The 122429-nt window shown below is 48.9% G+C and overlaps 7 protein-coding genes across 17 annotated transcripts; 6 read left to right on the forward strand and 1 right to left on the reverse strand.

Moving 5' to 3' along the window:
- The first annotated feature begins 13311 nt into the window (after positions 1-13311).
- On the forward strand, positions 13312-34692 carry GRIPAP1 (GRIP1 associated protein 1). Of its 4 annotated transcripts, XM_081042353.1 has the most exons (26): positions 13312-13395; positions 15506-15572; positions 15717-15778; positions 16776-16802; positions 17631-17738; positions 20460-20610; positions 21439-21623; positions 21831-21878; positions 22765-22796; positions 22901-22948; positions 23089-23188; positions 24490-24567; positions 24781-24873; positions 25614-25748; positions 26790-26885; positions 27152-27364; positions 27498-27611; positions 28410-28487; positions 28589-28684; positions 28808-28864; positions 28969-29068; positions 30699-30829; positions 31948-32070; positions 32210-32303; positions 33138-33292; positions 34136-34692. In XM_081042353.1, the coding sequence occupies exons 1-26, from the start codon at positions 13354-13356 to the stop codon at positions 34226-34228; spliced, it is 2526 nt and encodes an 841-aa protein (XP_080898479.1). In that variant the 5' UTR covers positions 13312-13353; the 3' UTR covers positions 34229-34692. The 4 variants fall into 4 exon arrangements, with proteins under 4 accessions (XP_080898479.1, XP_080898476.1, XP_080898477.1 ...); XM_081042350.1 differs by lacking the exon at positions 22765-22796 and having other exon boundaries at positions 13320-13395; positions 22917-22948; XM_081042351.1 differs by lacking the exon at positions 24781-24873 and having other exon boundaries at positions 13330-13395.
- Positions 34693-36400: 1708 nt separating this feature from the next.
- KCND1 (potassium voltage-gated channel subfamily D member 1) lies at positions 36401-44455 on the forward strand. Its single transcript, XM_081042627.1, has 6 exons — positions 36401-39042; positions 40735-40897; positions 41004-41087; positions 41174-41272; positions 41511-41761; positions 43015-44455. The coding sequence occupies exons 1-6, from the start codon at positions 37922-37924 to the stop codon at positions 43244-43246; spliced, it is 1950 nt and encodes a 649-aa protein (XP_080898753.1). The 5' UTR covers positions 36401-37921; the 3' UTR covers positions 43247-44455.
- A 3246-nt stretch (positions 44456-47701) lies between these two features.
- OTUD5 (OTU deubiquitinase 5) lies at positions 47702-75346 on the forward strand. Its single transcript, XM_081043507.1, has 10 exons — positions 47702-48018; positions 48197-49064; positions 59158-59251; positions 66724-66788; positions 66873-67029; positions 67128-67276; positions 70602-70805; positions 72264-72465; positions 72554-72667; positions 72976-75346. Exons 2-10 carry the CDS (start codon positions 48471-48473, stop codon positions 73095-73097), a joined length of 1701 nt encoding a protein of 566 aa, XP_080899633.1. The 5' UTR covers positions 47702-48018; positions 48197-48470; the 3' UTR covers positions 73098-75346.
- A 1873-nt stretch (positions 75347-77219) lies between these two features.
- On the forward strand, positions 77220-82560 carry PIM2 (Pim-2 proto-oncogene, serine/threonine kinase). The gene is made up of 6 exons (XM_081042502.1): positions 77220-77481; positions 77614-77723; positions 78417-78467; positions 80302-80674; positions 81221-81397; positions 81493-82560. The coding sequence occupies exons 1-6, from the start codon at positions 77421-77423 to the stop codon at positions 81654-81656; spliced, it is 936 nt and encodes a 311-aa protein (XP_080898628.1). The 5' UTR covers positions 77220-77420; the 3' UTR covers positions 81657-82560.
- Positions 82561-83752: 1192 nt separating this feature from the next.
- On the forward strand, positions 83753-91473 carry SLC35A2 (solute carrier family 35 member A2; the record flags this gene model as incomplete). Of its 3 annotated transcripts, none has more annotated exons than XM_081043134.1 (5): positions 83753-83876; positions 85350-85532; positions 88068-88219; positions 89116-89855; positions 91151-91473. In XM_081043134.1, exons 1-5 carry the CDS (start codon positions 83780-83782, stop codon positions 91176-91178), a joined length of 1200 nt encoding a protein of 399 aa, XP_080899260.1. In that variant the 5' UTR covers positions 83753-83779. The 3 variants fall into 3 exon arrangements, with proteins under 3 accessions (XP_080899260.1, XP_080899262.1, XP_080899261.1); XM_081043136.1 differs by having other exon boundaries at positions 89706-89855; positions 91151-91411; XM_081043135.1 differs by lacking the exon at positions 91151-91473 and adding an exon at positions 90923-90983.
- A 56-nt stretch (positions 91474-91529) lies between these two features.
- PQBP1 (polyglutamine binding protein 1) lies at positions 91530-95217 on the reverse strand. 6 transcript variants are annotated; one of them, XM_081043977.1, is made up of 7 exons: positions 95058-95217; positions 94569-94653; positions 92990-93101; positions 92654-92766; positions 92175-92459; positions 91885-91948; positions 91530-91721 (listed from the first exon to the last, which is right to left on the reverse strand). In XM_081043977.1, exons 2-7 carry the CDS (start codon positions 94633-94635, stop codon positions 91565-91567), a joined length of 798 nt encoding a protein of 265 aa, XP_080900103.1. In that variant the 5' UTR covers positions 94636-94653; positions 95058-95217; the 3' UTR covers positions 91530-91564. The 6 variants fall into 6 exon arrangements, with proteins under 6 accessions (XP_080900103.1, XP_080900100.1, XP_080900101.1 ...); XM_081043974.1 differs by having other exon boundaries at positions 92654-92769; positions 95058-95195; XM_081043975.1 differs by lacking the exon at positions 95058-95217 and adding an exon at positions 94835-94972.
- A 102-nt stretch (positions 95218-95319) lies between these two features.
- TIMM17B (translocase of inner mitochondrial membrane 17B) lies at positions 95320-100058 on the forward strand. The gene is made up of 6 exons (XM_081043978.1): positions 95320-95411; positions 96248-96347; positions 97789-97852; positions 98654-98782; positions 98867-98977; positions 99068-100058. The coding sequence occupies exons 1-6, from the start codon at positions 95386-95388 to the stop codon at positions 99154-99156; spliced, it is 519 nt and encodes a 172-aa protein (XP_080900104.1). The 5' UTR covers positions 95320-95385; the 3' UTR covers positions 99157-100058.
- Positions 100059-122429: the final 22371 nt, after the last annotated feature.

Below are 122429 nucleotides of genomic sequence, written 5' to 3' on the forward strand. Positions count from 1 at the left end.
AAACAGGTACAGATGAAAAGCCAGCAGAAAACAATTAAATATTAAAATATAGTTAGTTAACTCAAAAGAAGGTGGGAAAGGAGGAACATAGGATCAAAAACCAGAAGGATCAAAAAAAAAACCCCATAACATTGTGATAGAGCTTAATCTTGCCATATAAATAATTCCATAAAATATAAATGGACTGAAAGCTCCTATTAAAGGCAAGGATTTTAAGACCAGAAAAAATAGAAAAGAAAAAAAAAAAAGACCCAACCAGAGCTGGGATTAGAGTAAGGCAAGTGAGGCACTTGCCTTGGGTACAAAATTTAAAGGGATGCCAAAAACTCAGTAATAGGAATAAATAATGTTTTAATGCAATATCCAAAAAAGTGAAAATGCGGGCCAGCCCAGTGGCTCAGGCAGGGGAGTGCCGCGCTCCTAATGCGAGGTCGCTGGTTCCATTCCCACATAGGCCAGTGAGCTGCGCCCTCTACAGCTAAGATTGTGAACAACGCTCTCCCTGGAGCTGGGCTGCCATGAGCAGCTGGAGGTCCGCGTGAGCTGCCGCAGGCCGCTGTGTGCTACTGTGGGCTACCATGTGCTGCCAGGAGTGGTCGGTGGCCAGCATGAGTGGCTGTCAGCCATCATGAGTGGCCGGCAGCCAGCGTGAATGGCCAGCTGCCGTGAGCTGCTGTGAGCCATGCACTGACGACAGGTGACCGCCTGTCTCAGCTGGGGGGAGCACAAGGCTCATAACACTAGCATGGGTCAGGGAGTTGTGTCTTACACAACTAAACTGAGAAACAACGGCTTGAACTGGAGGGTTGGGGGAGGAGGAAAAAGGCAGAAAAAGAAAAAAAAAGCAAAGCAATCCATGATTCCCAAAATACCAAAATTTTATATCATGACAGCATTCCATCCTGCACTTGGAATACCCCGAGAATTCTGTAAATCGTTTGGTGGGGAAGGGAGTGGGCAAGGTCAATGACATAAAAAAATCTTTCACACTTGCAATTTCTTTTGAAGATCATTGTTCCATCCTGAGGGCAGTCGACAAGTTTTTTTCCATTGTTTATAGCTGTAATGTACAGGATTGCAAGGTAAAAGGGAAAGTTTCATTTTGTTACAATATAAGTGTGATTTTTAAATATTAACAACACTTAAGTAATACAAATTTTATTTATGTGTGTTAATATACTAGACATTTCATAAGTGAAATCTAATCAAGTATCCTTTTCTGAACTATTTTTTTACCATAAAAAAAGTCAACCAGGAAACATTTAAACTTTATTCACTTAAAACGCTGATAAATAGTTCACTGCTTTAAATTCTTCTAGAAAGAATTATTTTGGGGGCCGGCCCGGTGGCTCAGGAGGTTGGAGCTCCCTGCTCCTAACTCCGAAGCCTGCCAGTTCCATTCCCACTTGGGCCAGTGGGCTCTCAACCACAAGGTTGCCGGTTCAATTCCTTCAGTCCCGCAAGGGATGGTGGGCAGCGCCCCCTGCAACTAAGATTGAACACAGCACCTTGAGCTGAGCTGCTGCTGAGCTCCCGGATGGCTCAGTTGGTTGGAGCGCATCCTCTCAACCACAAGGTTGCCGGTTCGACTCCCACAAGGGATGGTGGGCTGTGCCCCCTGCAACTAGCAACTGGACCTGGATCTGAGCTGTACCCTCCACAACTAAGACTGATAGGACAACTTGACTTGGAAAAAAAAAGTCCTGGAAGTACACACTGTTCCCCAATAAAGTCCTGTTCCCCTTCCCCAATACAAATCTTTTAAAAAAATTATTTTCACAGCTTGCTTTTCACCAGATTTGCCTGGAAATCTACTGCGTAGTTTTCTGCTGTTTGTAATGATTGATTTTTGTATTTTTGATACAAATTGTTATGCACACCTATTTTATTATTGAATATCGTAATTTATATGAATCCTAATTAAGTACATATTATGCATATTTAGTCTAAATATTGCATTAATTAAAAATAAATGTATTTTAAATTTATATTAAATTTGATTATCATCTAGACAACTATGGCATCTAAAAAGCCAAGTGGTGCAACGTCCAGGAAAAACAAAAAATATGTGCAGAAATGAATCAAAATTATAGGAAGAAGTACAATTTTTGCTATAAACTCCAGTATTGCAACTACTGAAAATGATCAAGTTTGTTTTTTAATTTTAATTTTTTCTAGCTTTATTGAGATATAATTGACATGTAACACTGTAAGTTTAAGGTGTACAGTATGATGATTTGACGTACCGTATTTTGCTGTGTATAATGCGCACTTTTTTGGCCCAAATTTGTGAGGGAAAAGTAAGGATGCGCATTATACATGGGTAGTACTAATTCCATATCTATATAAAGGTTCTTAATTCTTATATTTATGCTTATGAGTTAAAAGTGTAACTCTAGAAATCAATAACAATATCCATATGCAAAATAATACCCTGGAATACGATAATCGGTTTTGTTGACCTTACAACAAACTTGACCTTCTATGATGCGTAAATATTGTAAATTTGTTACTGGTACATAAAATTTATTATACCTTGTATCTGTTCTTGTGTTTTGTATTTATTTATTACATAAAATTTATTGTATCATAATATGTTAAATAAAAAATGCCAAAATTCCTTTATAATACAAAAAACAAGTACCTAAATGTAAACAAATAAAAATTTGAATCAAAAAATTAAAACAAAAGATTTTTTTCCCTGAAAGTTTGGGCCAAAAACATGGGTGTGCATTATACACGGCAAAATACGGTACATATGTAGTGTGAAATGATTTGTGAAATTCTAGAACAGACTAGCAGATGGGATATGCATATGTCTTCTCCAAAAACTACACTAAAATATGTACAGATACTCAATGGGCACCAAGATCAAATACAATCAAGGCATTTTGCTCCGAAATAAAAAATGTTTACCATATGATAAAATATATAATATGAAATGACAAAATACATTATTCTGAAATCAAAAGCATCTTGGTAAAAATAGATTACAAATTTGTATGCAACTTATCTGTGTGGGTTGATATTTTGAACCAAGTAGGAGAAATTAATAAAGCTCTACAATAAAAAAACATGACTATATTAAAAGCTGCTTGCTTAATAGAAAGCCTGTCCCACTGCTTACAACAAATAAGAGAATGTCAATTTTTTCTTTTTAAGATTTTATTGGGGAAGGGGAACAGAACTTTATTGGGAAACAGTGTGTACTTCCAGAACTTTTTCCAAGTCAAGTTGTTGTCCCTTCAGTCTTAGTTGTGGAGGGTGTCATTCAGCTTCAAATTGTTGTCCTTTCAGTCTTAGTCGTGGATGGTGCAGCTCAGCTCCAGGTCCGGTTGCTGTTGCTAGTTGCTGGCAGCACAGCCCACCATCCCTTGCGGGAGTTGAGGAGTTGAACCTGCAACGTTGTAGTTGAGAGCCCAATGGCCCACGTGGGAATCGAACCGGCAGGCTTCGTTTGGAGTTAGGAGCATGGAGCTCCAACCGCCTGAGCCACCGGGTCGGCCCCAAGAGAATGTAAATTTGAAAGAAATTTTACTAAATATACAACTTTAGCACAAGATATGAATATATTTATCACAATTTAAATAAACTATAAAGGATAGTACAGAAACTAGAAATGTATGAATCAGTGTTTGAAAGTATCACTCATTATCGAAAAAGTGCAAATCAAGCAGAAATTAAGGAAATCATAGATACTCTAATTTCACATTAAAATGCACATATGAAAAATGCAACTGTCTTCAGATTTTGGATTTTTAACCAGAGATAAGTTACTTTCTACAAATACATCTGATTTACAAAAGGCAGCCATTGACTTAGCTCTTAAACATTCTGATTTAAATCCTGCAGAAATTTATGTGAAATAGGTTTAAGCAGAATACACTATCAATAATTTGTAATATAAATTCAGCAATGTGTTTGAATCGTCTAAAATTAATTTACCAATTTTTCTTTGTGCAATCTTATCCAAATTTGGAAGTGGCCTTGAGACTATTTTAACAATACCAGTCATAGTGGTGTGCTGCAAAAATAAGTTTCTGTAAGCTGAAGGTGATTAAAAATTATTTCAGATTTTCACTTCCTTAAGAGAAATTGTCAAATATGGCAGTTCTCGCAACTGAAAATAAGATAAGCAAAGAAGTACATTTTGAAAATATTGGTGAGTTTGCTTCTATTAAAGCAAGAAAAGCACAATTATAATAAATTCTGTCTTGGGTATAAATAAAATGCTTCAACTTAAAATAATGCTGCGAGTTTAAATACATCTACTTCTCAATGTATCAACATTTTTTCAATGACTTTAATTTTCTGGAATAAATTTAACCATTAACAATTACATTACAAATGTACAGGGGCACAGTTTTCCTTTCCCTCAGGCTCCAATATAATTTGACATGGCACTAGACTCAACTATATGCAGTCTACAGGAGAAACACGTTAGGTAAAAGGACACAGATAGTTCGAAAGTTAAAGCGTAGAAAAATTTATACTGTGCAGACACTAAACTTAAGAAAGGTGGAATGGCAATATTAATAACAGACAAAATATACATGAAGACTGTGAGCAGTACCAGAGATAAAGAGAGACATTTCATAATGACATAAGGGTGAATTTATCAGGAAGACACAACATCAAAAATGTATAAGACACCTAATAACAGAATTTCCAAATACTTGACACAAGCTGAACAGAAATAAAGGGAGAAATACACAAATCCACAAATGTGATCAGAGATTTTAAAAGCCCTTGTTTAGTAGTGGATAGAATTACAAGGTTAGTAAAACAGTAAGGAGATTTCCACTTCCAACCAAGATTGAGTAATGGGGACCAAACTTACCTTCCTGCCTGAAACAAATAAAAATCTAGACAAAATATAGGAAACAACAAATCTCAAGGTATTGGACATCAGGCAATGAAGAAAAGTGATCCCTGAGAGATGGGAAATAAACAAGGTGAGCCTTAAATGACTGCCCAGCTTACTGCCTGGAGACAGAGGACTAACTCAGGAAGAACCTAGAAGTCTGCCTTAGCTGAGCAGACAGAGCTGAGAATCTGGTGAAAGCTAAGGCGGTGAGAGTTAGCAGCGCAGAGTATCAGAGTGTAGAGGGATGTACAGGGAGATAACTCCAGAGACCTTAAGAGGGGTTCCATTGGTATTCAGTTGCGTGTTAATCAGCACAGGCTCCTGAGGGAACTACCCAAGGCTAGCGGAAAATACACAAAAAGATTAAAGGGAACAATACCTGTAATTCACACAGGGCAGGAAATAATGCCTCTTCCAAAGCTGGAGAGGAAAACCGCATAATTCATGGATCATTGGGTAAAGTACTAAGAAGAGTCTTGCCTTAGTAGTGGGGAACTAGAAAAATAAGAGAAAAATCAACAAATAATAATAATAATAATAATAATAAAATATAGAGTAGAAATCAGTTACATAGAAGACAGAAAAACAATAAAGAAAATCAATGAAACCAATACTACTGAGATACTACAATTGATAAACTTCAATACTACAATACTACAATTGATAAACTTCTAGCCAGACCGATCAGGAAAAAAAGAAAGACACAAATGACAAATATCAGGAATGAGAGACGTGACATCACCACAGGTTCTACGGATATTAAAAGGATAATAGGGGATAGTTGTACACCAAGGTCCATAACAGCATTGTTCACAATAGCTAAAAGGTGGAGACAACACAAGGGTCCATCAACAGATGAATGTATAAACAAAATGTGGTATATACATGTAATGGAATGTTATTCAGCCATAAAAAGGAATTCTGATACATACTACATGGATGAACCTTGAGGACACTATGCCAAGTAAAATAAGCTAGACAAAAAAGGATAAATATTGCATAATTCAATCTTTATGAGGTATCTAGAATAGGCAAATTCCCAGAGACAGAAAATAAAATAGAGGTTTCTGGGGGTTGGGAGGTGGGGAGAATGGGGAGGTACAGGATTTCTGTTTGGGATGAAGAAAAAGTTCTGGAAATACACAGTGGAGATGATTACACAACATTGTGAATGTATGTGGTGCTACTGAATTGTACACTTAAAATGGTTGGTTTATTTTATGTATATTTGGCCACATTCTTTTTTAAAAAAGAAATAATAGGGAAAAATTATAAACATTTTAATGACAATAATTCCTGCAAACAAATTCCTTGAAAGATACAAAATACCAACACCCACTTAGAAAGAAATAGATAATTTCTATAACCATGTATCTATTTTTTTTAATTGGGGAATATTGGGGAACAGTGTGTTTTTCCAGGATGTAAAGTCATTTTTCAATCTGTTTTTTCAATCTAGTTATGGAGGGAGCAGCTCAGCTCCAAGTCATGTCGTTGTTTTCAATCTAGTTGTGGAGGGCGCAGCTCACTGGCCCATGTAGGACTCGAATTGGCGACCTGGGTGTTATGAGCACCTCGCTTTAACCATTGAGCAAACTGGCTGCCCCACGGCTGTGCAGTGGTGGCTCAGCTCCAAGCTGAGGTCATTGCTTTTCACTGGTCCATGTGGGAATCAAACCGGCAGCCTTGTATAGCCATGTATCTATTAAAGAAATTGGATTTGTAATAAAACATCTTCCCACAAAGGGAATTCCAGGCCCAGATGGCTTTCTTGGGGAATTTTACCAAATATTTAAGGAAGAAATACTATCAATTAAAAACAATAAAGGAACAAGACAAACAAATGAAGAAACAAAAACTCATAGACACAGACAATAGTTTAGTGGTTACCAGTGGGTAAGGAGAGAGGGGGTAAAGGGTAAAGGGGATCAAATATATGGTGACAGAAGGACAATTGACTCTGGGTGGTGAACACACAATGTGATATATAGATGATGTAATACAGAATTGTACACCTGAAATCTATGTAACTTTACTAACAATTGTCACCCCAATAAACTTTAACTTAAAAAAAAAGAAATACTATCAATTCTACACAGACTCTTTCATAAGATCGAAGAGAGGATACTTTCTAACTCATTCTATGAGACCAGCATTACTCTGATACTAAACCAGAGAATGTCATTATAGTAAGAAAACTATGCCGGGGCAGCAGCGGATGGCTCAGTAAGTTAGAGACCGGAGCTCTCAACAATAAAGTTGCAGGTTCAATTCCCACATGGGATGGTGGGCTGCACCCCTTGCAACTAAAGACTGAAAATGGCAACTGGACTTGGAGCTGAGTTGTGCCCTCCACAACTAGATTGAAGAACAATGACTTTGAACTCATGGACCCTGGAGAAACACACTGTTCCCCAATATTCACCAATAAAATAAAATAAAATCAAAAGAAAACTGTGCACAACTATCCTTCATGAACAAAGATGCAAAAGTTCTTAACATTTTCTTAAATTAAATACAACTATATAATATACAAAAGATAATCCATCAAGACGTAGTTGAATTTATTCCAGGAGTGTAAGAAAAACTATATGATCATCTCAACAGATGCAGAAAAAGCATTTCACAAAATCTACCATCCATTCCTGATTAAAAAAAAAAAAAACTCTTGGAAACTTAGAAATAAAAGGTAATATCTCCTCAACATAATAAAGAGCATTTACAAAAATACCCTATAGTAACATCAAACTTAATTGTGAAAGACGTGAATGCCCTTCCCCCTAAGATCAGCTAAAAGCAAGGTTGGCCATTCTCATCACTTCCATTCAACATTGTATTGCAGGTTCTAGCTCGTGCAATAAAGCAAGAAAGAAGTAAAAGGCATACGGATTGGAAAAGAGGAAATGAAGCTGTCTTTATTGGGAGATGACATGATCATCTATGTAGAAAATCAGGTAGAATCTACAAAAAATGCTACTAGAAATAATAACTGAACTTAGCAAGATTACAGGATATAAGATGAAAATACTATATTAAGCTGTATTTCATATCCTAGCAATAACCCATTGGAAATTGAAATTTTAAAATATCATTCATACTAGGATCAAAAATATGAACATATATGTGCAATACCTGTACATTGACTACAATATTTTGCTGAGAGAAATTAAATATCTAAACAAATGGAGACATACACCATTTATACATGGATCAGAAGAATCAATGTTATTAAGATGTCAATTTTCCCAAGATTGATCTATAGATTCAACAACCCCAGCAGGTCTGGGGTTTTTGTTTGTTTTATTTTTGTTTTTATATAATTGATAAGCAGATTCTAAAATTCATATGGAAATGCAAAGGACCAAAACAACTTTGACAAGCAAGAACAAATTTGGAGGCCTTACAGTTCCTGAGTTTTCCAGACTTATTGCAAAGCTATAATATAATCAAGACATTGTGGTGTGGATGTCAAGACAGCCAAACTGGAGGGGGATGGGAGAATCAGATGAAGGTGGTCAAAAGGTACAAACTTCCAGTTAGAAGGTAAATAAGTTCCGGGGATGTAATATACAGCAGGATGACTATATTTAACACTGCTATATGGTATATTTGAAAGTTGTTAAGAGAGTAGATTCTAAGTTCTCATCAACAAGGAAAAATACCTTTTTTTTTGGTATGTCTATATGAGATGATGGATGTTAACTAAACTTACTGTAATCATTTCACAATCTATGTAAGTCAAGTCATATGCTGTATACCTTAAAGTTATACAGTAGTGTTTGTCAATCATATATCAATAAAACTGGAAAAATAAGACAGCCAAATACATCAATAAAAGAAAATAGAAACTCCAGAAATAGAACCACACATATACGGTCAATTGATTTTTGAAAGAGGTGCAAAGGCAGTGCAAAGTCCAAAAGGCACATGGAACAAAGTCCGGAGAAAGCCAGACCCAAGCTTCCAGGAGTCTTCTCCCAGTGGAGTCACACAAGATGAATTTGATTCCTCCAGCAATGCAGTGTGACAGCACATGAGATGTGCTGTCTATCCAGGAAGCTCATTAGCAACTCAGTGCCCAAGGTTTTCACTGAGAGTTGGTCATGAGTTACCTTTACCTAGCATGTTTCAAAATTCCAGACTCCCTGAAGGAATGCAGCTGCTCAGCATAAATCACATTGTTTTGTACAGACAGTTTAGGCCCAGTGAACTGTGCTTATAATTTAGAAAAGGTGTGTTATATCAGGGTAGGGAACTGTTTACCAGCCAAGTTTCCAGATGCTAGTCAAGGGCCAACCTTGCAATCAGGTCTTTCTACGGCTAGGCAGTCTCAGGTCTACTCTGCTAACTCTTTCCTGGACAAAGGCATATAAGAGAAAGGCATTCCCTTATATAATGACAGTATCATGATCAAAATCAGGAAATTAATACTGATACATTCCTATTATCTATTTTACAGACATTATTCAAAGTTTGCCAGTTGTCCCACTGACATCCTTTATACCGTTTTTCCCCGAAAATAAGACCTAGCCAGGCAGTCAGCTCTAATGCATCTTTTGGAGCAAACATTAATATAAGACCCGGTCTTATTTTACTATAAGACCGGGTATAATATAATATAATACCCAGTCTTTATTAATTTTTGCTCCAAAAGACGCATTAGAGCTGATTGTCCAGCTAGGTCTTATTTTCGGGGAAACACGGTAACAAAATTTAAAACTTTTTTTCTGATACAGGATTGAATCCAGGATCACATGTTGCATTGAGTCTCCTTAAAACGGGATCACTTCCTCTGTTTTTCTTTGTCTTGTTTTTATGACCTTGATGTTTTTCAATAGCATAAACCTTTTATTTTGTAAAATGTCCCTAAGTTGAAATTTGTCTGATCTTTTCTCATGATTAGATTCAGGTTATGAATTTTTGGCAGAAACACCACAGAAGTGATGTTGTATCTTTATCAGTCCCTCACATCAGGAGGCAAGAAATTCCAGTTTTTTCCCTGTATTGTTGGTGTTAATGTTGTCTAATTAGTTAAGATGCTGTCTACCAGGTTTTTCCACTGTAAAGTTACCCTTTTGCCCATTATAATTAAAAGTAATTTGTGGGGAGACCCTTTGATACTATGTAAATATGGTGTTCTTCATCACACTTTCACACATTAGTTTTAGTACCCATTGCTGATTTTTGCCTGAAATAACAATAATAATAATAATTTTTTCGTATGTTTTGCAGTTGTTGGGAATGGTATTCTTTTTTTAAAAAAATTTATTGGAGAATCTTGGGGAACAGTGTGTTTCTCCAGGGCCCATCAGCTCCAAGTCTTTAGCCTTCAATCTAGTGGAGGGCGCAGCTCAGCTCCAAGTCCAGTCGCCGTTTTCAATCTTAGTTGCAGGGGGCGCAGCCCACCATCCCATGCGGGAATTGAACCGGCAACCTTGTTGAGAGCCCGCGCTCTAACCAACTGAGCCATCCAGCCACCCCTCTGGCAGCTCAATGGTAGCTGGTTGTCTTCAATCTAGTTGTGGAGGGCGCAGCTCATTGGCCGGTGTGGGAACCGAACCGGCAATCCTGTTGTTCAGAGCTCGTCCTCTAACCGAGCCATCTGGCCACCCCCTGAAATAATTATTACAGAGGTGGTTGTCAAATGTGATTTTCTAATTCCATCATCCCTTCTATATTTATTAGTAGTTGGTGTTCCTCTTTAAGGAAAATCTTCCCTGTGTCCTCCATTTATTTATTAAATCAGATTGGACTCATGGATTCTTTGTAAATTCAAATTCATTCAGTGGAGAGTAAAACAAGATGCTCCAGGCTCATCTTGCACTTTCCCTGCCCCAGCCCTGGAATCAGACATGTCATCAAGAAGCCCTTGTTCCTGTTAGTGGAAAGTGGCAATTAGACAAGAGAAATAAATTAGAGGCACATGAATTAGAAAATAATAAAGATATCTCTGTTTGTAGATGATTTGATTTTGTACCTGGCAAACTCTAGAGAATCAATGGTAAAACTAACTCTAACAAGAAAAGTAGTCAGCAAAGTGGAAGGATGTAAAATTAACATAGAGAAATCAATGCCTTTATATATACAAATAACAACCAGTTAGAGGATATAATAACAGAGAAATCCTCATTTACAATAGCAACAAAGAAGATAATGTGCCTTAAGAAGGAACCTAACAACAAATGTGAAAAAAGATCTGTGAGAAAAATTTAGAAATGTACTTGTTAAAACCCAGCGATCTTTACAATACACACACAAAAAATGCATCTTAATGTATGAAAAATTTAAAAAATCAACCAGGAGATCAGGGAATCCCAGTATGGAATGAAGACTGTGATAAGATAATCTATCTGTATTAGAAACATATGACACAACCTAAGAGAGGGAGAGACAGAGGGAGAGAGAGAGAGAGAGAGAGAGAGAGAGAGAGAGAGAGAGAGAGAGAGAGAGAGAGAGAGAGAAGATATCCAATGGAAAATGCAAAGTATGCTATTCTTCATGGAGGGTAAATAAGACAATATACACGTAGCTGCTCATTTGCACAAAGAAACGCAGAAAGGATAAACCCGAAAGTAAATAGATAGGTTACCTCAACGAGGGTGAGAAGGGCAAAACGGAGTTCAAACAGAAACAGAGGAACCTAACTATATTTCAGATGAATCATACAGCCTCATTGAAGGGGGCAGGGAGGGGGAGAACTAATCCATGTAATTTTGAACACAGTATTTTGACTACCATCATATTAAAGACAAAAGGAACTTCATCAAATAGTGAAGCTATAGTAGGCTTGTTAAACACAGTATTTGAATATAGACCACCATGAGCCTAAAGACAGAAGAAACTATATTGCCCTCTAGCTGGTAGATTTGTTTTTCACAGTCTTATGGGTTAGCAATTCTGGTTACTTGATGTGTTTACACAAATAAGTACATTTACTGTGGATAATGGGAGCCAGGTTTCTGTTGGAGAAGGGATTTACAAACGCTATGGAAAGTGAGAAAATTAGAATGAACCTTATATTGTTAGGTTGAAATGGAAGGTATTAGTAATGAATTTATGTTCTTAAAATATATATACCTATAGCAAGACATATAACTAGACATAGATGTGTGTACACGTGATTTAGAATGCACACATATATGTCCTAGCTCTGTACACTGACAGGGCCTAGAAGCAATTATATTCTAGTAGCAATGAACCCTGGGGCTGAAAAAGTGTGAGTCTGGAGCATCGTGCAGTGCCAGAAAACAAGTGATAGGGGCGTGTTAAAGGGACACAGAAGTCAACTTGAAGAGCTTCCCACTGGCCAAATCTGGGACAATTTGAGCCTCAAAGGAAATAATGATAGTGACTGATTGTAATTCATTGACTAAAACAATAACGAGTCTGTACAGATATACATACATACATGAGTGGGGGAGAAGAGAAAGCCCTTCCTTCCAATAGAATAGCAACTAATAAAATCACAGAAATGTTGGTGTTGTAAAATCATCAATGGATGCTGAAGCAAAAGGTTACAAAAATTTATATATAGTGAGAGAATGATACAGCAAAGGCGGCAAAATGTAAACAATGACGGATCTGGGTAAAGGGCACACGGAATTTCCTTGTACCATTCTTGCTTTTCTGTATATTTAAAATACCAAAATTAAGTCCCACCCAAAGATTAAACAAATAGGGAGTATCCTAGGACTGATATGTTAAACATATCAGTTTAAACATATCGCTAAACATGTTATTTTTTTTCTTTCCCGAATAAAAACGACTGCTTGGGTGGCGGGGTTTGCAGAGAGGGCCAGAAAGCACAAGAGAGGCATGATGCACGATGCACTTTAATATTTATTTGAATGTTCCTAATGTGTTGCTATCCTGTTTTTGTTTTTTAATGAAGCTTTTTCGTTTGATTCACTGCCATTCTTTCATCTGAGATATTTTACAATTATTGGCGGCGAGACCCTTTACCTAACATGATGTACAGCATCATGAAAGAAAACCAGCGTCAAATGTTAAAAAGAAAAAAAAGAAAAAAAGAAAGACCAAGGGCTTCACGAGAGGCGGGATTCCCCTTTAGAGTCACCCGGAGGAGGGCGGACTCAAGACGCGCGCAGAGCTTCCGCTTTCATTTCATAAGTCAACCATTCTCATTAAAGGAGAACCGTAGAGGGGTGATTTTCTGTCGGCAAACACTTCCCTAGAGACGAGTCCACCCATGACACAGGGATGGCTTAATATTACATCACAATGGGTAGTCTATGAGAGCACAAAAGCCAGATCAGATTACATCGATTCTAGTAAAACAGTAAAGTGCAATTCACCAGCCCTGTCAGTTTCATTCTCGTCCCTCCGTCTCCAAAACGCTGAACTACCGGAGTAGACTTCTCTCCCTGGATTCCTGGCCTGTGGTTTGGTCCGACCCGCATACTGACAGGAGGGACGCGCTGCGTCTGCGCAGAAACCTGTCGGGGGGGGGATGGGGGGGGAGTAACATGGCGCAAGCTCTATCTGAGGAGGAGTTTCAGCGGATGCAGGTGCTGTTCTCTGGAAAAAGACCACTGGGCTGGGCAACAGGAGGGCGGGGTAAAGAGAGGTCGTGCCACGGGCTCTGAGAAGCGGGTGGTTGGGATAGACCTTGAGTCTGACTCTAGGGGTTTGGACCGGAGAAGGGAAACTGAGGCTCTGAGTAGTGAGACTTGGATTCGAGATACTACTGGGCTCAGAGGGGTTGCATTCTGTGAGCTTTGTGGGCGAAGGAGAGAGTCCTGCAGTGGGGGATATCTTACACAGACCTGGAGGGGAGGAGACCTTTGGGCCTGTGTGGGAGACACCATGGGTGGGTGATGATAACGTTAGGCTCCGAGGGAAGGAGAGGGAGAAACCATTTTGTCTGGAAAGGAAGGAAGTGGGCATTGGGCCATTTGCGTCATGGTGCGGGGAGCCCTTGAGAGGGCAATACCATCCCAGTGGGAGGTGGACATTTTTCTGGGAGATACCACTGTGGCAGGGAATTGGGGAAAGACACCACATGTTGTCATTGTTCCTGAGAGAGGGAGATCCTGTGAGTGGTGGTAGTGGATCCTAAGAGGGGCAGGTACCATTGGATGATTAGGGGGCATGACCACATCAGGCCTAAGATGAAGAAGTTCCTGAATGGGTGATGCAGTGAATGCCTGTTGGAATGAAGACCAAAGGAAATGAAAGAGTGATACCTTGGACTGCACGGAGTAAAGATCACCGGGCTTTGGGGAGGTACCCTGACTGGGTACCCTGACCACTTGATTCTTTGTGTGTGGGGGGGCGGTCGGGGGGTGGGGCAGGGGGACGACTCTGAGATGGGATGAAAGGCCAGAGTGGGCCCTTGTTGAGAGAGTTCCTTACTGGGGAAGACCATTGGATTTTGTGTGTGGGGAGACTTGAAAGGGGAAAACCCGGAGTAGGGTCTTGTGGGAAGACAGGAAGAACGTCCAATGAGGACAGAATCCATTGGTTCTTGAATGAGGTAAACGGGTTGTCCCTGTGTGAGGGACCCTGAGGGTAGAAAGGTGAGCTCATGAAAGGGGGCTATGAAAGGGGACTACCCCTGTAACTTGTGCAGGGGGTTCTGAGTAAGAGTAATCCAACTGGCCCACCCAAGACCTTGTGAGGAAAGACGCTGAAAGATGTAGCACCATCCCATTGGATCACGACTGGGGAGATCTTGAGGGGTGTGGGGACCCCTGAGTGAGGAAGATTGATTCATTTGGGCCGTGAGTGAGGGAGAAACAATTAGGCTCTGATGGGTAGGAACTCCAGATGGATGCCAGGCTTGCGCCAATTGCATCAAGACCGTGGGCGATAGATCACTGGGCCTGGGAGAGGACAGACAGGAAGGATTCTGTAGAGGCCAAGGCCTCTGATCTTTAGCATAACACCAGGGGGTGGAGGCTGGTGCCCTGGGAGAGAAAGGTCCTGGTGGGGTGAGGGACGGTGGCTCTGGAAAGAACTGGCCTCAGTGCCCTACAGGGCTGGTAGGTAGGGGGATGCTGTTTGGCATGGTACATACTTCACTTTCCCTCCGTTTTTGAAAGGGGTTTGAACATGTTTGGAGAGCCTTGGGGGTAGGGACCTGGGCACCTGGGGACCCCAGGTGAAATTGGTCAGTAGAATACCAGGCCCTCTTCACTTGGGAAAGACGAAGGAAGGCAAGCCCCTGCCTCCTGCTCTGGCCAAGAGGGTAGATAACACTCACCCCTGACAAAAAGACAGAACAGTGTTTATTGTGTGACGAGGTCAGCCAGGAGTAGGAGTAGGAGGAACTTTATCTTGTGGGAATGCGAGCCATAGAACACACATGGGCAAGAGCCTGCCTGGGTCCGTGCTCTGCTGTGGCCTGAGCGCATAATGGATTGGAAGGGGGGAGATGGAGGCAGCCAGGAGTTGGAAAGGTGAGGCCGGCGGTGCTCCGAAGTTGAACTGGAGAAGGTGGAGTGGGAGCTGAGGTGCTGGAAGCACAGATAAGATGCAGCATGCACGGGTCTTAAGGAGTGACTAAAGAGGCCCGCGGAGGCAGCAGAGTCTGTGGGACTCGGGATTGTGACACTCGTGGTAAGGATAGGAGCGCAGACCTCACGAAATCATTTCCCTTCCCTGCTTTCCCCAAAGGCTCAGCTCCTGGAACTTCGGACAAACAACTATCAGCTTTCAGATGAACTGCGCAAGAATGGTGTTGGTGAGCCAAGAGGGTCTCATTACATGGGGGGGGGGGGCTTTGGGGGACAGAGTCCCAGGGAAAAGACCGCAGAGGCCTGGCGGGAAGACCTTTCATCTCCCGGCCACTGACTGAGGCTGAGACTCCCTGCTTTCCCCACACCAGAACTCACCAGTCTTCGACAAAAGGTTGCCTACCTGGATAAGGAGTTCAGCAAAGCTCAGAAGGTACTTCCTTCCACCCACTCACCCTCCCATGCTTCCCTGTAGCTATCTGACTCATTCATCGAGCCAGGGAGCACCTACTATGAACCAGACCTAATGTTACATGCTGCCATGAATCATTCAAAAACTTCTCATGGAAGTCTCTTCAGTTTCCTAATTTCATCTAATTCTGCTTGATTTAATGATAAACTTTCATTTACTCTGAATGCATGCTTAATTTCAATTAGTTACTCATTCTCATTCACTATCTTTTAACTAAAGAGTCAAATCGAGCAGTAAATCTGCCTTGAATCCGCCGCCTCTCCTCCCCTCTCCTGCCCTGTGCTCCTCCTTCCCATCCCTATCCTGGCCCTGTTGGTAAAGTGAGACTGAAACGACCTCTCTTACCCTCCGAAGACGAGATAGCGTATCAGCTATAGTGACCGGCAAGACATTCGAGGCCTTCCTTCGTTTCTGTCTTTACTGCCCTGTCTCCAGGCCTAGCACGATGTTATATAGTGTGGTGCTCCATAAATATTTGTTAGATGAAGGAATACAGAATGCAGAAAGTCCTGTATGCCAGAAGCTGGGCTTCTCTTCGGTAGGGTGCTGATTCCCCAACCTGACAACGCCCTAGGCTGTTCAGTAGAGGAATGGCAGTTTCCACGATGCATGGAAGGGACCCCAATGGATGTGTTTGAACAGATATAGCAAGGAAGCCACAATGTCTGAGTCTGGAGACCCCATCCATTAAAGGGTTAAATGCTAAGACCCATGAACAGCCTCAAGAGCTTAGAAGAAAGGGTGTAAGCAGGATGCCACTCACGCACGCACTCCATTGTTCCTATGGGCTACACATTGTCATGCAAGTTCTGTGGTTGAAGGTGCTCTGGTCCCCAACCCCTGTCCCCAACCCCTGTCGTCTTTGTCCCCTCTTGACACTTGCCACAATGTCTCCATATTCTAGTGAGGGTGTCCCTCTCTGTTCACATTTTCTCTTTTCCCACCCCCTCACCTTTAGGCACTGAGCAAGAGCAAGAAAGCTCAGGTAAGGGGACGCATGGTGGGTGAATGTGTCTGGGAGACTGTGTCTCAGCAGGGCTAGTTCTGTACTGGGATCTCCTAGTACTGACCTTTCTTTCTCTGTGTGTGCACTTGCGTCCGTGACTACCTCACTGCCCTGTGTTTCTGTGTCTGTCTGTTTTCCTGTATTCATCTCTCACTCGGTGCCTCTCTCTCTCTGTCTTTCCTTCTCCCTTTCTTTCTCTTTATCCTTCTCTCTGACTCTCTCCATCTCTGACCTACGGTTCCTCGCTGTCTGACTCTGGTTTCTCTCCCCAACCTTCTCTTTTTCTCTCCCCTACCTGTTACTATCGCTGCCATCATTTCTCTTTTCTTCTTTTCCTTCATCTATCTCTTTCTGACTCCTTGTTCCACTCTCCGCCATTCCTCTCTCTTCCTCACTCATTTCTTTCCCCGACCCCCTCTCTCTTTTTCTCTGTTCCTATCTCTGTATTTCTGCCTTTTTTTCTCTCTCCCTCTCCATCGCTCTCTTCTTCCCTACCTATCCCCCTTTCCCCATCTCTCTCTACCTTCTCTCTCCCCTATTTCTATCTACCCCCTCTTTCTTCCTACTTTCTCCCCTGACGTCTCTCTCTGCCTCCCCATTTCCCCTTCTCTCTACCGCCATGTCTTTCTCCCTGCCTGTCTCCTCTTTTACTCCTCCCTGCATCTCTCTCTCCCCGTGTCTCCTGATTTCACCTGTCTCATTCTCTGGACCCTGTGTTCTCCTTGCCCATGTCATTTTTTCTCTTTCTTTGTTCCTTTGCCCTATTTCCCCATCCTTTCTGCCCCTGTCCCATGTCTGCCACTGCAGGAAGTTGAAGGGCTGCTGAGTGAAAATGAGATGCTGCAGGCAAAGCTGCACAGCCAGGAAGAGGACTTCCGTTTGCAGAACAGCACACTTATGGCCGAGTTCAGCAAGGTGCTGGTGCCCAGGATAGCGGAGGGGAAGCCAAAGGGTGGGGTCACCTGGGCTGAAGCTGGAGGGCAGCTGAGGATGGTTGGACAGAGGCTGGCCCTGGATCACTGTCCATGGTGCTGAAACAGATCCTTGATCTCTGGGGGGCTGCAATTTGACAGATGGGGCTACCCACTGTGCTGGGATTGGAAGCCTGGAAGCCCTGAGGTCAACTGGCTCCTGACCAAGTCAGTCCTTTTCTCTGAGCTTCAAGTCTCCTGTGTAGTGTATATTTGGGGGCTGATGCTATGGAGCCCCAGGACTTTGGTGGGTCTTAGGTAATGTTCTTATGTTCAACATGGGGTGGAAAGATGTTGGCGCTGCTTCTCTTTTCTCTTCCTGCCCTTCATCTGACATGAGCCTGGGGTTCTAGTTCTACACGTTTCATCCTGAATTTGATAATTCTATCTCCTCATTGATTTTAGTGTCCTGCCTGTTTCTAAACCTACTGGGCAGTTGGAGACCTTGTCTTTTGTTCCCATAGCTCTCTTTTTTATCCATGCTCACTAATTTTCTAAGTTTTTCATGTGTTTTAAGGAAAAAAAGTCTTACGGCAATAAAAATAGTATTTCCAAAGCTCCTCGTGAGAATATAGTGCTTAAGACCTTAAAAACAAAACTAAACAAAATAAAAACGCAAAAACCAACCCTCAAGCAGGTATACTACCAGGAGAGGCAATTCAGCAAGTAGTGGTTAAGAGCTAGGATGCTTAGATTAAACGTGGCTCTACCTTTTGCTAGCTATAATCTTGAGCGTGCCACTGGACCTGCCTGTTTCTTGGTTCCCAAATGTTTAAAATGGAAATTATTATAACGCCAGTACCTGCCTTGCAGGGCTTCTGAGAGGATTAAATGGGTAAATGTCTGTAAACCACTTAGAACAGAGCCTTGCACATAGTATCAGCTCTGTAGTTGTTAGCTACTAATGGTGTCCTTTTACTAATTCGTTTTCCCTCTAAAATAAATATTTCTTAACCATTTAAAAGTTTTATATCTATCCTGTGGCCCTTTCCACCTCTCACTTGCTCTGTTCCTACAGCCGCCTTACTGGTCTCCTCACTTCTAGCTTCTTCTACCGCGCCAAGCCCTAGAGGTTGTCCTGACCTGCAGGTCTTACCACATAACTCCTTTAAACAATACCTCCCAGTGGGTCCTCGTCCTCTACAGTTCAGAGCCAGTGCTCACATACAGCTGCCATCACCTCGCTCTTCACTGCTTCCAGACTCAGTGGTATCATGCTTCCTGTGGTGGGTGGTTGAGGCAGGGCCAGGCGTTCCTCCATAAATCCAGCTTGTATTCCCCAGCACCTGCCCTGGGCTAGGCACTTGGCCAGGTATAGAACCTCTTTCACACTCCCCTCTTCGTTCTGGAGCAAGAAGTGCTCACAGAGAGACCTGGGTTCAAGGCCTGTTTGCCAAGATTTTTCAGCTCAGTTGTTCCTTCAACAAATAGTTATTGAGCACCCGCTATGTGCTCTGTGTTCTGGAAATCGTTGGGAGCAGCACAAAATTGTCTTTACTCTTGGGTAGCTTACATTCTGGGGGTGGGACAGGGAGAGCAATGATAACATAGTAAACAAATAACAATAGTACTGATAGCAGCATTTACTGTGTGCCAGGTCCTGTGTGATACGTTTTTACAGTATTCACTCATTTAATAACTCACAGCAAGCCGATGAGATATTAATAGCATTTGAGGAAAACTGAGCCCCAGCGAGATGAAGTAGTTTGTCCCAAGGTCACAGGACTAGTAAATCCAGAGTAAAAATTCATATCCAAGCAGTCTGGTTTCAGACTCTGTGCTTGTGACCCTGTGTTACACAATAAAATTTAATTGTCAATCACAATTTACGATCCAGAATTTTTCAGAGCTTTAAGAAATGAAAAGCATGTTAGTGAAATGTAATTGTGATTAGTGCGAGGTAAGAAGAAAGGAACAGAGTGCTGTGGCAGAGAGTATTGGAATTTCTGTGATGGGGGGATACTACTTGAAAGGTGACATTGGAGCAGAGCACTGAAGGAGGCAAAGAAGCCAGTCATGTGAAGAACTGGATGAAAAGAATAGTGTTCTGGGTAGAAAGTATGCCAGGCAATAAAATAAGAATTCTCTGTGGGCCTCAGTGTTCTCATCTGAAAATGGGACAAAGGATCTTGTCAGGTCCGCTGTGAGAACTATGTTTTAACCAGCGGTTGAGCAAGGGGCTGGCTTAGGTTTAGCACTGTACACCTCTCCAAGGCAAGGGCTGATGGTAAGGGGCTGTGGGCAGTGCTGTCCCTGGACATGCCCTGAAAGCCTAGACTCCCCGCTACAGACCCCTCTAGAGAAGAGGGCTAGTGTTGGGGCTCTGTGACGCTGACATCTTTGACCAGCAACGTCTGGAAGAGCCTGAGGTCTGGGATTGCAACTGTGAGGTTGGCGTGGGCAAACAGAAAAATCGTTTTCAGTGTTCTCAGTCCTCTGTGACTGCCACTTAACAGATGTGGGAATTTGAGGTCGTTTAACATCTGCGCCTCAGTGTCCTTATCTGGGAATTGGAGATGATGAATAAAGAGAACATCTACGTCGCAGGTGTGTTCTGGGAATGAAATGAATTGTAAAGTGCATGGGCCAAGTGCTATGTGTATGTCAGTGAATCTTGTTCTGATTCTCTGCTGTTCTGCTGCTAACTTGTTTTTCCCCTGCTCAGCTCTGCAGCCAGATGGAACAATTGGAGCTGGAGAACCAGCAACTGAAGGATGGGGCTGCCAGGGCAGGGGCTGCCCAGGCCGGGAGCCTTGTGGATGGGGAGCTGCTGAGACTGCAGGCTGAAAATACAGCCTTGCAGAAGAACGTGGCAGGTGCATAGACGCCCTCCTGGGGATGGCTAGACCTCGGGGCTTGAGTAGCGGGTTGTCCTCCCGGGGAAAGGTAGAAAGGCATCAGAATCAAGCTCAGCTTAGCCCTTCCATGAATCCCAGTGTATGACTTTGGACAAACCATGTCACCTCTCTGAGCCCAAGCTTCCTCATCTACAGAGTATGCGTAGTGATGTCCACCACCTGGAAGATTGTAGTAGCGATAAGAGATGGTATCTTTCTGAGTTTAGTTCAGTGCCTGGGACTTAGCAGGTGTTACAGATTAGTAGATTGAACTTCAGGAGGAGAAGTTTGCTACACAGAGAAGGGGAATGAAGGATCATTGGGAAGATTCTGAGTCGGATTGTTAGTGGGGTCTCGATGAAAGCTGAGAGAAAGCTTGGCAGAGTGGGAGGATCCTGACGTGTGGACTTTTGAATAGCTGCGGGGGCTGGTGGGATGGTGAGTGGTAGTTTGGTGATCATCAGGGAGATTTTGTAGAATGTGGCTGGGGATCAGGAGGTTATAGGGAGGATTTCGCTGTAAGTAGGAACTGGAGGATGGTGGGCATGACCTTGGAGGGCTGTAGGTGGGGCTTGGGAAACAAGCTTGGTATAATTTGATGGTAGTCAGGATTTCAGTGGTTGGTGCGGTTTAAAAGATTTGTGATTGTTGTGGATGGGGTGAGCCTTCGTTTTGTAGGCTTGTAGTCATTGGGGGCAGGGTTTCTGCTACCTGAGGGTTTGAAGACCAATTCTTCCTCCGTTTGACACATGGCAAGGGTCTTTGGAGACCACTTCATCCAACACATAGCTTTGTTCTACCCACCAGCCCTGCAGGAACGCTATGGGAAAGAGGCTGGGAAGTCCTCAGCTGCCAGTGAAGTCCAAGGAGAGCCCCCAGGGGACCAAGCCCCCACTGTCCTGTCCCCCATGCCACTGGCAGAAGTGGAACTGAAATGGGAAATGGAAAAGGAGGAAAAGAAATTGCTCTGGGAGCAACTGCAAGGCTTGGAGGTAAATCTGGGTCCTGGGGTGCCCAGATTTGGGGCTGGGGTGCCCGGTGGCAGGCAGATGTCCTACCTCTGCCTGTGGTGCCACAGAGATGTCTGTGACGTCACCATCTTATAGCCTGATGATTAGGGAGGCAGGAGGGCAGGAAAAGGCACACGCCTTACCTCTCCCTTTGCTGTTAACAACCCCTTCCCCTATCTTTTCCTGCAGAGCTTGAAGCAGGCCGAAACATCCAGGCTACAGGAGGAACTTGCTAAGGTAGGGCTGTCAAGCTTTCCCTGGCCTTTGCCCCGCCCCACTTCCCACCTGCCACGCTCCCCAAACAAGGCAGAAGCTGGCAGAGTACCTCCTCGTAGCCTCAGTTTCGTCATTTGTGAAATGGAGAAACTCACACTTGTCAGAGTTGCTTTCAATATGGAATGAGCTAATGTGGTCTCACTATGTCTTGTGCATGATGGTCCTCATTCCTTTCTTCTGTGTCCTCCCAGCTCTGCTTGTTCATCCCTTCATCCATCAACCCAATAACTTATAGACTGCTGGTTCTTATCGTAGGAACTAGAGACCCAGTGGTGTGGCAGCCAATCATGATCCTGCTTTCCAGCCTCCCAGCCTGGTCATTTATGATGTAACCATCAGTTGATATGTTGGGGACGTAAATGCTAGGCTTTGGAGCCTGAGGGAACTGGGTGGAGATCATGTGGTTGCTGCTGACCAGCTGGGCAACCAAATGACTGAACCCTTCTGAGACTCAGTTTCCTCATTTGTAAAACCCGTAATACTCACTTCTCGGGACTGTTTGGAGGATTCCACGAGATAACAAAAGTAAATTCGTTACCAGAGGGTAACGAGGGAGGGGGGTGCTAGATGAGGGTAAAGGGGATCAAATATATGGTGATGGAAGGAGAACTGACTCTGGGTGGTAAACACACAATGGGATTTATAGATGATGTAATACAGAATTGTACACCTGAAATCCATGTAAGTTTAGTAACAGTTGTCACCCCAGTAAACTTTAACTGAAAAAAAATGAAATTCAGCTTCCAAAAAGGACTTAGTAAGAAGTGTCTGTAAATACTAAGTTTGTTTTTGTCTTTACTAATATTATTCTCATTGTTATCACTTGTCTGTACCCCCCCTACCCTAGCTCTCTGAGAAACTGAAAAAGAAACAAGAAAGGTAATTTTTTTTCCAGAGGCGGAGGAAAGGATTTGGGGGGGGAGGACTAAGGAGGGTATTGGCTTGTGGAACTGACCCGTCGGTGTCTGTCTTTCTGTTCCCAGTTTTTGTCGTCTGCAGACAGAAAAGGAGACGCTATTCAATGACAGCCGGTAACTACCAGGGTTGGGGTTAATGATGGACAAAAGGAACAGTGCCCAGCAGAACTAACTGAAGACCACAGGGGCAGAGTTGGTAGACTAAGCCTCAGGCTATGGTCAATGACCACCCTGCCCCGCCCCGTCCCCCCCAGGAACAAGATTGAGGAGATACAACAGCGGAAAGAAGCTGATCTCAAAGCCCAGTTGGCTCGGACTCAGAAGCTGCAGCAGGAACTTGAGGCTGCCAATCAGGTGAGGAGCGGGGCTCTGAGATCACGGGGTTCAGGACCCGGGCTGGGAGTCTGGGGAGCTCTGAGGTCCACAGAGACTATTTGGAAAGTCTGAGATTTCTTGTGTTGGAACTACAGGGACTAGATAGGTCCTAGCTCCTTAGGGGAGCTAGGGAAATGGGAAGTGGGGAGCCCCGAGAGCCCTTGGCATTGGACTCGGAATCTGAATGAATTAGAGCTCTCCAGGGACTGAGGGCTTGGGGTGCTATGCCACCAGTTTAGATGAATCTGCAACCCTGGGGGATTGGAGACAGGGATCTGGGGAAACCTGTGGTCCCTGGGGACTGGGATTAGGAGTTGGAGTGAGTCTGGACTCCGTGGAGGTTGGGTGACTTTGAGACCTATGGGGACTGAGCAGATACAAGACTTCAAGGGTGAAACAGTTGGGCCGAGAGGCTGAGTGCATTTAGGACCCTCAGGGTATGAGGACTGGTTTGAGTCTGAGACACCTAGGAAGTTGGATCCGGTGGGCTGGGTTGTCCGGCAATCCCTGGGAGCTGTGAATAGAAACCTGGTGAATCTGAGACATGTGGAGACTAGAACCAAAGTCTAGGTGGGTCTGAGTTTCTGAGGGTCGGGGGCTGGGTGATGTTAAAGCCTCCAAGCCTCTCCCTAGAGTCGGTGAGTCTGAAGTCCCATGGATTGGGGGATATGCTGACTTGTGGGTCTAAGGCCCCTAGAAGCTGGCAATAAAAGTCTGGGTAAAGCTGGGTGTTCGCTTAGCTGGGTCTGAAGATCCCCAGAGACAGCACAGGAGTGGCAGTTGGGAGCATCAATCTGAGATCTCACCCGGAGCTGGAAACTAGGAGGGTCTGGGGCTATGAGTGTGGGTGAGTCCGAGACCCTTGGGAGCTAGGGCTGTGGGGGTTGAGTGTGGCCCAAACCCCTGGGGGTTGGGGTCCAGAGTCGGGGTGAAGCTGTAGTCCCTGGGGGCTGAATGTGTCCGAGAATCCTGGGGCCTCCAAGCTGGAATCTGGGTGAGTGTGAGACGTCTTATGGATGGGGGCTGAGTGAGTTTGAAATCACCGGGAGCCTAGGTGTTTTCTGAGGTGCTTGGAGTTGGTACCTCGGAGTGTCTGAGGCCCCTGGGGGGTAATGACCTAGAGTCTTGGGTGAACCTGAGATCTCTGATGGCTGGGTGTTCCAACACTCTCAAGTTCTGGGGACATGAAGTCAGGTGGTCAAAGAGGGAGTCTGTATGGTTCTGTGTATCCCAGAGGGAGCTGAGGTCTAGAATGAGCTCCCCTGACCTGGTCCCCACAGAGCTTAGCAGAACTGAGAGATCAGCGGCAGGGGGAGCGGCTGGAGCACGCGGCAGCTCTACGAGCCCTACAAGATCAGGTACATGGTACTGGGGGGGCTCAGGAAAATGGGGGGCGAGGGTCGGGCAGTACAAGTGGGTATCATACAGGCAGGAAAGGCCTCAGGAGTCCTGCTTTCCCTGGCTGTGGTCCGTGTGTGTGTGCGCATGTGTGCGCGTGTCTATGTGTCCTTTCGTTCTTGGCTGTCTCCCTGTTCTGGACCCACTCTCACCTGTTGTGGGGGTGGGGCCAGGTGTCCATCCAGAGCGCAGATGCACAGGAACAAGTAGAAGGACTTTTGGCTGAGAATACTGCCTTGAGGACTAGCCTGGCTGCCCTGGAGCAGGTACAGCACACTTGGGAGACCTCGCTGGTCTCTCCCCGGTTCCCCATCTCCCTCTGCTTCTGAGCCACAGTGGGGCAGTGTAGTCTGGACCTCATGCAGTTCTCCAACTTCTGTTTCTGTTTCATCCCCAGCTTCTTTCTGTTGGCTTCCATCCCTCTTCTCTTTGGCCATCCATCTCGACTTCTCTTGCATTCTAGATTCTCTCCAGTAAAGTGCAAGAAGTGGACCAGTCTTACGTGTACACTCAGTGAATCATGTCTGTCTATCTATCAATCTAACTCCATGTAACCACCACCCAGATCAAGACACAGAGCATTTCCTATAGCCCAGAAGGTCCTTTTCACCCCATCCCAACCCATACTTCCCCAAAAGTAACCACCCCTTTAACCTCTAGCAGCATAGATTAGTTTTGCTTGTCATTTAACTTCATGTAAATGGAATCAGACACCCATTTTTGCACCTGGCTTCTTTCCTGAAGTATTACATGTGTGAGGTTTATCCATATGTAGTACTCTTCTGTGCTGTCTCTGTGTAGTGTCCCATTGTGTGAATATACTGCATTTATCCATTCTCCGGTTGACCTTTCTCCCACTGTTTTTTTCTGTTTGAAATTCCTTCTCCTTCCTCCTGGCTCTCTTTCCACTTCTCTCCTTGTCTCCCTGGAACTGGGAGGCTCACATCCCATGACTGGCCCTTGGGGTCCCTTCCACTCAATTTCCCATCACCACCGTTTTCTCCAGATCCAAACAGCAAAGACCCAAGATCTGAATATGCTCCGGGAACAGACCGCTGAGCTGACAGCTGAGTTGCAGCAGCGGCAGACTGAGTATGAGGATCTCATGGGACAGAAAGATGACCTCAACTCCCAGCTCCAGGTAACACCTCTGGCTCTGACCTGTGTCCTCCTAGTTCCCTGGTGCTGGCTCAGTGCAGTGGGCCCCGAGGTGTAGTAGGAAGACTGTGGAGTCAGGAGGACCTGGGTTCCAGTCTGGCTCCCTAACATATTAGCCTGCGTGTGTCCTAGACCAAGTCGCGTCACTTCTCTGAGACAGAGCCTCTTCAGTGCGTTAGGAGAACCATTCTGATTCCATAACACCGGGGCTGCCAAAAACGTGTATACGAGTGGGCACCTGGGTCTACTTTGCTCAAGCAGTAGTTCGCCGTAATCAGAAGTGTCTGGACACTGATGGTAACCACGTTGAGCACCTCTTTCTTGCAATTGCAGAAGTCAAACGTGACTTGTGTTCATCTTTTGTTATCGGTCTAGATGGAGTATTACAATTTTAATACAGTTTTCCTTTCTTAAAATGTGTATACATTTTTTTGGCACCCTCTGTAGACAGTAGAATAATAGTGCTTTCTAGTAAATAAGATAGAAGTTTAGTTCTCTCTCGTGTAAGAGTCTACATAGGCTGTCCAGGGATGGGACAATGGCTTTCCAATCACCAATGGTCCAGATTCTTTCTGCATTGCTAGTCTGCCACCTTCCACGTAGGACCATCTTGGCATCCAAGAGGCTTGCTCCGCCTCCCCTACCACCATGTTTATGTTCCTTCTGGAAGAAAGGAGGAAAGGGGGAAAGGCCCAGCATGCCCTTTTCCTTTACAAGAGCATAACCTATATTATACTCACCACGTCTGCAGAAATGAATCCTGTGGCCACACCTAAGGGCAAGGAAGGTGGGGAAATGTCAGTGAGATGACCACCTACGCAACCGTGAAGTCTGTTGCTAGGGAAGGAGGAGCAAATGAATACTGGAGAGCAGCTAGTAGTCACTGCTATGTTTCTCCCCTAGAAATGAAGAGGACAACACCCACTTCCCTGGGTTTAGGGAGATGGTTTACCAGAAGTGTCCTGGGTGACTGGCAGCTCCTGGGAGCTCTTTATTAACCTCACTCCCTTGGTTCCTGCTTTAGGAGTCGTTACGGGCCAATCGTCGGCTGCTGGAACAACTTCAAGAAATCGGGCAGGAGAAGGAACAATTAATGCAGGAGCTACTGGAGGCTCGGAAGGTGGGCGGTACTGGGGAGGCTTCAAGGGGAGCACTGGCTTGGCCCACGGGGATGGGGCAGGTGACGTGGCCAAAGCCGTGGGAATAGATACGGATGGAAAACAACCAGTTCCATGGGGACGGGTGAGTGATGGCCAGTTTTGTGGGGGTGGGGTGGAGGTGGAGTTTGGCTTGTTCCTTGGGCCTCGGGAGAAGGTGCTGGGCCTTGTTTGGTGTTGGGAGAGAAGGTTGACTGACATCTTCCTGCCCCACTCTCCTGGCTCCCAGAGTGCTGAGAAGCGCAAGGCCATGCTGGATGAGCTAGCAATGGAGGCGCTGCAGGAGAAGTCCCAGCACAAGGAGGAGCTGGGAACCATCCGACTTCGGCATGAGAAGGAGGTGCTGGGGGTACGCGCCCGCTATGAGCGTGAGCTTCGTGAGCTGCACGAAGACAAGAAGCGGCAGGAGGAGGAGCTCCGTGGGCAGATCCGAGAGGAGAAGGTGGGTGGGTAGATGGTGAGGCACTTCCACCTCTGACTGGAGGAGTACAGCACTACTGATGGACCTGGGCGTGGCGTGGGTGAGGTGCGTGTTCCTCCACCTGCCTGCCTCCTGACAGTCTACCCTCACGCAGGCCCGAACACGGGAGCTGGAGACTCTCCAACAGACAGTGGAAGAACTTCAAGCTCAGGTACACTCCATGGATGGAGCCAAGGGCTGGTTTGAACGGCGCTTGAAGGAGACCGAGGTGAGTTGTTGTCTGGTGAGGCGCAGAGCCTAGTCAGGGGTCGCCCGTGCCAAATCAGGGGACTGGGAGCGGTCAGGGCCTGGAACTTTCTGAGATGTCCTGGACTCGGGTATCCCCACAGCCCCCCAGGCTCCATAAGCAGCCTGGTGAAGGCGATCAGAGGATTAGAGCACAGTGTCAGATGTGCAAATTTGAAAAGGCACCTCATCCTTTTGAACGGGACTTCCGTCAGGAAATGATTGTAATATACTAATTGTATTCAAACAAAAACTTTCACCGCCATTTTCTGGGCAATCCGTGAAAAGACATGAGTGGAAGTGTCACAGAGCCATGAGGAGCATAGGTACTGGAGCCAGTCATTTGCCTGGGTTTGAGTCCCGGCCGGGCCACTTTCTAGCTGTGCAACCTTGAGCAGGTTACTTGACTTCTCTTCGTGACCTGTTTTCATCATCAGTAAAAAAGAGATAACAATAATACCTGCTCTCTAGGTGTTCTGAGGAGTCTGTAAAATGAATGAATATATGTAAAATCCTTACAGCTTTCTGGCCTGCAGTAAGTGCTGTGTTATGGTTTATTAAACAAAACAACACGGAAATGCAAACGTCAGTCCTCCATGTGAATGGTGCAGCCCTAGACGTGCTACTTCTGTGTACCGCCCAACGGCACACGGCGTTCCCTGCAGCAGTGTTTTCTCTGCACTGCGGCAGTCTCTCACACCCCTAACTGGGCGTGATGTCCTCTGGGGGGGGGGTGATGTCCTCTGGGGGGCTGTGGCCAGACCCCAGCTTTGTCTTGTAGGAATCTCTGCAGCAGCAGCAGCAGGAGCAGGAGGAAGCCCTGAAGCAGTGTCGGGATCAGCACGCCAGCGAGCTGAAGGTGCCTATTGTGTGGTGGCGTCACTCTCCAGGGAGGAACAGGCTCTGCTGGGAGGCCTGGGCTTCCCCAAGTGGAGGCCTGAGCTGCCCTCTGCTTTGCAGCACAAGGAGGAAGAGCTACAGGGCGTTCGGGATCAGCTCCAGCAGGCCCAGGAGGAGCGGGATGGCCACCTGAAGACCATCAGCAGCCTGAAGCAGGTCACTGGTTCCTCCAGGGTCCCCAGACACACCCCGGGCCTCAGCCTGGAGGAACGGGGCAGGGCCAGAGTGCAGTGTATGCAGCCATGCTGGTACCTACCAGCCATGCTTTCTCTCTCACAGGAGGTGAAGGACACTGTGGATGGGCAGCGCATCCTGGAGAAGAAGGGCAGTGCCGCGGTATGATGGGGAGGTGTCCCAGCGCAGCCCCCTCCTACCCTGCAGCCCCCTACCTGTGGGCCCACTGGGCCTCAGCCCACATCTTTCTTCCTGTCCCCGCAAAGCTCAAGGACCTCAAGCGGCAGCTGCATCTGGAGCGGAAACGGGCGGATAAGCTGCAGGAGCGGCTGCAGGATATCCTCACTAACAGCAAGAGCCGCACCGGTGAGGCCCGCAGAGCTCGGGAGGCCGGTTTGGACTGAATGCCGCCGCTGTGTCCTCTGCCTCACTCCGGCAGCTCTCTCGAATCTTCTGTCCCTTTTGAACTTTGTCATTTCCCTTTTCACTGCAACTGTCTCCTCTGTTTTTATCTCTCTCTGCATTATCGCTTTCTCTACCCCGGTCTTTCTCCTTTTTGTTGTGTCTCTTCTGTTTCCGTCTCTCTCTGCCTTGCCTCCTCATGTCCTCTCTCTCTCTCTCTCTCTCTCTCTCTCTCTCTCTCTCTCTCTCTCTCTCTCTCTCTCCCTTTCTCTCTCTCTCTCTCTCTCTCTCTCTCTCTCTCTCTCTCCCTTTCTCTCCCTTTCTTTTTCTAGTTCTCTCCTTTTCTTTTGCCTTTTTCTTTGTCCCTTTATCTCTGTCTCGCTTCTACCTCTGTCTCCTCTCTCCGTCTTTTGTCTGTTTCTGTCTTTCTCTGTCGCCCCACTACCCCTTCATGCACACTCCCGTGCCTCACCAAGTGTCTGTACATCTCTTCCAATCATTCTTTCGTTCTATCAATATGGACTGAGCCCCCACGCTCATTCCAGGGTCCCTGATGGGAAAGCCCCTGAGTCTCAATCCTCCAGGAGCTCCCAGTTGACCTAGGGAGACAGACTTACAATCAGGCAGCAACACTGTGGTGTGATCATATGCAGCTAAAGTCCCTGCTATTTCTGCCACTTAAGCCAGAAGATACAAGAACAACAAAAACTTGAGTTGCTTGGGACTGTGTTTTAGAGAGAAATGGCCTATAAATATGTTTAAATAAATAAGGGGCGGTGATGGCTCTGGTGCGTGTCCCTTGTCACAGGCTCAGAGAAGATTTGCTTCCTGCCGCCCTCCCCCCACAGCCATCCTGCTCTTGCTGGAGATCCTTGGGGTGTGGTGTCAGCCCCCCTCCCTGACACCCCAAAGCAGCTGCACGAGCAGAGGCCTGAACACAGTGGCCATATTTTAAGTGACATGGCAAAAACAAATGTATCTCTCACCAAATCAATCTCCGAGGCACTCTGTCTGCTGAAGTAACCTCTCTTTGTACAGTAGGGGTTTGGTTTCTCTTTTGCTACAGATTAATGTAGGAATCAGCAAACACATTCTAATTGTGTGCCATACATTCTCCTTGTATGAAATTCTCCGTTACATGAAATTCAGCTTTAGGTGCATGGCTGCGAGAGTCTGTCTCCATCTTTTCCTCTGTCTCTTCTCTGACTCGTGTCCTCATTCAGGGTCTCTGCCTCTATCATCTACTCCAGCTTGCTGTCTCTCTGGGGCTTTCTCTTTGCATGTGGATGTGCCTGTGCCCTCTCCAGCTGTCTGTACCCTGAGTCTGAGTGTGAATGCCACTTCATGCCCGTGTACGTTCCCATCGCCATCTTTCTCCCCATCTCTTTACTTTTGTTTCTCTCCTGGTGTGTGTGGGTTTGCCTAGAGAGGCAGCTCCTTTTTCTGTTTCTTCCTCTCCCCTATCCTCTTGTCTGCTCGAGTGTCCTCTTGCCTCTTTCCATCTCTGTCAAATCTATTTCTGCCTCTTCCTGCCAGTCGCTGCCCTGGGACCCTGGGGGATTGGGGCTCAGGTTTCTCTTCCCTCTGTGCCCAGGCCTTGAGGAGCTGGTGCTCTCAGAGATGAACTCACCGAGCCGGACCCAGACTGGGGACAGCAGTAGTGTTTCCTCCTTCAGCTACCGGGAAATCTTGCGGGAGAAGGAGAGTTCCACCATTCCAGCCAGGGTAAGGGGCAAGGAAGAGCCTACAGCCCCAGTTTTTCCTACCCAAATTCTGGAACCCTTTCCCCCCACCTTCCAACCGTCTCTTACTCTGGGCCCAGCACACATACTTCCATGTCAACTTTACCCCAAGCTCACCAACTTAGATTCCCATTGCTAAATGGGGGAATGGGCAAATTATTCTCTCGGACCCTCTGTTTCATCATCTGTGGGCTAATTCCACCTTTCCTGGTGCCAGAAAATATGTAGCTCATAGAAGGTATGTCATCCATGTAGGAGGTCTTTTTTTTTTCCGAACTCATAATTATCACTTGTTATTCTCATCTTATCATGTCAGCTTCCTTGCCAGCTACTTTTGTTTGGAGATGACTTTTTTTTTTAAATTTCATATGTGTTCATTGTAGAAAAAATGTAAAAAACACAGATGAGCAAAAATGTGTTTAAAAATCCAAAGAAATCACATCTTCACCCAGATATCACCACTATAAGTCCTTAATTCATACCCTTCCAGGCGTCTCTGTCTTTTTTTAAGCCTAAAGGAGATTATAAGTAGCCTGTTTTTGCTCAGCTGATCTCTACCCTCCCTATTTGGTAAATTTTCATCTCATCTAATACTTTGACTTTAATCAGATTTCTCTCGCTGGCCCCAAAATATCCTTTATGGCTGTTTTTCTGAAAACCAGCCTTCAGTTTCAGAGCACATGTTGCATGCATCTGGGCGGTTTGTTTCTTAAGTCTTTTGAATCTAGTGTGCTCCCTGTTTTCATGACACCAATCTGTTGACCTATAGAAAGTGTCCCCCGTTTTGGATTTTCCTGCTGGCTTCCTGGTGATACCCTTTAGCTGGTTTCTCCCCTAGTTTTCTTGTCAACCAGAGGTCAGGTCACATGTGCTGCGGGCTCTCTTTACCCTCTCCATAAGGCTATGCTGTGGCGGTTCGTATCTCCCCCTTTAGGCAAAGGGGGATCCAGAGTCTCTGAGGGTGCCAAGATTTGCCTACAACTCCAGGTGCAAAGCCGACCCTCCCCGCCCCCCCTAGCCTGGTTCTTCTTCTCAGCCCTCATCCTGTCTGGGGCATTAGCTCTGAGCCCGGGCTGCCCTCTCCCCTCCTCTTCCCTGCAGTCCTTATCCAGCAGCCCTCAGTCCCAGCCCCCGCGGCCAGCAGAGCTGTCAGATGAGGAAGTGGCTGAGCTTTTTCAGCGCCTGGCAGAGACACAGCAGGAGAAATGGATGCTGGAGGAGAAGGTGCTGTCTGCCTGCTTGTCCCTACTTGGTGTGCCCTTGGCGAGGAGGCCGGGGTGGGGGAGTTGATATTCAGCCACCCTCTCCTCATATGTGAACATGTGCAGTGGAGGGGTCTGAGGTAGGCTGGGCCACCCCACAGGTGAAGCACCTGGAGGTGAGCAGTGCCTCCATGGCGGAGGACCTCTGCCGGAAGAGCGCCATCATTGAGACCTACGTCATGGACAGCCGGATCGGTCAGTGCCTTCTCCCCAGCCCTCACCCCTCATCCAGCCTCTCACCTCCTGCCTCCTTCCACTGTCCAGTGCCGCAGATTCTCTCCTCTCCTCTTGCAAAATTACTGCCAAGACCGCAGCTGGCAGAAGGGAGAGCAGGGCAGACCCATACCCGTGTGTCTTTGTCTCTGTTCTGTCTCTCATCTTGGCTGCTCCCTCCTCTCTGGGTCTCTGCCGTCTCTCCACTCTCCTGTCTCTGGCGTATCTCTCCGTCCTCTTTCTCCTCTCTTCTCCCTGTGTCTCTTCCTCTTCTCTTCTCCCTGCCTCCTCTTTCTGGCCCATCTCCCCTTCGTCTTGTCTCACTATTCCTGTCTATATTGTTCCATGTCTAGAAATTTTCCTTCTCTGTATGCGTATCCCTTCGGGGTCCTTATCTCTTCCTCACCTTTCTCCCTCCTCTCTCCTCTCCCTCCCCTCTCCTCTTCTCTCCTCTTTCTTGCCCCCTCCCCATCTTTATTTCTTTTGCTCCTTTCTTTCAAAGCTTTTCATTTCCCCTTTGCCTTATGAATCAGAATAATACTAACGGACATGTGCTGAGAGCTGAAGAAGGGCTCTGTCCTTCACATGCAGTCATATACGTTTTTCCAGCTCTATGAGTTAGTTATTATCCCCATTTCTCAGGGCCTCACAGCTGGTGACAACCAGGGTTCACATGGCTCAGCCTCTGCCCCTTCCATGACACGGCTTGTCCCCCTACTTTTCTCCCCCACTCTGTTGCCCTCTTTTCCGCTCTGTCTCTGGCTGTCTCTCCTCTGGCTTTGCCGAGGGGGTGGCTCTCAGCCTGGGCCCTTGCAGATGTGTCTGTGGCAGCAGGCCACACTGACCGCAGCGGGCTGGGCAGTGTCCTGAGAGACCTAGTGAAGCCAGGTGACGAGAACCTTCGGGAGATGAACAAGAAGCTACAGAACATGCTGGAGGAGCAGCTCACCAAGAATATGCACCTGCACAAGGTGAGTGTGGCCTCCCAGCCCTCCCATCTGTCCATCCAGCCACCTGCCTCTCCAGCCACACAGCCCTTGGGTCATCTGCCAGTCCCCCTACCCCCCATTCACCAGCCGCTCCTTCATCCTGTCTACCCATCCTCCTGTTAACTTACTGTTGTCACTTTAGTCATTCGCTCTTCACTCTGTCCTTGTATTACCTCACTCATCCATTCATACACACGTCCACCCAACTCTCCCATCAACCCACCCTACTATTTGCCCATCTGCCCTCTACCCATCTAATCATCTGCCCGTGTCTCCACCTGTTTCCTGACCTACCGCTCTCTCTTCAATCACCGCTCGTCTTAGCTTTTACCCACCTGTCCAGTGACCTGCCTGCTTACCTATTACCCTCCATCTGTCCTCTGAACATTCATTTGTCCACCTATTTGCCTACCATGGATCCCCCATGCATCCACCCACACGTCCACTTGCCCATGCTGCCGCCCAAATGTTTCCCCCATCTCTGGGGGACTCAGAAAGGATGCAGACCTGGCCCCTGCTTCTGAGACGCGAGCCCACCATTTAGTAGAAAGAAGGTGGCAAGGGTGGGGGTCATATTCTGCGGCACGCCATGCGTAGGTTATCCACACCCTTGTTTCTCTCCCTGGCTCCAGAGGCTCCCACTCCCTCACGCTCGCACCTTTCCTGAGTCCAGCTTACTGCTGGGGGCGCGGTGAGCTTCTCCAAATACCTTACTGTCCCGGGCTAGACGGAACTGGGCATTGATTAATGGGGTCAGAAGGGTGATACCCAAGGCGCGGTGAGGGAGCTACCCCTGCCACCTTCTCTGGCTCGTTTCTTTCTTAGGACATGGAAGTTCTGTCCCAGGAAATTGTGCGGCTCAGCAAGGAGTGCGTGGGGTCCTCTGACCCAGACCTGGAACCAGGAGAAACCAGCTAAAGACCTGCAGGCTGAACCCACTCCCTCTCCTCCTCACCCCCCAGCATACCATTCCCTTGGGCTGTGGTGGGGAAATGGGGGCCGGCGGCCAAAGTCTAATAGGTTGGGCGACTGGACATTAAAGAGGTTGAAGGCCTGATGGCTGGTGTTAATAACCCTGCATTAGAGCAGTGGTCCCTGGGGCAGTGAGGGCCCTGAGGGGAGGGGCAGGGGTTTTTCCTCCTGCTGGTTCTCAGAGCCCTTTGCCTTCATCTCTGCATGAGCTCTCCCATCCAGGGACCAACTCTTTTTTATTTTATCTGTTAATTTATGTCTGGAAGCCTGTCTACTCTGCATTTGGGATTGGAGATTTTGGGTGTGGCGCAGTCCGTGTTCGGCGTTCTGGCAACGTGTGTGTGTGTATGTGTGTGTGTGTGTGTGTGAAGGCTGTGCAGCCACAATACCATCTGGCCAAATGGACCCACCCACTGACTGACTGCTCTCATTCTTTGCAACCAGGAGGGATATGCTGGGGGTGGTGAGGTCACACCATTGGATGGGGAGGGAAGTCCCTGGCTGCGACCTGACTCTCCTTCCGCCACCCTCACCCAGCCTGTCTCGTTACTGTTGACTAGCCCCTCAAACTGAGTGGGGCAGAAATATCTGCAGATATGCATGTGGGTGGATGTGCATGAGCTGTGGGTTTGGATGAGTGGACAGATGGAAGGATAGATAAGTGGTTGGATGGATGGGTGGATAAAATAAGTGGAAGGTTGCATGGCTGGATGGATAGGGTGGGGAATAAATGGACAGATAGGTGGATAGGTGATTGGATGAATGAATGGATGGATTGGTAGGTGGTGGATGGCTAGGGGCTTGTCTAGATGGATGAGTGGGCAGATGGATGGATGAGCTAATGAATGGGAAGAGTAGGTGAATAAATGATGGGCGGGGCTATGGATGGATAGACAGAGGGATACATGTAGATAGGTTGGTGAATAGTTAGGTGGATGGGGTGAATATACAAATGGATGAGTGAGTGGGTGGGGGGATTAGTGACTAAATGGACAGATGGGTAGAGTAATTGGTTGTGTGGGTGGCAGAACGGATTGGTAGGTGGGTGGGTGGAGGGATGGAGAAATGGACAAACCAGGAGTGTGACGAGCGAGTGAATGAGGATTACATGGAGGTAAACCCATTGAAAGGCTAAAGTTGGCCCTGCATCACCGCTCCCCAGTGCCACACACCTCTAATTACTAAAGACGAGGCCTCTGTGTGCCATGCCCTGTGCCATCCCCTTTCACATCACTCGAGTTAATGCTCCCAACGACACCATCAAGTTGGGGTAACTCTCCATCTGACAACTGAGAAAACAGTGCAAGTCACTTGCTCAAGGATGAGGCAAGGCAAGTTGGCGGCAAAGCTCAGTTTTGAATCCATCCATGCCGGAGGCACTTGGTATCCCGTGAGCTTGCCGCCTGGAGCAGAGCCCTCTAGGAGAGCAGGCATGATCTGAGGCCCCTGGATGTGGACAGATGAGTGACACTGCCCCAGAGTGGGGCCTGCCTGGGAGAGAACCTGGGATGAGGGTGGGGCCTGTCGTGTCCTCATCTGCACTCCTTTTACCCCCCCCCCATTTCACATGCAAACACAGGAGGATGGTGCTCCAGTCCTACAGCAGCAGGCTTAGTTAGAGCTGGGCTCTAACCCACATACCCCAGGGAGCAGCTTTGGGGCCTGGCCATCTAGAGAAACGCCCCCCACCAATTCCCCCCACCCCCACCTTCTCTAGCCTTGGGGGGCAGGGAGGGGACACAGCGCTGCATCATTCCCCGTGGCACTCTGCTCTAGGGCCATTAACAGACGCCTCCCCATCGATCGCATCTGCTAAGTGCTGCTGATTCAGACGGGTGGGGGTGGGGGCCCCTAGGGGCAGAGGGGGTAGAAGCTGGGCAGGAAGAGGGGGGAGTCCAGGAAGGAGGTGGGCAGAACTGGCAAAGCTCCCTACCACCCCCATTTTCCAGATGACGCGACTGAGGCCCAACCAGCTTTGTAGGAGGTGGAGTCTCCCCAGGGTCCCTCTCTGGCGGTCCTAGGGGAGGGGGCTCTGGGAGCCACGAGGCCCCTCCCTGCCTCTCTCTCCAACTCCCGGCAAGCTCTGAGGGGCGGGGAGAGAGCTAGAGGAGGAATAGAGCTCAGGCAGCTCTGCAGAGGGGGGCAGGAGCTCCGGTGTTTGGTACCCCCAACCCCACCGCTGTTGCCGCTGCTGCAGTGGGGACACAGGTGAGGTTGGCCCTGTGGGGAGTGGGAGGGGTCCACCAACATTGCTGTCCTTGTCCTTCCCTGGTCCAGCCCCCACGCCCTATCCCATCCTGGGGACAGTGCCCCACGGTCCTGCTGGACCTTGTCCTTCCAGAGCCTCCTTCCAGAGACCCAGCCCCCTTCCCTGCCTGTGCTGTCTTCTCTCCCAGGCCTGGCTGTAGCTGCTTCTCTTTCTAATCCTGCTGCCGCTGCTCCTGCTGCCGCTGCCTAGCACATACCACCAGCCCCTCGGGGTGTGGTTTCCCCAGACCAGCCCCCAGCAGTGGGAGGCAGTCTTATCCGCCCCCCGCAGCCTCTTGCAAGACCAGCAGCCCCCCTTTCTGGAGACACACCCAACTCCCAACACCCCACCCCGCTCTCCAACCCATTTTGGGGAGAACACCCTCTTCCTCTTATCTTAGTCGTATTTTATCCTTTGGGTACTCTGGGTCTGTGCCCACCTTCCTTCCAATTGAGCCCTAGCCCCGCGAAACTCCCCAGCCCCTTTCCTGTCCCTGCAACTCTTGAGAGGGCAGACCAGGCTTTCTCAGCCCCCCTAGCTATCCCTCTCCCCAGACACCTCTCAGTCCCTGAAAAATAACCTAGCCCCATATCTACCCCTATAGATACCCCACTGCCTTCTCCAGCTGCACTGGGGGCCCCACCTCCTTCCTCCCCCAGAACTCCTGTAGAATGTAGACACCCCCCCCTCGGGCTATTCTTGGCAGCTCCAGGCACTCCCAAGACACCTCTCAGCCTCTTTACAACCTCCTGGCTTGATGACACCCCTTTCCTAGGTCCCCGAGGGGACTCCAACCCCCTTATCTTTTCCCCAAAAGTCTTGAGGGTGTGGACAAGTCTCCTCACCTTTCTCCGCCCCTCTAGAACCCCCACCAGAGACCCTCAGCATCTTTCAAACACCTCTGGTGCCATTTCTATCTCTCTCACGTCCCAATCCCCTCTCCAACCCAGCTAAGGGGTTCTAGTACCTTCTTCCTTCCCTTACAACTCTCAAGAGTGTGGTCCGTGCCCCAGTGTTTTTTGCGCCCACTTGACAACCCCCCCCCACATCTCAGGCACATGCTGACCCCTCTAGAATCTTAGTCTGTAAACACTCCGTCAGATCCTTCTCGGCCCCTCTGGAAGCCCCTTTTCTGCTCCTCTCCATGTCCCCTAGTCCCTTCTAAGTTCCTCAAGACATGGGCCAGGTGCCTCCTAGATCCTCTAGATGCCTCGCAAGCCCCTGCCCCTGTCTCTAGTTCTTCCTGCAGGTTCCTCTTGGCCTCTCTAGACTCCCCCAGTTTCCTTGTGCGAGTGGCCCAGGGCCTCTCCAAACCCCCACCATCCTGGAGACAGCCAAATTCTCCTAAAGGCCACCCCCCAAGTCTCCAAGGGCCTGGGGCTCCCGGCAGGATGGCGGCAGGCGTGGCCACGTGGCTGCCTTTTGCGCGGGCAGCCGCGGTGGGCTGGCTGCCCCTGGCCCAGCAGCCCCTGCCCCCAGCGCCGGGGGTGAAGGCTTCTCGAGCAGATGAGGTTCTGGTGGTAAATGTGAGCGGACGGCGCTTTGAGACCTGGAAGAACACGCTGGACCGCTACCCAGACACACTGCTGGGCAGTTCCGAGAAGGAATTCTTCTACGATGCCGACTCGGGCGAGTACTTTTTTGATCGCGACCCGGACATGTTCCGGCATGTGCTTAACTTCTACCGCACGGGCCGCCTGCACTGCCCGCGGCAGGAGTGCATCCAAGCCTTCGATGAAGAGCTGGCCTTCTACGGCCTGGTGCCTGAGCTTGTCGGCGACTGCTGCCTCGAAGAGTACCGGGACCGCAAGAAGGAGAACGCTGAGCGCCTGGCGGAAGACGAGGAGGCCGAGCAGGCTGGGGAAGGACCAGCCTTGCCGGCCGGGAGCTCCTTGCGCCAGCAGCTCTGGCGGGCCTTCGAGAACCCACACACGAGCACCGCGGCCCTGGTCTTCTACTACGTGACCGGCTTTTTCATCGCTGTGTCAGTCATCGCTAACGTGGTGGAGACCATCCCGTGCCGCGGCTCCGCGCGTCTGCCTTCCAAGGAGGTGCCCTGTGGCGACCGCTTCCCGATGGCCTTTTTCTGCATGGACACGGCCTGCGTGCTCATATTCACGGGCGAATACCTCCTGCGGCTGTTTGCCGCCCCCAGCCGCTGCCGCTTTCTGAGGAGTGTAATGAGTCTCATAGACGTGGTGGCCATCATGCCCTACTACATCGGGCTTTTCGTGGCCAAGGGCGACGATGTCTCAGGCGCCTTTGTCACCCTGCGTGTGTTCCGGGTGTTCCGTATCTTCAAGTTCTCCCGGCACTCACAGGGCTTGCGGATTCTGGGCTACACACTCAAGAGTTGTGCCTCTGAGCTGGGCTTTCTCCTCTTTTCCCTTACCATGGCTATCATCATCTTTGCCACTGTCATGTTTTATGCTGAGAAGAGCACAAACAAGACCAACTTCACTAGCATCCCTGCCGCCTTCTGGTATACCATCGTCACCATGACCACACTGGGGTGAGTGCAGACCCTGTGTCAGGAGCTGCCCGGTCAACCCATAACACTTCCCTTTCCTGTAAACATAAGAAGGTGAGGTAAATGATCTCTTTCCCTCTCTATACAAGCTTCAGATTGCTCTTCTGTAAAAACTGAGGGACTTAGACTAAGCTTCAAATTCTGCCCAGCTCTGACAGTGCCTTGACTTTCTAGGTCAAGAGACTTGGGTTCAAGGATTGTCTTAGCTGTACTCTTTTTGTTGACCTTGTTTTCTCGGGGCCTGTTTTCCCCTTTGTAAAATAAGAAATGATGATCCCTTTTGAGGGCTTCAGTGACATTGTGGCTATAAAAGTTCTCTGAAAGTTTCTGGTGCAGGGTAAATAGGTACTGGCTTTCTATCACCCCCTTTTCCATCTTGAAGACCTACGGCTCTCAACCCTCTAGGGTCACTACCTCTGTGGCTTTGTGATTCCTTGGTGTTCCCCAGAACAAGATATTTTCAGCATCACTGTTTTAAATTCCAGTCCTTGAGAGGAAATGGTTGGGATAAAAGCAGCAAATGGAATCACCAAACTCAGGTTGTTCTTAAAGACACTGCCTAGGGCCGAGACTGTAGTCCTTTTCTAAATTTCCATCACTGGGAATAGGTATACAGTTGCCTTTCGGTATCTGTTGAATGGATGAATTGGGCTTGCTCTATTCCTTACTAGAGGTACAGAAAAATTGATTTGAGGTGTCTAAGGAGTAGAAATTAATTCTGGTTGGAGGTTCAGGATTCAGTTGACAAACAAATATTGAGCCTGAGAATGGGTAGGAACTGGGTATTTTGATGACTTTTACCCTATTCAATCTTCACAGCAACCCTGGGAGGGCGGGTAGCTGCCTGTGTCTCCTCGTTGAGGATAGTCCGAGATGACACATCACAGAGCCAGAAATGGCCAAGTTGGAGAGACTTTTAAGTGAGTTAAAAAAAAAAGAAAGAAAGAAGAAACAGCCGTCCCATCCTGGGGAGGACGGAGGCACAGTTTGAGCAAAAGCCTGGAAACTTAAAACTACAGAGGCTGCACTTTTGTGAAGGGGATCTGATGGGTCCTATGTTTAGGACAAAAGTATGCTGTGTGATCTTAAGCAAGTCAGTTATGGAACCTCCCTGAGCTTTGGTCTTCACCGCCTCTGAAATAAGGTGGTAAGATTGGCTCTGTTCCATCTCCACAGGAGGGGGGTTGGCTTAGAGAATGGGAAGGGGGAGTTTCAAGGCTCCCCACTATTTTTTCATTTGAGGACAGTTTCAAGGCTTCCCCTGGGAGAATAAGAATGGGTCCTACCTAGAGAAAGTAGGACAGACGCAAGCAAAACCAACAGAGCATTGCTCCCAGGACAGAGCCCCTCATCTGGCTTGCGGTGGTGGAACTCTCTCCCCAGGAGGCTATGTTTACTGCCTGTGATTTCTTCCTTCTCCCCTATGCTTGGTATTAATATATTTCCAGGTGACTCAGATGCCTGGTGTGCAGCTCAGATAGGGGCAGCAGATTGTAGGGGCTGAGGGCCTGTTTCTCATTTGACCCCCACTGGTGGCCAGAAAGGTCATTCCTCACATTTTGCAGAGCAAGAAACAGGCTCAGAGAGTTGGAGTGTCTGGCCAGGGTCACAGAGTGGGGGACTGAGAGATGGGTGGGTACTCTTCTTGACCTTGGCTTACCTCCTCTGCCCCAGCTATGGAGACATGGTACCCAGCACCATTGCTGGCAAGATTTTTGGATCCATCTGCTCACTCAGTGGTGTCTTGGTCATTGCCTTGCCTGTGCCGGTCATTGTGTCCAACTTCAGCCGCATCTACCACCAGAACCAGCGTGCTGACAAGCGCCGAGCACAGCAGGTAGCTGCTCCTTCCATCTGAGCACCTCCCTGTCCTCCTACCCCCAGCCAGTCCATCATCTCTTGTGTTTACCCACCTGACCTTTTCTGTCCTCCTCTCTCTGCAGAAGGTACGCTTGGCAAGGATCCGGTTGGCAAAGAGTGGTACCACAAATGCCTTCTTGCAGTACAAGCAGAACGGGGGCCTTGAGGTAGGTAGGGCCCAGATTGGGTTGGGTCTGAGCAGTGATGGGAGGCGGAAGGTGCTGACTTCATCTCTCTGCTCCGTCTACTCCAGGACAGTGGCAGTGGGGAGGAACAGGCGTTGTGTGTCAGGAACCGTTCTGCTTTTGAACAGCAACATCACCACTTGCTGCACTGTCTAGAGAAGACAACGGTGAGGCTGCCTTCCACCAAGCCAGCTCCCTCCAGGGCAGGAGAGGCTCACTACTAATTGTGGAAATCTCACAGTTTCCCTCCTGAAAGGGGCCCCAACAGAGCTGAGCCTTGAAGGGTAGACAAGGGAAGGGAAGAGAGAATGACCTCCAGAAAGGAAGGAACGGTCTAAGCAAAGGCCTGCGGGTAGGGGCAGCTCTTTGGAGTGACTTGTGACCATGCCTCCCTTCTTTCCATAGTGCCATGAGTTCACAGACGAGCTAACCTTCAGTGAGGCCCTGGGTGCTGTCTCGTTGGGTGGCCGCACCAGCCGCAGCACCTCTGTGTCCTCCCAGCCAGTGGGGGCTGGCAGCCTGCTATCCTCTTGCTGCCCCCGCAGGGCCAAGCGCCGTGCCATCCGCCTTGCCAACTCCACTGCCTCGGTCAGCCGTGGCAGCATGCAGGAGCTGGACACACTGGCAGGGCTGCGGAGGAGCCCTGTGCCTCAGAGGTAAGCACTCCCCACCAGCTGGCCACCCCTGGGGAAGCTCAGAGCTTGGACCAGAGGGTCTGAGATTTCATGACTCCAGGCCTAGCAAGTCAAATTTGAGCCCAAACTCTCCCATCCTGGGAGCTGGGGCTTATCTTGTCTGGAACTCCTCGTTCTTTATTTTTCTTTCAACAAGCGTTTATTGAACACCTACTATATGCCAGGCACAGTTGTAGGCACTTTGGAATTCAGTTTAGGAGTTTAGGAATTTCGTTCACCTGAGGCAGCGAATAGAACACGCAGCAATCCCTGACCTTCTGGAACTTATATTCTAGTAGGGTGTAACCATTAATAAACAAACAAATACACAGATGATGTAGTGTGTTAAATGCCAAGGAGGAAAATAAACCAGGATTGGGGGATACAGTGTAGAACAGGCCATGATGTACTTTTGTGTTGTCAGGGAAGGCTTTGCTGAAGTGACATCTGAGCCAAGACCTGAAGTATGCTAGGGAGTGAGCCATGTAGATATCTAGAGAAAGAGCTTTCCAGGCAGAGCAAAAGCCTGTGCAAAGGCCCTGAGGCAGGAATGGGTCTGTATGTATCTAACAAGACACACAGCCAAGGAGCTACTGTGAGTAGAGTGGAATGAGCGAGGGACAGGATGGTAGGAGGTAAAATCAGAAAGGAACAGGGACTAGATTGTGTACCTCTTACTGTCGACTATTGTGAGGACTTTGAATTGTCAGGAGTAACATTTTTTTGGTGTGTGCGCTTGTTACGTTCCAGGCACTATTCTGAGCACTTTGTATCATCTGTTATCTCGTTTAATCTCCACAAGAACCCTATGACATAGGAAATGTAGCAGGTCCTTAAATAACGTCATTTTTTATCATGTTGATGATAAAATGCCTAGGAACATAACCCTTGTTTATATCAATTAGCCTCTGCTAAAACTGGTTTTCTTATATGTCGTTTCAATTAAAAATCACAGAACATATTGACCCTGTTAAGTGAGGACCTACCGTATTGTTATTCCCATGCTACAGATGAGAGAAAAGAGAGATTTAGAGTGGTAAGAGTGGGATCAGGATTTGAACCCAGGACTCTCTGACTCCAGATCCCTTACCCTGTACCACCATAATTGAGGGTTCAGGGGAAGCATTTAGCACAGTGCCAGCGACCCAGTAAGCACTTAATAGATGTCATGATTGCTGTGGCAAGTATTAAGATGACTTTCTAAGAACCTTCCATCTTCCCATCCTTATCCACAGCCGTTCAAGCCTCAATGCCAAGCCCCATGGCAGCCTTGACCTGAACTGCGACAGCCGGGACTTCGTGGCTGCCATCATCAGTATACCCACGCCTCCTGCCAACACCCCAGATGAGAGCCAACCTTCCTCCCCTGGTGGCAGTGGTGGTGGCGGGGCCAGCAGCACCCTCAGGAACTCCAGCCTGGGTACCTCTTGCTTCCTCCCTGAGACTGTCAAGATCTCTTCCCTGTGAGGGGTGGACCTGCCCATCCGGAGGGCCCTCTTGATTCTTGAGGGCTCCTTTCCAAAGCCATATTTTGGGGAGGCAGACAGCAACAGGCCTGGGGACCCCTTCTGCCCTCCACTGAGAACTATGCAATGGAGTTTCATGGAATCACCCACCTGGTGGGGACGTAGCCAGGGAATGGGGCACTTCCTCACCTCAGACAGTTTTCCTGGTGGGAGCTGAATCACTGGGCTTCCTCAGGCTGCTGGCCTCCTTGCCTCAACACACTAGGACCAGGCCCTCTCTCCCAGGGGGCCTTCCGCATGCTCCTCCCCTTGGGCCCTCAGGCTCCCACCTGACATCTGAGCTCCGGCCTGAGAAGAAGAGGTGAGACTTCCTCTTCTCTCTGGCTGGGCTGTGGCGATTTGGGGGTTCAGAGAAGAGAAACATCACCTCTGATCTGGTCCCTAGGAGAGGTCCCCACCCTTCACCCCGCCCAACAACTCCCAGATTCTGAAGCTTGGAATGCAACCACAGGCTTCATGGGCTGTGGCCTCAGCAGTGACCTGCCACCCCCAGTCTTTGGCTCAGGGGTCAGGCTGCCTCTCCTAACACACACAAAGATAGCACAAACACTACCCCCTTCCCTGGCTGCTGGAAATGGGTCCCCGCAACCCTGTCCTCCGCTGGGCCCCCAGCAAACTCTAGCAATAGCAGCTGCTGCCATGACATTATGCAAAGCCTCTGCCCAGTTTGCTGCAGTATTTACGTCTGCCCTAATCAGAGGGGCCACCTCTAATACTCCTCCTTGTCTCTGCTCCTCTGGTTTGCTTCCTTCCTGGGTTGGGCTGGAGTCTGGACTGGGTGAGATAAGCACCTGGCAGCCAGCAAGGGCTGGGCTGGGTTTGGAGATCATGGGCTGATTCCATGTTCTTGGGCAGGAGTCCAGAATGCTGAAGCCTGGGTTGTTCTTGAAGTCTGGGAGTTGTAGGAGGCAGGGGGAGCTTCTCGATCTCCTCTTCTTCCTCCTCGTCCTCTTCCTCCTCCCCCACAATGCCTTTTCACATATCCCTCTCTCTTCTCCCCCTTGGGTCACCTTCCGGAACTCTGTGTTTGCTCTCAGGCTGATATCTGGCATCATCTCAGGTTCCCTGTCCTCAACACTGTCCCTGTGGAGCTGGTGGCTGACAAAGATGTAGTTTCCATCAGTCAATAAAATCTGAGAGGAGAGCTGGGGATGAGCACCTCCTGGCTCTGTGTGTTTGGGGGCTGGGTTGGGCTGATTTCAACTATTAGAAGGGCTGGTGTGGGTAAAGGTATGGGAGATGGGTGGCTGGTGACATGTTCTGGAAGATGGGGATCTAGGAGAAATGAAAAAGGGGCGAGGGGTTGAAGAGTTGAATCTCCAGCCAGTTGAGGCAGGTTAGAAGGTCCTGAGACATGTCCCCTTAGACATCATCTGTTCCAACTCCCTCACTCATGAATGGGGAAAATGAGACCCAGAGCAGCACATGCTTGGCTAGGGGAGACTTAAACCCAGGCTTCTTGACAGCAAACTGTTCTGAATTGAACCCTGATGAAAAGCATCTCTCAATGTGGCAAATTACCCTTCCTTGTGGATATCCCCTGTATGTCGTCTTCTGGAATACTGAGTACACTAGGCTAGTGTGGGAATGAGCTGTGTGGAGCACCAAGGAGACAGACCTTGGATTTCAGGTCGACCTGGGTTCCAATCCCTGGGAGAGAGAATTACCATATTTTGCCATGTATAATGCACTCCATGTATAATGTGCACCCACGTTTTTGGCCCAAACTTTCAAGGGGGCAAAAATCTTTCGTTTTATTTTTTTAATTCAAAATTTTATTTGTTTACATTTAGGTACCTGTTTTTTTGTATTATAAAGGAATTTTAGTTTTTCAGTTTTTTTTTTTTTTTTTTTTAAGGCGGGCACAGCTCACAGTGGCCCATGCGGGGATGAAACCGGCAACCTTGGTGTTATCAGCACCAGGCTCTAACCAACTGAGATAACGGGCCACCCCCCAGCATTTATTTTTTAACATATTGTGGCACAAGAAATTTTATGTAACAAATAATTACAAAACCCAAGGAACAGATACAAGGCACAAGAAATTTTCTGTACTGGTAACAAATTTATGATATTCACACATCACAGAAGCAGGAGAACGTCACACAAAGAACGAGCCGGAGTTGGCCAGGCAAAAGATGAAAGGATGAAAATGTTTCAGGCAGAGGCGACAGCATGTACAAATGATCCGGAGGTTAGAGAGTGAACTTGGAGCCTTTGGGGAATTGAAGTTAGTTGAGCAGAACTGCAGAGGAGAGTGTGAGGCTGCGATGAGGGTAAGGATGCAGAGGAAGCCAGATCACAAAAGGCCTTCGAAGGCAGGATACAGATTTTGGATTGCATCCTAAGGATAACGGGACCTCCTGAGGCTTAGAAACAGGACAGTCATCATCAGGTTTGTGTTTCTGAAGGATCATTCTGGCTGTGGAGGGTGGATTCTAGAGAAATAATCCTGGAGGGAGGAAGCGCAATGAGGGGGCTTTTGCAGTGATCTAATTGGTAGGTGATGGTGGCTTGGACCAGGTAGTGGCAGTAAGAGTTGGAGATTTGCGATTTGAGAGGTAGAATCGGCAGGGCTTGGGACTGACAAGCATCTGGGAGTTGAAGAAGAGGGAGCAGTCAAGGCTAACTCCTAGGTTTCTGATTTGGGCAAAAGCTGAGTGGGGGTGCCATTCACTGTCAAAGGGAACATCACAGTGCCAGGCACATAGCAAGTACTTAGTGACGATGAGTTACAATTATTATCATAAGTTCAGGTTTTTTGGGTTTTTTTTTTTTTTTTTTTTTTTTAAGGAGGGCGCAGTTCACAGTGGCCCATGTGGGGATCGAACCGGAAACCTTGGTGCTACCAGCAGCATGCTGTAACCAACTGAGCTAACCGGCCACCCATAAGTTCAGTTTTAGATGTGTGGTGCTGGACAAATATCCAGTAGGGAGTGGGATATGTGGGTTGAGTGAAATGGTCATGGAAAGAGCCAATGTGATAACATGCATAGGCATTGGGCACAATGCCCTGAACGAAACAGGCTCAGTTAATGTGAGTCCTCTCCCATTACGTGGGTCTCATAAACAGAAAACACAATAGTTAATTTATGACAGACACCCTTCAAGGAATACTTCAACTAGGGTTGGCATCTGAAGGGAGGTTAGGTGGCACTCAGAAGAGCTTTCTGATGGGCTCTCTTTCAGTCCACTGGTTGTAATGTCTTGGCTCCTAAGACGCCTAAGACGTAGGGAACCCTCACCTCTCACAACACCTTGGTTCATTAGCTCTTCAGAACCCTGAGGTAGCCTAGGCAGGCATTCTCGTTTTACACATGGGTAACCTCAAATTTGAGACACAATGACATGCTCAAGGTCCTATAGTTGGTAACGGTCCATCTGTGCATGGAACTGAGGTCTTCGTGACTGGGATCCTTTCTGTTGCACCGCCATGCCAACTAATTTACTGGGCACTTACTAGGTGCCAGGAACAGCACCAGGCCCTTTACAAGCATGAATCTCTGATCCTTACAATGGAGTGATCATGGCCATTTTACAGAGAAGTAGAAATTGAGGATGAGGTGGATGTTAAATAACTTGCCAGAGATCACTCAGACAAGGAGAGGCAAAGCTAGGATTAGCTAGTAGCTCTTTCCAGCTGCTGAGTGGCAGGGATTTTACCATTGTGAGATGCTGGCTGCTGACAAAGTTGGTTCGTACAGTGGGGTTTTTTTGTAATATTTTTTATTGGGGAATATTGGGGAACAGTGTGTTTCTCCAGGGCCCCTGAGCTCCAAGTCGTTGTCCTTCAATCTTAGTTGTGGAGGGCGCAGCTCAGCTCCAAGTCCAGTCGCCGTTTTTTCAATCTTTTCAGTTGCAGGGGGCGCAACCCACCATCCCATGCGAGAAATGAACCGGCAACCTTGTTGTTGAGAGCTCTCACTCTAACCAACTGAGCCATCCTGCCGCCCCTCTGGCAGCTCAGCCGTTGCCTTCAATTTAGGTGTGGAGGGTGTAGCTCACTGGCCCATGTGGGAATCAAACCCGCAACTCTGTTGTTCAGAGCTGGCACTCCAACCAACCGGGCTATCCAGCCGCCTGGGTTTATAAAGTTTTCGCTGGATCCAGGTAAACAGTTATTTTGAAGGCAGGAAATGCTGTGCCACGCCTGCGCACTAGCCACAGGGCGGGGAGGTCAACGGGAGGGCGAGAGTGCCGTGCTGCCAAAGAGGGCGTGTCTGCTTCCCAAACACCCCCTGTCCCCACGGTGCCTGTCTGTCCCAAGGTTCGTCAGTCCGACGCGAGTGAGGGCATCTCTTAACCAATCACCGCAGCACTCGGCCTGTTGCCAGGGTGAAGTGGAGCCCGCCTCTCCACTGATGTGGATTTGCAGGTGGGTGGGACCGGAACTGACGCTTCAGAGGAGTTCTAGGCTCTGGGAGTGTTATTTTCCTGTCAGTCCCACTGACGGCGGCCAAGCTGGAAGCCTGGGAGGGAGGTGCTTTTAAAACTGTCCTGCACAAGGCAGGCCACGCTGTCCTGTCACAGTACCTCCGCCTGCGAGTCAGAGCCTCGGGGACAGAACTCAAGAGCAGGACGACGCCGAGAAGGCCAGGGACCAGGGTGCTGACTTTGACTGAAATCCGAGACGGAGGAGGGCGCAGGAGAGCGATTACTCTCTTCTGATTGGCCCGTGGACGTCAGCGAGGACCCACGCAGCCGCTTCGATTGGTTGGTGCCTGTAATTGTTGTGGCGGCGGTGAAGATTTTTGCCCACGTACTTCCGAGCGAGAGGCAGGGCTGTGCTCTGGTGCGCGTGCGCGGTGCCCCAGGGCCCCACCCGGTAGTTCAAGAACCTGCGAGGGGGCGGAGCGAAGAGGTGCTTGTTTTGGTTCTGTTTCCTTTGAAGCAGAAGGCCGGAACGAGCGTAACAATCAACTTGCCGAATTCGGAGAGAAGGCGACGAGGAACTCACCGCGCTGCCTTCACCTTGGACTTCACATCCGGGTGCTCCTGTCGCGTGACCCGGGCGCCGCCGACGATTCTTGAACCCGTGTTTCAATCTCTTTATCCGGGTCCCGGCGATCCCGTCGTGCTTCGCGCATCACAGTAGCCCCCTCATCCGGGTTCTATCCCGGCGTGCCTCGCGCCGCGTTTGCCGAGGGGTACTTGTCGGTGCCGCCATGACTATTCTCCCCAAAAAGAAACCGCCGCCTCCCGACGCCGACCCCGCCAACGAGCCGTCGCCGCCCGGGCCTCTGCCCCCGGCGCCGCGCCGTGGCGGGGGTGTGGGCGTGGGCGGCGGCGGCACGGGCGTGGGCGGCGGCGATCGTGACCGTGACTCGGGCGTCGTGGGGGCCCGTCCCCGGGCCTCGCCGCCGCCTCAGGGCCCGCTCCCTGGGCCACCGGGTGCACTTCACCGCTGGGCACTGGCTGTGCCGCCCGGCGCCGTGGCGGGCCCCCGGCCACAGCAGGCCTCTCCTCCTCCTTGTGGGGGCCCTGGCGGTCCCGGCGGCGGTCCGGGTGACGCGCTGGGTGCATCGGCTGCAGGTGTGGGTGCGGCGGGCGTGGTGGTTGCCGTGGGCGGCGCGGTGGGCGTGGGCAGCTGCTGCTCAGGACCCGGCCACAGCAAGCGGCGTCGTCAAGCCCCCGGGGTTGGCGCGGTTGGCGGTGGCAGTCCTGAGCGCGAGGAGGTCGGCGCGGGTTACAACAGTGAGGATGAGTACGAAGCGGCTGCAGCGCGCATCGAGGCCATGGACCCTGCCACTGTCGAGCAGGTATGAGCGGGGGCGGCAGGTGGGCGGCTATGGTGGGCGGGATCCCCAGACTGCGTAGCGATCCAGGAAAAGCTGTTTAAGATTTCCCCAAGGGACCTCAATGCCTTCTCCCGGAGCTTGACACTTTTCCGCTGGTAGGGGTGTGAGACACCCTCTTTCTCCACTCCTTTTCCCCGAGGACTTGAGGTTAGAAGCCCCCAGATAAGACGAAGGACTTGAAGATGGGGTCTGCGGTCTTTTCCAAGTCCTGGGACCTCATGTTGTAGGTCCAGTAGGTGGGAACCCCCCAGGAGACACAGGCAGAATGGCATGCCTCCTGAGGGGGGAGTCTCGTGACTCTCCAAGAGAGAGTCTGTGTTCAGTGGCTTGAGATTTCTTTTTTTCTGACATAAGAATCTAAGAGTCTCCCTCCAGGGAACACAAGTAAGATGGAGACCTCAGCTATCTCAGTGTTCCCAAGATGCCAAACCCTTTCAGGGGTCTGAGATACTCTGCAGAGGACAACCCTTCCACCTCCTCAGGGAGACACAGCACACGACCATTCAGCAATGGGGTCTGACACTTTTCTAGAATCAAGGGCCTGACACACACATACACATTCCCTGTAGAGCGAGAGCTTCTGAGCTTTTCTCCAGCGATGTAAGACTTATCTTGAGGAGGTAAGATTCTCTTCCCCTTGAGGCAAGGACCAAGATATCCAGGGACCAGAAACTCTACGAGGGTATATGAGATTCATTCTGTAAGTGACGAGGGTCTATGCTTCCTCTCAGTAATCTTGAGAACTCCTTGGTGACAAGAGTCTGAATCTCCCAGAGCTTAATCTTCTTTTAAGTGATAGACCTTTGGCCCCTCTCCCTCACCCCACCCAACACCACCACCACGACCAGGCCTGAGCCTTTCTTCAAGAAAATGAGGCTCCCTGTTTTGGATGGTGGAGCCTAAGATACCCCTGCTTAAGGACTGGGGCCGTCAGAGACTGGGTCTGATACCCCCCACAGAGGTCTCAGGCCAGGTGAAGTCTTTGGGAGACTTTTTGCTTCAGGGACTGGTGTTGGAGTGTTCTCCTTGCGGGGGGGAGGGTCTGAGACACCCCCCGACACACACACACACACAGGGGTATGAGGTCCTTCTGCCCCAATTATGAAGGACTGAAACACATCTTCGGGACATAATAGCCCCCTCTCCCCTTGAAATAGATCTGAGCACTGTCCCCTTCCTCCCCAACCCCCCCCCCCCCCCGCAAGTGTCTGAGCTCGTCAGGGACGTAAGATTTCTGCCTTGGGAACTTGAGCCTGAGACCATTCTTTAGGGACATGGGCAGCATGGAGTCCCAGAGGTGGAATCTGAGGGCTCCCCGCGGATCTAAGCCTGTCTTCAAGGGCCTGAGACCCACTGTGCCAAGGACACTGGAGCTTTCCCTCAAGGACAAGAGACCCATACGTACCCCAGTGACTGCTGTGTGTCTATAGATGAGGTCTGAGCTTTCCCCTAAAGGAATTGAAGGTGCCCCTTGGGAGCAGGACTCCCTCCCCCAGAATTGATTCCTGAAACCCTTCCTTTTGGGGCATGGATACAGAGTCCCTGTGGGAAAGGGCACGAAGTCTTTTCCCCTAAAACTTGAAACTTCTCTTGAGGTGTGTGCGACAGCTCTCCTTATCGTAGGACCGGAGACCTGAGCCTGCACTTAGAATACTGACTTGCACCTTATTTCAGGTAGCATATGTCTACCTGAGTTGTAGGGGCCATTTAGGGACATAAGATTTCCTGCCTTGGGGACCTGAGCCTTAGACCACCCTCCACTTGTCAACTAAGTCCTGATAACTGCTCACTCCCCTTGGAGACAAGGGTAAGGTGGGATTCTGAGGAAAGAGATCTGGGTCTCTTCCCAGGGGTCTAAGCTTCCCCTCAGGCAGAAGACATTCACCTTAGGGAGGGGCCTGAGTCCTGTCCCACGTGGGTATGAGGCTTCCCCCCCAACCTGGCAATCCTTTATCACCAGGGAAAGGAATGGGAGGTCCTCCGCAGTGTGGCCTGGCGCCTCCCCCGTTGGGCAGGACCGGGGTGCTTTTCACAGTCCTAAGAAACCCTCATCCCCAGGCCAGGCCACTCCTCCTCTATGAGAAGGTTGTCAGGGCCTGGGGACGTGAGGACTGAGGCCTTCCCTCAAGAAGCAGGAGATACTCAGAGACTCCCCCTGACTCAGCTCTGCTTGCTTCTCGTTTTCAGGGTCAGGGAACTATTCTGAGCTTCCTGAATTCCTTTCAACAAGCTTTTTTCTTCCCAGAGACAGGAAAGGGGTTTGGGACATCCCCACTCCAGGGCAATTCTCCGCCCATGTCCCTCGCCCCCGTTGCTCAGGTAAACGTTTCCGTACTTCACAGGGGCCAGGGCCTTGTCTTGAGCCCTCGTCCTTGTAGCTTTTCCACCCGTTACTACTCCAGGCAGGATACATGCTGTGGACCCACAGGGTCAGGGCCAGGAGCTGTTTGTTCTCTCCCTCGTTAGGGTAAAGTCTGCTTTTCCTCCTTCACAGTAACAGGGAGTGATACGTCCCTCGTCCCAGGGATAGAGGGGAGCGAAGTCATGTGATGTTACGGTGACTAGAAAGATCCCTCTTCACACCCCCTTTGCATCTCCTGGGCTGGGAATTTCTCTCTCATACTTGTCCGCGTAAGAACGTGGAAGTAAAGCTCTGTGGTTGCATGGTGTCGCCCCTTCCCAACGACAGAGGAGAGAGGCTTCCTGTCCTCCGTGTCTTCAGACAAAGGGAGGACGAAGTTGCTTGTCCCTGTTTCACCTGGTCCAACTTGGGACCTTCTGGGGATGGGAAGAGGCGAGATTCTTCCTGCTGCGTCAGTCTGGGTCCTGAACGTCACTGGGGACACTGGTAACCCGGAGGCCCATTAGATCCCTTGGAAAAGAGGCGCGTTGTTGAGAGGGAGCACACTTGGTGCGTCTCGTCCTTGTTCTGACTCCTCAGACTTGCTGTGCTGATGTTGTCACTGTACCTCTACTGCCTACAGGAGCCCTTTCGGCACCTTCGGGTCAGGGGTTTCCTTTCCGAGGCTCCTTGCTAAGAGTCTGCCCTATGAAAAGAATGGTGTGAAAGCGTCCTTAGCCTGAGGATCCCACAGAGCGTTCTGAGAAGGGGAGGGTGTGCATGCCGAGGGGCTGGGAGAAGCTGGACCTGGCACCATGGCCGGGGCACTGGGTTCCCACTCCTGCTCTGCGGGGCTTTGCTGCATGAACCAGAAGAGTTCTGCTATGCTCTCCGGGTCTCTTTCCTCACTGGGCAGGTAGGGAGCTGGTGGCGTGTCACCTAGCTTTGGGATTTTAGGGCACTCACACAAAGCCCTCTCGACCTGGAGGTGATAGAACGGTGGGTGTCTTTGGAGAGAGAACTGGGTTCCGCTCCCTCTCCTGCCCCTCTGATCCCTCCCAGGCATCCAAGCTTGGTGTGCAGGACAAGTGATTGGTGTGAGGCTCAGAATTGGCGGACAGTGATATTTTTGGCCATCTTTGCTGTTGTGAATAAGCTCAGAGGTTGCCTGCCAGGGGGCCTATTGGATGGTGTGGAGATAGGGTTGTGGGTGGAAAGAGTTTGGGCTTTGGAACTGGGCAGGCCTAATGTAAACTCCCGGGTCTCCTGCTTCCCTGCCTCACAGCTTTAGGCAAACACTCAGCTGCTCCTTTTTTTTTCTTTCTGTTTTTTCTTTCTTTTCTTTTTCTTTTCTTTTCTTTTCTTTTCTTTTCTTTTCTTTTCTTTTCTTTTCTTTTCTTTTCTTTTCTTTTCTTTTCTTTTCTGTCTCTCTCTCTCTTCTTTCCTTCTTCTTTCCTTCTTTCTTTTTTTCTTTCTTCTTTTTTTTTTCTTTTTTTTTTTTTACGGAAGTCTGCTCATGTTCAGGTGATCAAGTGTGTAAATACCCGACCTGGCCCACGTCAGGCTGATTCTTTTCTTGCAGTTTCCCCAGGATCATCTGGGTTCTTCCTAGGACTCTTTGTAACAACCAATCTTTGTTAGCAAAGATCCTTCATTTGGCATCTGGGAACCAGCTGATTCCTCTAGTGGGGAGGCAGAGTAGTGTGGCAGGAAGTGGTCCCTGCCTGGGCATTCTGGCTTTGAGTCCTATTATCTTCAGGCAGTTCCCTTTTCTGGTCTCAGTTTCTCCATCCATAAAATGGGTAGTGCTCAAGAGGGAGGTTGGACTCCGTGCTCTGAAGGTAGTTGTAATCTCTTCTTTAATTCCCTGTTGCCCACTCTCCCCACCCGTTGTGAAAGTTTTGAGTGGGGTCCCTTGGCTTTTGGGGGTATGCTATGAAGTTTCAAGCAGTGTTCCATTTCATTCTCTTGCCAGGTGCTATAGGTCCTTGGGTTGTTTTCCTTCATTTTTATAGCTTTGTTGAGACATAATTCACACACCGTACACTTCACCAACTTAAAGTGTACGGTTCAGTATCTATCGCCACGGTCAATCAAGTTTAGGACGTGTTCATCACCTCAGAAACACCCTGCAGAATCATCATCCCCCAGTCCCCTCATCCCCTCCCAGCCCCTGGCAACCACCAATCTACTTTTTGCCTTGATTTGTCTCTTCTGGATGTTCCATGTAAATGGAATCATACAATATGGAGTCCTTTGTGACTTGCTGCGCTTAGCATAGTGTTTTCAAGGCTCACCCGTATTGTAGCGTGCATCAGTACTTCATTCCTTTTTATTGCAGAATAACAGAATCTTAATTTTTTTTTAAAAAATTCTCTCCTCCCAGTGGCCTGGCATTAGGTTTTGGGGCCGTGCTCCTTTCCAGTTCCTCCGCCCTGGAGAGCTTGTGTTGGTCCTTAGAGAGCAGTGCGTCTGTCTATGTTTCTCGTGGGGTGGGTTGCCTGTGTTTTGCCTGTGAGCTGAGCCAGTGTTCCTGGGTGTTTATGGGGAGAGAGGAGTGGTCTTGGTACCAGGCTCGCTGGGACGGAGCTGTGAAGCCCAGAATACTAAACACCTCTTGGCCGTGGTCTCTGGGAAGACATCTGTCCATGAGCTGCCACTGCTTCTGCCATCTTACTGTTCCCCCACCCCCCTTCCGTGGCAGCTCATTCATGGATGGGCAGGGTCAGCAGCTTCCCAGGCTGTGGGGGAGCCCGGGCTCCTGCTGCCTTAATTCTAACTCCCTGCAAGAGGGGGGTGATGGAGAGGTGGTTCCTGTGGGGCGAGAGCCCCGTGACGTTGCCTCATAGCTCACACAGGAGTGCTACCAGGGGCTTATATCGTTTTCCTGTGGCTGCTGTGGCAGATTAACCACAAACCGGCTGGGTTAGAACAACAGACAAGGATTCTCGCACAGTTCTGGAGGCCGGAAGTCCAGCATCAGTTTCACTGGTCCCAAAGCAAGGTGTTGGCAGGGCCGCACTCCTTCCTGGGGCTCTAGAGGAGAACCCAGTCCTCCTGCTTCTGGGGCTGCCGACATTCCTCAGTTTGTGAGCAGATCACTTCGACCTCCACTTGTCTTCGCATCTTATTCTCTGTGTATATGTTGACTCCTCTTATGTTTGCATTGGATCTTCCTCTACTGTTCGAAGGACACGTGATTGCATTTAGGTCCCATCCAGATACTCCAAGATAATCGCTGTATCTCAAGATCCTTAACTTAATCACACCTGAAAGATCCCTTTTCTTTACAAAGTAACATTTACAAGTTCCAGGGATTAGGGCCTGGTAGGCGTGGGTGGTCATTATTCAGCCTGCTACAAGGGTGTTCTTGTTTCCCTTCCAGGGATGGGAAGGGAACTCATTCTGTGCGCTCCTACTGGGCAGAGCCCTGTCATGTTTGAGTCTGCCCAGTATCCCTATTATTGGAAGACTTGTTATCCCATTTCACAGATTGGAACACTGGTTTAGAGCAGATCATCACATGGTTAATAACTGGAGCGGGATGGGAGCCTAAGTCAGTTGGGTCTCACAGCCTGCTTCTGGGACCTGTGGACTAGTAGGTTGCAGTCTTGCATCCGGGGTCCCATGGTGTCAGAGAGCTTTCTCCAGCGCTTTGTGGAGGCTCAAAGGTGTGGAGGGATTGCCTTCAGGCTCGATAGTGGGCTAGCAAGATTGGGGGTCTGGACTTTCTCAGGCCAGGGCACTGATGCAGCCTGAACTTCTCTGTGGCTGGGCCAGGCCCCACCCCTTACTCCCAGCAGCTCTTCCTTCGTGGGCCATTTTCTTAACTTCCAAGTTGGCACCTTTCTTGCAGGTTCTTGTCCAGCTGGTGGATGGAAGAGACTGTGCTAGGAGCTTCTGGGACTGTCTAAACTTTTTCTGGAATACAGTACCAGGATCTCCTTGTTTTCTCTTCCCAAAGGGAGAAAGAGGAGGGGTTTCAGCCAGAGCCCAGGCTCTTACGGCTATGGGTTCCAAAGCTAGTGGGTGGCTCATGGCCTGGCGTCCAGATCCAGGCCCAGATGCCAGTCTGGTGGCCCCAGGACCAAAGCCCTGCTTGTACCAAGAGTACGCTCAGGCGTCTGTCACTTTCAGGGACAAACCAAGATTTTCCCAGGATGGCTTGCCAGGTATGTCACCGTGCTGTGGCTCATCAGGCCTCCCCTGTCGCTTCCACACCAGGCCTTGCTGGTGCCCAAACCCCAGCTCCTTTCTGCCTTTGTAAAATGAGGATAATGCTTCCTGCCATCTGTGCTGTGGTAAGAATGAACTGAGATCACGTTTTGCATCTGGTACCTGGCACGGGGCAGGCATTTGGCTAATAGGAGTCTGTCTTTCTTGCCCTGCTTACCTTCCTAGTCCTACCCAGGACTTTAGCTCTGCTGAACTCATTGCTGGCATCCGGCATCCCTGGTGCTTTGTGGCAGAAGTGATTTCTTACCTAATTCACGAACTTTTCTGGAGGTCTTGGTGTTTTAATCCTTTGCTCAGGTGCAACTCCTCTCAGGCGCCAGCCTTAATGACTGGCCAGGTCCCTGCCTCTGTTTCCCGACACGCCTGTGTTCTCTTTCACAGCTCTGCTCACGTTTGTGTGTAGTCATTGCCTGTTCCCCCACTCCTCTAGCAGTCTGGGAGTTTATCAAGGATAGAGGGTGAGTCTGGTTTATTTCTCTGGCCTCATTGCCAGCCCAGGCTCTGACTTAGTAGCTGCCTGACAAACCTTTGTTGGATGAATGAGTAGGAGCCCTCTTATCCGCTTCTATTGTCTTTCCTCTCTTGGTCTCCTTTCCCCCTACACTTGAGGGGAGCAGGAGGTTGCTATGTGCCTTTCTTTCTTAGAACTACTTCTGTTCAGTCTGAGGCTGTAGCTGCAGTTGCAGCTTCCCTGCTGGAGACCCCTGGCGAGGGCAGGGGCCGTGGTGCTGGGAGACGGCTGAGCCTGCGCGGCTGGGATGGACCTGGGAGACCTAGCTGGAGGGTGCTCGCCCTCAGTCTTTGGGGCAGGAAGGGTGCTCGGAATGCTGGAATGTTGTGCACAAACAAGAGTCTTCGTGCTGCCCGTGGAAGCCCATTCAGGGCTTCTCAGTGCCTTTGGCATCTCTGGCAGGCCAGCCATCCCTTCTCGGGGGGGGGGGGCTGCTGGGTATTCTCCTGTCACCCCCTCTTCAACCCCTCATGTCTAGCCACTCACCTGGGACTCCCAGTTGTCTATTATCGCTGCGCTGCTCTCACCCCTTCTGTTACCGTGCCCACTTCACCAGCACAACACGGTATGTTATTTACATGCCTTTTCTGGTCCTGACTCTCCTCTGAGCCTTTTGACAGCTCTGTCAGGTAGATCACATGTCTCGTTTGATTGGACACTGAGGCTTGGAGAGTTCACTTAGCTCACCCAAAGTCATGCAGCAAGTGACAGAGCTGGGGTTGGAACCCAGAGCTTCTGACCTCCAAACCTTGTGCTTTCTACTTGGCCAGGAATTTCTGTCACCTGAGCTGGGGGGGAAATGGCCTGCAGAGAGGTGATTCTCTCTGGTTGGCGTTAGCCTGCATCCTATAAATCCCCGGGCAGGGGAGTGTCCCCGAGGAGCAGTCTTGGGCTTTCTGGTCCCTAACCCTGATGCCGGCTCAGGCTGGCTTTCTTCTGGTGGCCGGCAGAGGGCGTCAGGGGCCTGGGAAACGTCTGCTAATTCTGGTTGGTTTGGTTTTGAAGTGGAAATGTTTTAAATGAACCCGTGGACATTATGTTTTTAATAGACTTATTTTTTAGAGCAGTCTTAGGTTCGCAGCAAAATTGAGCAGAAGGCACAGGGAGTTCCCATATACTTTCTGCCCCCACACATGCATGGCCGCTCCCTTTACCAACATCCCTCCCCAAAGTGATGCATTTGTTAAAATTGATGAACCTACACTGACACATAACCATCACCCAAAGCCCGTAGTTTACATTGGGGTTCCCTCTTGGTGTTCTACATTCTGTGAGTTTGGACAAACACAAAATGATGTGTATCCACCATTATGTTATCATACAGAGTCATTTCACTGCCCCCAAAATCCTCTGTTCTGTCTCCTCACCTCTACATTATTTTCGAGAAACACATCTGAAAAATACACATCTGTACAGGTTCACTTTACTCGAACCTTTGGGGCCAGATGTGCTTTGGAATTTAGAAAAATTTCAGAATTTAGAAAAATCACCTTGTATGAGGTGGGACAATTAAGTTCACAGACTCATCCTAGAAAAAGTGCTACATACCTCTCTGCTGACTATCACTACGGTCACCTTCGAAGCACTCCCCTTGGGAAGCTATGCACTGATGCCAGCGCCTAGTCCACCCTTCAAAGCAATTTGGAACTCTTTCTGGAATGGCCGTCAGAGTTGTTGTCATATTACCCTTGATGTCCTGAATGTCATCAAAATGTCTTCCTTTCAATATTTCCTTTATCTTCTGGTAAAGAAAGAAGTCGCTGGGGGCCAGATCAGGTGAGTAGGGAGGGTGTTCCAATACAGTTACTTGTTTACTGGCTAAAAACTCCCTCACAGACAGTGCCCTGGGAGCTGGTGCATTGTCGTGATGCGAGAGCCATGGATTGTTGGTGGAAAGTTCAGGTCGTCTCACTTTCTCATGCAGCCTTTCCAGCACTTTCTAATAGTAAATGTGGTTAACTGTTTGTCCAGTTGGTACAGATTCATAATGAATAATCCCTCTGATACCAAAAAAAGGTGAGCAACATCATTGCAACAAGTTCCTGAACTTACTTGTCTGACCGGCCCTCGTGTGCCGTGTGTTCTGTAACACCTCCGGTGGGGTCTGGCAGCACCTCGTAACCCAACATCCCAGTGTTTCTGAATGGAGGTGTTTGAATATTCACCTTCAAGTGAGATAAATAGGTTCTCATCAGCTCAGGTCAGGTTATGATGCCACATGAGTTAGACTTTTGGTTTCCAAAGCTTTTTGAGTTTTGAAATTTTGGACGAGGGATTGTATAAAGCTCTTACAAAGAAGGAGGTGAAGTACAGTCACCTGTAACACCAACACTTAGGGATAATATTCTGTTGTATAGCCTTCCCAACTTTGTGTGCATGGGTGTTTGTTTACATATGCACATACATATATTTGTTAAACGTGTTCAGTCACAAGTAAGATCATCATATTTTGCGTATATTTTGCTTTATACCACGTATTTTGCCTTACACAAGATCTTGGCGTTCCGTAGCAACTTGTAGGGCTCAGTGCCTTGCCAGCCAAGCCCTTCTAAACATCTGTCCTAGCTAAGTGGCCAGAGGGGGCCCCCAGGTGAAACGCCTTGAGGTAGAGCCAGGTTCTCCCCCCGGTCCCAGGTACTTGCCAACTCTGGGCCTCTGGCCATCGTGGGGAAGGCCTAGCACTGCATTTCCAGCACGGTCAGCAGGGGGCAGCATACAGCTGGGCCTCTGCTCTCAGGGCGGTTGGTGCCCCTCTGGGAGCAGGTCTTCTGCTTACACATGACTGATTTCCCTAAAAGAGAGGGTCTCCTACTCCACGTGCATGGAGTGGTCAAACGGGGCTGAGAACTTGACCCTTCCCAGGGTCCTCTCAGCCAATCAGTTGGGCCCCTCAGGAGCTCAAGGGCAGGGCCCTGGGGAGGGGGTACAGGCCTTTCCTGTTGCTGACCCCCACCTCTTCCCTCCAGCAAGAGCACTGGTTTGAAAAGGCCCTGCGAGACAAGAAGGGCTTCATCATCAAGCAGATGAAGGAGGACGGCGCCTGTCTCTTCCGGGCTGTAGGTGAGTCTGCTTTAGCCTTCAGGGGCCTCGGTCTGCCCCTCAGCTGTGTCCCAGTTTGCAGGAGTAACCCCTCAGGCAGGGTCGGGGGCAGAGCGAGCTGGTCTTTTAGGGACTGCACGCCCCAGCCTCAGGTTCATATCTGGCCTCAGGCCCCCGGTCATGAGGCAGTGTGGCGTTGTGAAATAGTAACAGCAATAATGGTGATAAAGAAACTAACATTCTTGGGGACAGCTCGCTCTGTCAGGCACTGCCAGAAACCCTTTGAGTTCTCCCCCAAGCTGGGTAAGTGCCGGGACTGTTGCTTCCATTTGTCAGATGAGCAGAGGAGCCCAGAGCTGGGGAGTGGCTTGCCCAAGGTCAGCTAGCACGGAGTAGAGCCGGGGGTCGGAGTGTGGGTCACGTTAGTCTGAGGCCCAGGCTCCTAACCACAGCACGCTGCTCTCGCCTGGGATCATAGACCTGTTTTCAAACTTACACAAAAGTAGAGAGTAGTGGACCCTCAGGTACCTGTCACTCATCTTCCAAATAGTCATGAGCACGTGGCCGGCCCTACTTCATCACTATCCTGTCCACTCTTTCTCACTCTCTTGAGAGAAGAGTATTTTTAAAACTCCAACGTTGGGTCATTTCATTTGTAAATATTTCTATATGCTTCTCTTAACAGGTTTCTCTCTTCTCTTCTCTTCTCTTCTCTTCTCTTCTCTTCTCTTCTCTTCTCTTCTCTTCTCTTCTCTTCTCTTCTCTTCTCTTCTCTTCTCTTCTCTTCTCTCTCTGAACATAACCAAAATGTCATTATCATCCCTAACAAAATTAGTAATTCCTTCATACCAGCTACTGTCCAGTCTGAGCTACGTCTTTGAGGCCCCTCTGGCTCCGAATCTGTGACAACAAGCAGTCGTGAGATCCTGTGCTGGTGTCCGGGGGACCTAGGAGTGTGATCTGATCCTTCGTTCGGGGCTCTGGTGTCTACCGTAGAGAAAATGCCTTCTGATAGGATCGAGCCGGGAGTCAGAAGCCTGTCGCGTGCTGGCCCTCACTCCTAACTTCTGTCCCATCACCGAAGCGGTGGTGGTTTCTGAAGGGCTTCCTGAATCCCTTCTGGGGCCATTATTCTCAGTCTACGGGTACACGTCCCCCATGTCTGCTGGTGGGCTGGACTGACCCAGGCTCCACTTCGGGCTGTGCCACTGATACTGGGTGTGACCTTGGGCAAGCAGCTTCTTTATCCTGTGCCTGTTTTCCTGCTGTAACGTGGGGCTAAAAGACCCAGTTTCGTTATAGTTAAATGACATGACGTCAGTAAATATCTTTAGGGCCCGACACGCAGTAGGCCCTCCTGGAACAGTAGCATTGGTAAAGCCTCAGTCCTGTTCTCAGCGGCGCCTCAGAGCCACAAATGTTTTTCGAATGGATGAAATAAAGGTTAAGTGGGGTGAGTGGTTGCCTCGCCTGCTGTATCGCGCAGGCGCGGTACAGGCCCTGGACTCTGCTGAACGGGGAAAATTCCCCCCCTCCTACCACTGGCTTAAGTCCATGTTCTCCCTGCGATGTTTCCTAGAGAAAACGCTGGGTTTGGGGCCCTTTTGGATCAAAGGAGGATAAAGAAAGATCAGGTGGGGGTCTGTTCTGTGGTAGGCCCTGTGTTCAGACCTCAGGCTGGTTGTGGGGTACGCAGGGTGGCTGGTGGAGTGAAGGTTGGAGGACGCAGCTGGGCGTCTGGGCCTTGAGTAATCTGTGAGGCCGACCTTGGGGCTTGTGAGGACCCAGCTTTTGCAGCAACACATAGCAAGGGCAGTATTGACACGTGTGTCCATCTAGCTGTTTTCCCCAAATGTCCTCTGACCCTTTCTCCCATCGGGGCCTTCCAGTAAGGAGCTCAAGCTTCCAGGAAGAGCTCAGTGCAGCAGGTTGAAGGCCTCTCCTTATCAGCACTATGGCTGCACATTTTGCCTGACTGAACGGCCCTTGGCTTTTCTCCATAAAACCCCAGAAGCTCCCTGGTCTCTCCCCAGAGGTACATGGCCCCTGGGATTCTCAGGCTCATCTGGAGTTTTCCCTGGGGTAGAGTGCGCAGGACATGTGCCTGGAAAGGGGACTTTGTCCTCATGCTCTGTGCCGCCCCTCTGCTTCCGGCCTGGCTTGGATAGGGAGACGTGGTAGTCACCCTAGGCGCTGGACAGGTTACAGGTTCTACCTTCCTGCCACACATTGAACAGTGGAAAGAGCAGATCACTGAGGGTTTGGAGTTGGAGGGGGGATTGCAGATAGAGGGGCCACTCTGTTGTTCTTTGACCCCAAGTTTTTGCTAGGCATTCAGCTGGGTGCTTCAGCTTCACCTGCAAAACGGGTCATCATCATGTGAGACAGGTGAGAAGGTTGAGGCCCAGGGAAGGGAAATGACATGCTCGGTGTCGTCAGTAGCAAAGCTTGTGTGGGGACCCACAGGTGTCCATAGGACACGTTCCTTCTATGGCCCTAGGAAAGCCCTAGCTTCTTAGCTTGGCTGTCACCTGGCAGGATGACCTCAGCTGTGTTCCTTGACCTCTCCGGGCCATACTTCTCCAGCGAGGAGCCAGCCTGTGACCCTCTTCTGTTGGCAATCCTGAGGCAGGTGGCTTTCTACCCTCTGTTTTGCCTCGGAGCCACTATCCACTGCTTGTGCCCCGTTCTCTCCCAACAAACCCTGCTGGGGACTCGTGAACATCAGCAAAGGCTTGGGTGGAGTGGAAGTGGGAGCCTGAGTCCCAGAGGTGTCCTGTGGTCCACCCTATGCTTGCTGTGCTCAGATAACCTCCTCCTGGAAATGTGAGTCTGCATCTCTCCGCCTTCCTTCTCCCCATGTGGCTCTGACTCAGCAAAAACCTCTGGCCCTGCCCTCTGTGAGCAAAGTGGGGGCCATATGTGCGTGTGTCTGCCTGGGCCGTGGAGAAGCAGTCGGAGAGGTGCATGTTACAGTGATGGGGCCCCGAAACATTAGCCATGCCCAGTCGTTCGGCCTTTGCTTCTTGGAATGTGGACCATCTGCATTGGAGTGATGGATCTTTGATCAGTTTGACTGTTTCATTAATGGGGAAACTGAGACCTCAAGAGAAAGCCAGGACTCAATTATCTAGGAGACACAGGCCAGTGTCAGAACATCAGTGTTCAAGGTTGAAGTGGGCCAGAAGGAGAAGATCTCCGTGGGCTACCATGTGTGCCCGCTTCCCTGCAGACACTAAGCTGCCTTTTCTGTCCTTAGTGGAACTTGCTGTCACTCTCCTGGCGGGCAGGCAGCTCTCAGGTGCCGCTAAAACAAATGGTAGGGCTCTGTATTTAAACTCCTTTACATACTGTGTTTCCCCGAAAATAAGATCTAGCCGGACCATCAGCTGTAATGCGTCTTTTGGAGCAAAAATTAATATAAGACCTGGTCTTGCTTTACTACAATATAAGACCCAGTCTTATATAATATGATATAGTATAACATAATATAATATATAATATAATGTAATGTAATATAATACAATATAATATCGGGTCTTAACATTAAGTTTTGCTCCAAAAGATGCATTAGAGCCGATTGTCCGGCTAGGTCTTATTTTCGGGGAAGCAGGGTAGTCCAGACTCTCCTGTCTTGCTTCTCCACATAACTCTTTGGCAAGTAGTGACTAAACTTTAGGGAACTTGAGGAGGAAGAATTATGGAGGTTTCGGGGACCTTCCCCCAGGCAGCAGCAGAAGGTAAGCAAGTCTGTTCAGTGTTGTTGGCTCTTCCCACCTCCCAGCAACCCCTGGGGAAGGCTAGGGAGGAGGAGGGGTTGGTCCTCTGCACAGCCTCGCGTCTTGTCCCGCGTCTTGTCCAGCTGTCGGTCTTTCCTGGTTGGTGGCAAGGGCGTCTGCTTGGTGAATGTGATCGTGGTCTATAGTTGTGAGGGTTGCCATGTGAGAACTTGGCCTCAGGGAACACCTTTGGCAGATCTGCTGGCTGTGTGTGCGCATGTGCATTTCTGTGCTGGTGTCTCTGTGCTCAGAGAAAGGACAGAAATGGGGTCCGGGGAGGTAATGTTCATGCTGACCTCTGTGGTCCTAGCAGGGGGTACAGCCCCTGATAGCTCTGTTCTCTGCCCACTCCCAAACCTTTCCAGCAGATTCCTGATTGTGCTGAGGGGGAAACTGAGGTAGACAGGATCAGGCCTGGCCCCAGGGAGTCAGGTGGTTTCGGTGACAGCTGAATGGGGGGGTGTAATAGCACCTGGGGCATTAGAGCTTGAAGTCACCAGTTGTTCCTTAAGAGCCTGCCGCCCCCCCTTCCTCCTCCCAAATGTGTGGCCTTGGGCCAGCTGTGCCGCGTTTCTGTACCTCAGTATCCCTCCTGTCAGTTGGGGTGTTTTTTGGGTGAGGATGGAATGAGTTGGAATGAGTTGGAATGTAAAAAGGCCTTGGGGGAACCAGTTGTAGTATTGTACCGAGGATTGCCGAGGCCTCTTTGGGTTGGGGACAGAGATGAGGTAGTGGGGGGCCCTCTTCCAGCTGGACTCTGGGAGGGGAGAGCAGGTGCAGATTGCCCACACGTGCAGCGTCAGCAAGGGGAGGAGTTTCAGTTTCTATCAAAACAAGTTGTCTGAATTCCCCTACCTGCATAGGTCCATTGGGCCCTCTCCCCCAGCTCGGCCCGCACAGGGAAGACCAGCCCGGCCCCTAGCCCCTGTGCTTGGTGGGAGGAGGAAGGCTTTCTGGAGGACAGGCGGGGCCAGCAAAGTGAGGCAGGCACCTCCTCAGTGAGGAGGACTTGCTGTGTCCTCAGCCTGCCTTAGAGCGGCGCAAAGATCCTTCTGCTCTCCCTTGTTGGGGAGACACCACTGCTCTGTATCCTCAGGTCTGAGGAGCACGTTCTCTTCCTCATTCATGATCCCCAAACTAGGGTGTATCTCAAGGTCAGTGAGGTGCCTGCCCCCCCCCGCTGTGATTAAATATGTGCACCTTAGCACTGAGGAGAGAAGGTGATAGGTTGTATTTCACAGAGCAGTAAGAAGGTCATACCTTAGCCACCCGTAAGGACCCTGCGTTGTGAAGCCTGTGGCATTGATTTAACATGAATCTGGTCGTAAAGATTCGCAGTAGGGGCACAGAAGGTACATCTGTGGCCCTTTGACATCAGTAAAGGTGGAGAGCTGGTCCTGCCTGCACGAGGGACAGTCTCGACTCCAGATTGGGGGCTTTCCTCTAGCTGAGGAAGTACAACAGAAATGAGGAACGGCTTCCTCAGTGGTTCCAAGGACATTCTGGCTGACTTGTGGGTGGCAGGCTACCTGGAGGAGGAGTCACCGTCTTCCGCATGACAAATGGAGCCCTGTTTCTTGAACACTTAGTATGCCTCTGGTGTTTGGCAGACTGGCCCGTCTTGACAGAGTCCTATGAGAGGAAGAGGTGATCTTTTCCCCACTGTACAGATTAGGACAGTGCAGCCCACACAGGTTAAGGGCCTTGTTCAGTGCCACACAGCCAGGAGGCAGCAGAGCCTTTCTGCCAGGCAAAGGGAGATGGGGGACCTTGGGTTCTCCCCCAGCTCCCCTCCCTGTCCCCCAGTCTCCCTCTTTTCTCCGCTTTCCTTTTGTCTGTCTTTTCATTTTCTTCCCCTCTTGTTTTCTTGCATCCAGCATCTAGCCCAAGGAGATCTGTCACTTAGGCCTGGAAATGCTGGTTGGTCCTTCCCTAGGAACAGCTCCGCGCCTCTGTTTAACCTCTTCGCTCCCATCTCAGTTCCTGTTTTCTGCAGCTGCCCACAGCATTGCCTCCTCGGCACTCAAGCCCGTTCTACAGAAATAGCTCATCAAGCAGCTCTGGCAGGCAGGCAGCCACAACGGGCTCTGTGGTCCTGGCTTCTAAGAAAGGCAGCAGCAGGGGGCCCCCAACCTGTGCACAGGACATGTGACTTGCTGGAAGTGCCACTGTGGGGGGGGGGGAGAGTGTGGCCGCAGAACCCACATCCTTGTTTACATCGGTGATGGGGCTACCCCTTCCCGCCTTCACAACCCCCACTCCCCTTCACCCTCACATCCCTGCACCTCCAAGAGGACTTGAGAACAGGCATAGGCCCCATTTTCTATCTCAGAGCAGCCTTTTCCTCCTTATCTCCTGGAATCCTCCAGGGAGTGAAGCGGGGGGCAATGAAGGTCGATTGGCTGTCCTGGAAGAACTCTGCGTGCAGTGTCCCCTGCAAGACCTGCCCCTGCCCCAGGGCCCCAGGAAGGTCGCATCAGAGCAGCGGTCTTCCAGGGCTACAAAGGGAAATTCCCTCGTGGGCTTCGCCCGTGGATGGCAGGCTTGCCTCATCGTCGGGCCCACCTTCACTTCCCAGGGAGGAGGCTCCCTGGCTACCCCAGCCTGTCAGTCCGCTCAGCAAACTGATTCCCTGCACGGTGTTGGGCCCTGAGCTGGGGGTGGACTTGGGTGTGAACTGGCCTCCGTCCTCAGTGGGAGCCCGGTGTGATCAGGTAGATGAAGTCTTTACACGTAAACCTTTGCCAAATCTGGTCATAGAGGTGCCTGGGAGGGTAGCGAACTGGATGAAAGAACAAACTGGTGTTTGACAGGTAGGCAGCTGAGGAGAATGGAAGGAACCTCCTGAAAAGAAAAGAGGGAAGGCATTTGTGAAGATCCTCAGGCCGGGCAGAGAGAGCCTGGTTCTTAATTTGACCAAAACCCTATGATGCCCAGGCCATGTGGGCCACAGGCTGCCCTTCCTGAATTAAGCTTGGTTAGGTGCGTGTGTGTCTGATCTCTCCTACTGTGCTGTGTGCCGCTGGTGTGCTGGGGCAGGATTGTACTCCACCTCTGTCATCTTCGCCGTATCCGCCATTCGGGCCCCGCTACAGGGAAGGCGACTTTGATTTACTGAGTGACTGTTCTGTCCCAAGGCCAGTGCTGGTCATGTTACACCCGTTATCTCGTTAATCTCACAAGCAGGCCTGCCGGGGAGTTATCCAGCTTGTTCCCGTTTTACACGGCGGCAGGTGAGGCTGAGACTGCTTGGGTCGCTTGCCTCTGGCTATTTAGCTCACTAGCATCTGGCAGAACTGGGCTTAGAGCCCAGCTGGTTGCTTTTTCCTTCTTCTTTTTTTTTTCTTTTTTCCTTTTTTTAACCTACAGAGACCATGCTGACTCAGGGAAATCAGGGAAACTACGTTCTAGAGTTGAATTTGTCACAGACTGACCTTCTGTGTGAACTTGTCAAGCCACAAACTGGCCCTGAGCCTGTTTCCTCATGTCAAGATTGCAGTGGGTGTATCCCTTTCACCTGCACTCTCTTGTTGTTAAAGACTGTCCTAGCCTGCCCCTTTTTCCATGACCCCCTTCCAGCCCACGAGGCTGGGGTAGGAAAGGAAGCTTCCCTGGCCCCCAGCCTTTCCCCCTCCCCCCCGGATGTTCCGTGCCTCAGAAATTGTCTCTGGTGGCAGCTCTGATCCCAGCCTCTCCTTTCTTCTGCCCCCACAGCTGACCAGGTGTACGGAGACCAGGACATGCACGAAGTTGTCCGGAAGCACTGCATGGACTACCTGGTGAGGCAGCAGAGAGCGTGGAGTGGGGGCAGCGTGGGAGGAGCTCTCCCTGCACGGACCATGACCCTCTGATCTGTTCTGCAGATGAAGAACGCCGACTACTTCTCCAACTATGTCACAGAGGACTTCACCACCTACATCAACCGGAAACGGAAAAACAACTGCCATGGCAACCACATTGAGATGCAGGCCATGGCAGAGATGTACAACAGGCCTGTGGAGGTGTACCAGTACAGCACAGGTACTTGTGTGGTGGGTCAGTGAGTGACCGGTCGTGCCTGGTCCAAGCCCGCCTTGCCCAGCCCACTGTGGATGCTCCTTCCTTCTCTTTCTCTGTAGAACCCATCAACACATTCCATGGGATCCATCAAAATGAGGATGAACCCATCCGTGTCAGCTACCATCGGAATATCCACTACAATTCAGTGGTGAATCCCAACAAGGCCACCATTGGTGTGGGCCTGGGCCTGCCATCATTCAAACCAGGGGTAAGCGGGTCCCCACACCCAAGATTACTGTTGGTTGGATTTAGAGGCCAGAAACCTCTGTTGGGGTCTCAGTTCGGCCTGTAGCCCACAGAAATGCCCTGTCCCTTCTCTGAGTTGCCCGAGGTCTTACCTCTGTAAAATTAGGGAGTCACCCAACATGCTCTCTCAGTGCTCTTTCTGTGGTCTCAGTTTGCCTGTCTGAGCTGGCTCGCCCATCTTTTGTGCCTGTTGAGGGCTGGCATTTTGGCTTATGGAGTCACACGTGGGCACCATGATCTGGGGCTCAGTCTGGGTGTCTTGGCACCTATGTGGGTCCTCCTCTGCAACTCAGCACTTAACAGACAGCTGTGCTCAGAGACTTGGGGTGCAGGCCTGGCCCCAGACTTACTGGCTGTGGGACCTGGGGCAGTACATATAAGGAATCTAGGCTGGCAGCTTGGCTGGTACAGAAAGCTCCTGGGCCTGGCACCTCACCTCGTAGGTGCTCAGAAGGTGGCAGTACGCTTTCCCAGCACACACTGGCCGGTTCTCATTCTCTGTCACAAACAGTTGTCTGCAGGGGGTTTTGAAATCTTCTATTCAGGTTTCACTTCCTACAAACAGAAAGTGCTCCTGCCTCATTTTAGGAAACACACACCCTAACACCAACACATCCTCCAACATAGGGTTCTTTTTAATTTTTTTCTTTAAATAAACTTTTAATTTTAGAATACTTTTAGATTTACAGAATTATTGTGATTAGAGAATTCCCATAGAACCCACTATGTTTGACGTCTTATTAGCCTACTACATTGGTCACTATTAAGGAGCCGATACTGATACAGTAACTAAAGACCAGACTTTATTCAAATTATCTCAGTTTTTCCCTAATGATCTTACCTGTTCCAGGATCCCATCCAGGACCGTATTACGTTTAGTCATGTCTCTCTAGGCAATTTTCTTGTTTCTGTTTATAGACTCTATATTAGTTTTACTTTTTCTAGAATGTCATATAATTGGAATCGTACAGTATGTATTTTTTTCAGAATGGCTTCTTTCACATAGCACTGTACATTTAAGATTCATCTATGACTTTTTGTGCTTTGATCACTCATTTCTGTTTTTTCCTTTTTTTAAAAAACTGAATGCCTTGGTTTTTTGGGGGGGTTTCTTTGCTGTTTTTTTTATTTTTTATTTATAGACTTAATTGTTTAGAACATTCTTAGGTTTGCAGAGAAATTGAAAAGATAGTACAAAGTTCCAATGTAGCCTCCCCCCCCCACTCAGTTTCTCTCTTATTAACATATCAGATTATCATGATACGTTTGTTACAATATATGAAACAATATTGATACATTATTAACTAAAGTCATCATGTCTCTTTAGGCTCCCTTGTCTGATGGTTTCTCACACTTTCATGTTTTTGATGACCTTGACAGTTTTGAGGAGTATTGGTCAGGTATATTGTAGGATGTTTCTCTTCGGGGATTTGTCTGTTTTTCTCATGATTAAACTGGGGTTACGGGTTGTAGGGAGGAAGATCCCAGTGGTTACGTGCCATTCTCATCACATCATGGCAGCAGTATATAATATAGTGTGAACATGATTCGTGACTGCTGTTGACCTTGATGACCTGGCAGAAGTAGTGCTTGTCGGGTTTTCTCCACTATAAAATCATTCTTTTCCCTCACCCCCTTTTCCGTATTGGAAGGAAGACATCATATACAGCCCACACTTAATTGGCGGTTATTCTCCATTTCCTTGAGAGTAGAATACCTACATAAATTGTTTGGAATTCTTCCTGCAAGGGAGATTTGTCTCTTATCCCCCATTTATTCAATCATTTATTTATAACAGTATGGACTCACAGATATTTATTTTATACTTTGGGTTATAATCCAGCGCTATTTTTTGCTTTTTTTGGATGCTCAAATTATTTTGGTTTTGGCTATTGGAAGCTCTCTTAGTTGGTTCCTGTGTCTCTTTTGATATACCCCATAGTGGTGGTGTGCTTTTTGTTTTTTCAAATTTTTGTTTTGTTTCTTGTTACTGTTTTTTTTTAGAACTTCTTTGCTTTCCAGCACTAAAGGTGCTCGAGGCTCATCTTGTGTATTTCCTACCCTGGTCCCAGAACCAGCCATTTCTCCAAGGAGCCCTGGTTCCGTTTATTGGAGAACATTATTAGAAACCAAGATTGGGGTGCTGAGTGTGCTCTTTGCTACAGGAGTGTCCTTGCTTCTAGGCCCTTTCAGCTGACAGAGTAAGGAGATATGTGTATATATGCTAACGTGTATATACACATACAGTAGTACCTCGGTTTTCGAACGTCTCCCTTGACGAACATTTTGGTTTACAAACGCCTTAAACCCAGAAGTAAAAACCGAAAACCGAGGTACCACTGTACCTAGAAATATTTTTGTATGTAACCATCTGTATCTATGTGAAGCTACAATTCTTAATATCTCCAGCTGATAGATACTGCCTTGTCGTTTTAATTTACAATTTTCTAATGACAAATGGTGTTGAGCATCTTTTCAAATGCATATTTGGCATCTTATATCTTTTTTGATGAAATTGTGTGTTTAGATTTTTTTTTTGCACATTTTTAAATTGTCTGGGTCTAACATAGCATTTTGCATACTTTTTTGACTATTAGCCATAGGTAAAAAGTTACATTTTATATCATTACTTCATGCACACACATTGGTGTGCAGTGTGTATATGTGCATTAAAATGTTAGTGTTTCGCTGAACAATACTTAACATTTATTCCTTGGGATATGCTCTTTTTTATTATTATTTTGTTTTTTAAAATGCTGTTGTATTTCACAGCCTGACAGAGAGCACGCTCATAGAGCGTTCCACAATTCATAGCATCTCAGATCGTGCTGATACTATCCCCTCGTCCCTTAAATACCTGACTACTCCTTCCACTCTATGCACACACAGCTAACTTGTCGGGTGATCTTTTCTCCTTGTCCCATCTGGGTGTAGGTGAGGAAGGCCTCAGCATTATGAAACCCAGTCATCACCGAGTGAGACTTCTTTAAATTCTGGCCTAGGCTGGAAGGCAGCTGACTGCCCCAGACTTAGTACTTTAGATGAGGAGTCCTGGGGTTGGGAGCAGGGCTTCTGAGTGTAGGCATTTGGATTAGTCCCACCACCCAAGCCTGCCTTCCCCCCCATCCCTGATGAACAGGCAGCCTGTCCGGGGGGTGCTTAGTTAGGATAGCTGCCTTCCTGTCTCCTCTCTTCTGGGCCTCTGGGTCCACCTCCCTGAGCCAGTTCTGGCTCTTGGCCACAGTTCAGAGTGTCACCGCACATCCCTGTTCCTCCCCCCTTTGCAGTTTGCAGAGCAGTCCCTGATGAAGAATGCCATAAAAACATCAGAGGAGTCATGGATTGAGCAGCAGATGCTGGAAGACAAGAAGAGGGCCACAGACTGGGAGGCCACGAATGAGGCCATTGAGGAGCAAGTGGCTCGGGAATCTTACCTGCAGTGGCTGCGGGATCAGGAAAAACAGGCCCGCCAGGTCCGCGGCACCAGCCAGGTGGGTCCTGGGCTCTGTCACTGGTCTGGCCAAGAACCCATTACTTCCCATGCTCTGCCCCCAAACAAGCAGGAAAAAAATTAAGCGGTTTTGACATCAGGGAAAGAAGGAAGCTCCCAGCCCTGTTTGTACCTCATCTTGGCCTTAGTCTTGGCGTTGTTCCTTGGGACTCTCAGTACTTGTGTAGAATAAGCCCTTAAGGAGTAAGAGAAGGTGGTGACGTACGGGATTGATGGATAGTTTCAGGGGGACCAGCTTTGTTGAATGTGCTTGTACGCCAGGCCCTGTGCTGAGGGTGTAACATCAGATCCAGCCCGCTCTGCCCTCAGTAGTCCCCTGTCTATTGAGTTAGACGCATCAGTGGAGCCCTTGACCCTGGCTCGGAGACCAGTGGAGCTGGGGGGCTCTGGTTAGTCTTCACACTGGAAGTTTGAAATTTTGTAGGGCAGGGAGTGGGCAGGATATACAGATGTTTGAGGAATCACAAGGGGTTTAGAGTGATTGTACATGTTGGCAAGAGATGAGTACCTTGTTCAGTAAATATCCATTGTAGGTCTGTGGCCTGCACTGTTCTGGGTGTACGAGCCCTGTCAGTGAGCCGGCCGCGCCCAGATCTCTGTCCTGGGGGTGCTTGTGTTTTTGCAGAGTGGAACACAATTAAGAATAAACATAATGAATACGTTAGTTGAGAAGTGGCACGTATGGATGGAAAACATGTGGAGCATGGTAAAGGGGAGAAGTAAGGCTGAGTGGGGCTGGGAGTTCACAGTATTAAAGAACATGGGCCGGGTAAGCTTCTGAACAGGTGAGATTGGAGCGAAAGCTTGCCGAGGGCGAGGGAGGCGCGGGGCGGGCAGAGGCCTTGAGGCGGCGCGCACTGCCGGGGATGTGGGAGTAGCCGGACGCCAGTGTGCCTGCACAGAATGCAGTGGGGGGTGAAGTCAACGAGGCAGTGGGGCCAGATGGAGAAGGGGCCTGTGGGCCGTGGCGAGGACTTTGGCTTCTCCTCTGAATGAGGCAGAAGCCATGGAGGGTTGTGAGCAGAGGAGGGATGGGATCTGACTTAGGATTTAACGAGACCCCCCTGGCTGCGGAGTGCAGAACAGAGTCGGGGGGGGGGGGGGGCGGGTCACGAGTAGCAGGGGACCAGCCAGGAGGAGGCTCAGTAGTCTGGGCCAGTGCTAATGGCACAGGCCAAGGAGAGGGAGAGGTGGGGGAGGATTCCGGGTCTGTTTCGAAGGTGGAGGCAACAGATTTCCTGTCAGGTTGGCTGGGAGGGTATGAGGACAGTAAGGAGCTTACCTTCGTCCTGGGGCCCATTGTGTGACGGAGTGGCGGCGGCCTGTGTAGAAGCTGTGTCACAGCCAAGACTCCGGGAGGGAGCAAGCCCTCAAGGACGCGGCAGAGGAGGGTCACGGCGATTTCAGGTCCTTATCTCCTCCTCCTTCCCTCCCGCAGCCCCGGAAAGCCAGCGCCACGTGCAGTTCCGCCACAGCCGCGGCCTCTAGTGGCCTGGAGGAGTGGACTAGCCGGTCCCCAAGGCAGCGGAGTTCAGCGTCGTCACCCGAGCACCCTGAGCTGCACGCCGAGCTGGGCATCACGCCCCCCTCCCCAGGCACTGTCTTAGCTCTTGCCAAACCTCCTTCGCCCAGTGCGCCAGGTCAGTGACTTAGTGACAGTAAGCATGCAGGGCTGAGGAGATGCCACCCAGGCCCCGGGCCCTGCCTCTAACTGTCCGTCCACCGCAGGTACAAGCAGCCAGTTTCCGACCGGGGCCGACCAGGCGACTTCCCCCCTCGTGTCCCTCTACCCTGCTCTGGAGTGCCGGGCCCTCATTCAGCAGATGTCCCCCTCCGCCTTCGGTAAGCCGCCTCTGTCTCGGAGTTGGGCCAGCTGGGAGTTGGGGAGAGGCGGAAGAATCAGCAAGTCCTGAGAGGGGGACCTCCGGAGCCCGTGGCCATCTCCCCAAGAACAGGGAATCTTTCAGGCCCAAGGGATCTGCCCCTGAGGGGTTCTGAGTGGGCTTTTCTAGGCTCAGAGGAGCCTTCTTAGCCATAGGAGTAAGAGGGGCCTAAATGGCATCGTTCTAGAGCCAGGGATCAGCGAAGGGCGAGCAGCAGGCCGGCTGAGGGTGCGCCATCATCCTTTTTCCCGTCCTTTGCCCGAGCAGGTCTGAATGACTGGGATGATGATGAGATCCTGGCGTCGGTGCTGGCAGTGTCCCAACAGGAATACCTAGACAGTATGAAGAAAAACAAAGTGCACAGAGACCCACCCCCAGACAAGAGCTGATGGCGACCCAGAGACTTGGAGACCATCTCGCGACCCCTGCCGCTCCTGCCCTCCAGTGCCACCCCACCTTCTTTGGCTTTCTTCCCTCTTGCCTTCTTCCTCCTTCCGTCTCTCCCTTCCTTATGCTCCTCCCTACCTCCCTCTTGCTGGCCCATCCCTGTGCCCTGTCTCATCGCTGCCACCACCACCATCACCTGTCTCTTCGCCACCTGATGTGCCCTGTTGCCCCTTGCACAGCACCATCCCTGCCTTCCACAGGGGACTTGGGCAAAGGTGCCGAAGGTAGGCGAGAGGCACACAGAGACAGACCAACCGGCAGCCAGGCCACCCCTGAGGAGAGACGTTCAGACAGAGGAAAGCCTCCCTGACCCCCGTTCCTTCCAAGATCAGAAAAACTTGTCACTCCACCTCCACAACATTGCCAGGGAGGTGGGAGAAAGAAGTGGGGAATTCCCCTTCCCAGTACCCCAAGAATGTCTGAGCCTTCAATGTCGGATTTTTTCATTATTAAAATGTACTTTTATCAAGTCAACCATTCAAAAACGACAGACAGCAGCATTGGCTCAATGAAGGTGGCATCTCTCTGGTTTGGGGGCAGGCAGGCCCTGGGGTACGGAGGGGCACAAAGATGTTGTTGCTGTTTGTGGCCTCCCGCTCCGTGGAGGTGGGCAGGGCTTAGGATATGAGCCAGGGCCAGGGAGGGGGGCCAGGGGGCAAGTGTCACATGGGCTTTGGACAATGAGACCCTGACCTCGCTCGCTGCATTCCTTTTGCTTCCACCACCACCACCACCACCACCACCAGTCTCTCTGGAATCTTGGGGTGGGGGGCACTTTTTGAGGATCATGACTGCCACCCAGGATTTGAGTGCGGGGTGTGGGAGCAGCCTTGGCAGATGGGGCACCCGTGTCCTGCAGGTGTTGACAAGATCCACCATCTGTGATGTCCTTGGCACAATAAAACCAAATATCAGTTTCCCCGGAGCGCCTCTGTTCTGTGTGGGTGTGTGGGTCTCTGGTCACAGGTGGCAAGGGCACGGGCCTCGGCTTGGCCTCAGGGCTGTCTGTGCTCTCCAGTAGGGTCTGTTGGGGGGCCTAGAGTTTGTTCACATTTGATTCACTGTTGCCACCAAGAAAGCTCCATTTTTGCCTGTTGCCCCCGCCTCAATACTGGCTGTAGCGGGATGTAGCCTGCCTGCCTGATTTCCTGGGGTGTGATGGGAGCAGAGGACTGAGCTTGAGGGCAGGGACTGAACTTCCAGCTTCTCTGCTTGCCTCTTGCCATAAATGTTTGCTCTTTCCTTGTGATCGTTTGATGAGGAAATGCTTTGGAAAGGTACAAGGGATGCTTCATGACAACGTGCGTGTAGTGGAAGTGACCAGAGGGGCCTCCCCCATCGGGTTTCAGAAGCTGAGGAACGGCTAAACCCTTTTATGTTGTTCATGTCCCCCAGTCCTCACATTTCTGTGTCACCGACCTTCCTAGGGGGAAAGCCAAGGCAGAGAAGGATGGCTGGCCCCCTTGTTTTGTCAAGTGTCTTTCTTGCTGTGCCTCAATAATGGGGCCCCTGTGGAAGGATGCATTCCAGCTCTGCAGGTGAGGGCATGGTTGGCAGAGTGGTTGTCCGCGGGGTGTCTGTGGAATCCACTGGTCAAGCATGTGTATGCTGGAGAGTTGTTTTGAAATGTTCCTCAGCTTTTTCTAGTTGTGTGGCCTTGGTCAAATCACAGGCTCGCAGTTTCAAGTGGCCCATGTGTACGACAGGGTAATTAAGGTCTACTACCTCATGCTCTCGCTGGCTGTGAGCATTGAGAGTTGTGCATATGGTCAACACGATGAATGATGGCACAGCGCCTGGTACATTCTGAGAGCTCAAATGTTAGCAAATATTTACTATCCTGTTGAAGTTTATGCACCATTTGGCCCCTGCCTACTTCTTGCCACTCTGTCCAATTTCCTTGGCCGCCTCCTGGAATTTGCTTTTCCCTGGCCCAAGCCCCCCCCCCTCCCCGTCATGTCTTTCAAGATGTCTCGAGGGTCACCTTTTGAGAAGCCCTGTGTGATCCCGTCCACATTCTGGCCTCTATCTACAAACATGTCTTTACTCCTTTCCCAGTAACTCTACTATCAACTTCCTGGGCAAGGACTGTGATGTCTGACTTCTCTATGTATCTCTAATATCTGCACCCCCACCAGGGCCTGGCAGGCTTACAGTAGACCCCTAATAAATGTATGAATAAGGGAGAGTACATGTGTGTATTTGCTTTTTGGGTGTTGTCTGTGTGTGTAACTGGTGAGTATAAGTCTTGATGCGCATCTCACAGAATGTTTCTAGTCATGTGTGACGAGGGCTTGTTTCCAGGTGTGTCAGATGGTTACTGAGTGTGGGACTCTGACAGTTTGTGTCTGTTTCTGAGATGAGTGCATGTCTCCGTGGGTCTGTGACGGCGCATCTTTGGTTTCTTTTCTGATGGGGTGGATGTCCGTTCGTATTCCTGTGATGGATTCTGGGTAGCAGTTTCTGAACAGTGTCAGTGACTGCTGCATGCCTGTGAGTGTATGTGTCTGTGACTGGGTCTATCAGCTCGTGTTTTTGTTACGTTGCCTGTCTACTAGGGGTGCAAAAAAATGTATGCAAGTGCACACTTTGGTCAACGTTGCTCAAGCAGTAGTTCACTGTAATCAGAAGTGTCTGGACGCTGATAGTCTGGACCTTGAGCACCTCTTGTAATTGCAGAAGTCAAATGTGACTTGTGTTCATCTTTTGTTATCAGTATATATTGTTACAATTTTCACAGTTTTCCTTAAAATGTGTATACATTTCTTTTGGCACCCTCTGTATGTGGCTCTATCACATAAGTATATGTCTGCCTTTGTAGTAGTGCATGTGTGTCTGTGGAGTGTCTGTGTGGCTTCCTGTGACAGACTCTGGGTCTCTCATTTCTGGGATAACATAAGTCTTTCTGTGACAGTGCATGGCTGACAGTGCCAGTGTCTTTGTAACAAGTTCTGGCGGTGTGTTTGACAGGACATTTCTGTGTCACTGTCACATGGCAATGTAGGTCTACATGAATCTCTGGAGTGCCTGTCTTTCTGTAACTGTATCTCTGTGTCATTCTGGGACATGATGCTCTCTGGCAGCATGCCTGCCTGACAGTAGATGTCACTGTCTTTGTGACACTGCATGTCTGCATGTGTGTCTAGGACAAGTTTACATGAATGTGATGGTATTTGTTTGTGTATATCTCACAGGATACGTCTGTGTCTCTGGAGTGCATGTCTGTCTGCCTGAAGCATAAGGCCAAATTTTCCCAAATTTGTGACTAAGGGTATTTTATCACCTCTCCGAGTTCTCAGTCCCTGTCTCATCTGGAAGCACACCCCTAAGCCAGCACCTGTCTGGCTTGCTCCCACTCCTAAAGAACCACTCCCCCTGTCATTCCACATTCTGGACCTGCTGACTGGGCTCACGGCCAATGTCTATGTTAAGGGGTCCAAAAACACTCCATGGGCCGCCGCTTCGGCGATGCTGCCCTTTGACCAGCGCGTTCCCCGCGGTGTTGGTCAGGGGGTTACCCCCCCAGGCAGCTGGACAGGTTCTTCCAGGATCCCCAGCTTCAGTTTCAGGGCGGAAGCCATCGGTCGCCTAGAGGGCCCTTGTCCTTTGTGAGAAGCACCCTTCGGAGAAGATCCTGGATAGCCTCAGGCCGGGATTCTTAGAAGCCAGGCCTGGCATTATCTCCGTGCTAATCTCGAGGCAGCAGCGGCAAACCAACTTCCTAGGAAAGGAGGGGGTGCAGTTATTTTTTTAAGTTTATATCTATATATACACATACACGCATATATATATATATATATATATATGTATGTATATAAACCCGTGCAACAACCAAAACATGCGGTAGCTGCAAAGGGATTCCCAGAACCGGTTTCATCTTCGCGCGCCCCCTCATTTGCATACAGGCCCTACCCCCACGGAAGATCCGGGCACGTATTTGCATAAGAAGTACTTGAAACATTGAGGGTGTATGCAAATAAGGACTGCCTCCGATTGGCTGGGGTACAGCAGGTGCCGCGTCCGGATTGATCAAAGCCAAGTGGGCGGGGCTGTTGCTCAGGGCGACTCTCTCCGGAGGCGCGTGCCCCGGTTCAGTAGCGTTGGGGCTGGCGCGCTCGGCAAATCTTACCGGTGCACCGTTTGTGGGCGCTTGTGGGCCAGCAGTTTGCCTGTCTTCCACCCTGGCGCCTCCTAGTCCTGGATCCCCGGCCTCGCTGCCCCAGGCGTCCACGCCCTGCGGGCTCAATCTGCGCAGCGCCTCCTCCATGTTGAGCAAACCTCTTCAGGGGCTCGCTGTGGCCCCCGTGACCCCCACGCCGCCGCCAGGTGAGCTAGGCTTCCCTGCCGCTACCAGGCCGGGAGGGCTGAGGCGATGGAGGGTGACGCGGGGAGAGGGGTAGGGGTCGTGGCGGGTCTCTTCACGCGGCCACCCTGACTTCCTCGCCTCCGCCTGCGTAGGAGGCAAGGATCGGGAAGCGTTCGAGGCCCAGTACCGACTTGGCCCCCTCCTGGGTAAGGGGGGCTTTGGCACGGTCTTCGCAGGACATCGCATCACAGACCGACTCCAGGTATCCGCCACAAGGGTCTGGGGAGGGTCAGGTGTTCGTGTGGCTGAGGCGAGAGGCCGGGACTAGGCAGCGGATTGACCGGGAATGAGCCCACAATGTGTGTGGTAGGGTCCTGGGAACCAGGACCCGAATTGCTGGGGGCGTTGGAGTGCGCGCGCCCTCATGTGCTTGTATGTGTGTGAGGGGGAACGACTCAGGTGGGCTTTTGGGGGAGGGGCGTGTGGGGGAGGGGCAGGAATTCCGGAGGGCCAGTGAGTGAGACCAATGAACGGGGGTCCTGAGGACTCTAGACCCTGGGATCCAGAGGATGGGTATATGTGTGCGAAGGTGGGGACCCAGAACTGAGATTTGGGGGATTTGGGAGGCAAGGTGTCCACTATGGAGTCGTGAGGGCCAGGACCCCGGGACAGAGTTGGGGCGTCCTGGGCCTGCGTGGGAAGATGGAGCGCTTGGGGTGTGAGGAAATTCGGAACTCAGGACCTCGAGTGCGGGCTCCTGAGAAGGGAGATCCCAGGGCTGAGGGCGACGGGAGAGGTGAAGTTGGTCCTGGGACTTGCGGGCCGGGGAGAAGCCCCGGCTCGTTGGGGGTCGTGGTGTGGTGTGATTGGGGCCACAAAGACTTGGGTGAGGCTCAGCACTGGGAGGGCTCCGGGGGTCATCTGCCGGCCCTCTCACCCCAGCTCGCTTCTCCAGGTGGCCATCAAAATGATTCCCCGGAATCGCGTGTTGGGCTGGTCCTCCGTGGTGAGTATCTTCGGAGCCCTTCCTGACCTGGCGGCGCCATGGCCAACTATGGGCTCACTCATTCACTCGCCCCCTTGCCTTTCTACAGTTTGTGTGCATCGCCGGGCCCTGTAACGGCGAGATCGCTCCTCCCAGCCCGTTTACTCTCCTGCGGTGACATCCACACCTCCACACAGTTCTGACTCACCCCAGTTCCTCTAGAGCCCTGGATTCTCCCCTCTAACCCTCTTTCTCCTCCTCCCTCCAAACACTACTTCAGGGGCTGCCCGCAGGGCATGCTGGTGGGGAAAGGGGGGCAGAGGTCAGTGGTTGCCATGGTAACGGTGGCTACTTCTCCGCTGTAGCGTGCTAACGGACGGCAGGGTGGGTCTGGGCCAGTTGTAGAGGCGGGAGCGCCCCCTGGCGGGATCTGGGAAGACTGCGCCTGCGCAATAGGAATTTTCACCGCCGTGAGAAAACCTGTGCAGCAGTGCAAAGTCCGTGGAGTGGCCAGCAGAGGGCCCCACCTCCGCTAGAAGGGCTGCTTGTGGGAGTCCGCGTGCCCACGTGGGGCTTTTAGAGTGGAGCGGCTTTTGTGACCTGGTAACATGTATGTCTTTTATTGAACTCCAACTGTATGCCTCAGGCTTTGCTTCATTATAAAAGCTTACTGTGTTCCAAGTCCCACTAATTACTTTCATTCATATGGTTCTGGGCACTTAGCAAAATATATTTATTGAGAGCTCCATTTGTGCTAGATCCTTTTCTATTATACTAATTGCTTTCACTTATTTAATACCTATGTATTGAGCCCTACCCTGTTACTAGGCATAGCTTGAGCTTTGTCAGTGAACAAAATCCATTACATAGTACTGAGTACTAACTGTGCCAGATGCCATGCTACATAAAGTCCTTTCATCTATTTAAGGAACATTTATTGAGCACCTACTGTGCATAAGGTACTGTTCTAAACTGTTGTGGCTACTCGTCTGCGGGTCGTGAAAGAATTCGTGAGTCGGGTAGAAATACAGAAGGAAGTCTAATTAAGAGCAGAGTCTGTTGGGCAGAGTCCTCTGGAAACTACTGCAAACTATTGTGCTGAGTCTTGTCTGAAGTTTTAAATTTTCTCACCAGGATGTAAATTGCTTTTCCCTGTAATGGAATTTTCTATTCAGTTCGGCTTTGTCCCTTGGGGTGGGGGAAGGTGCAGTTAAGCTGTTTATCACAACCTTTGCATTCGTTATGTAGATTTAAGTTGGCGCCTGGAGTGGATCCCATACAAATGCAAAACCTTGCCTAAGTCACAGGGCCTGCTTGGGCCAAAGTAAACAGAACCATTGAAACCTGCATAGTAAATGTATAGGAAGCAGAATCTTTAGGATTTGGCGGAAAGGAAGCGAAGAAAGAAAAGGAAGCTTTCAAAAAGTCCCAAGCTAAATTACACTTGTTAAATCACATTATACCAGAGATCCAAATCTCAAAACAGCAGGTCTAGTGCCACTGTTGCCATCCCCTGTCTCATCATAAACTCTGGAGATGTCAGTGAACAAAACAGTTAACATATTGTATAATAGTGGCTTTCATTAAGAACCACTTTTATTCTTCAAATACTTACTGAGCTCCTATTACGTGCCAGATGTGCATAGGCTTTTGGTTTGAATCACCTTCCCAATGGCTGTGTGAGTTTGAGCCCTTAAGATGAGCAAACTGAGAGCCGTGGAAGGATCAGTGGTTTGCTCAAGGCCATGTAGGTAGGAGGCTGAGGGGCTACGATTTAAGTTCAGGTGAGAAGTCAGCCTCCGAGCCGCTGACCTGATGTCTGTATTTCCTTTCCTCTCCTTGTTTCCCCCCACAGTCAGACTCAGTCACGTGCCCACTGGAAGTGGAACTGCTATGGAAGGTGGGGGCAGGTGCTGGACACCCTGGTGTGATCCGCCTGCTTGACTGGTTTAAGACACCAGAGGGCTACATGCTGGTCCTCGAGCGGCCTCTGCCTTCCCAGGATCTCTTTGACTACATCACAGAGCAGGGCCCGTTGGGTGAAGACCGAAGCCGCTGCCTCTTTGCCCAGGTAGTGGCAGCTGTTCGGCACTGCCATGCCCGTGGAGTTGTCCATCGTGACATCAAGGATGAGAACATCCTGATAGACCTCCGCCGGGATTGTATCAAACTCATTGATTTTGGTTCTGGTGCCCTGCTTCACGATAAACCCTACACTGACTTTGATGGTAAGGTTTCACTAAAACTCGGTGGGGCGATTTTTTTCACCTTTAATCTTTATGGTCCCTTGACCTTTAAGCTCCAGTGCTGGGGTGTCCTGTAACCCTTGATCTATATTGTACCTTTATAAGGTTCTTGATTTTTAATACGGGGGACTCTCAAGCCTTGCCCTCTGTTAAAGCCCATCTACTCACAGTGCCCTGACCTTCCTTGTTGTGGGCTCTTATGTTGGTGAGGGGATCCTGTTATTATCCTAAGTGTTCTTTTCTGGTAAGGGTGAGACAGGATAGTTAGCAGTTAGCATGTCTCAAGGGGATCTTACTGTTGACTTTTAAGTGTTTTTGTTCTGTGAGGGGATTCTACCGTTATCTTAACTGCTCTTATTCCGGTGATGAGACCCTGCTATTATAGTTAAAGAACTCCTATTGTGGTGAGGGGACCCTGCTCATGTAGTTATTCTCTTTAATTCTGGTGTGGGGACCATACTTCCTGGGGAGGGCGGAGTGGGAGGAGGGCATTATCAGAGAGTAGTCTAACCTCTGGCTTGCGTGCAGGGACAAGGGTTTACAGCCCCCCGGAGTGGATCTCTCGTCACCAGTACCATGCACTCCCAGCCACTGTCTGGTCACTGGGTATCCTTCTCTATGACATGGTGTGTGGGGACATTCCCTTCGAGAGGGACCAGGAGATTCTGCAGGCTGAGCTTCACTTTCCTGCCCATGTCTCCCCAGGTGAGGCCCTCGCTGGCCCCAACCCAGTGGGCTCCATCCCTCCCAGGGACTGGTGTCCACCACTCACTGCTAATCTGTGTGTTTGTCACCTGCAGACTGTTGTGCCCTAATCCGCCGGTGCCTGGCCCCCAAACCCTCTGCGCGACCCTCACTGGAGGAGATCCAGCTGGACCCCTGGATGCAGACACCAGCCGAGGGTGCACCCTCCAGCACCCCTCAAGGGGGTCCCACTTCTTTGGCCTGGTCCCTGCTGCCCTAGTTGGGATGGCCATCCCATGGCCATGCCAAAGGGACAGAAGGACATCTGTTGACCTGGTTTTACAGGCCATCAAAAATCCAGTGTTAACTAGGGTCAGTTTGGGGATCAGGGGTCAGAAGACATAAACCAAGTCTGCCCAGCCCCCATCCCAGTTCTGCTAAGGAGCCCTCCCAGAATTTACGGTTTCTTATCTGGAGGGGAGGACTTCTTGCTTCTCATTTTGCTAAGGATGTTTACTTGGTTGAAGTTACTTCCCTTCAGAGTCCCAGGACTCTTATTCTGATTTGTTACAACCCTTACATGGGCACCTCCTGCTACCACCACACAAACTTAGTTCAAATGCTCTAACTTGGGCAAGGGTGCTTTCCTTCAATACCCCAGCAGCTTTTGTTTTAGTAAAGGGACCCTTTCCTCTAGCCTAGGGTCCCATATTCAGTCAAGCTGCTTGCCTACCTCAGCCCAAGGTTGCTTACTCTGGGGGAGGTAATGCCCTATTGTTACCCCAGGGCTTAAGACGATTTTTTTTATTTTATTTTTTGGTGAGGGGGACCCTACTGTGTTATTCTAAGTGCTCTTATTCTGGTGAGAACCCTACTTCCATAATTTGGGAAGGAATGGGAGATGGATACCACTAAAGTCCACTAGGGTGGAGGGGTGTGTGTTTTGGGGTAAATGGGGTAGGGGAAATAAGTCTTGTTGTTTGTTCACCTGGGGCCTCCCCCATCTTTTTTGGATTCTTGCTGCCTCCTTCTGAGCCAGGATTGTCCAGTTGCTGAAATGTAAATACTTAACGTATTGGGGGAAGGGAGCTCCAAATATGTCATCCTCTCCCTTCTCCCCCTGCCTGGATTATTTAAAAAGCCATGTGCGGAATCCCACTATTTAATAAACATAATAGAATCACAAGTGACTGGCCATTTGTAGTTGTAGTGGGGCATTGATGGAACATGTATGTACTGCATGCTGAGATGAGGGAGATGGACTGGATCTCACTTCTACCCTCAGGAAGACTCCTGTGGTGCTGTCCTAAAGATCTTTTATGGTTTCATTTAAGCAAGACCACAAAGAAAAACTTGACAACCCCCCCCACACACACACCTGCTCTCGTGTAGTGCCCGGTATGTGCAGAAGGGCTCCATTGGAGATAGACATTGAAAATGTTTGGGACACATCCCCAGTTGCAGATGGTTAGCTCAGGGCCAGAAAAAGCTGCTCCTTTTCCCCAACCCCAGGGAGAGACTAAATCTCTTACCCGTGGGAGAAAAGCCCTTTCATGGCACTGGGGAGGGTGGGGCCAGGGTAGAGTGCAGACAGGAAATCCCCCCCCCAGCCCCTTGATTTCTAATCACCTCTAGGGTGTAAGTCACCTGTTTTGTCCTTTTTGCCTCTCCCCTGTCTTACCTGTTCGTCTCTCTCAACTCTTGACTTACTTGCCCTGCCCTATACTGTCTTGGTTTCACTTGTCCAAACCTCAAAAGCTAACCTAAGTCTCTCAGCTGCTAGCTCACCTGTCTGCTTCTCACTTTTCCATCCTCAATGGTGACTCACTTGTCCTCCCTTCGCCTTTTGAACTCGCCAGTGACTTTTCACTTGTATATCCTAAACTGCCCTGATTTTATCGCTAGCTTACCTGCCTGACCTTACACCTGCCACGCTCCCTGTCTCACTTCCCTCCCAGATGCCCGCAGGCTCTCCAGGGGGTGGGGCGTCACCGGGATAGAGGAAAGAAACGTCTGTCCAACCTGGAAAGACGAGTTTTGACGCGCAAAGGGCGGTGCCATCAGAAGAGGGTGCAGAAACAGCGGGGCAACCGAACCAATGAGACAAGGAGACAGCACGGGCGGGTGATTTGGAAAACTGGATCGATGAAGGTGGGGGCGGGTCTAGTAACAGGAATGGACCGAACAGGCTGTGCAGAGACGGCGGAAGGCTGAGCCAGCCGCGTGCCCGATCTCCTCACCCAGAAGTTTGGAAGTCCCGAGGCCGGTGGCACAACGCGTTCTGGAAGGGAAAGCCACCGCTCTGGTCAGCCCATCCCTCACCCTACCTCACCCCGGAAGCGGAAGTGATGGACACGGAAGTGACCTGCTGTTGCCGAGGGGACGGGCCCGGCAGATGCCAACATGGCAGCGGCTGGGTCTAGCGGTTCCACCGCGGCGGCCGGGCCGGGGGCGGTCTCCGCGGGGGCGGGGGCGTTGGAGCCTGGGACCGTGAGTGCGGGTGAGACAGGCTGTGGCCGAGCGGTCGGCGGCGGGGAGCTAGTCAGGATCGCTGAGGGGGTCAGGAAGGTTCCTCACTGAGGCGAGAGGGAGCATCCGTATGGACCGACCTATGTGGGGGTGGCGGGGTGGGAGTGAGGGCAGGACGGAACAGACCGTTGTGAGTGTGCTGGTGGGGAAAAGACCATTCTGAGGGTGATGGGAGGTCCCTTCCGCACATGGAGAGTAGAGACCATTCTGAGTTTAGGGGGATATTTCCTTTTGGGGAGGCTAGGAGCTCTAAGACCATTCTGGGGGGGGGTGTCTTTCCTTATAGAAGGGAGAGACCATTCCGAGGGTGGTAGAGTTTCTCTTTACAGAAGGAAGAGCTCATTCTGAGTGTGGAAGAGTTCGTTATAGAAGGGAGAGGCTGTTCTAAGGGGGGTGGTTTCTTCCTTATAAACGGGCGGGCTATTGCGAGTTAGGGTGAGGCGGGCCCTTCCTTATATGACTTAGTCCATTTTGAGGATAAGGATGTCCTTCATTATATGGGGAAAAGACCGTCCTGGGGGTCCCCTCCAAATGGAGGTATAGTTCATTGTATGTGGGAGTGGGAGAAGGGACGTTCTGAGGGTGCCGCCCTTCCTCACCTGGAGAGTTCACTGTGTGAGTAGAGCAAGGAGTAGTAATTCCTTGGCTGGAGGTAGGATGCGATGGTTGGAGTACTGGGCCATGCGTAGTATAGGGAAATACCTCCTTATATCATTGAGGGAACTAGGCCACTCTTGGTGAAGTAACCACTGCTTGCTTATATGTGGTTCAATCCTTGGGAAAGGGTGGGAATCATTTCTTATATTTGCTAGGTCATTTGGGGTCAGAAGGAATCAGTCATCATAGGAAGGAGAGGTTGGAGAGACCACTCTGAGTGTGAGGGAATGGGATAATTTACGAGGGGGAAAGACCGTTTCTTAGGGGGTCGGCATGCTCTCATTCCCTGTATTGGGGTATCATGCTTCACATGGCACAACCCGTCATTCAATAGAAGCAACATTTCATGTAAATCTTCGATTTGCTCTTCCATAAAATGGGAATCCTTATAGTTCCTTAGGAGATGAGACAGATGTTAGGGTCTATTGAGGTAATCCATGTAAATCCCCGAGCCCAGCGATTGGCACACAGTAAGCACTCAATGAGAATGTGGTTGGTATTCTGTCCCCCGGGAGACAGGGCCTTCTCCAGCCATTTCCTGACACATCAGCAAGGATTCCAGGTATGGGCCCCGCCTACTTCTCCCTTTCCAGCTCTTCCTCTGACTGAGGCGGTGGAAGCAGGAGGAGTCAGACCTTGTTAGGGACAGGCTGGACGGACAGACAGAGGGAGGCAGCTGTGGTGGTGAGGCGGATCCTGCTTGAGAAAAGACGGGAAGCTGGTGGTGCGGCTCTACCCCGACAGCTTCTGACCCTCTCTTCCCCCTTGCTCCTTCCATTCCCCACAGCTCACCGGCGCCTCAAATACATATCCCTGGCCGTGCTGGTGGTCCAGAATGCCTCGCTCATCCTTAGCATCCGCTACACCCGCACGCTGCCTGGGGACCGCTTCTTTGCCACCACTGCTGTGGTCATGGCCGAAGTGCTTAAAGGTCTCACCTGCCTGCTGCTGCTCTTCGCACAGAAGAGGGGTACGAGCCAGGGAAGGGTGCTGCACTGGAGTCGGTGGGTGGGACTCTGCGTGGTGGGTGTGTGTGTGTACGTCCCCGAATCCACATGGAGGGTTTGCTGTTGGCGTATCTCTTGTCTGTGAAACGGCCTGGGGAGTATGTAAGCGCAGCTAAGCTGCCTTGTCGCTCCAGCTCTGAGTAGCTGCTTCCACACTTTTACACCCCAACCACTCTGAGAGGTGGCCTGAGGGGACTGTACAAGGGAGATAGTCTGTGCCCATAAGTAGCAGGTGACTCTTACGTGGTGATTTATGTATTTCTCTTTTAAAAAAACTTTTCATTATGGAGAATTTCAAACACAAAATCGGAGAAAATAATAAAATAGTCAAATACCCATGTCCCTATCACCCCGATCCAACAATTGTCAACTCATGGCCACTCTGCCATTAAACTTCATCAGTGAGTATCCACTCTGCCAATCTATGTCTGCCTGTTATCCCCCCACCTTATGATACTGAAGTACAGTAAGTCCTCCGTTAATGTCATCAGTCATCAATAAGTAATGAGACTTTAAATGAAACGTTAAACAAAACCAGTTTTACCACAGGCTAATTCATACAAACAAGAGTTAAGTTTCTAGGCATCTCATCAACATTATAAAGCAACAACATTGAATGAAACAAATGGTACTCAGGGACCTGACCTGTGTCCCGTGTGAAGTATTCTTTTGAAGTAAATCCACCCTTATTATCTTGAATGTATATTTTGGTATATTAAAAAAATAACTGCAATAACTAAAAATTACACATCAAAACAATTAACAATAATTTAAAAAGTTAACAATATAACCAAATATCCAGTTAATGTCCAAATTTTGTAGTGATTTCTCAAATGTCATAAACGTTTTTAAAAATTTGTCTGACTCGAGTTTACATCAAGGTCAGTGTTTGTAACTGGTTGATGTCTTCTGGGTCTGTCCACCTCTAGGTTTCCCTCCAACTCTTTTTTCCTCTCTGGTTAATTTGTTCAAGAAAGCAGGTCATTTGTCTTACAGACTTGGGGTAATCTGGATTTTGCTGTCTGCCTCCCTGTAGTATTATTTAACGTGTTCTTCTGTCGTCTGTATTCCCTATAGGTTGGGTTTATCTACTAATGTAAACACCTCCCTGAAGGCCTTCTTTAAAATGCTGCCTAGTCGTTTCTCTATAAAGGCCTTGCATGTGGCTGTACCCTCAGCACTTACATTGAACAAGACGTTCTTACCCACTCAATAGTTCCAGGGCTCCAGGAGGGAGCAGTTTTGGGACCCCACCTGCTCTGTTCCTGACTGTTTCTGAGATACTTTCGAGTGAACACTGCATGGCCGGCCCTGCTTTGGCTGTGCAGGTGGGCACGTTGGCAGTGCAGACACCTTTCTTGCCCTCATAGGGCTGATATTTTAGATGGGGAGAAACAAATAACTGCACATTTAATCACAGGCTTTCATGTCTTCGCTACAATTTCAACCCCACCCCCGTTTTTCTTTTTCCTGAGTTAGTTTGCTGGTAAAACTTGGCCTGATCCGATGTGGGGGTATTTGTATATTTGTGTTTTGTCTTTTTTTCTCATTTGGTGGGAATATGAATGTGCTTGATTATGGTGTGTAGCCCCATGTATGTGGAGTGTGTTATGTGAAATATATAGTATATATACCATGTTACCTTTCTAACACCTGGAAATTTTTCAACACCCAAACCCCTGGGCCCGGTGAATTTGGGTAGAGGGGTAGATGTTGATAATTACTCCTGGGATTAATACCATGAAGGGCAAGGACGGTTTTGTAAACGAGCATCAGCAGGAGTTCCTGCCATAATCTTGTGCAATGGGTGTGGGGTTTTCCCTGAGGAGCGACACTGAACTTCAAAAAGAAGTGGGGTGAGCTTTGCAAATGCCTTATTATGTAGGAACGTATTCTCGTTTATTGATCGGAGCAGGTCCTAACTAGACTTCCTGCTTAATAATCAAGCCTGTGTTCTTCCATGTGGCAGGGGCAACTGCTTAGTGTGTGTAGGGCTGACAGAAAGATGCGGTCAAGTGGGAGAGGGCCCCTTGAGCAGTTTGCGGGCCAGTAAGGAGCTAGGATAAGTCTCCAAGTCAGTCTAAAAGTTCCCGTCTGTTTGGTAAACAGCCTTCCACCCTCACTCCTAGGGCTTCTACTTCACAAGCTCCTAGTTAATGCTGAGGAGTTCATTGTACAAATGTGTACTGAGTGCTTGCCCTAAGTGGTGCTCTGTGCCAGGGAGGTAGGCTCTCAGATGAATGAGATATGGTCTGTGATTCTCAGACACGGTGTGAAGTCCAGTGTTAATGGACTTCTGTGTCCGTTCAGCTGAGTATCTGAAAGGCCTACTGGAGATGTGCTTGTACTTCAGGGAAACTGAGAGCACAGACCTCATTCTAGCCCTCAGGGAGTCAGATTGTAGTGGGGGAGACACAGGACTAGGCCCAGTCCCGGTCCTCGGAGGATCCCCATCTTTGGTAGTCGGTGCTAAGAAGGGCTCTCCTCCCCCCACCAAGGTAACGTGAAGCACCTGGTCCTCTTCCTCCACGAGGCCGTCCTGGTGCAGTATGTGGACACACTCAAGCTCGCAGTGCCCTCTCTCATCTACACCTTACAGAATAACCTCCAGTATGTTGCCATCTCCAACCTGCCAGCTGCCACTTTCCAGGTGAGCCCCAAGCCCAGCATAGCCCTGGCGGAACTGGCTGGGATGGGGGGTGTAGGATAAGGGGGAGGGGGCGCAGAGAGCAGGAGCGGTGTCACCTTTGGAATTTCCTTGGAGCTCCCTCAACCTTTGTTTCCTCATCTGTGGGAAATGGGAATGGAAATGGTCATAGCTACTCACTGAGATGCTGGAATGATTAAAAGACATAACTTGGGAAGAGCCCCTGCTTGGCGATAGATGAGCTTTAGGCTATTTGCAGACAGCCTTGTGAAATGGTTAAAGAGCCTGGATGCTGGGGCCCGGCTGCCTGGGTTTATCCCAGCTCTGCTACTTTCCAGCTGTGTGATATTGGGCAAGTCACTTAATCTCTCTGTGCCTTAGTTGTCTCATCTTTAAATTGCATTTGACAGTGGTGCCCACTTCATACATGAGGATTAAATGAACGAATTCATGTGAAGTGCTTAGACCACACCTGGTACATAGTAAGTGCTGTGTACGTGTTTGCTCACATTGTATGGCCGACTTATTCGTATCAACAGGTATTGATCAAGACCTCCGTCCTCATGATGTCTGCCATTCATTCATTCCCTGCTGTGTGAGGTGTCTCACACACACCAGCCGTGGTTTAGGGCAGATGACGTCAGGGCTCAGACAGGGAAGTGCTTCTCCCCTCATCACACAGCCAGGAAATGGGGCTGGGATGTGAGCTTAGGTGTGGCCCAGCCACCGTCCTGTGCACCTTCTGGGAGGCAACCTCAGAGCTGTTTAACTGCATCTCAGTCAGTGGCCAGTGGCTGGATGTTTTTGCTGTTTTATTGTCATCTACCCCACCCTGTCCCCCATGCACACATGTTGGGGGTAAAGGGCAGTCCTCAGTGCCTTCCACATGCCACTCGCAGGTGACGTACCAGCTGAAGATCCTGACCACAGCCCTGTTCTCCGTGCTCATGCTGAACCGAAGCCTGTCCCGGCTGCAGTGGGCCTCCCTGCTGCTTCTCTTCACGGGCGTCGCCATTGTCCAGGCACAGCAAGCCGGTGGCGGGGGCCCACGGCCACTGGATCAGAACCCCGGGGCGGGCCTGGCGGCTGTCGTGGCCTCCTGCCTCTCTTCAGGCTTTGCAGGTGTCTACTTTGAGAAGATCCTCAAGGGCAGTTCAGGCTCCGTGTGGCTGCGCAACCTGCAGCTGGGCCTCTTCGGCACGGCACTGGGCCTGGCGGGGCTCTGGTGGGCCGAGGGCACCGCTGTGGCCCGCCGCGGCTTCTTTTTCGGGTACACGCCCGCTGTCTGGGGCGTGGTGCTCAACCAGGCCTTTGGTGGGTTACTGGTGGCTGTGGTTGTCAAGTACGCCGACAACATCCTCAAGGGCTTTGCCACCTCCCTGTCCATCGTGCTGTCCACTGTTGCCTCCATCCGCCTCTTCGGCTTTCACGTGGACCCGTTGTTTGCCCTTGGTGCTGGGCTGGTCATCGGTGCCGTCTACCTCTACAGCCTTCCCCGAGGTGCAGCCAAAGCCATAGCCTCTGCTTCGGCCTCCGCCGCCACCGGGCCCTGCACGCACCAGCAGCCTCCCGGGCAGCCGCCGCCACCACAGCTCTCTTCCCACCGTGGAGACCTCAGCGCGGAGCCCTTTCTGCCAAAGTCAGTGCTGGTGAAGTGAGGGCTGGCGGCGGTGGGGGGAGACAGGGTGGGGGGCTGGATGGAGGGTGTTGGGCATCTGGAGGACCCACGTTGCCACTTGGGCCTGGCTCCTCTGGGGCTGGAAGTCTTTTCTCCCAGGTCATTGAGACTTCTGGAAGGGCATGGGGCTGGACGGGCATCACATGAACCCTTCCTTGTAGGCTGGTCCCCCCTCCCCTGGAGGGGTTTTTAGAGCCGCCTCTTCTGCCCCAGTCTAACCCCTTTGAGGACCAGGTTACGGGTATTGTCATTCAAAGCCTTTCTGTCTGCCCCCCCCTCAGCCGGAGAGGTCGTCATGCCTGGGAGAATCCCTCCCAGAAATCCCTCCAGCTTTGTAAGGACAAAGTGGACAAAAATCCTACAACTCTTTAGTAATGACTCATGCCTACCTGTGGGGTTCTGTTTGCCATAGCTCGAGGCCTTCTCCCTCACAATCACACTGGATCACGTCAGCAGCTCGGTCTTTTTGTGGCCTTCAGGCAGCTTCCCTGACACTAAGACCCTTGAAAAGTGGGCCTCTTGTGAGCACCCAGGGAGAGAGCAGGGGGCGAGAGCTGACATTTTTGCATCAGCCCTTTCCAGAAGCAGGGACTATTTGGTTTTTAGTGGTTTGGGCATTTGTGGTGTATTCGGATGATTTGTGATCCAGGGTGTGGGAAAAGCAGGGAGAGAGGTCCTTGAAGTGGCTGAATCTCACTGAATCTAAGACAATGTCAGTTGCCAGGTGAAGGGTTCTTTCCTGAGACATCCTGAAGGGAAAAATAAAGCTGCCAATCACACTCTTGCTGCCCCACTAGCTGAATGAGGGACCCTTAGTTCATAAGGGTGGGTGTCTTAAAGTTACTGAAATATGGATCCTGCCCCCTTGTACCTCCCAAAGCTTATTAACCCCTTAACTGTCTCCCAGGGTGTGTGCACGCGTGTGTGCGCACATGCACATGGGAAATGCCTGGGCTCTTTGTGTGAATAGGGCCATTGGATCTTTATTTTTGATCAATGTGTTCTGACTTTTTGGTTTGTTTTCTAAGGAACTGTAATGAACAAATGTCAGGATACCCAATGCCAAATAAAGATGTTGTATTTATTTAGTCCACGTGTAGCTTTCTGACCCAGAGGACCCGCCCTCTCTGTGTGGGCTCTGTTACTAACCCCAAGACTGCCAGCCTCACTACTGTTGCCTTCACTTGCTCAGGACACCCGCCTGCCAGCCCACCCCAGCTTTCTGTGTTTTTCTTTCCTCCCCATTCCCACCACAGGTTGCTCACCAAGGTGAAGGGTTCGTAGCCGCTGGGATTGAAGACGCTGGCCTGGCCTCGTTCTCCCTTCTTGCCCTGGCCCAGCCAGGACCAAACTCTCTGATCAGTGTTAGGGGTGGGGGGAGGCAGACACCGACCCACCTGTCCCCACCCCCACCCCCCACCCCCCACCCCCCACAGGGCTGACAAGACTAAACTCTGATAAGGAGGGCCCCATCAAGGACCCACCTCGGCCTCCAGCCCCTGCCACCCCCAGGTCCCTGCCGCCCCCACAGTATTTCTTAGGTGAGTTTTTGCAAATAAAATGTGTTTTGCATCTTGCCGCCTTGGGTTGGGAAACCTCAAAAGTGTGAAAGAAGGAAGCACGCTGGCCTCGTGATCCACGAGGATCTTTTATTAGAAACGCACAGGGGTTCAGTCTTGCTGCTTGGTTCTCGAAGCCTCAGCATTGGCCCGGAGCACAGCCCCTGGGGATGGGTAGGGGCGCTGCTGGAAGAGGGGTCCCGCCGCTGTCGTGTCGGCCCCAGTCTTCGCCTCATTCCGCTTGGGGAGTCCTGTTGACCACGTGCCCCTGGTGGTGACAGAAGGTCAGGGGGTGGGAATGTGGGACGTGGTAGGTACCCTCCACCCAGCAAACAACTGACAAGCGGGGGAAGGGGATGGGAAGAAAGGAATGGTCACTGGAGCCGTGAGTCAAGGAAAGAAAAGGGCTTGCGAGGGGGTGTGTCCCTTACCGGGGTGCATCCGAGTATGAGCTGGGGTCCATGGGATCTAACTCATCATCCTTCCGGCTTGCAACTGGAAGGAGGTGGCAGAACAAGGTCTTCAATGGAGGCACAACGAGCCCCTGACCACCGAGCTTCCCCTACCCCAGGAAGATAGGGAGCCCACAGCAGCCATGGCCACAGCACCTTCCACCAGGCCATGCAGATTCAGGCACTTGCCTAAAAGGAAGTGAGGGCTTCCGTATACCATGCGCCCCCGGCCTTACTGCCTCAGCCAGTCCCCGCCCTGCTCAGCTTACCCTTCTTGCTCTTGGGGTAGGGAGCCAGGTCCTCCCGGCGATGGTGGCGCCGATCTTTGCCCTCTTCCCGGTCTACCTTGTCATACCCGCGGTCTCGGTCCCGCTCCCTGTCCCGCTCTCGCTCTCTGTCCACCTTGTCATAGCCACGCTCTCGGTCTCTGTCAGACTTCTCGTGGCCCCGGTCCGACTTCTCGTGGCCCCGGTCCGACTTCTCGTGGCCCCGGTCCGACTTCTCGTGGCCCCGGTCCGACTTCTCGTGGCTCCGGTCCGACTTCTCCTCAGCGTCTGGGGACATAAGAACCTTGACGTGACCTTCCTCATCCCACCCCAGGACCCAGTAGCTTCTGCTTTTGACAGCCTCTCCTGCTTGGGGCTGGGCCTGCCAGTGTCACCTGCCCCTCTGGATCCACTGTCATTTACTGAGCTCTCTCTGAGAACTGTTGGAAGCACTCGAGGCTCCCTCGGACCTGCCCACTCACCTGCATTACTGCTCCTGAGCTTCTTGGAAGATTTGGTCACGACAGAGTTGGGATCATGTGGGGAGAGCCAGGACACGAGGTCTGTGTCCACATTCCAGTAGTAAGGGAGCCCGCTGCTTGGCAGTGAGGAGGGAAGGAGTGTCAGCACAGATATCCTCTCCTGGTCTCAACTCCTGCTCCCCAATCTGCGCCTATATCTGCCCCATGTCAGGACCCCCCCAGGGAGGACCCCCAGATATCTTCCCGTGCCCCTCCATTTACCCCAGTGCCATAGACAGCACAGGCAAGGTGAAGTCAGAAGTTAGCTTCTCCTCTGCCCCAGGTCACCAAGCTCACCAGGAAGGGTCGAAGACCTTATACCAGCTCGGTGGCAGGCCCTCCAGCCGCGTGGCCTCGTAATCCACGGGATCGTCGTCATAGTCCTCAGCAATGATCTCTTCCTCTGGTTCTGCCGGGACGGGGAGGAGGACAGCAGTAAGGCTCGGGGATTCTCATCCTACTGTTCTTGTCTGGAAAGAGGTGCACATTCACACGGACACCCATGTGTGTGCCAAGTCTCACTGGCCGTGGCACATACTGCTCACATTCCAAGTCCAAGCATCTGAACAGTAGACTTAACGTGCACCTAAATCTGTCCTGTTCCTGGGTTCAGGTAAGATATGCTGTTACCCAAATCTATCTAGTGGAAGGCTTTAGATAGGGATTCATCAAAACCTGTATCCATAGTCATTCAGTTCCTGAGTTCGGGGAGTACGTAACAGCACACGCTCCAAATCTATTGGGATAAAGTGAGTTTCAACAGCAAGGGGTTTATCTGAAATAAGTCCAGAAGCTCCCAAGCTTGGCAAAGGTGGGGTTTCAGACTCCTGTATTTTGAGTAACAAGAATTTGGATAGCAAGGAATTGATCCCAACACTGCTCTGAATGCATTCAGTTCCCCAGGCTTGACGCATACAGTTGTCGGTTAATATCAATAGAACAAAAAAGGTGTATATTGTCAGCTCAGTACCTGGCCCTCCCAGTAGGCCCATCACAGATTTCAGCTGTGGATATAACTAACACTGAAATTTATATGTCAGCAACAGCGATCATACTGTAGGCCCCAAAGACTTCAGCTATAATGATCGGTATGTTTTTTTTTAGTTAAAGTGTATTGGGGTGACAATTGTTAGTAAAGTTACATAGATTTCAGGTGTACAAATTCATCGGTATTGTTAATAAGATAAATACCATCAGCACAGGGCCTAGCACCCAATAGGCTTAAATATCAATAATCATTAGTAACATTAACCACAAGATCTCTGCCCAGCACACACTAGGCTTATAATGTCACGTTTCATTAAGGTGGAAATAAGATGTATTTTCCTGGCACACTATAGCCCCAAATAGATGCCAGCTTTTACTATCATTGACAATAAAGTATAAATAGCAGCAGCAGCAGCAAATAGGCCTAAATGATCCATCCTATCATTATTTTATATTGTTAACCATAATGTGTACGCCAAAATACATGCCAGCTATAGATATGGTGAACAATAACATATATCACCAGCATAATACCTGGCACCACAGTAGGTCTGAAAAATGTTATCTATCAGTATGGTAAAGAACACATATCAACATCCTGCCACTGTCCTCAGTGCAGAGAAGACTGTAGTAGGTGACAGCTATCCTTACTATTAGACACTCTGTAATCACTTCATGGATTGATGGATAGATTGAACCTGGCATACAGTAGGCCCAAATAGGTATGTGGGGCCTACTTGTCAATATTAAGGAAGAGATGTCTATCTCCCCCGCGGCCCCTCCCCCCACTCCACTGCTTGGTGCACAGTGGGCCCATGCTGGCTATCAAGTGGCAGTATCAACAACAAAGTGTCTGTCAAGCGTGGCATCTGCTCTTTAGCTCTCTTACCGGGCTCCAGATGTTTGAGAATGCCTCTCTTTGCCAACCGGGTCTGCAGCGCAACGGGCAGCGGCATAGTGAGTAACAAACAGACCTAGGGACGGAAGGACAAGACTAAAACAGCTCAGGTGAAAATTCGAATCTGGATCCTATAACCAAGCGCGTCCCGGCAGCATGCGCTCATCTGGACTCCCACCTCCCCACCTCCATCAGTGGCTGGGCAGAAGAAAGCTGCGCTAAAAAGAGATAGGTAGAAAAATCACCAAAACCCTCACCAACCCTCCTCTCCAGGACCGATGCTCCACAACCCAGTTCCTCGCCCAGGCCCAGATTCCAAGCACTGCCCAAGGAGCCGAAAGCGGCTTCCCTGCGCCCCAGAAATGGGTTCACCCAACATCCCCCAAAGACTGCTGGGTGGGCGGAACCAAAACGCTGGTATGGGGGTGCACAGTGGAGCACCTCCCTCAGCTCCAAAAAATGCACACTCCCGGACATTACCAATACAGTCACGCGGGTAGCAGAAGGCTGTCAGACTGGCCGCCTCACTGTCCTCGCTGCTACGATCACCAGGACGTCACTATTCTCTTCTCCCAAAGAACAGAAACAACTACTCTCTCCCTGAGACTTGAACTAACTGGGAGAGTACGCCGCGGTGAACAGATGACGCAACCCGGGTAGCCAATGAGAGTGCGTCATTGGCCTGACCTACGGCGCAGCAACCCAATCTGGTCTGGGATAGGTGGAAAGCTCGGCTCTGTGTGCGTTTACAGTGTGGGCGTGGCCTAGCCTGGGTTTAGGCAGATTGCACGGGCCGGACGCTGGCGCCATGGAGGAGTACGCTCGGGAGCCCTGGTACGGCGATGGGCACAGGCCTCGGGAGTGTCGCTGCGGCATCACGGCCAGCTGTGGGAGGCGGGCGGGGGAGGCACCGGCCCCAGACCGCCACGGCCCAGAATCGGGAGACGTTTAGTTGTCTCCGTCTCTCCTCCATTTGTTCCCTCCCACTTGGGCTCCGTTAAGACGGACCACAACCGTGTGCCTTGAGAACAACTCCACGTTTCCCGTGTCCGTGTCTCTCAGCGCCTTTGTTAACGAAAATAGACACACTGGTCGAATCCATTTCCGCCGGGGGGGGTGATGAGCTGTTGAGCGGAAATCCCCAGAGCTACCGTGCGTGGTTTTTCCCAGGTCCCTTTAGTGAGGGGGGCGGGGCCTGGATGAGCCTATTGTGAGCAAGGAGGAGGTGCTGGGTCCTCCCCACAGTCTGCTCTTGGTTTTTCCCAGTTGTGCGTGGTTAAAAGAGAGGGAAGCGGGCGGGGCTTGCTTCCACGAGTTCGTTGTCGGAGAAGGGGTGTTCGACCCGTCCTGCTTTAATAATACTAGCTGGTTAACACTTCTGTAGGGATTATTATAAAGTGCCAACTCTGCGTATATCAGTTCATTTCATATTTGATAGTAAAGTGGTTGGCTGATTCCTTGGTTGGCTGCAAAGGGAAGGGGCGGAGAGGGCAAAGACTAATTTTTCCCTTTTTGCACTATTTCCTGCTTAAATGGGGGGGGGCGGAATAATCTGTTCTCTGAAGTGTTACTTCCCATTTGGGTGACTTGGTTTCTCCCAGTTGAAAGAATTCACGTGACATAGCATAGGAGGGCTCACATTAACCCCATCCTCCCCTTCACACTTGCAGCCCATGGCGAATTGTGGATGACTGCGGTGGAGCCTTCACTATGGGTGTCATCGGTGGCGGAGTCTTCCAGGCCATCAAGGGCTTCAGAAATGCCCCTGTCGTGAGTCCTGGCCTTCTCTGGGTGATGTGGGGATCCTGCCCTGCCAGCACAGGGTACTGCTCTGAAAACTGCTGGGAGCTGCCAGTCACATACACATAATCATTCTGGTGCCTGCTCACTTACTATGTGCCTGACCTGGCTCCCGGATCTGGGGTTTTGGGGAACTGCAAACATGGCCACTATCCCTCACCCCTCAACTGGAGCACCTCTGAAAATGCTGTGCTGTAAAAACAGTCATCACTGTCAACATAAGAACGTCCAAAGCCGTAGAAAAAAATGTATAAGAGTTTATTTGAGCCCAACAGAGAATAAGTCTGGAAGTAAGATCTCAACAAACAGAAGAATGCTTCCCAGAATGACAGTTTGCAATTTCATACATTTGGAATTAGTGGGGAACATAAAGATGACATGAATGTGGGACAAAGCAAGGCAAGGAAATCTCTATGATTGGATTACAGGATAGTTAACAAGATTATTCTCTTGTGGGTGGTTACACTTCTTCAGGGGTCTGAAAAAGAGACATCTCAAAGGTGTGTTACCCTAGATAAACAACGGACAGCGCTTGCTTAATGCAGAGATAACCTTTTACTAGGGAAGCTATAGCCCTGATCAGTCAGATCACCCAGTGAGGTTATGTTCCATTAGATTTATTTCAGAGCTCCCTTTCCATCCATATCACCAAATCGTATATGTGTGTGTAAAGCTAGACGAATTTTATCTACAGGCAGATTCTGGGTCAGAAACCTGGATAGAGGGAAGTAACAGTTTAACTGGCAGGAGGACAGCCTTAAAGTTAAGAAAATGCTTTTAATTTAACATAATCAGTTCTGTCTCTTTCTCTGACACCCCCTCCTGGGAGAGCTCAGCAAGTGTCATACTTTGAATGCCATCCGTTTGCTAGGGTCTCTGCAATTTATGTATCTGGCCCTGTCCCTCCCCTCAACTCCTACAACTCTTTTCCTGGATCTTTGCCCAAGTTTCTCTCATCCTCAAGGTCTCAGCACAAATGACCCCTCATTAAAGAGGTCTTTCCTTACCCCTCAGCTGCTATCATATCTCTTCATCCTATTTCCTCTTGGGTATGTATTGCTGTCTGAAGTTGTCTTGTTTATCTGCACCCTTTCTCAGGATCTGTCTCTCCCACTGTAACGGGAACTCTGAGAGGGCAGGGGCCAGGTCTCCTTTGTTCTGCTGTATGCCTGCATGCAGCATGGTACCTGGCCCGTAGGTGCTCAGTCATCGATGGATGGAAACTCAGCCCAGCTCTGAGAACACCTAGGTTGGGGTACTAACCAGCCCCCTAGTTCTTGGCCACTGCTCTACATGTCTACCTCTGATACTCCTAACAGGACTCCCACCCCCTTTCCTCCTCAAAACTAAAAGCCCTGTCTGCCAGTGGCCTCACCCCTCCTCTGACACCCTTCCTCCTCACGTTCCCTAGGGAATTCAGCACCGATTGAGAGGTAGTGTCAACGCTGTGAGGATCCGAGCCCCCCAGATTGGAGGTGAGAAGCTTGGGGAGACAGGAGATGTGATGGCAAAGTTGGCAGTGGTCGCTCCTTTGGGTCTAGACCACAAGTTGGGGGTCCAGGTTTGAGCCGCAACTCTGCCTGGAACTTCCTGGGGGCGTAATGTTTCCCAACAATTTGATATGGCTGAGTTCTGGAGTTTTAAGTTTAGACTCGGGCTCTTCCCTGATGTATGACCTTGGGCTCTAATCTCTTCGAACCTCACTGTAACAGGGGAATGACGATAGCGGTAACCACCCCAGTCATTTTGTAATGTACGTAATTTACGTAGCACTTACTGAGTGCCAGTTGCTCTGCTAAGCACTTTAATAATAGTAACTAATTTAAAATTTCAGAAGTCAAATAACAAGCAGTGCCTAGGTCAGGTCCTGGCACACAGTAAGTAAGGCCTCAGTAAACATTTTAACGAATATCATATTGTTCACTGGCTTTCCTAACCTGTTACCTTCTTGCTGGAACCAAGATCAGAACTCCAACTCTGTGTGGTGGTTATGAAGATCAAAGTTAAAAGCCACATGGAAGGTAAAATGTGCTTATAAACACTTGTCACCTCCCTATGAAGGAGAAGAGACAGCTTGACGAGGAGCTACCATAGGGACAGATGTGGGAAGTATCCCCTAGGAGTTCGCTCTCTCCCTTTGCATCCGGGTTTTCTCTCTTTTTTTTCTTTTTTTTTTTTTTTTGCCAAAGCCTTCAGGCCTTGGGAGTCCCCAGTCTCTGAGCTGTGGATTCTTGGGATTTCCCTAGGACACTAATTAGGCCTCTGTCCCCCTGTAGGTAGCTTTGCGGTGTGGGGGGGCCTGTTCTCCACCATCGACTGCGGCCTGGTGCGGCTGCGGGGCAAGGAAGATCCCTGGAACTCTATCACCAGTGGAGCATTGACCGGGGCTGTGCTGGCTGCCCGCAGTGAGTACCCCCGGCCCCGGCCCCAGCCCCCTCCACCCTGTTCTGCCGGCCCTCACCTCTCCCCCTGCCTCCTCACTCCTCCAGGTGGCCCACTGGCCATGGTGGGCTCAGCAATGATGGGGGGCATCCTGTTGGCGCTCATTGAGGGTGTCGGCATCCTCCTCACTCGCTACACCGCCCAGCAGTTCCGCAACGGTGAGTACCTGGCGACGCTGGTCAGGGAGAAGTGGGAAATGCTCTGCCTAGCTCCCTCTGCTCACCTGTACCTGATTCTTTCCTTTCCAGCACCCCCGTTCCTGGAGGACCCCAGCCAGCTGCCCCCTAAGGAGAGTACCCAGGCCCCAGGCTACCCCAGCTATCAGCAGTACCACTGAGGAAGTGACCGCCTGTCGCCACCATGGGAGCACCTCCTAGGTTCCCTCCCCGATGATCTACCTCGAAGGGAGGGCTGGCTCCCAGTTGGCCCTGGGACCCCCCCGGAGAGGGCCTCTCTTCTCTCTCTGCTCCCTTGTCCCAGGGTGGGCGTGGGGCACCCCAGCTGCCCTGATGGACGGGTCCCCTTCTCTCAGGGCACCCCAACCCCACATTCATATGTAACAAGCTCTCACCCCAGCCCCTTCCTTTGGCCCCCTGATGAGTATTTAAAGCCAGTTTTGAAATGCCTATGGATGTACTCCTTGAGCCAGCTATGGGAGCCTCTCCTTAAGACAAGGGGCAGAGCCCTCGTCAGGGACTCAGAAGTCCTAGGATTTGGAGTCGCACAGAGAGTGGGCTCTAGTAAATGTGGGATGAATGAGCAGGAAAGGGAATGAATCAGGATGAGAATAGGCACATGAATAAGTGTCTGAGGGCCAAGTGAGGCATCATAAGCAGACAGAGGTACAGGCTTGGGAAAGAAATGACGGAACACAAGGATTGCTGGGGTGCACAGGGTGGTTCTGCATGTTGCACCCCTGATTCCTCCCCCCAAAGCCCCCATTGTCAACGCTAGGAAATCTGACCTCAGAATGCACTCTGTCATTCTGGACACTGGTCACTACTGGCATGAAGATAACCCTCCTCCATGTGGCCTCCCCATGGACCTGGGATGAAAGTAGGGGTCAGGGAGACCAGGCTTCTTTGAAGAAGGTGCCCTGCATCAGTCTCCTGCACCACAGAGATACTTCTCCTCTGTGATGTTCAGTGTTGTATTTTTTTAAGGGCAACCACTAAATAACCAGAAATGAGTTTTCATTCTGGGGTGGGGGAGTTACAGGAAAGAGATTTTTGTGGATGGACATCGGCCTCAAATGCTATCTCTTCCATGTGAACCCCTGCATGTATGGGGCAAACATTGTCTCCACTGGGTGCAAGTGCTCCAGTGCAAATGGCCTCATGGGAAACAAAAACTGTCCCTTTTGTGCAAGCCATGCCATAGAGGTGGAAATGCCCTCTCTCACACAAAGTCGCTTTCTGGGGGTGCAAATGCTGAGTCCCAGGGACTCCCAAGACTTCAGCGGGATCTGGTGGTCCTCAGAGGTAGCAGAACAGCAACACTGCCTGCTTGACTGACCCAATGCCAGATGGAGCCCAACGACCTGAGTGAAGGCCCTGGGAAGGGCAGGATGGGGGTAGCGGACGCCGTGCACACAGCCCTCAATGCCTTAGCAGGACTCCAGCCTCAAACTCGGCTCCACACCCAGGCCTGTCCCAGGGTATCCCGGGCTGCAACCCTTGTGTTTCTGGGCCACTTCCTTTGGTCTAGCCCCTTCTGTACATCTAAGGCCCACCCTTCCTCACCTCCAGGCCCCATCACTACCACCCCCCGCCGAATTTCCAGATTCCACCCTGCTCCTGTCAAACACCATTCCATTTAGCTCCAAGTCTCCCTTCCTGTCTTTCAGACCTGCCCACTAAGACTTCTGCAGGCCCTACCTCCCTTATAGCGTACAGACCCAGGTTCCTCTGAGGCCCATAGGCCCTCCCTTATCTCCCCGCCCCCCTCTAAATGGGCTCCACCTGCACAGGTCCCTTAGCTCTGCAGCCTCACCTCCCTCAGTAGCCATTAGTCCTCTTTGCGTCTTCAGACACTGCCCTTTCCTAGGTTCAGGCCCCACCCCTTCAGGTACCTCCAAACCCCAGGCGTTCTGCACCTCTCCTGTCCCTGCAACTCGGTTCAGCATCCTAAGTCTGGAAGACGATCGAACCCGCGAGACCATGAAGCGATTCATGGTGATGTGCAGGTCCTTACGTTCTAACTTTTAAGGCCTCTAGCTGCGGCGGGGCGAGGGGAGGAGGGCGCGGCCAGCACTGGGTTTAGAACCCGAGGCTCTGGGCTTCCGGTGAGAGGTGTCGGGCAATGGGGTAAGGCTCCGTGTTGAGCCTGGTGTCTGCGGGGTCACCCGGCTGCTAGTGGTGGCTGGGGCGTCGGGCGTGGTTCAGGTCTCCCGAGCTGGAGCTTGGTCCTCCGGCCCCGCCCCCTGACCGAAAGGCGGGCCCTATTCTCTTCCCAAAAGAAGAGGATGCGGGCTCAGACCCGGGGTGGTTTCCTGGGGCAGGGATTGCGGAGACCGGGAGAAGGCAGGAGTGAGGCAGAAACGGAAATGAAGAGAGAAATGGGAACTGAGAGACATGTACAGAGGGAGACAGAGATACTAATGGAGACGTAGAAAGAGACAAACAGGATAAATGAAGAGACACAGAGGCAAGGAGACAGGGCAGAGACAGAAACAAGACGCTGTGTAAGGGTCAGAAATACAGGTAGGGATGCGAGAAGAATTGCGTCAGATGGAGGCAGACGCAGGAGATAAGGCGAGAGGGCAGTGTAGTTGTGGGCTGGACGGGCTGCACTGCCTGAGGGCCGTCAGGCCAGGCCTCCTCAGGCTGCCTGCCCACTTACGCACCAGCTGAGAGGCCTCAGGCAAAGACATGCCGACCTGCGACCTTGCGTCCTCTCTCACTCTCACTCTCATCTCTAATTCCATCTGCTTCCAACAAGGATTTCAACTGCTCTCAGTTTCTCCCTTCCTGTCTTCTTCCCTGCTTCTGCCTGGCCTTAGACTCCTCAGTCTGTCTTGAGCTCAGTCCTTCTCCTCTTCTCTCCTTTGATCTCCGCGGCTGGTGGCTCTCCCTGAGGCCTCTGACTTTACCATACACCTGTCCACATGGCGAGAAGTGGGCAATTTTGGTGGATGAGGAGGGTTACAGAGGTGGACAGAATTAGGGTAGAACAGGGACTCCAGCCCGGACAGTGGGGTGAGGGAATAACCCTATCCATTTCCTCAGACAGAGACCCTAAGAGGATGAGAGAAAAGGGGAAATCAAACACAGGCAGAGAGAAAGACAGACATGTCGGAAAGAAAGAAGTCAGAGTTTACAATGACATCAAAGGAGAGGCAGAGATGCAGAGAGAGATACTAAGGAAGAGAAAGCAATACTAACAAAGAAGGAAAAAGAGAATGAAAGCGGGGAGATAGAGATGGAGATGGGGAGAGTCAGAGAGGCAGATAGCAAAAGAAAAAAACCGGGAAAAGAAAGTCAGAACGAGACAGAGACATGAGAGAGTCGAGCAGAGACAGGGAGAGAGAAAGTAAGAGATAAGAGAGTTGGGTGCATACACCTTACCCTGAGTCAGAAGGTTGCTGATATGAGTGTTTTTATGTCCTCTGTTCTCTTAGTAGCAGTTGGAGACTGAGCAGGACAGCTCTGACATCCCCACGCCTACCACCCCAGGTCATCGAGGTGGGTGGGAGGGCCGCCTCCCCTGGACATACACGTTTAGAGATCCGTTCTCTGATGTTGGGTACTGGGAACCATCTCAAGGAGCAAATTTAGGGCCAACCTCCAGAGCTGACCAATGGGGGCCATCTCTGGGGAATCTAAAGGGTCATCAGGTTCCTGCAAGCAGGTGGAAGAGGGAGGATGTGCCAATGATCACTTCTGAGGTGACAGAGAAACCTTCCTTTTGTTACCCTCATTATATGGGAGTGCCAAAAAATGTATACACGTGGACACTTTGGTCAACGTTGCTCAAGCAGTAGTTCGCTGTCATCAGAAATGTCTGGACGCTGATGGTAACCACTTTGAGCACCTCTTGTAATTGCAGAAGTCAAACGTGACTTGTGTTCATCTTTTGTTATCAGTATATATCGAGTATTACAACTTTAATACAGTTTTCCTTTCTTAAAATGTGTACTTTTTGGGGGCACCCTCTGTATATATGAGGAAACCAAAAGCACAAAGAGGTAAAGCAACTTGTCCACGGTTATAGTGCCTGAAAGTGACAAAGCTTGGCTTTATATCCTTATGTATAGTGCTTAGAGTTGCAGAGATGTCATGTGCAACATAATTTCATGATTACAGGTATCATTGGAAAGTTTTCACAGGCTGTAGCCACAATTTCTGAGATTCCTTTGTTCAAGTAATCATTTCAAGGACGGATGTATCATAATGGAGATCAAGTTGGCAGTGATCCTGGGTATTCACACTGAGCTCTGGGTTTGTACAGGAAATCAAGACCACGTTTCTCACTTAAATACGTCACCAAATCAGATGATGTGAACTATCTTTTTGGGGGAGAGGGAATATTGGGGAACTGTGTTTTTCCAGGACCCATCAGGTCCATATCAAGTCATTGATTTTCAATTTAGCTGTGGAGGCCGCAGCTCAGCTCCAAGTCAAGACATTGTTTTCAATCTAGTTATAGAGGGTGCAGCTCACTGGCCCATGTGGGACTCGAACCGGCTACCTTGGTGTTAGGAGCACCATGCTCTAACCATTGAGCAAACTGCCCCCCCATGAACTATCTTTATGATTCAGAATGGAAGCTCTTCCTCCACAGTCCACAGAGAGGGGGCATCTCCTTTCTTCATTAGATTCCTTTAGTTAATTATGAAGGCAATTACAAGGCTGAGCTCTGAAATTTTATTTAGTAAGCATTAGAAAGAAAAAAATAATTAGGTTATGGAGCTAAATTTTTATTGCAAAATATGAAATATAGGGGCCAAAGAGGATTTCTTGTTTTAAATTCAGTGAAATAATGAACATGCTTTCCTTCTACAAAAGGAAATCTCGGGCCAGCCTGGTGTCTCAGGTGGTTGGAGCTCCATACTCCTATCCCTGGTTTGATTCCCACATGAGCCGGTGAGCTGCGCCCTCTACAGCTAAGATTGTGAACAACAGCTCTCCCTGGAGCTGGGCTGCTGTGAGTACCCCGAGGTTGGCGTGAGCTGCTGTGGGCTACTGTGTGCTGCCCTGAGCGGCCGGTGGCCAGCAGCCATCGGGAGCGGCCGGGAGCGAATGAGAGCTGCCGGTGAGCTGCTGTGAGCGGCCCATGGACGACTGGCGACCGACTGCCTCGGCCGGAGGGAAATGCAAGGCTCCTAACACCCTCATGGGCCAGGGAGCTGTGTCCTACACAACCAGACTGAGAAACAGCGCTTATACCAGAGTGTGTGTGTGGGGGGGGGGGGGAGGTGGAAGTAGAGGGAGAAGAGGAAATCTCAATTCCTTTAGGACACCACTGAACGCCATTTCCTTAATAATTTCAGTCCACACAGGCTCTCTGCACACCCATTTTCCCCAGGCTGGAGTCTGACTTCTGGGGACTTAGACAAGACATGGGGAGAACGGGCTGTCCTTGGAGGTCATTTCTTCACACAGGCGTCTTCTGAGATGTGCCAGGTCCTGTGTGGTCCTCAGGTGTTGACCCATGCCTTATTGTCCTGCTTTATCCCTCAAGTTGGCTATGTTACCTCCAGGTCTGACTCTCTTTCTTGGTTAAATCTGTGCCCTCCAGGGCAATAGGAACTATTGCTTGCTCTCCCCAGCCATAATGGGAGCTTGAGGGTTTTATGAGGCCCATCTTCCTAGACCATCATAAAGACATGTCTATCCCAAAAGACATAGCCTCAAAACACATATAATTGACAAATGATGAATAACTGCAGTGTATATATATATATATATATATATATATATATATATATATATACTCTTTATATATGTGTGTGTGTGTGTGTGTGTGTAGGAACTCATATATATATATATATATATATATATATATATATATATAAAGAGTTCCTACAAAACAATAAGAAAAAGACAAGCAACCCAAAACAATAAGAGCAAAGGATAAGGAAAATGCTTTTTACAAAATAGGAAACCCAAATGGCCAATAATATATGAAAATATGTTTATGGTAAGTCAGGGAGCTGTGTATTAAGATAACAAAATACCATTTCATATCAATCAGATGGGCAAATTTTTAAAAATCTGATAATACCAAGTGTTGTTAAGGAATTCTAGAAACAAACTGGCTCGTTCACAGCTTATGGAAGTGTAATGGGGACAACAATCATTTTGTAGAACTGTTTGGCAGTATCTACTAAAGCTGTATATATGTACATTTATCACCCAATGATGCCATCTCTAGCTATGTACCTAACAGAAATGTGTACAAATATTAACCAAAAACATGTACAGCAATGTTTATAGCAGTTTTATTCATAATAGTCCCAAATTGAAAACTACTGAAATGCACATCCACCAAAGAATGGACCAATAAGTTGTGGTGTAATCACATGATGAAATACTATAGAGCAACGTGTTGGAGATAGGTCTCCACAGATTTCTCATGTTCCTGCATGGTCCAGGCCTTCTGAGCAAAAGGCATGTTTGAAAAGCAATTTTGGAAATTAGAGATAGTGTATCCCTCTAGAGAGATTTAGAGATAATAAACCTAGAAATGGTCCTCCCACCCCACAACCAGGAGATTGTTTACATTCCAGAGTAAGTAGCAATCGTCTGTGGAAGGGAGGACAGCCAGATGTGTCAGCATCTTCATAAAAGCTCAGCCTCCTAATTTCAGGTTTCTCTCCTGTAGTGCAACCCACTGCCTGTGAGAGAAATATCGGCCTCATGCCAAATGGGGCATGAGGAACCAATGCAAGGTATTGCTCTGGCTGCTGCTGTTGTTTGCTATGAGGAATAATAAATGGTCTGTTTTTCTGACACACGGGTTTTGTGTCTTGTGTGTGTGTGTGTGTGTGTGTGTGTAAAACTGCAGCAGGCTAACTTCTTAGCTTGTGCATAGGGTAAAACCTCAGGTCCTGACTTAACACCATTGAAAATGAACAACTATAATTCCATGTGCATGAATTTCCCACTGTAAGAATGCATACTATATGATTGTCTTTATACAAAGTTTAGAAGTCAGGCTAAAGGAAACCATGCTGTTATAAGTCAGGGTGGTGGTTACCCTGGGGGGATCGGGGCAGTGACTGGAAGGCACAAGGCAGGCACACAAGGTCACGTATTGGTCACATATTGGTCATGTTCTGTTTCTTGAGCTGGTTGCTGGTTACATGGGTAGTCAGTTTGCAAACATTTATCAGATTGTACCCTTCTGACGTGCACTTTTCTGTATGTAATTCATACCTCACTAAGGACTTCAATATGAATTAGAGCCACGGTATCAACATGGATAATCCCCAAATCTACAATGCTGAGACAGAAGAAAGTTGAGGACTGCTATGTAGAGTATGATGTTTGTTTTAAACAAGTTTTTTAAAAACATGCAAACAACACATGCAGTTTATGGATTCCTAATTACATAATAAAATCATAAAAACATGCAAGGGAATGATGGATAATAAATTCAGAATTTCAGTTATGTCAGAAGAAGGAAGGAGTATAGAATCTGGTAGGTTCCAGCTGGAGCTGAAACACTTTGTTTCTTAAAGAAGAAACTTGAGGCAAATGACAAAATGTGAGATCTGTTGGGAGAAGAGTTCCCAGGTGTTCATTATATTATAATCTTCTACAGATTATTGTGCGTTTGAAATATTTCATAATTTAGGAGAATAAAAAGAATCCTGCTGGTGTTAAGTTGAGTTTATATATTAATTTGGGGACACATTTATCCAATGTTGCTTCTTCATGCCTGGAACATCATATGTCTCCCCATTTATTCAGGTCACTTTTTCTTTTCTTCTGTAAAAATGTATAGAGCTTGTATTTTTCTTGCTCAACGTATTCACAGTAAGCTGATGAATTTTGTTACCATGATGAACAATATACTTTTCTATTATGTTTTCTAATTTTAAGTGTCTATAAAGGAAGACTATTCAATTTCTCATTAGATCTTATTTCGAGTCACCTTGCTTGCTTCTCTTATTAGATCTAAAAGTTTTTCATAGGATTCTCTTGAGATTTCTAAATAAATAATGTCAATGGGCTTCAGCCAAAGGCCACCAGAAACACAGCAGTAGTTGAACAAAGTTGGATTTATTAGCTCATTACAAGGAGGGAGAAAGCACATCATGGAGAACCCTGGGACAGCTCAGTAAGAGGGGGTCAGAAAAACAGGACAGAATGTTAAGTTTGTGTTAGATGATCTCACGGAGGGTTAAAGAAGCAGAACTTTGCTCTGGATCTGACTGCTGTCAGAAAGCAGGGGTAATTCTATGATGGGGTATCGCAGTCATTTATATCTCTAGAAGGAAGAAGGAATGAAGCAGTAAGTCGTAAGGAAGCAGCAATCAGTCATGTTAGACAGGACAGAGCGATGTTTGGTCATTTTATGGTTTGGACAATGTTCATGATTTTGTCTATGCCCAGACTTGACAGGGTGGTCTGGGTTTCGTCTTGATCCATCGAAGTCACAGAGTGGCCTTGTCTGACATTGGTTTTTTGTGGAATTGTTCATGTTCAACTGGAAGTGCCAAGCCAGCCCCTTGTAACACCAAGGTCATAGCAGCAGGCCAGCTCCTGGACGTCAGGGACTGCATTTCTCTTGCTTGGTATCCCTTTTGTCCAAGGTCAGTGTTGAGATGATCCTGCAGAGGCGGATGGATCCCCCACATGCAACATTTAGTTCAGATCTTAAGCTTGATGATGCCACACAGCCAGCCAAGAAGATATGAAAAGGTTTATTACATAATGAGGCTTTCTGGAGATAGCAGGGAAAGGAGACTGGTTTGCGATTTTATTGTGGTTAGGGGGTCGGGCTGGGGTGAGGGGTCCCACACACAACCAGAGCTGGGTGGTTTGAACTTCCTGCTGGTGCCAAAGGAGGGAGCAACACAGACTTTCTTACAGTTTGCCCAGATGTGCGGGAGAGCGTAAGAGGGAGGGGGCGAAGCTTAAAAGCTATCGCCATTCAACCATGAGAAGATGGAGTCAGACTTTTGATTATAGTCAGATGAAGTCAGACCACGGGATGCGAATCTGCATATTCTGATCTCAGCCATTGCTGAGGTTTTGCCGATCAGGAGGTGGCTCAGAGAAAGTTCTCTGTTATAGGACGAGGGCTAGTCTCTCCTGCTCCTTCTGTTGCAGGGTGGGTTGTTGAGTCCTCTGACGTGACAAGGGCTGTGCAGTGGCATTTAAATGCACCACAGGCAGTTACCAGAAACGATGATGATTGGTCCTTTTAATAGACCCTGGAGACAGGGGCCTAGATGACCAAACCCAGACCATGGAAACTTGTCCCAAAGTACAACTGGTCTCTTGGAGAGAGCCAGATGGCTTTTTCTTTTAGCCTCATCAGAAATTGTTCCACTTGACCTGTAGTATTTATATAAGTGCAGCACGAAGGGTTTGCCAAGCATAAACTCCCCCTTGGCTGGCCAAAGCAATCAAGGGTTATGATGTTGCTCATGACAATTTTAATGAATTTAAATGTAATGAATATAAATGTAAACTGGTGTGTTGGACTTTTAGAGTAGAAGCTGTTATTTGGGACATCTGCTAAACTCAGAGACAAGTTTGGGGCCACCTTTCCAGTTGTATTATCCCCACTGCAGGAATTGAAAGCTCACATAAGAGCTACCTGTACTGGGAGTTCTTCTCAGGAGCCTGTGCTTGTCTCATTTTTGGAGTTCTCTGGAAATCCTCAGGGAAAATGACCCACAAGAGGGACCTAGTTTTAAATATCTGAATGTCTGGAACAATTACCCTGAATATACAGGGTAAGGGTACAGCAGGTAGGTTAAGCCTCATGTATCCTCGGAGAGCACAGACTGTATTGGGACCAGATGTGTCATTTATCGCAGCATGAAAAAGACTTTGTATTCCACAAGGGGGACATATATATATATTTTTAATTTAATTATTTTTTCCTCCTTTCTTCCGCGGCAGTTCATGGCAGCTCTCTCTGAGACCCAGGGCAGCTGGGGCTGCTCACAGCAGCTGGGGCTGCTCACGGCATCCCAGCTCCAGGGAGAGCTGTTGTTTACTGTAGAGGGCGCAGCTCACTGGCCCATGTGGGAATCGAACCTGCGACCTCTGCGTTAGGAAGCAGGGTGTTCCAACCACCTGAGCCACCAGGCCAGCCCGGGATATATTTCTCGAGTGGAGTTAAACAGTAGCAGCAAAACAGGCTGGAGTGTCTCTGAGAGAGCAAACTGCCCCAATGTTAGCTCCCATTCCTTATGGGCTAGGTCATGCTGATTTAGTTGTAATGACCTCAGCAAAAACAGTCTGTAAGGCCAATGTCCAACTTTTACAAGATCAAAGTTTGGGATTAATTTATGAGGAAAATGTAAGTACCAGAAGGAACTGACAGAAACAAAGCTACCTTCTGAGGTATTTGAAAAAACAGTTATATTAAATTTTGTCAGTTTCAGGTAGGGGTGTGTGTGTGTGTGTGTGTGTGTGTGTGTGAGAGAGAGAGAGAGAGAGAGAGAGAGAGAGAGAGAGAGAGAGGTTTAGCAATCAAATTCAGTAATAGCCATGGTCTGAGAAAACACTCAAGAGAGGTATTTTTCTTAAATGACAGATGGAGACCATAGGAGATCAAAAGTAATGGGGTGAGAATAAGGAGATGTTACTGAGAGATACTTTAGTTGGTTACTAGAGGATGTCAAAGTACAATAATAGTTGAAATTAATAATGAAACACAAAGAAAAAAGGGTGCTGCAGAATCAGAAAATTAATTTTTAAATTTATGTTTCAATTATAGTTGACATACAATATTATATTAGTTTCAGGTGTACAACTTAGTGATTAGACATTGATCCACCTCACAAAGTGATCACTCCCATGAGTCTAGTACCCATCTGACACTATACACAGTTATTACAATATTATTGACTTTATCAGAAAATTAATCTTGTTTGGTGGTCTTGGGCAAAAGTTGTCCTCCTCTGCAGTCATAAGCTTCTGGAGAATTCCTAAGAATCCTCAGTTGGAAGCTGTTCAGGTCTTTTCTATTGCGACCCTAGAGCGGTTTTCCCTTTGATCACGAAGCCTTTGTTTGGGCGGATACTTTGGAAATGCAGATGTCGGGAGGAATTGTGAGTCTGCAGCAGCATTAAATGACATCGGCTTGTAACGGCAGACTCTAGGATTCAAAGTGAAATTACAAAACACCGTGCAGTCATCTGTTATTAACTCAGAAGTAACTAACTAGAGGTGGTCCCCAGAGGGGTTAGATCTGCTTGCCATTAAGGCTGATGGCAGCACTTAGTTCCTGGAAGTTTGAGGGTTTCTCAGAAGTTTGTTGACTTTACTTTTAGAATTCTATTTAGTCTCTCTACTTTTTCTCTAGATCATGGATGATAATGTCTGTAGAGTTTCTGAGGGTTAAAACTTCACAGAATCTTTAAATAACAGAGTTATTTAAATAAGTGCAATGCATGTCCCTGTTACTAGAGAGATAAGTTGAGATACCCCAGTCAGGAATACACAAGCAAGCAATTTCTCGAATCAGTTCAGAAGCTCAACACACCTGAAAAAGAAGCCGCAACCAGGACGTGTTCATAGCCCCTTTGGGGGTGTTCAAAAGAGCCTTGAGTCTTTGGTTCCTATCCACTTCCTGCCTGTACAGTCTTTGCCATGCTTGTGTCATTGGTGCATGACATGCAAGGATCATCTCAGCATGTCAGTGTTGGTTCAGTATTGAGGCCAATTTATCTCTGCTATTGTGGCTAATATCATGAAGCATTTTTACTAATTTCCACTCTTCTCCTGGCTAGCTTAAGTAATGGCAAGCTATATAGAAGTTCCTTTATTTATTGTCCATTTTGATAAGGGTTCCTGTAGTGGCTTCAGATGAACATGAAATTACCACTGTAAAAGTCTGGTTATGTTTCCTGTGGAAGGGAGAGGGAAAGAATTGTGGCTCCAGGAAAACACAATTTGATATAAACAGACTCAAAAGAGAGTCATTATAGCTGATTTAAACAATAATTCAGGCCCTGGACAATTTGATCAAGGCGTACTATTAACAAGTCAGCACTTTTTTTTTTTTTTTTAAAGATTTTATTGGGGAAGAGGATCAGGACTTTATTGGGGAACAGTGTGTACTTCCAGGCCTTTTTTCCAAGTCAAGTTGTTGTCCTTTCAGTCTTAGTTGGGGAGGGCGCAGCTCAGCTCCAGGTCCAGTTGCCGTTTCTAGTTGCAGGGGGCACAGCCCACCATCCCTTGTGGGAGTCGAACCCGGCAACCTTGTGGTTGAGAGGACGCGCTCCAACCAACTGAGCCATCTGGGAGCTCAGCAGCAGCTCAGCTCAAGGTGCCGTGTTGGATTCAGGTCAAGCTCATCCTGTTACAGCTGAGTCTGCAAAATACTGTGCTGCATTTTAACATTTAGCAAGAATAGCGCTTAGTAAGAAACACCCAGACCTTGAGACCCTTGTCCTATCTAACATCTTCATGTGGATTCCTTCATGTGGATCTCTCAAATAAATCATCTTGTCCATGGCAAATGTTTCCCAAAGTGGTCACTTCAATTTCAAAATTTCCCTGATGAAATTATACCAGTTAGAGAGATAAACATATGAGGTCTGAAAATTAAGTTCAACAACTTGTTGCAACAATGTTGCTAACCTTTTTTGATATCAGAGGGATTACTCATTATGAATTTGTACCAACTGGACAAACAGTTAACCAAGTTTACTATTTGGAAGTGCTGAAAAGCCTGCATGAAAAAGTTAGACGACCTGAACTTTTCGCCAACAATTCATGGCTATCTCATCACCACAATGCACCAGCTCACACGGCACTGTCTGTGAGGAAGTTTTTAGCCAGTAATCAAATAACTGTATTGGAACACCCTCCCTACTCACCTGATCTGGCCCCCAATGACTTCTTTCTTTACCCAAAAATAAAGAAAATACTGAAAGGAAGACGTTTTGATGACATTCAGGACATCAACGGTAATACGACTACAGCTCTGATGGCCATTCCAGAAAAAGAGTTCCAACATTGTTCTAAAGGATGGACTAGGCACTGGTGTCGGTGCATAGCTTCCCAAGGGGCGTACTCCGAAGGTGACCATAGTGATATTCAGCAATGAGGTATGTAGCCACTTGTTCTAGGATGAGTTCACGAACTTAATTGTCAGACCTCATATGTACTGCCATTACAGTGAGAAAACATGAAGGGAGCAGATACTTGGCCTGAAAGAGGCACAGTTTTAAACTGAGAGGATCCCACGAGAAGTACAATGTCCTCTAAGGGTGCTGCTTATGTAACTTTGTCTTCAGATTTTGGCCAAAGGCTAATTGTCACTGATTGTAGGCCAGAAATAAAAAACCTCCTGATTCTGGGCAGATGAAATGAAACAAAGCAATTTTCAGGAACACAGAGACAAGACTGAGGAAGAAATTCACATATATTTTTTTTCTATGTTATTATGGCAAAATACACATAACGTAAAATTTACCATCTTAACCATTTGTAAGTGTACAGTTCAGTGGTATTAAATACATTCATAATGTTGTTGGACTATCACCACCACCCAAAACTGTTACATCTTGTAAAACTAAAACTCAGTACTCATTGAACAATTGAGACAGGTTAGCTAGCATGTCGTTGGGTAGACAGGGAGGTCCCTGGTGGAATAAACAAAGACAGCCATATCCTGAAACTCCAGGTTTTCAAATCACTTCTTCTCTCCAGGAGAAAATGTAACAATGCCTTGAGGTTAATCATAAAATTCCTTATGGCCTGACAAACGGAGCAGATCTGATAGATAAGAGTGGGCTACTTTGTAATTCCTTTAGGATGGGCAAGCAGAACAAACGTGGTAGACGAATTTCATTAAAAGGCGCCAGCTCCCCTTCCCCAAACAGACAAGGGAAGGTATGAAAAAGTAAGAGGTTTTGCCTCAGTCATGGGGCATCCCCATTCGAGACCCCCTCCCGTTCAGGAGCTCTGACCCTCTGCTTTCAATAAACTATCCTCTTTGTAAAACTCTTTGCCTCTCCTGGGTCCGTGTTTCCATTCTTCGGTCTCAAGAGACATGATCCCGGCACTCACTCACTCACAAGTCCCCTATCACTGAGACATATTCCTCCTTCACATTAATTTCCTATTCTCCCCTCCTCCCAGCCTCTGACACCCACCATTCTACTTTCTATCTCTATGAATTTGACTACTCTACCACCTCATGTAAGTGGATTCATACAGTAGAGTTAACCCTTAAACAACATGGGGGTTAATTGAGCTAACCCCCACACAGTCAAACATCTGCATGTAACTTTTGACTCCCCCAAACTTAACTACTAATAGCCTACTGTTGACCTGCAGCCTTACTGATAACATAAACAGGTGATTAACACATATTTTGTATGTTACATGTATTATATACTGTACTCTTACAATAAATGGTCTGGAGAAAAGAAAGTGTTAGCAAAATCATAAGGAAGAAAAGTAGATTTATAGTACTGTACGCATTTATTGAAAAACATCTGTGTATGAGTGGACCCATTCAGTTCAAAGCCATGTTGTTCAAGGACCAACTGTATATGTCTTTTTGTAACTTGCTTATTTCACTTTGCATAACATCCTCAAGGTTCATCCATGATGTAGCATGTGTCAGGATTTCCTTCCTTTCAAAGCTGAATAGTATTTCATTGTATGTATATATCACGTTTTTCTTGTTCATTCATCAGCTAGTAGGCAACTTGGATTGCTTCTACATTTTAGCTATTGTGAAAAACGCTGTTATGAACACTGTCTCTTTGAGACCCTGCTTTCGCATAAGGTTTTCTAACGGTGGTCCATTGCATGTTTGTCCAAAGGATGCCGATCTGAGGAGAACATCTGAACGCCTCAGACCCCAGGGCCAGCTCAGAATAAATGAATCACCGCGATGCTCATTCTCTCCCCGTAGACTTTTCCTTTTGCTGCAAAATATCACTCAACTTTGTAACTAAATATAAGACTCATACTATACAAATGGACAGACCATAGGAGCAGGTGGTAGGAAGCTAGAAAACAATTTTACCAAGTAATAATACATATCTGATCAGATGATCAAATTCCCCGGGGAACCTTATTCCCAGGAAAACAAACAAAACAAATAAATCCAGTGCGGAAGGGCCTTAGTGCTATGTCTATATTTGGTTCACTGTGAACTTAACTCCCAGGCACACGCAGCCAGGAAACTCAATTAGCTGAAGACACACAGGGTTTCAGAAATGTGCACTATTACTGAGTTGAAGGTCACAGTCCAGGGCAGTGAGGGCTTCAGCTGAATCTCAAGGAAACCTCCATTTGTGATAATGCCTATCAGTTAAAGACCGTCAGGAACACAGCTGTAGTCAAACCAGGTTAGGTGTGTTATTGCAATGAGGGAGATCACACACCCTGGGAACCATGGAATTCTGAAAAAGGAGAGTTAGAAATAAGTTATTATTGGACTTGAGCTTATGTTAGGTGATTTTGTAGTTTTCAGTGTACAAGTCTTATTAAATTTATCTGTAAGCTATTGTAAGTTTTTTATTCTTTTTGATGCTATTGCAAATGGAAAATTTTTAAAATTTCATATCTGCCAGATTACTAATTTTGTCTTCAGTTATGTCCATTCTATGTATTCAGCCCTGTGTTCATTGTTCTTTTCATAGCAGCCTCTTTTTTAAAAGACTTTATTTATTTAGAGCAGTTTTAGGTTCACAGAAAAATTGACAGGAAGATACAGAGATTTCCCAATATCCCCTGCCACTAAACATGGCCTCCTCTTATTTTATGAGTGTAGTATCAATATTTAAGAAGTTTCCATGTTCCTTTGATTATCTTTCTTTCCTCTCATTTTTCCTGTTCTGTTTATGCTTTGTCCTTCTGTTTTGTGCCATTGTTTTTTTCTTAAATTAATTCAATACTTTATACCTACTTATTGAGCACCTATTGTATTTCAGGCGTGGAGATGCAATGATGAAGAAATCAAAGAATTGGTTCCCATGAAATATACACTGTCGTTGAGGAGACAGTCTATAAACAATACAGAGATAATATGATGAAGGCAAGTGATCAGTGATACAACAGAAAATAAACCAGACTACAGAGACAGAGGACATTAAGTAGAGAGATCAGGGAAAGCCTCAGTGAAGGAGTGAGTTCTAAACAAAGACCAGAATGAAATGAGGGAACGAGCTGCACACAAAGCTAACAGCAATGCAAAGACCCTAAAGTTGTGAAAATGCTTGGCATGTATGAAGAACAAGAAAGATACCAGTGTGGTGGGAGCAGAGTGAGTGAGGGCAACAGTGGTCCGAAACGTGACAGGACCTAGACCGTACAAGGCCTCGTGGACCGTGGGCTTTATCTGGGACCATAGACTTTAGCTTTTATTCTAATGGGGGGACGGATTCTGAGTAGATAAGGGACATTATTGGGTTACAATAGGATCCCTCTAGCTGCTATGAGGAAAAGAGAGTGTAAGAGGGCAAGGGAGGAAGCAGGGAGACGAGTAGGAGGTTACTGTGAGGGTCCAAATGACTGATGTGCTGCTGGCAGTGGAGAGCATGAGAAAGGGTTGGATTTGGGATCTATTTTGAAGGTGGAGCCAACACGATTTCCTCAGAGACTAGATATGGGGACAAGAAGAGAGGAGGCCAGGACGCTTCATGGTTCTTGACCTGAAAAGCTGGATGAATGATGAACCATTTATTGAGATGGTAGATCCCGAGGGAGAAGTAGCGCATGTGTGTGTGTGTGTGTGTGTGTGTGTGTGTGTGTGTGTGTGTGTGTGGCGGAGGAGCCAGCCTTGGAGGCAGTCAATCAATAGTTTAATTTGGGGGGAGTTAACTGAAATGCCTATTAAACAGCCAAGGGGAAGTGTTGAGGAGGCAGTTGGATTTTGAATCTGGATAGGCCCAAGCTAGAGATAGGAATTTGAGAGTAGCAGTAAATAAACACTATTTAAAGAAATTAGAGAGACAGAGAGCTCTGGAGGATCTCACACCGGCAAGTGCTCCAGCCTGAAGCGACACACACCACTTCCGTCTTCTTTACTTCCCTCTTTCAGAATTGATTTAACTATTCACAAACTTTTATTCTTTTATATAGGTATTTATTTATTTATGTATTGAGATATAATTCACATACCATACAGTTTACTATTTTGAAGTGTACAGTTCAATGGTTTTTAGCATGTTCACTAAATTGTGCGGCCATTAGTACTACCTAAGCATAACATTTTCATCACCTTAAAAAGAAACCCTGTACCTATCAGCAGTCACTCCCCATTCTATTTCCTTCTCCCCCCAGCCCCTGGCAACCGCTAATCAACTTTTTATCTCTATGGATTTGCCTATTCCATACATTTCACATAAATGGAATTTCGTAGTGTGTGTTTTTGTGTGTGTCTGGCTTCCTTCACTTAACATATTTTCAAGTTTCATCCATATTGCAGCATGTATCAGTACTTCATTTCTTTTTATAGATGAGTAATATTCCATTATATGAATATATGCCTCATTTTGTCTATCCATTCATCGGTTGATGGACTTTTGTATTGTTTCTCCTATGTGGCTATTATGAAAAAGACTGCTTTTATAACATTTAAAAATAAGTTTTCACTCTTCAATTTTATTAAGAAACTGTTGTAGTCATCATTATGTTTAAGGTGGTATTTGATCACCATTACTTACTTTTTTTCATTTCATTTTTTATTTATTTTTGATATTTTTAAAAATTAAATTTATTGGGGTGACATTGGTTAATAGCATTATATAAGTTTCAAGTGTACAGTTCTGTAACATATCATCTGTATATTGCATGCGTGCTCACCACCCAAAGTCTGGTTCCTTCCATCACCATATATTTGACCCTCTTTATCTTTCCTCCACCTCCCCTTTCCCTCTGGTAACCACGGTACTGTTCTCTGTCATAACGTACTTTTTTGTTGTCATTTCTGCAAACGTTAAATAAAAGAATATCTTTTCCAAAATAAATAAATAAGTTTTATTGATCTTCCTTAAAATATTCATCTGGGATTTAAATTGAGATGATATTGAAATTATATATTAATTTGGAGATCATTGAAATCTTTATAATAGGAGATTATCTCATCCAAGAGAGTGAAATGTGTCTTCATTTATTCAGATCTTCTTTTATACCTTTTAATGAAGTTTTAAAATTTTCTCTATAGAGGTCTTATTTATCCCATTTATACTAGTTTTCTATTGCAGTGTAACAATATTACCACAAACTGCTCAGCTTAAAACAACATACAACAACATTGTCCCACAGTTTTTGTGGGTCAGGAGTCAGGGCGTGGTTTAACTGGGTTCTCTGCTTAGGGGTCTTGCGAAGCTGAAATGAAGGTGTTGACTGGGGCTTCAGTCTCATCTGAGGCTTGACTGGGGAAGGATCAACTTCCAAGATCGAGTTGTGAGCAGAATTCAGTTTCTTGTGGTTGTAGGACTGAGGGCTTCAATTTCATGTTGGCTGTGCTCTGCCGGCCATCCTGGGCTTCTGAAGGCCACCCTCTGTTCCTTGTCTCATGAGGTTCCCCAAAGTAGCCACTTGGTTCATCAAAGCCAGCAGAGGAATGGGAGTCTCTTCCCTTGAAATGACAAGATGGTTGTGTCAAACTCATGTTTAACATAATTACATACATGTAATGGCATACATCTGGTCACCTTTGGTCATGCATGTACTCAAAGGGGGAAGATTACACAAGGATATGAACATGAGGACGCAAGGATCGTGGGAGCTACCTTAAGCATGTGTCCGTTACACCATCCTTGGGTATATAATGTTCAGGTCCATAAGGAGATGTATATAAGGGTTTTCATTGTAAAGTTGTTTGTAATACTGAGGAGATGGAGGCAGCTAGAATCAATGGATTAGATATACTCACAGCAACATAAATGTATCTTTCTTCACTTTTATGTCATGTTACCATACTTCATTTTAATTCCAAAATGAAAATATCTTTATTTTTGTATCTGATTATAACAGTAATACATACACATTACAACCTTTTTTTTTCAGACAACAGAGAAAAGTGTAAAGGAGAAAGTGACAAATCATTAGTTATCTACGCGCCTGTACATAACCACTAACATTTCCTTCTCAACATTTTCTCCTCTGTGGATCCACAAATTTTACCAAAGTTTTGTTTCCTTTGATGTGTCATTTTAAGTGGCTTGAAATCCTTTCTGGAACAATATGTGGGTAAAACCTATCTATGTATTTATGGAAAAACAAGTAGATACAGACAGTGAAATAAAGACAGACAGAAGGAGGGTGTGGGGACAGAGCCAGGAGTGCAGTTTCCAGGCTCTCGGCCTCACATAGAAAGGTGCTCACTCGGGTAGTAAATGGCCATCAACTGTGATCGGATGGCCATCAGCTGTGGCTAGTTGGCCGTCAGCTGTAACCAGTGAGCCATTGGCCACTAATATAACTGCCGTGGCTACGCTAGCAGCGAATGATGGTGGCTGGCAAGCTTGGATTGCAGTTAGCAAGGGGTTGGTTGGTTGTTGGTTGGCAGAGAAACGGCCAGCGGATTGTGGATGCTGCTTCCTGTGTCTCCAACCCAGCCACCAGCGAGAATATCGGGGTATGACTCCCCTATCTGTGGCTCCGTGGGTGTTCCTTTTTGGCCTCACTATATCCTGTGTTGTTATGTGGGGAGTGGGACCAGAGACCCTGCATGACACCCTGCATGACAGAGGGTGGTAGAGATAAAGGGAGAAAAAGAATCAGAGGCAGAGAGAGACAGATGGGAGAGGAAGACAGAGAGAGTTATGGGCATAGAAGGACAGAAAGAGAAACACAGAGAGCCATGGAGCGATGAAGATACTAGCAAAGAGACAAGGACAGGATGGAAAGGAGCATTTATTGAGCTCGTACTGAATGTCATTCTTATTAAACCTTCAAAGTCACTCTGAGGGGCAGTTACTAGTAACCCCTTTATGCAGGTGAGGCGCTGAGCCTTAAAACGGTGAACTGACCTGTTCACGGTCACATCACCAGGATTGAACCCAGGGCTCTGTAAAGTGCCTGGTCCATAATAGGCGATTCGTAACTGTTTATCCAACGAACCAGGTCATATATCTCTTCCTCAAGGAGGGAGAGGTGGGGACCAGACCCCCATTCCACTCCACTGAGTTAATTTTTCCTCTCTGCTTAGGCGACAACAAAGACTGTTGCCCTGGCAACTGCCGGGCAACTGCCATCAGTCTCCAGCTTTCCACCTTGCCCCTTGGGCATCTCCATGGCAACCGGCGGGATGGAGGGGCTGTGGAAGCTCCCAGGCTGCGCCTGCGTCAAGTGGCGCGAGTGGGTGGCAGGAGAGGGCAGGCCGGCGTGCGCAGCCGCAGAGCACCGCAGCCTGGCCCGCTAGCCCCAGCGCTGCGCATTTGCCAGCCAGTCCGCCCGTCCGGAGCCCGGCTCGCTGGGGCAGCATGGCGGGGTCGCCGCTGCTCGGCGGGCCGCGGGCCGGGGGCGTCGGCCTTCTGGTGCTGCTGTTGTTGGGTATACTTCGGTCACCTCCTGCGCTCTGCGCACGGCCCGTAAAGGTGCGATCCGGGTCGGGCACTGGGTGGGGGGTGGGGGGGGGATGCTACCTCACCCTCCCCGACACCAGCTGCCGGGACATGGGGAGACTTAGGCCAAGGTGGCCCGGGATCCAACCGCCAGTCCGCGCCCAGGCCGTGCCGGTGACCGCGGGGCCGGGCTGGGTCTCTGGGTGTGCGTGTGGCGGTGTCTTGGGCTTCGCCAGCAGCCGCGCCCTGCCCATCCCACCCTGCCCGGCACCGGTGGCGCTGTCCATAGCGCGTATTAAGGAAGGGGGTGCGCGCATCTGTGTCTGCGCGCTCGTGATGTGACGACAGGGGGGTGAGGGTGTGGTGACCTTGTGTGTGTCCTTTGATGTGAGCGCTTAAGAGAGTCCATACAGAGGTGACGTTGTGGCTCGGGCTGGGCAGTGTGTGTGATGCTGGGGGTGCTTCTGGGTGTCTTTTCTCAGTGACACCGTGTGTGTATTTGTGAATTCTATGGTGATGGCGTGGCCTATGGGCGTGTGTGTGTGTGTGTGTGTGTGTCTGTGTGATTTCGATTGTGTTCTGGAGGGAGTGGTCTTTGAATCCCCGGGTGCACATCCCATTTTGGTTCTGTTGGACTGAGTGACTACTAGGATTTCGTATGTGTGCTCATGAGGCTGTTTCTCACTGTTCCTTTGTAGAGCTGTGTCATTGTGGGGAGAGAAGCCATGATGTCTGTATTGCATTGTATCTCTAAGGATGCTGCCTGACCTTGCATGGGGTAGCTTGGCGATTGTAACTGCATGAGCAGCCATTTGTGTGAATGTGTAAAGTTCCTTGCATGTGGATGTGGCAGCGTTGGGTTGCATATGTGACATCTCAAGGCCTGTCAGCCCGTGTCAGTGTGAGTGAGACTGTGATTGCTAGTGAGTGTGTGATTCCCGGGGGGGGGGGGGTTGACGCCAAGGTCACTTGGAGCACACCCTCCTCTAACTCTTCAGAGCTGGGGGATTTAAAAATTATTTAATATTTTATATATATGACATAATATATTTAACGTATATGTACAATGTAAGGAATTATGATAAAATAACCCCTGTGTGTGCGTACCACTCAGTTTAAGAAATAGAGCATGACAAATTGAAGACCCTGGGTACCCCTCCCCACAGAAGCCACTCTCCTCCATAATCATTATCCTGTACTTTCCATTCATTAATTCCTTATTTTTGTTTGTAACTTACAACATATACAATAAATAATATTTTCTTTAGTTTTTCCTCGTAGAAATGCAAGCATGCTGGGTGTCTGGCCGCTGGTCGACACTAGGGGTCACTAGGAAGTCGTCAGGTGTCAGTCTCGGCCGCCTGCAGTACCACCATTCCGCAACCTCTTTTTTTCCCCCCTCTACATTGATTGTGCGATTCCTCCACACTGAATGACGTGTGGCTATCAGTCATTTTTTAATGCTGCATAGTATTTTATCCTGTGAGTATATCATGGTGTATGGATGCATTCTCAATATGTCAGTAGACAGTTGGGTTGTTTCCAGGCTTTTCTTTCTTTTTTTCTCCCTCCACTTTTATACCATGACAAACAGTGCTACTGTAGTTTTTCATGAATTTGTGTTCAGTAGTCCTTTATGTGTACAAAAGCTACCCTGGGGTGTAACATCCTAGAGCAGATTGGAGATGTGCATATTTTTAGACATTGCCAAATTGTTCTTCAAAGTTATTTTGACAATTGACTTCTTACCAGCAATGTATGAGTGTTTCCATTTTGTCCACATGCTTTTCAACATTGGACATTAATGAGAATTTTTGATTTTGGCAATCTTTTGGAGTATTTTTCGTAGTACCTCACTGGCATTTTAAGTTGCATTTCCCTGATTACTAATGAGGTTCACTATTTTTCATGTTTAGTAACTGCTTTTGTTTCCTTTTTGTGAAATACTTGGTCATGAATTTTGCCTATTTTTATTGCTTTTTAGACATTCTTTGAATATCGGATACTAATCCTTTATTGACTATTGGTGTTGCAAGTATTTTCTCCCACTCTGGTTTACTTTTCATTCTTTTTATGGTATCTTTGGATAAAAAGAAATTCTTAATGTAGTCAAATTTATTTGTCTTTTCCATTTTCACAAATTTGGATCACTTGCTCTTGCATGATTTATTGAAGGAGTTCGTCCTGTCCCTACTACTCTGCAGTGCCACCTGTCACGTAGCAAGTGTCAACGTGTGTGGATGTGCTTCTAAGTTTTGTTCAATCCTGTTATTTCCTGTGCAGTATCTAACTTCTGTTTAACTTGCGTGTTTAATTTTTAATTTGCTTTAAAATATATTTCCAGGTGTTCCGTTTTTCTTTTCAAAAGATTTTTATTAAAATATAGTTAAAATGCAATATTATATTAGTTTCAGGTGTACACCATAGTTATTCAACACTTATAGACCTAAAGCAGTAATCACCATGATAAGTCTAGTAACCTAGATGTTCTAAGTTCAAATCTTCATTCATCATCAATTTTATGGTCTCTCATTCCTTGCTCATACTTTCAAAACCCTCATTTATTTGTTTAAACTAACCTAAATTGTTTCAAAACTGTCTGAACTACAAATTAGTCATTGTGTAATTTATTCTACAGGTAGACTTGCACACGTGCCAGATGATATATAAATGTTATTCATTATTCGTAAGAATAGCAAAAGATTGATTGGAAACACCCTAAATGTTCATGGATTAAAGACTGGTTAAATAAACTATTGTACATTTACACAAAAGGCATTCAATGCATAAGAAAGGAGAGAGACAGAGAGAGAGAGAGAGAGAGAGAGAGAGAGAGAGAGAGAGAGAGAGAGAGAGAGAGAGAAGAGAAAGGTTGCTTTTAATGAACTGATGTTGATATAGATTCCAAAAAACAAGGTGCCAAAAGGTGTGCTACCTTTTGG

Source organism: Rhinolophus hipposideros (assembly GCF_964194185.1).
Source record: "Rhinolophus hipposideros genome assembly, chromosome: X".
NCBI classification, from domain to species: domain Eukaryota; kingdom Metazoa; phylum Chordata; class Mammalia; order Chiroptera; family Rhinolophidae; genus Rhinolophus; species Rhinolophus hipposideros.

Bases quoted from the DNA above. Each gene is read 5' to 3' on its own strand.
- PQBP1 (XM_081043974.1), bottom strand. From the start codon at position 94,635: ATGCCGCTGCCCGTTGCGCTGCAGACCCGGTTGGCAAAGAGAGGCATT. The intron at 92,770-92,989 runs GTGAGCTTGGTG...CTCACTGCCAAG, and splicing joins AAGGTCTTCGACCCTTCCTG to CAGCGGGCTCCCTTACTACT. The intron at 92,460-92,653 runs GTGAGTGGGCAG...TTATGTCCCCAG, and splicing joins GCTCAGGAGCAGTAATGCAG to ACGCTGAGGAGAAGTCGGAC.
- OTUD5 (XM_081043507.1), top strand. From the start codon at position 48,471: ATGACTATTCTCCCCAAAAAGAAACCGCCGCCTCCCGACGCCGACCCC. The intron at 59,252-66,723 runs GTGAGTCTGCTT...CTGCCCCCACAG, and splicing joins CTGTCTCTTCCGGGCTGTAG to CTGACCAGGTGTACGGAGAC. The intron at 72,466-72,553 runs GTCAGTGACTTA...CGTCCACCGCAG, and splicing joins TCCTTCGCCCAGTGCGCCAG to GTACAAGCAGCCAGTTTCCG.
- GRIPAP1 (XM_081042353.1), top strand. From the start codon at position 13,354: ATGGCGCAAGCTCTATCTGAGGAGGAGTTTCAGCGGATGCAG. The intron at 27,365-27,497 runs GTGGGTGGGTAG...ACCCTCACGCAG, and splicing joins GGCAGATCCGAGAGGAGAAG to GCCCGAACACGGGAGCTGGA. The intron at 33,293-34,135 runs GTGAGTGTGGCC...TTTCTTTCTTAG, and splicing joins AGAATATGCACCTGCACAAG to GACATGGAAGTTCTGTCCCA.
- PIM2 (XM_081042502.1), top strand. From the start codon at position 77,421: ATGTTGAGCAAACCTCTTCAGGGGCTCGCTGTGGCCCCCGTGACCCCC. The intron at 77,724-78,416 runs GTATCCGCCACA...TCGCTTCTCCAG, and splicing joins GCATCACAGACCGACTCCAG to GTGGCCATCAAAATGATTCC. The intron at 81,398-81,492 runs GTGAGGCCCTCG...TGTCACCTGCAG, and splicing joins TCCTGCCCATGTCTCCCCAG to ACTGTTGTGCCCTAATCCGC.
- TIMM17B (XM_081043978.1), top strand. From the start codon at position 95,386: ATGGAGGAGTACGCTCGGGAGCCCTG. The intron at 95,412-96,247 runs GTACGGCGATGG...TCACACTTGCAG, and splicing joins GAGTACGCTCGGGAGCCCTG to CCCATGGCGAATTGTGGATG. The intron at 98,978-99,067 runs GTGAGTACCTGG...TTTCCTTTCCAG, and splicing joins CGCCCAGCAGTTCCGCAACG to CACCCCCGTTCCTGGAGGAC.
- KCND1 (XM_081042627.1), top strand. From the start codon at position 37,922: ATGGCGGCAGGCGTGGCCACGTGGCTGCCTTTTGCGCGGGCAGCCGCG. The intron at 40,898-41,003 runs GTAGCTGCTCCT...CTCTCTCTGCAG, and splicing joins ACAAGCGCCGAGCACAGCAG to AAGGTACGCTTGGCAAGGAT. The intron at 41,762-43,014 runs GTAAGCACTCCC...CCTTATCCACAG, and splicing joins AGGAGCCCTGTGCCTCAGAG to CCGTTCAAGCCTCAATGCCA.